We start from the raw sequence: 130,604 nt of genomic DNA on the forward strand, positions 1-130,604 counted from the left end.
CCCGCAGCCGCCAGAGGGCGCGGCGAGCCCGAGTCGCCGTCCCCGCTCCGCCCGCAGCCGCGCGGCCCCCACGTCCCTCCCTCGGGAGCCCGCGCCCCCCGTCCGCCGCCTCCTGCGCCCTGGCTTTGCGCTGGCTGTTCCCTCTGCAGGGACGCTCTTCCCACTGCGGTCACCACCCGGGTCTCTATTCAAGCGCCCTTCCCAGCCGCGTCTCCCCCGACCCCCACCCCCTGCGGCCCCCTCGGCGCGAACCTCTAGCCCGCCTATGGTCCCCGTTGACTCCGGTCCCTCACCCCCATGTCAGTTCCCCACAGGCAGGGGTTTTGACTGTTTTGTTCGTTGCACAGGGTAGGTGCTTATTATAAACGTTTGTCAAATGACTGGCTGAATGTTTGTTTACGTGCGGCGGCACCCCATCAGGACCCCTGCATGCCCCGCGTCAGCTCAGAGCCCCGCAATCAGCAGGCGCGCAGCAAATGTTTGCTGAATGACTAATGAACTGAGCCCGCAGCCGGGCCCGGGCGGACTCGGAGGAGGTGCCCGGCTTCCGCAGGGACCCTGGTCAAGCGGGCAGCTGACTACGGCCGCAGGGCTGCGCCTCCCTCGGTCCCTCCCGGAGATCCGTTCTCCGTGGGACCCCTCCTCGCCGGGTTCTCACTTCCCCCAAGCCGACCCCTCTTGCTCCCCCTCCAGGGGTCCCCCAGCCCCTAGAGCGTGAGCCCCGCCCCCAGGGACCCCCCCGTCTCTCTAGGGACCCCCCCCAACCCCGTCGGACCCCAGCCCCTCGCCCCCTCCTTCTCTGCTCACGCGGGTCCCCCTCCCCCACCGCCCTCTCTAAGGATCTCCTCGCACCGGCCCCCCAGAGTCCTCAGTCCTACGAGACTCCCTCCCTCTGCCCCTGCGAGGTCCCTCAGACCCCTCTCACTCGCCTCCCTCCTGGAGGAGTCCCCACCCCAGCCCCGCAGTGTGACCCCTCCCCGCCGCTCGCTCCGCGCAGGCGCAGGGCGGCCCGGGCCCCCCCACCCCCCCCACGCGGCGGCCGAGGGGCGGGGCGCGGGCTGGTCCGAGGCGGCCGCGGCTCCATGGGGCTCCTGGGGCTGCTGAGCCTGCTGCACTCGGCCTTCTTCGGGGACCAGGTAGGGCGCGGGGGTCCCGGCCGCGGGCGAGGGGTCCGACCCTGGGCGCGGCTGGGGCGGGAGAGCCGCCGCCCGGGATAGGGTGCGGCCGCGGGAACGGGGGCCCCGGCGGCGGGGGGCGCACGGGCACGCGCACCGAGGCTCCACGGGTCTGGGGTCTCGCGCAGTCGCCGTGGAGACCGTTGCCGGGGAAACTGCCTCACGATGCTCGCGGGGCTGGGGGCCCCTCCCCCGCGCCGCGGTGACCCGCTCCCCCCGGTCTGCGCAAGCGCGGCCTCGCCAGGCTCGGCCCTCGGCCTCTGAGGGGGACCCCCGAACTCCTCCCCATGTCGCGGACGCGGAGACCGGCTGGGGCGGTGGGGGCTGCGGCGGGGGCGCGCCGTGCTAGGCTCTGGCCCCCACAGGCGGGTAGGAGGGCCGGGCCACGCCCTGCACCTCTCTGGGCCTCAGTTTCCCCTTCTGGGCGCCGATCGTATGGCCGACTCCGACGTTCGCTGAGGCTGACGTTCATAACAATACCCCACCGGGCCCGAGCGCTGTGCTGGCCTCCATAATCGTCTGAATCCTGGGGCTGTAACATCCCCTACGTAAGGGGAAACTGAGGCTGGGGTGCCGCGGGGCGCCCAAGGTCACGCCCCGAGCGGGGCCGGAGCCGGAGCGCGGGGCCGAGGCGCCCGCAGGGTACGCGGCTCGGAGGCCGCAGGGAGCTGTCCGCGGTGCTGACGGGGCTGCTCGCCCGCCCCCCAGCCCGGGGAAACTGAGGCCCAGAACGGTGGTCGGGGGACCCACTCGGGTCGGGATTCGGGGGCGCGGCCTACACCGGCCGCCCCACCCCTCCCCCACCTCCAGTGGCAGTCCTTCCTCACCGGTCAGGGCCCTGCCCGGTCACCCAGCCCTCACCCCATCTCTGTGTTCGCGAGATGACCTGGTGCCTTCCTGCTCCCCTCTGACCCCCACCCAGCTCCGAGTGAGGGGGCCGCCCTGACTCCGCCCCCAGCCCCTGGCACAGCGGAGGCCCCGTGGGGAAGGGCGGGGCACCAAGGGCGCACAGACACCCGAGGTGAGGCTCAGAAGGCCGGAAGACAGTCCTGAGTGACCCTACAGTGTGACGCCCACGTGCTGGGAGGGCGGGGGAGGGGAGGGGAGGGTCTCGGGGTGGGGATGAGGGGAAGCGAGCCCGTGATTCCACTTTCCCATGCAGAACCCGGCAGCGGTGGAGGATGCAGAAGATACCAGGGAGGGAGACCAGGAAGGGGCCCCCCACTGGGCCTGGGCACTGTGCCATGGGGCGGGGGAGCTGTCTCAGCCCCCTGGAGATTGGGCTTGGGGTCTTGGGGGGCTGTAGGATTTCCCGAGGCTCTTGTGGTTCTAGAATTTCCAGTGATGTCTGAGTCTGGCTGTGGCTCAAAGATTTACAGGGTCAAGGATTTTGGGGGGGTGTCAGGGATGTGATGTTCCAGAGGCTCGAGGACAAGGCCATCTGGCCTTGGGGTCTCAGCCCCCATGTTCCCCCAGGCTTCCAGGCTCCGGCCACACCCAGATGGGTGAGGAAGGGAGGCCCAGGGACTGGCGAGGCTCATGCGTGAACTGGGGCAACGTGCTCCCTGGTCTGAGTCTCAGTTTCCCCATGTGTATAAGGACAGGACTGGCCATTGCCCCCCCCCCTCCCCGAAGTCACTGCCAGCTCTCAGGTTTGGCTGAGAGGGGTGTGGGGTGGAGTGACATCTGAGACTGGGAGGGGGAGGTGACACTTAGTTCCATGGGGTATGGGTCCACCTCCCAGCGAACAAAACTGGAACCTGAGGCCAGAGAGAGCCATGCCCAAGGTCACACAGGGACATCAAGGTGGGGCTGAAGCCGGGGCCCTGGGCTCTGGTCTCACCCCGCCCCCATACCAGCCTTGCCCAGTCTGCCCTGCTCTCCCGTGGTCAGCTCAGCCTCATGTCTCCTCCTAACCCCCCGGTCCAGCCCCACTGCCCGCTGTACTCCTCGGCCCCACCAGAAGCCCACACCCCTGAGTGGGCGCTGCTCTCTCACGGCTCCAGGCCTTGTACAAGCTGCTCCCTCCACCTTGATCCCGTGGCCAACTCTTATTCATCCTGAAGAGGCCCAGCACGGGTGTCCCCTTCTCAGTGCAGCCATCCTAGCTCCTGAAAGAGCCCCCCTGCCCGTTGCACCTCCTCTCTGAGCCCCACAGGCTGGGGACGGCTGTGTCCCGCTCTGGAGGCTCCCGGACAGTCAGGCCTGAGTCCTCTTGGGGCCCCCAGCTTTGCTGACCAGGACACGAGGCCTCCTGCAGCAGACCCAGCATGAAATAGTGTGGTCCCCGGGCCCTGGGCTGCCCCTCCTGTCCTTCGTCGCACCAGCCCTCACAAAGGCTGCCGCCACCTCCCCATTTTCTAGAGGAGCAAACTGAGGGTCTCACAGGGAACAATTTGCCCTGGCCTCCGCCCCAAGATAGGACAGAGGCAGGCCCCAAACCCGCGTCCCCTGGCCCCAGCACCTCTTTCTCCATCCTGCACGCACGAGTGCACCTGTCGGCAACAGGAAAGTCTGAGCCACAGCTGCAGGTGTGGGCTCTGGGTGTTAAACCCTCAAGTGGCCTCGGGGGACCCATCGAGAATCTGAGACAGCTGGGGACCCGTACTCTTGGGACCCCAGGCCCTTCCCTCCTCTGACTTCCCCCTGTGAGGGTGAATTAGGGGTGCGAGGAGGGACAGAGACACAGGGTGACAGAGATTGAGAGGCCGAGGGACAGAGGAACGTGGAGAGGATGCAGAATCAAGGCAGATGCCCAAGAAGGAGCTGACGCTCTGCCAGGGAGACAGGGAGAAATAGGGAGAAATGCAGAGTCCCGGGAGCTCCCACTGTGCTGCCCATCCCCCACACTCATCCCCACCCCACCCCCCCGCCCCCTATGCCAGCCAGGACCCTGGAAGGTCCAGCCTGCATCCCGAGTGCTATCCCGCCCTGACCCATCCGCACAAGGCCGGACAGATCCGTGGGGAGGGGCTTCCTGCCGCTCCCCGGGAGCTTCCCTCCCCCCTCCCCTAAGATTCTGATGTAACACCCAGAACTGGATATTTTACTCTCAAATTCTGCGGATCCAGCCGCGGGAGATTCTAAGAGGCCATTCCACCTCAGAATGGGGTGGGGGACACGGGGTCGTGGTCCTCGGGGCGCCCCCTTCCCGTGGTGGGGGTCACCCCCCTGCACACGCAGCCCCTGGACCCGCGCGGAGGCCCCGACGCCCCGCAGCCGCCGCCGGTCCCCGCCCCGGGCCGCCATTGGCTGTTGCCATGGCACCAGCCCGTCTTCCCGCGCCGCCATTGGCCGCTGCGTCTGCATCCCGCATCCCCGCATCCTCCCCCGCTCGCGGTGGTCTCGCCCAGCGCCTGGAGCCGCGGCGCCGCCTGGCCAGGCCCGGACTGGGCTTTGTCCGCCCCAGAGCCCCCCGCCCGTGCCCCTGACACACCGGAGCCCCGGAGCCCACGCCCCGCAGCCGCCCCCGCCCAGGAGGGCCGGGATCTGGGCGGGGCCCGCGGAGCTGCGCCGAGGGAGGAGGACCCAGGCCCACGGCGCCCCCGCCAGCCCAGCCCGAGGGAGATAAAGTAAGCGGGCGCGCTTCCCTGGGGGGAGGGCAGGGGGCGCGGCCGCTGCCTCTGCCGGGGTTCTCCATCCCAACACACTCTGGAGCCTCTGTTTCTCCCGGGTGGAGCCCCAGGGGGAAACTGAGTCCCAGGGAGGTGGACGTCTGCGGCGCTGCAGCCATCCCCCGCACACACCCACTTACAGGCTTCAACACCCGGAGCCCCCAGGGTCTGCGGGCAGGCCTGCTGTGTGTCTTGGAGGCTGGTGCTGTGCCTCTCTGGGTGTCCATTGGATTAGAGGAAAGGGAAAGGCCCCCATGGGCCACGCCTGTGCCTGCCTCCCCTGAAATGCGTCCACTCACTACTCAATCAGTCGAACCCCCAGCTATTGGTGCTTTCCTGTCGGTGATGGCGAGCTCTCAGGGAGGCCCCTGATGCAGCCTGGGGTGAGGGGCAGGCAGGAGGGCTTCCCGGAGGAAGCTGCGCCACCGGAGGGATGGCAGGTGTCAGGAAAGGTGCTCCTGGCAGAACTGCGTGTCAAAGGGCTGGAGGAGGAGTTGCCGGGAGGCGGGGAGGCAGGGGGTGTGTGGAGGATTGCGTCTTACGCTGAGGGCGCTGGGGAGCCACAGGCAGTATTGGAGCAGGCGAGAGATGGACTCCGACCAGTGACTTTCAAAGTGGCAGGAGTGTGGGGAGCTGGGGGAGGGAGGGTTCAGCTGGGCAGAGCTTGAGGGGCTGGTGGGAGTGTGGAGTTGCGGACCCAGGCGGGGATGAGGGGACACCTGGTGGGGCGCCTGCTGCCAAGCTCAGTCTGATGGGGATGCAGGAGTGACCACTGGATGTGGGGGGGTGAAGGTGTCCCCGGCTTGGCCTGGGCCATTGCATAAGAGCCCGTGAGGGTGGCCTGCGGGGAGGGGCTTGTGCAGCCCGGGGCAGGGCTCTGGGGTCTGGGTTCAGGGAGTAGGAGGGATACCCAGGTAGTTGGCGCTTCTCGTGCCTCCCCTGGTTGGGCACAGTATGGTGGCCTCAGCCAGGACACAGGGCTCCAGCCAGACCCCAGGGATCTGGTCACAACCCCGGGCCTGATCCCCAGCTGTGACCCCCAACTAAGCCTTGGGCGGGATCCGTATGGGGTGGGAGGTTCAGGCTGTGGTCCCCAGGCGGCCAGCCTGCCCCCCTCAACACGCTGTCTCCCATTCTGCCATCGTGTCTGCCTTGGAACCTGTGGTTTGCACCGTGACCACAGTCTCACGTCAGCCCATGACACTGGGCTGGCAGACCGAGTTCTCCCCATTCCTCAGACGCACCAGCCGACGCCTGCAGAGGGGGTGGGTCCACGCGCCTCCAGTGCACCCTGGATTTCAGAGCACTTCCTGAGGGCAGTGTCTGGGTTCCAAGCACGCCTCATCTGCCCCCTGGCCTCAATTTCTCCCTCTGGGAACAGCCTAATGGTGGCCCCTGCGACTCAGAAATGTGACAAGGAGGTCAGATGACAGGGCCAGGCATGCAGTATGTCCTCCAAGTGGGTTAGGGTGGCCTGACCCCATCCCCCACCTGGGGCCAAGCCCCTCACCCCTACTCCAGACCCAACTGTGCCCGAGGGTTGTTGGGGGGGGGGGGCTTCTGCGGGTAGGAGAGACAGGAGAATAAATAAGCAGATGAATGAATGAGTGTGGCCAGGTGGGGAAGGGAGGGGGCAGGAGCAGGTGCCCCCCACCTGCCTCCCATGGGCAGGGGGGTGCTGGCTGATTTGGGGAGGGGGCTCCTGGGGAGGAGGTGGCGGAGGGGATGGGCTGCCATTGGTGCGCCTCAGACAAAGGCGGAGGGAGGGGGTGAGCGCTGATGGGAAGGGAACAAAGAGGGAAGGGGGGCCGGGGGGGAGGCTAGACGGCTCTGGCGGGAGAGCCAAGCCGAAGGAGGAGGCGCTGGCCAGCTGGACAGAGGGAGGAGGCTGGCCTGATCGAGAAAGGACAGGCAGACACACAAAGAAGCAGACGGCGGTGGCCGAGCCCGGGGGATGGGGCATGGGGTGCCGGGGGCCGCAGGGGTTTGCAGAGGGCTGACGGCAGGGGCGCCAGGCCACACAGGTAGCTACTCCAGTCCAGCTGCTGACGGAGGGGATGTGGGGGCTGCAGGGCGTCGGGGTTCCCAACCCCTAGGGTGACAGTGGTGAGCTTGGGTCCATCTGTCCCGCTGTCCAGCTGCGGGCGGCTCCGCCATCAGCCTGTCCATTGCTTCCTTGGAGCCTTCATGGCATTCTTATTGTCCGTCGGCCGGGCCAGCTGGCGGCCTGTCCACCCTGCCTCCGGGCAGCTGCGCTTCTGCAGGGGAGGGCCTTGGCTGTCCATCCGTCCGTCTGTCTGCCTGTCTCTCTCTCTCTGGCTGTGAGTGTGTCTGTGAGCCTGGTGGCATTGGGCTGGCCAGTTCATGTGCTGATTTAGACCGTCAGGGGTTTGTCTGTCTGTCTGTTTGACTGTATGGCAGCCTGTCAGCACGCGTGTCTGGAAGCCTGGCGGTGAGGGCAGACGTCTGTCTGTGTCTGTCTGTCGGTCACTTGGGCATTTGGGCCATCTGTGTGTCTGAACACCCATCGGATGGCTCTGCCCCTCTGTCTCCCGTCCTCTGTCTCCCGTCGTCCCTACCTATGCCTGTCACTCCATCTGCCACGCCGTCTGTCCCCCGGATTCCCTGAGCCAGCACTGTTCTGTCCGCAGCGGTCCACACCAGCCACTCCTGCCTGTGATCACCCCCAGGGTTGGGTGTGAGGGCTGGGGCTTAGGTCAGGGGCTACCCCCTCCCCAGACCCTCAGGTGAACCCTCTGACCCTGTGGCCTCAGACGCTGCAGGAGCTGAAGATGACGAGCTCCGTGGCGCCCTACGAGCAGCTGGTGCGGCAGGTGGAGGCCTTGAAGGCCGAGAACAGTCACCTGAGGCAGGAGCTGCGGGACAACTCGAGCCACCTGTCCAAGCTGGAGACGGAGACGTCCGGCATGAAGGTGGGGGTGGGGGCTGGGGCGGAGGACATGGGCTGAGGTCACAGGGATAAACACCAAGGCACTGGACCCAGAGATGGGCAGGCAGGGCCTGGGGCATCCGGTGGGTGGAGTGGCCCCCCAGGCAGCCCAGGGTGGCGGCCGATGCGCCGGCTCTCTCTCCCGCCTTCACCTGCAGGAGGTCCTGAAGCGTTTGCAGGGCAAGCTGGAGCAGGAGGCCCGAGTGCTGGTGTCCTCGGGCCAGACAGAGGTGCTGGAGCAGCTGAAAGGTGAGGGGCCGGCCTGGGGGCCCCCTCTGCACACTGGGGCAACCGCTGGCCCCCCTCCAACCCCCAAAGGGAGCTGGGAGGAGGAGGGCCAGGGTGGGGTGCTGACCTCGCCCTCTCCCTCCCCGCCCACCCAGCCCTCCAGATGGACATCACTAGCCTGTACAACCTCAAGTTCCAGCCCCCAGCCCTGGGCCCCGAGCCCGCTGCCCAGACCCCCGAGGGAAGCCCAGTACACGGCTCCGGGCCCTCTAAGGACAGCTTTGGGGAGCTGAGCCGGGCCACCATCCGGCTGCTGGAGGAACTGGACCGAGAACGGTGAGACCGCGGGAACCTGACCACCCCGGGGCGGCTGTCACGTAGCTCCGCCCCCGCCAGGCTCCGCCTCTGATTGGCCCACTGGCATATGCTCCGCCCACTGAGCCAGCCCCACCCACACCTCGTGAGCCGCCCCCTACCCGCGCGGCTCCCAATGGCTCCTTGGCCTGGTTTCCTGGCCCTGCTGACCTCAGCTGGAGGACAAAGGGGAGCGGGGCATTCCCAGGACAGTGGAAGGCTCCTGGGAGACGTCCCCAGGGGTCCCCGACACTCAGGCGTCACCAGGGACAGGGCTGTGTCCAGTGCCAGGGCTCACAGCCAGGCCTGGAGCCGGAGGGGCTCAAGGCGGCCTTTGTGGAGAGAGGGCTGCAGCCCAAGAAATCTGGGCCCAGGGCCAGCAGAAGGAGGCAGGGTCCGGGCCCCCAGCTCAGCTCGGCCTGGTTGTGTGGGGGTCAGATGGGGCAGTTCCAGAGTGGCCTGGAGTTAAGTTCATGCTCTGCTGTGTGACCTCGAGCAAGTCCCCTGACCCCTCCCAGCCTCAACCTTCTGTTCTGTAAGATGGGAATAGCAGTGCCTCCCCACAGAGTTGTTCAGAAGGGACAGTCTGTTGCACCTGGAGCAATCTGAGCCTGAAGCTTGCATTTGCGTAGGGTAGAAAGAGAGTATTAGCAAGTGTGGGAGAGGTGTTAGTCCGAACATTTCCGCCCCCGCCCAGAATCTTTCTCCAAGGACCAGAATTTACAAAGGCATTATCTTTTCTCCTTTTAATTAATTTTCTGCACCCCACCCGATTTATCCTGGCCCCACCCCCACCCCAGTGCCGCCGGGAGCGCCGTGGGTGAGACTTTGCCACACTGTCTATTAAACTTGCCACACCGTAAGCGCCCAACAAGTGATTACAAAAATAAAAGCACCGCATATTGATGGCGCCCCTCTGGGAGCCCGCCCCCACCGACCTGTGCCCCCCACCCCCAGGTGCTTCCTGTTGAATGAGATTGAGAAGGAGGAGAAGGAGAAGCTCTGGTATTACTCGCAGCTGCAGGGCCTGTCCAAGCGCCTGGACGAGCTCCCGCACGTGGAGACGGTGAGCGCACGGGGGTGCCGGGGAGGGGGGTCGGCCGTGCCCGGGAGCGGCGGGGAGGCCTCAAGCCGGGCGCCCCCTCACCGTGGCCCGCCCGCCTCTCCCAGCAGTTCTCGATGCAGATGGACCTGATCCGGCAGCAGCTGGAGTTCGAGGCCCAGCACATCCGCTCGCTGATGGAGGAGCGCTTCGGCACCTCGGACGAGATGGTGCAGCGGGCGCAGGTGCGGCGGGGCGGGGCCGGGCGGGGGCGGGGCCGTGGGGCTGGGGGGCGAATCAGAGCGCAGAGACTGCTGTGGGCGGGGTCTCAGGTAATGGGTGGAGTTATTTGCCTGTGGGCGAATCAGAGTGCAGAGACTGCTGTGGGCGGGGTCTCGGGTAATGGGTGGGGTTGTTTGCCTGTGGGCGAATCAGAGCACAGAGACTGCTGTGGGCGTGGTCTGGGGCAATGGGTGGAGTTATTTATCTGAGGACGAATCAGAGCACAGAGACTGCTGTGGGCGTGGTTGGGGCAATGGGTGGGGTTATATGCCTGTGGGCGAATCAGAGCACAGAGACTGCTGTGGGCGGGGTCTGGGGCAATGGGTGGAGTTATTTATCTGAGGGCGAATCAGAGCACAGAGACTGCTGTGGGCCGGGTCTCGGGTAATGGGTGGAGTTATCTTCCTGTGGGCGAATCAGAGCACAGATTGCTGTGGGCGGAGTCTGGGGCAATGGGTGGAGTTATTTATCTGAGGGCGAATCAGAGCACAGAGACTGCTGTGGGCGGGGTCTGGGGTAATGGGTGGGGTTGTTTGCCTGTGGGCGAATCAGAGCACAGAGACTGCTGTGGGCGGGGTCTCGGGTAATGGGTTATCTTCCTGTGGGCGAATCAGAGCACAGACTGCTGTGGGCGGAGTCTGGGGCAATGGGTGGAGTTATTTATCTGAGGGCGAATCAGCACAGAGACTGCTGTGGGCGGGGTCTGGCTCAGGAGGCGGAGCCAGAGCGAGAGCTGTTTGTGGGTGGAGCCAGAGGAGGCGAAGGGCAGAGCTAGGGGGACAGTGGGCGGGGCCGAGTCTGAACCAGCCCTGGGCGTTGACTCAGGGCGGTGGGCGGAGCAAGACAAGGAGTGGGCGGGTCTGGAAGGATGGGGCGGGGCCAAGTAAAAAGTAGGTGGGGCCTAGTGGGGGCGGGGCAAAGTCAGGGAGTAGATGGACCTAGAAGGGTGGGGCGGGGTCCTGAAAGTGGGTGGGGCCATATAAAGGATGGGCGGAGTCAGAGCCAGGGGCGGGGTCAGCCCTCGCATGCGCGTTGCTCCCTTGCAGATCCGCGCTTCGCGCCTGGAACAGATCGACAAGGAATTGCTGTCTGCGCAGGACCGGGTGCAGCAGACGGAGCCCCAGGTACCAGAAGGGGCGGGGCCAGGGCCCTAGGGGGTGTGGCGTCCCCAGGCAGGGGGGACCCCCAGAGCCCTACCCAGGGTGCAGGCATCCGTCTGCAGCCCCCACCACATGGTCAGGGGAGTGTGGCTGGTATCAGCAGCCTGGGCACTTGGTGGGGTGTTCTCAGGCAGAACCCCCAAGTATGGCATTCTCCCCACAGGCCCTGCTGGCGGTGAAGTCGATGCCACTGGACGAGGACACCGAGACTGAGGTCCCCACGCACCCTGAGGATGGTGCCCCTCAGCCGGGCAACAGCAAGGTGAGAGGGAGTCCAGGTGGGGGGCGCTGAGCGGCAGGGGTGGGAGCGGCCAGCTGGGTTGGGATGTGCAGTGAGGTGGGCCCTGCACCCCTGCCGCTTGTGGAACCCCCTCCCTCCCCATGCCTCCATCCAGCGTCCCCAGGTGTGGGAGGGCCACCTGGGGAGGGGCTCCTGGGGAGGCTTATGGGGCCAGCACGCGGTCTGGGGCCTGGCGAGGTGGTTGGGGACACGGGTCTGTATGTCTGGGAGGCAGTCTAGACTGAGACGAGGGCCCGCCCCTAGGATGAAGCCAGTGGGGTGGGCATTTGGCCTTGATGGGCTGGGGGCATCTCCGCAGTGACCGACCCACCCAACCGTCTCCTCCGATGTGTGTGGTGGCCCCTGAGGGGATGCATGGTGAGGGCAGTGGGGGTGAGAAGGCAATTCTCCTGGGCTGGGGGCACAGGACTCCCACCGCGTTTAGGGGGATCACCAGGGGTGTGGGGGGGATGCCCCTGGCTGGGGAGGGTAGGAGGGCTGGTTGGGGCCCCGTGAGCCCGGTGGGGTTCCGCACCCTGACTCCATCCCCGCCCCTCGCAGGTGGAGGTGGTCTTCTGGCTGCTATCCATGCTGGCGACGCGCGACCAGGAGGACACGGCACGCACGCTGCTCGCCATGTCCAGTTCTCCCGAGAGCTGTGTGGCCATGCGCCGCTCGGGCTGCCTGCCGCTGCTGCTGCAGATCCTGCACGGCACCGAGGCCGGGGCTGGGGGTCGTAACGGGAACCCCGGGGCACCGGGAGCCAAGGACGCGCGCATGCGCGCCAACGCGGCGCTGCACAACATCGTCTTCTCGCAGCCGGACCAGGGCCTGGCGCGCAAGGAGATGCGCGTCCTGCACGTGCTGGAGCAGATCCGCGCCTACTGCGAGACCTGCTGGGACTGGCTGCAGGCTCGGGACGGCGGGCCCGAGGGGGGCGGCGCCGGCGGCGGTGAGTGCGCGGCCTCGCCGGCCACCTCCTTGCAATGGGCGCACAGCCTGGGCTTCCCGGGAAACAGGGCGCCATTGGCATCAGTAACAGCGGCCACCGGCCTTTGCTGTGCACCTTGTCTGTGCCACGTGCCGGCTGAGGCCTTATGGGGACCTTGTCCTGACAGATGGGCAGAGAGATAGCCATGGGCGACCCTGGTTGTGCCTGATGCAGGGCAGGTGCTCAAGAAACAGTGACTAAGCGCGTGGATGGATGTGGGTAACACGAGAAACTGGGCGCAAACTTTGAGATTCCTAGTTTTTGCAGCTGATTGCAAAGTTAACCGATGACAAAGGTACCCCCTAAAGATGCTGAGCCCCAGGCACAGCCTCGCCTCCCTTCGCACCCGGAGTGAGGCAGGCCCCGCCCTAGTCATTTCAGAGAGATTGGTGCAGGAGGCCAGCTGGTCTGGAGGGCCCCCCGCGTGCCCAGCATGCGCCGTTTGCAAAGCTCTGAGGTCTTTGCAGGCCTGCAAGGTGAAGGAGGCAGGGAGGGGCAGGGACCCCCCAGGGACATTCCTGGAGTGGGAGGGCTCTGACCCCATCCCCTCGCCCACAGCCCCTGTCCCCATCGAGCCGCAGATCTGCCAGGCCACGTGTGCCGTGATGAAGCTGTCCTTCGATGAGGAGTATCGCCGGGCCATGAACGAGCTGGGTGAGTGTCCCCCTCGTCTCCTCCGTGAGTTGCCCCCTGATTTGGCCCCGAGGCCCAGAGCAGGCTTTCAGCCCAGATGGTCCTGGGGCTCCAGGGACAGGCAGGCAAACAAGCCAGCTTAATCCACGGAATGGGACCTATTGGGTGGTTTGGGGGAGGGGTGACCTTGCACAGTTCCAGCTTTGGGAGCCTGACGACATCTCTTTTTCCATATAAAGTCATTGGAACGTGGACCAAGGAAATACCAATGGCCAAAATTCATATCCATCTGCTCAGTTTTCCTCGAATTATTACAAACTGAGAGAGTACTTCTCGTCCAACAGATGGTCAAACCCTCCAAGGTTCTGTGAGGTCCCCTGTGGTCTGGCTGCCGAGGGAGAGCGCCGTTGGGGCAGCCTTTCCGGAGGGGCGTTTGGCCACACGGGCACTTACAAGAGCGCCCTTTTGAGTCTTTCCTCCCCCAGCTGGGAATTCATCCTCTGCCCGGATTTACCCACAGAAAAACGGGGGAGGCAGCAACCAACCCAAATAAAATGCCCAATTCTGGAAACAACCTAAGTGTCCAACAGGAGGGGACTGGTTAAATGAGGGGCACATGATGCAACCGCTTAAGCTCCCAAGGCGTCGCTGGGCTGCACGACGCGTGCTGAGGCTGCAGTGTAGACACGGGAGAAAAAGCACGGCTCCTGGGCCGCGCTTCCCGCCGGACGACGTGGGGCAGGAAAGGAACATTTCGGCTGTCATTGCATCCCCTCCAACCTTAAACATTCACATTATGAATTTATATCACTTTCATGTTATAAAACAGCGGTTCCCAAAGTGCGGCCCAGGGAACCCCGGGGGTTCCAGAGGCCCTTCTAAGAGGTCCACAAGGTCACGGGTGCGTTGAGCGTAACTGGAGGGCAGGCTCTGCCTTTTTCAGTCTCCTGTTTCTCCAGTGCACGTGCATTCACTGGGGCCTTCGGGACCCTGGGGTTTAAAACCACTTTCATTTCTAGGGTGGTAAATATGGAGGGCTCCGGCCCACATGAATGAGAACTCTTTGGGGTCCTCGAAAAATGCTCAGTGTACAGGGGTCCCGAGACCCAAACGCCTGCACAGCACTCGTGTCTGTGAGGACCCCCCGGCTGGGCTGTCCCTGGTTCCGTGTCAGGCCCGCGCATGGCGCAGGTCCCAGACCTCCCGCCCTCTTGTATGTTCTTCCTTCCCGGGGGCCCCAGGAGCCGAGTTTCCACCTTAGGAAGCATGAAGGCCTTCGAATCTTCCCCCTAAAACTGCTAATAATGTGTTAAAAAGTTTTTAATCATGGTAAAATATATATAACATAAAATTTACCATCTTAACCATTTTAAGTGCACAGCTCACTGGCATGAAGCACGTTCACGCTGTCGTGCAACCATCCCCTCCATCCGTCCCCAGAACTTTCTCATCTTCCCAAACTGAAGCCCCGTCCCCATCAGCGTCACTCCCACCCACTCCCCAACCCCTGGCCCCCATGAGCCCGCTGTCTGTCTGTGGATCTGCCTGTTCCGGACGTTTCACACCAATGGGATCACATACCACGTGGCCTTCTGTGTCTGCTTCTCTCCCTGAGCGTCGTGTGTTCAGGTCTGTCCACGTGCAGCTGTGTCAGGGCTTCGCTCCTTTTCATGGCTGCGTAATATTCCACTGTGTGGGTGGACATGTGTGTGGATCCGTCACCCATCCGTGGACACTCAGGTTGCTTCCACCCTTCAGCTGCTGTGACTCAGGCTGCTGGGAACATGCTGTGCAGGTTTACTTGGGAAGTTTTTGGACACGGGTTGCTAAGTCCCTTCCCCACACTGGCGTGCCCGTCAGCACACGTGCTGGACTGGCCCAGCCCCGAGAAGGCCCGCATGGCCTCTGTGGTCTTTGCTAAGTGAAGAGAGAGAAGGGCTCCCCGTGTTCGGGGGGCAAGTTCTCTCCCTCCTCACGCTGGCCATTCCCCGCGTTCCTTCACTGTCTTGTAAAGTCTCCTAGCTTCCTGGGGGAGGAGAACTGTGTGTGTCACAGTCATCGGCCAGGAGCCCGAGGGCACAGCCCGCCCGGCCCTGCCCGCAGCAGCTCGTGGTCTGCTGGTCTTGGGGGGGCGCGGTTCTCGTTGGGCTGTCAGGGGGTCTCCTTGAGGAAGTGACTCTTGAGCTGGGAGCAGAAGGGGAGCCAGAAACCTGGGCAAAGAACAGGGAAGAACATCCCAGACAGAGGGAACGGCTCGTGCAAAGGCCCGGTAGCTGGAGGAAGCATGAAGCGAGGCTGAGGGCTGCAAGGAGGCGGGTGGGGAGGTCAGAGGATGTCCAGGAGACCATGCGGGCAGGCTGCCTGGAGGAGGTGTCCTCGGAGTTGGGCCTCAAAGGCGGACTTGAGGGGGCAGATGGGGGGCGGGATGCGGGGGAGGAGGCATGAGGGGAGAGGCCGGGAGGAAGGTGGGAGGGGTCTCGGGGGCGCCCGCCCGCCCCCAGCCTGGCGCTCTCCCGTGTCCCCGCAGGCGGGCTGCAGGCCGTGGCGGAGTTGCTGCAGGTCGACTACGAGATGCACGGGATGACCCGGGACCCACTCAACCTCGCCCTGCGCCGATACGCCGGCATGACCCTCACCAACCTCACCTTTGGGGACGTCGCCAACAAGGTGCCCGGGGCGGGCGGGCAGGCTTGGCGCTCCCCCGGGCAGAGCCTCGCTCCACCTCATCCCAGCTCGGAATGGCCTGAGGGCTGGGAGGCTGGGTGTCTGCTGTCCGAGCCTCAGTTTCCTCATCTGAGCAGCAGGGTGACTGTGCTCCCTCCCCTGCGGGGCAAAGATGAGGCTCCGGCTCCAGCACACAGTGGGTGCTCAGTTACTGCGGGACAGAGCCCGAAGGTGGGGGGGCCGCCCTCGTGCCCTGGCCCTGCCCACCATGGTGTGGCTCCCGTGTCACCTGCAGGCCGCACTGTGCGCGCGCCGGGGCTGCATGGAGGCCATCGTGGCCCAGCTGGCGTCCGAGAGTGAGGAGCTCCACCAGGTACGGGGCTGGGGGACCTGTGATGGCGTCTCCCCCCGAGTCTCTGCAGCCCTGCCACATGCGGGGGGTCGAGGGCGGGGGTGTGGGGCCACCTCGGGAGCCCAGGCCCCGGTCCACGTCATCTGCCCTCCGCCCGCCCAGGTGGTGTCCAGCATCCTGCGCAACCTCTCCTGGCGGGCCGACATCAACAGCAAGAAGGTGCTGAGGGAGGTCGGCAGCATGACGGCCCTGATGCAGTGTGTACTGAGAGCCACCAAGGTGAGCCGGGGGTGGAGCGGGGGGAGGGGGGAGGGGAGGGGGGAGGGGGAAGCAGCCCCAGGCCCAGGGAAGAGAGAGCCGCCCCGGCTGTTTAGTGCAAGCCACAGGGCGGGGAGACACTCATGACAGGTGGTGAGTTCTCTGTCTTGGGAGGAAATCAAGCCAAGCACGTACAGCTAAGCAGGTGGTGTGGGCTCACGCAGGCCTGGGGCTTCCACCCTGGCAACCCCAAGACCCCGTGAGGGGCAATTTTATCACGTTTTACTTTGGTCAGACGATGTATCTGGTGCCTTGCCTTCTGGCCTCTGTTGGCACCTCGCCGGAGAGGGCCAGGGGGTGGGCCGCTGCCTGGGCCTCACCGCTGACCCTCTCCCCTCACCCCGTGCCCAGGAGTCCACCCTGAAGAGCGTGCTCAGCGCCCTATGGAACCTCTCGGCGCACAGCACGGAGAACAAGGCGGCCATCTGCCAGGTGGACGGCGCCCTGGGCTTCCTGGTGAGCACGCTGACCTACAAGTGCCAGAGCAGCTCGCTGGCCATCATGGAGAGCGGCGGCGGCATCCTGCGCAACGTGTCCAGCCTCATCGCCACCCGCGAGGACTACAGGTCGGCCCCTGGTCACGGGGGCAGAGGGCATGGGGTATGGACACCCAGATGCGGGCTGGGGCCAGGGCCGGCCGGTCCACTCGGCTGGTCCTCCTGCACGTGGATGTCCCCGATTTGTCCCCTGGGAGTAATTGTCTTAGTATAAGTGTATCCCAAATGTTGCGTGGGATATACTTACACTAAACTTTAACTTATTAAAATGAAAATACGTGGGGGCTGGGCTAGTGGCGTAGCGGTTGAGTTTGTGCAGTCCACTTTGGCAGCCTGGGGTTTGCAGGTCTGGATCCTGAGCAAGGACCTACACAGCACTCATCAAGCCATGCTGAGGCCGGGTCCCACATAAAATGGAGGTGGATGGGAACAGATCTTAGCTCAGAGCCAATCTTCCTCACCAAAAACAATAAAAATAATAAAATAAAATAAAAGAGAGGAAGATTGGCACAGATGTTAGCTCAGGGCCAATCTTCCTCACCAAAAAAATAAAATAGAGAAAGACTGACACAGATGTTAGCTCAGGGCCAATCTTCCTTACATACACACAAAATATAAATAAATAAATAAATGAAAACATTGTTTTCTAAATAATAATAAGTACTTGTTCTTTATTAAAATATTTGCTAAGTAATATTAATAAAGTATACTTATTCTTTATTAAAGTAAGTACTAGATAACATTATGTATTAGTTAATAAATAATATTATTTACTAAATAACGAGTAATGCTTCTGACATATGAAAATACATAACATTTATTTTTATAAGTATATCGCATATATTGCATCAGATATATTTGTGCTAAGGACTTTATTTATTGAAATAAATATAACATTTATTTATTAAACAGCGCTAACAATTAACAAATAATACTTAGCATTTTTAAAAACAAAATAAAACCTGCCTTTAGCATAAGTATATCCCAAATATCAGACGAGCTACACCTGTGCTAAAACGAGATCTACTCAAAGCAAGCCTTATTTCAAAAGTTAGATATGCTCAATTTATTAGTATGACTATTTAATAAATATTTTGCTTGATTCAGTGCATAAAAATTTAGGGCAAGTCTCCCCCATTCAGCATGTGGGATATACTTATGCTGCACGTGGACTCCTCTCTTCTGAAACTGGCTTTCCCTGGGAGCCTTGGGTTGCCCTCGCTGCCCCCGGTCTTGGGGGTGGGGGCGGGGATGGGGACGGGGCTCGGGGCCCGGGTCGGGGGTGCCCACGCGGGCGGCCTCGCTGACGGCGTGCCCTCAGGCAGGTGCTGCGGGACCACCACTGCCTGCAGACGCTGCTGCAGCACCTCACGTCGCACAGCCTGACCATCGTGAGCAACGCGTGCGGCACGCTCTGGAACCTGTCGGCCCGCAGCGCGCGCGACCAGGAGCTGCTGTGGGACCTGGGCGCGGTGGGCATGCTGCGCAACCTGGTGCACTCCAAGCACAAGATGATCGCCATGGGCAGCGCCGCGGCCCTGCGCAACCTGCTGGCCCACCGGCCCGCCAAGTACCAGGCGGCCGCCGCCGCCGTGTCCCCGGGCGCCTGCGCACCCAGCCTGTACGTGCGCAAGCAGCGCGCGCTCGAGGCCGAGCTGGACGCGCGCCACCTGGCCCAGGCGCTCGACCGCCTGGAGGCGCAGGGCCCGCCCGAGGCCGAGGCCGAGGCCGCCGCCAAGAAGCCGCTGCCGCCGCTGCGCCACCTGGACGGGCTGGCCCGCGACTACGCCTCGGACTCCGGCTGCTTCGACGACGACGACGCGCCCTCCCTGGCCGCCGCGGCCGCCACCGCCGAGCCGGCCAGCCCCGCCGTGCTGTCTCTCTTCCTGGGCAGCCCCTTCCTGCAGGGCCAGGCGCTGGCCCGCGCCCCGCCCGCCCGCCGCGGCGCCCCGGAGGCCGAGAAGGAGGCCGGCGGTGAGGCGGCCGTGGCGGCCAGGGCCAAGGCCAAGCTGGCGCTGGCGGTGGCGCGGATCGACCGGCTGGTGGAGGACATCTCGGCCCTGCACACCTCATCCGACGACAGCTTCAGCCTCAGCTCCGGGGACCCTGGGCAGGAGGCGCCTCGGGAGGGCCGCGCCCAGTCCTGCTCGCCCTGCCGGGGGCCCGACGGCGGGCGGCGGGAGGCGGGCAGCCGGGCTCACCCGCTGCTGCGGCTCAAGGCGGCCCACGCCAGCCTCTCCAACGACAGCCTCAACAGCGGCAGCACCGGCGACGGGCCGGGTACTCGTGAGCACACGCGGCCCTGTCAGCTGGCCGCGCTGGCCGAGTACCGCGAGGGGCCCCCGTGCACTCAGGCGCGGCCCAGCCGCCTTGACCTTGACCCGCCGGGGGCCCAGCCCGAGCCAGCAGCCCAGGACGCCGCGGCCGCCGACGCCCGCGTGCGCACCATCAAGCTGTCGCCCACCTACCAGCACGTGCCGCTGCTCGAGGGCGCAGGCAGGGCGGGCTCCGGGCCGCCGGGTGCGGGGTCCCGGAAGCAGGCCTGGCTGCCCGCAGAGGCCCTGAGCAAGGTGCCGGAGAAGCTGGGGGCGGAGGCGGCTGCGCTCTGCCTGTCCCGCTGTAGCTCCCTGTCCTCGCTGTCCTCGGCCGGCCGCCCGGGGCCCAGCGAGGCCAGGGACCTGGACGACAGTGACTCGTCCCTGGAGGGGCTGGAGGAGGCGGGCCCCAGCGAGGCGGCGCTGGACGGGGCCTGGCGGGGGCCGGGGGCCGCCTCCCTGCCCATGGCCATCCCGGCGCCGCGGCGGGGCCGGGGCCTGGGGGTGGAGGACGCCACGCCGTCCAGCTCCTCGGAGAACTGCGTGCAGGAGACGCCGCTGGTGCTGAGCCGCTGCAGCTCGGTGAGCTCGCTGGGCAGCTTCGAGAGCCCGTCCATTGCCAGCTCCATCCCCAGCGACCCGTGCAGCGGGCTGGGCAGCGGCACGGTCAGCCCCAGCGAGCTGCCCGACAGCCCCGGGCAGACCATGCCGCCGAGCCGCAGCAAGACGCCGCCGCCGGCGCCCGCGCCCCCGGGCGAGCGCGAGAGCACGCAGTTCAGCCTGCAGTGGGAGAGCTACGTGAAGCGGTTCCTGGACATCGCCGACTGCCGCGAGCGCTGCCGCCTGCCCTCCGAGCTGGACGCAGGCAGCGTGCGCTTCACCGTGGAGAAGCCGGACGAGAACTTCTCGTGCGCCTCCAGCCTCAGCGCGCTCGCCCTGCACGAGCACTATGTGCAGAAGGACGTGGAGCTGCGGCTGCTGCCGCCGGCCTGTCCCGAGCGGGGCGGCGGGGGTGGCGGAGGCCCCGGCCTGCACTTCGCCGGGCACCGTCGGCGGGACGAGGCCGCTGGCCGCCTCGAGGGGCCGACGGCCGCTGAGCAGGAGCTGGAGCTGCTGCGAGAGTGCCTGGGCGCGGCCGTGCCCGCCCGGCTCCGCAAGGTGGCCTCGGCGCTGGTGCCCGGCCGCCGCGCGCTGCCGGTGCCCGTCTACATGCTGGTGCCCGCCCCAGCCCGCGAGGACGACTCGTGCACTGACTCGGCCGAGGGCACGCAGGCCAACTTCTCCAGCACCGCCTCGCTCAGCGACGAGACGCTGCAGGGGCCCCCCAGGGACGCGCCCGGCGGGCGTGCGGACAGGCAGAAGCCCGCGGGCCGTGCAGTCCCTGCCAGGCAGGTGGTCGGGCACCGGCACAGGGCGGGGGGCGCAGGCCGGAGCTTGGAGCAGGCCCGGGGCGCGAGCAGGAGCCGGGCCGGGCTGGAGCTGCCCCTCCGCCGGCCCCCGAGCACCCACACAGACGGGGATGGCTCCCACGCCGGCCGGGCGCGTGGGGACGGCACCCTGCAGTCGCTGTGTCTCACGACGCCCACCGAGGAGGCCGTCTACTGCTTCTACGGCGACGACTCGGACGAGGAGCCGTCCAGGGCGGCGGCAACCCTGCGGCGGCCGTCCGCCATCCCCCGGGCTGTGAAGAGGGAGCGGCCGGCGGGCAGGAAGGAGGCCCAGGCCGTGCCCAAGCCCGTGCCCAAGCCTGCGCCGCCCGCCCGGGCCCAGCCCAGCCTCATCGCCGACGAGACGCCGCCGCGCTGCTCCCTGAGCTCGTCCGCGAGCTCCCTGGGCGAGCCCGAGCCCCCAGCGCCAGCAGCGAGCCGGCCCCGAGCCCGCGAAGCGGCCGTCACCAAGGACCCCGGCCCGGGCGGCGGGCTCGCCGGCTCCCCCAGCCCAAGGGGCCAGGCGGAGCTGCTGCGGCGCGGCATCGGCTCAGCCCTGCCCAGGCGCCGGCCCCAGGCACCAGCCCCGCGGCGACGCAAGCCCCAAGCCGCCCAGCCGGACGAGCGGCCGGCAGATGGACCCCAGGAGCGCGGCGAGGAGGCAGCGGGCTCAGATCACGCCTCGGACCTGGACAGCGTCGAGTGGCGCGCCATCCAGGAGGGCGCCAACTCCATTGTCACGTGGCTGCACCAGGCAGCAGCGGCAGCGGCCACCGGCGAGGCCTCGTCTGAGTCTGACTCCATCCTGTCCTTCATGTCAGGGCTCTCAGTGGGCTCCACCCTGCAGCCCTCCCCGCACAGGAAGGGGCCCCGGCCGCGGGCGGAGGGCCAGGCCAGCAGTGGGGTGCGGCCAGAGAAACAGGACGCGGCCCTGGCCCAGCGCAGCAGCGGGCCCCGCTCATCCTGTGGCCCGGAGAAGCCACGAGGCGCTCAGAAGACTGTGTCTGGGGTGCCAGCCGTGCTCCGGGGCCGGACGGTGATCTACGTGCCCAGCCCAGCCCCCCGGGCCCCCCCAAAGGCCGCCCCCAGCCCCCGTGCTGCACCCAGGAAGATGGGACCCCCAAGCCCCGCGCAGCCAGCAGCCCCCGCCAAAGCCCCCGGGCTGGGGCAGCCGCGGTCTCGGAGCCTGCACCGGCCGGGCAAGATCTCGGAATTGGTGGCGCTGAGCCCGCCGCAGAGGAGCGCCACACCACCCGCCCGCCTCGCCAAGACCCCCTCGTCCAGCTCTTCCCAGACCTCCCCTGCCTCCCAGCCCCTGCCCAGGAGGTCACCCCCCGCCACCCAGTCTACGGGGCCCCTGCCCGGCCCCGGGTCCTCAGCACTGCCCAAGACGCCGGCGCGGGCCCTGCTGGCCAAGCAGCACAAGACGCAGAAGTCGCCCGTGCGCATCCCCTTCATGCAGAGGCCCGCCCGGCGGGGGCCGCCGCCCCTGGCCAGGGCAGCGCTGGAGCCGGGCCCCAGGGGCCGGGCAGGGGCCGAAGGGGGGCCGGGCGCCCGAGGGGGCCGCCTGGGCCTGGTGCGCATGGCCTCGGCCCGCTCCAGCGGCAGCGAGTCCTCCGACCGCTCGGGCTTCCGGCGGCAGCTGACCTTCATCAAGGAGTCGCCGGGCCTGCCGCGCCGCCGCCGCGCAGAACCAGCCACCTCCGCCTCCACCTCCGCCACCGTCCCCGCCTCCCAGGGCGGCTCGCCCCGCCGCGGCCGGCCCCCGCTGCCCGCCGTCTTCCTCTGCTCCTCGCGCTGCGACGAGCTGCGGGCAGCCCCGAGGCAGGCCCCGGGCCCCCATCGGCTCCCCGCAGCCCCGCCCAGCCCCGGAGAGCGACCGCCGCGGCGCACCAGCTCCGAGAGCCCGTCGCGCCTGCCCGTGCGCACGCCGGCTGCCCGGCCCGAGACGGTCAAGCGCTACGCCTCACTGCCACACATCAGCGTGGCCCGCAAGCCCGACGGCGCGGCCCCCGCACCCACGGCCGACGCCACCCGCCGCAGCAGCGACGGCGAGGCCCGGCCACTGCCCAGGGTGGCCGCACCAGGCACCACATGGCGTCGCATCCGGGACGAGGACGTCCCGCACATCCTGCGGAGCACGCTGCCCGCCACTGCCCTGCCGCTGAGGGGCGCCTCACCCGAGGAGGGCCCGGGCGGCCCCCCGCAGCGCAAGACCAGTGACGCCGTGGTCCAGACGGAGGACTTCGTGGCCACCAAGACCAACTCCAGCACGTCCCCGAGCCTAGAGAGCAGGGAGCCCCCCCAGGTTCCGGCCGGCGGCCCCATCTCCCTGCTCGGCAGCGACGTGGACGGGCCCACCCCTGCCAAGGCGCCCACCGCCGCCACCTTCATCCACGAGGGCCTGGCGGTGGCCGCAGGGGGCTTCCCCGCCAGCCGGCACGGCTCCCCCAGCCGCTCAGCCCGCGTGCCGCCCTTCAACTACGTGCCCAGCCCCATGGTGGCGGCCCCCACTGACTCGGCTGTGGAGAAGGCACCGGCCGCCACCCCCGCCAGTCTCCTGGAATAGTGGCCTGGTCGGCCTTCCAGAACATCCTCTTTGGCCCTGCGGCCATCGGGCGGCCCCGAGGGTGGTCCCAGCGCCCACCCAAGCACCCTCCCCAGCTCGCATGGGCCTCCCATCTCACCCGCAGATGCTTGCTTCTGTGCCACGGGGGCTCCGGAGGGACAGGGGGCCGTGGGCTGGACCTCGAGTCCCAGCCAGGGAGGCCCAGGTGGGCGCCTGCCCCAGCCGGCCCCACGCAGAGACCACCCTCAGCCCCATGGGCCCAGGCCTCAGCCCGGCCTTCCCTCTGGGGAGGCAGAGGGAGGTGACAGCGCCCGCCCGAGGTGGGTGGGGGCCGGGGCTGGGGAGGGTGGCACCATGGAGCGCCTGCCAGAGCCTGGAGGAAGCCGGCAATTACGGCGGCGGCCGGGTAATTTGTTAATGATGGCTTTGCGGGTCTGTCTGCCTCCTCAGCCCCAGCGGGGGAGCCGGGGGAGGGGGGCGGCTGCGCCCGGCAGAAGGACAGCCCCGCCTCCAAGGGCGCGTTCAGGGAGCCGGGGACAGAGAGCCGGGAGGGCAGAGCAGCCTGGCCCCTCCCGCGCCCCCAGGAAGGAACAGGGAGAGCCCGGTGTGTGGACAATGAGAGGTGGCCACCCCATGTCCCTGCTGGTGGCCCAGGAGGGACCACTGCTGAGTGGAGTCAGAACTGGCCTGGTGGGCAGGAGGCTGAGGAGAGTCAGGGAGCCCCCGGGCGCAGAGACTGGGCCCTGGCCTCTCCCTCCGCCCGTGCAGAGGGACGGGGACTTCCCCACGGATGGTCCTTCCCGTCTGTTTCTTTCCTTGGCGACCACGGAGCACTGGGCTCTGCGGCTCCCTGACAGGCCCGTGCCGCTCGCTCCTCCCCTCTGGGACAGCACAGCTGGGGGACGGGTGGAACCCGCGCCTGGGAGGAGGTTTGGGGCCTGGAGCCCCGAGAGCCAGGTCCAGAAGCAGCGGCGAGATGGACGGGGACCACGAGGCCGGGGCAGCCGCTGGGAAGACCCCCTCTCCTGCCCTCTCCCCTGCTGGTGTGTGTGTGGCCCGGGCTCCGCTGGGGGACCCAGGTGCTCGTGCTGGGTCTCGGCCGAGGGCGCCCTCCTGCAGGAAGAGCCAGAGACCTCTTTCCTGCGGGTCCGGCTCCGGGAGCAGCTGCTCCGGGCGGTGGAGCTGCCATCACAGCCCTGCTGCAGACCTGCCGAGGCCGAGACCATGGGAGGAGACCCCCGGCCAGCTCACCCCCCTCTCTGGGAGGAGGGGAGGCGGGGCTGAGTCGGGGGAAGGAGCTGAAGGAGCCCATGTCCCGCCACGTCCCCCACTGTCCCTCCCTTTGCCCCACCCGCATGGAAGGAGCTGCCCCGAGAGCAGAAGTGTGTCCCTGGTGGGACTGTCCTCACTCAGTGGACCCCGAGCGCCCACGGACAGCGTGCTGCTGCCGACACGAGTGTCCCGCTGCCCGGCACCCCCGAGCCGCCCGTCCCGCAGCATGGACGCCAGGGCGGCCAGAGCGCCACAGTGGACCCAGCGGCCGGGCAGGCACCGCAGACGGCCGCATCTCAGCCGGTCCCTGTCACTGTCGCCTTCTGTTCAGGCCGGGACCGGGTGGTCTCCTGAGCTCCTTTTCAGATTTGGGGGCTGCCAGACACTGTCCACCGTCCCACTCGCCACGGACGAGCCGCCCCCGGAACAGCCCGGTGCGGGGAGTGGTGGCAGACCCACCACCAGCTCACCCGGTGCAGCCACGCACTGTGAGACCCTGGGTGGTGCTCCTGCCGCTCTGTGCCTCAGTTTCCCCACGTGGGCCGTGGGGAGAACTTCCAGAGCTACCTCTCGGGCGGTGGTGTGACTGTGAGAGGCCCCTCCCCGCCCCGGGCCCTGGGCAGAGCGCCTTCCTGGAGGGCGTCTCTATGAAGCCTCGATCCCCTGGACGCTGCTCGGCCACCAGGCCATCCGCCAAGGGCACACAGGCATGGGGGCTACATGGGGACCCGTCGGCCTCCGGAGCACTCCTGGGTCAGCCCAAGGGGGACACCTGGCACCCCCAGCCCGTGACCTCGGCCCAAGGGCGATGGACACCCCCCAGCTGGGTCCTGAACTCGGGGCGCAGCATTGCCTCCCCCACTGCCCGTCTGTCACCCAGCCGGCGCCCACGGCCTGAGCCTGGCTGTCCTGGTCTGTTCCCTCCGCCCCCCGCGTCCGTGCCCGCAGTGTTACAGGACAGTGTAAATAGCGACAGCCCCGTCGGCCGCCCCACTATGTGTAAAGCCATTGTCCGCGGGCGGCGGCTGGCGCCGGCTCACCTGCACCTTCAATAAACTGAGCTGTCCCATCGCGCTCCCGCTCTGGCTGCAAACGGGGGGACCGGGTGGGGCCCTGAGGTGGGCTCTGCGGGGACCTCCCACCCCAGGCAGCTCGGCCCCAGGTCCCTGTGCTGACCCCAGAGCCCCGCTCCCACCAGTAGCACAGAAACCAGTGATGTAGCTTTGAGGGGACGCCTGAGGGCAGGTCCAGGGGTGGGACCCTGAGCCTCAGGACGGCACTGGGGGACGGGGCCCCGCAGGGGAAGGTCAGGGCGGGAGGCCGACAGCTCGTCCTCTCTCGGGAGCCCAGGCTGGGCCCCGTCTGACGGATCCCACAGCCAACAGTTCGGTCCTGCCCCCTGACGTGAACCAGACAGACCCGCGCCCGTCCTGGGGGGCACGATGTCTTAGATCAGGCACTCGGGGCCCTGAGGGGTGGCACCACCGGAGACCCCATCTCAGATGTGGGCCCTCCGGGCAGTCACTCCTGACACGGCCACAAGGGGAGAAGGAGGGGACAGAGCCCCATCCTCTTCTGGAACCTCGGGGGGGCCCCAGTTCACACAGAGACGGGCAGAGCCAGCGGGGTGGTCCTGCCAGCTCAGTTTAATGGGATGACGGGGAAGCAGGGTCACAGAGGACGGGAGGAGCATGGACAGACCGGCCCTTGGTGCTGGGACCCCCAAGAAGTGCAGTCTGGGCTCGACGGTGATCAGGGTCCCAGGAGGGAAGCCCTGGGGGGAGCGCATCTGCAGGGTCCCGGACCCGACCCTGGGGAAGTTCTGTGCCCCCAAGGCAGGTGCACCCGCCACACCCTGAGCCGTCCCTGCTGCACCCACAGCCCCCGCGGGCTCTGTCCCCGGGGTTCTCTGGGGACCAGGGTGTGCCCAGGCCACAGAACAGAAAGCCTGGCATCCGCTTCTGGGGCTCAGGGCCCATGTCCGAGGGGCAGCCACTCAGGTGTCCTGGGGAGGGCGGCAGGTTCCAGCGAGCCGTGGGGGCTGTCCCCAGTGAGCCGGAGGCCAGGTCAGCCCAAGGAGGCGGCCGCAGCCCCCCGCAGCGCCACCTGTTTCACATGGCCGACGTCCACCTGCAGCTCCGCGCCCGCCCGCTGCAGGCCCTCGCACTGCGCCTTCAGCCCGTCGCCGGCCCGCTGCAGCCGCTGGTTCGTGGCCACGTAGGCCCGGCTCTGCTGGTAGAGCTGCTCCCGCCCGGCCTCGCCGTCCTCAGCCCTCTCGGAGGGGCCTGGGGGGTCTGGGGACAGGACACGGCCGGCTGGTCAGGGAGGGGACTCAGGTGACCCCCCCAGCCGAGCACGGGACTGGAGGGGGCGCGTCCCAGAAAGCCCCGCCCGGGGGTGGGCTCCCGACCTTTCGCCCCGCGATGGGAGCCCCGAGCAGGCCAGCTCTCACCCTGCTCTCGAAGCCAGAGATGCACTGTCCCGCCTCCCGAAAACCTGCCTGTGCCCGTGCCACCTCGTGAAACCCACACCCGGGGAGTCGGGGCGGCAGAGGCGAGGAAGGTGTGGACACGACCTCACGTCTAAAAACCGCACGCCCAGGGAGGGTAGCACAGCTTCGGGGCCTCCCAGAGACACGTCCAGGTCCCCTCCGCTCTGCCTGGTCCCCTGCCCCGGGCGGGGGCAGCCTGTGGTCACAAAGACCCCGAAACTCGGGCGTTCGGTTCAAAACCACTTTCTTTATTACCTGCTTTAGTTAGAAGACAGGAAATGCCATACAGCCCTCGTGGAGGCCGAGGGCGGCCCCAGAGAAGAACCCGGGCCGGCAGGGGAAGCCCCCTTCTCCCGGAGAGCCCGTGCCTCAGTTTCCCCACCCTCTGAATGCAGGTGCACCTGGGCCCCTGATTCTCAAGCTGGGACTCAAGCAGCCTGGCGCGACTCAGCCGCGAGTGGAGGACAAATACAGCTGCGTTCCCAGGGCAGCCCGTCCGACAGAACTTTCCGGGGGATGGAAAAGGCCTCCGGCTGAGCCGTCCAACACGGCTCCTGAGCACCGGGACGCGGCCAGACGGAGCAAAGGACTCAATGTTTTACTATTAAGTAAAAAAAAAGTTCCCACCGAGTCTGTCCTCTCCTGTCACCCCATGTGACATGTTAACGGCCCTTCCCGCGGGACCAGCCGGAGGGCCAGCATCCCCTCCTCTTTTGCCTCCCTTTTCCCCTTCAGCGCTTAGAACAGGATCTGGGCATCACAGGTGCCCGGTGAAGGTTTGCAGAGTGACTAAATGAACCGCACTGCTTGCCAAACCCCTTAGTCACGGACCTGCTCCCATCTTCCGAACCAGGAATCCATAAACCTTTTTTTTTTTGCAAAATGATGCATTTTTGACTCTGCGGGGCCAGCCTATCCGACGACTCGGCTCTGCTTTTGTACCAGGAGAACAGCCCGAGCGCGATGCACCTTCAGGGACCCCCGAAACCCAGATTTCACATAATTTTCATTTGTCCCGAAATCGTCTCCCCCCGGAACGAAAAAACGTAAAATCCGTTCCAAGCTCCCCGGCCTTCCGAGAACAGGAGGGGGGCGGGGGGCGGGACTCGGCGGCGACCCCCGTTCCCTTGCCGCTCTGAAGATGCCCCCGCCTGACCGCGGAGAGGGGCGCAGAGGACCCGGATGGCGCCGGGGTCTCTGCTCCGATCCCGGCTGGACCTGGGGTGCGTTTCCCCCGCCCTGGCTGCCGGGGTCCCGGGGCTGCCCCTCCCCTGCCCGTCCGGGGCTCCCCTACCTTCCAGGGCCAGGGCGGTGAAGACGGGGTCCGCGGCGGGCGCCCCCCGCACGTCCTCCAGGATCTGCTCCACTGTGGGGGGCGCCGGACGGGTGGGCAGCACCACGCGCTTCTTAGCCTTGGAGCCCATGCCTGGAGGCGGGAGAAGGGGGCGCTGACCCGGGCGCCCACCGCTCCGCCCTTTCCCTGGGCCGTTCCTCCCGCCCAGCGAACTCCTACACACCCGGCGGAGCCCCGCCCCCGCAGAGGCCCGCCCCGCCCCGCCGCTCCGGGCTCGCCCCGCCTCTAACCCTCCCGGCGCCTCACAAGCCGGGACCAAGGGCCTTCAGAGCCCCGCTCGACCTGGGCCTCAGTCTCCGCGCAGGGCATCCGCCGCCGCTGCCGCCGATCGCGGGCCCCCAGCCGCCGGGACAGCCACTTCCGCTTCCGGTAGGAGCGCGGCCCCGCCCCCAGGCGCGTGACGCACACTTCCGGCTGCCTCCTGCTCCCGCCCACCTCTTAAAGGGGCCGCGCCCGCGAGGCTCCCGGAGCCATCCGACAGGAGGAGCGGCTGGACCCGAAGGCGCTCTGGGCCTGGACGCGCACGGGGTGGCGTCGGGTCCACTCCCGGCCCCCTTCGCTGCGTAACGAAGTATCTGAGGGCCTGATTTTCTGCAAAAGGGGGACACAGCCCGCAACCCACGTGGCTGTCGTGGGAAGAAAGTTACCGTCCACGCGGGGTGGCCCGGTGCACAGTGGGCGCTCAGGGAGGGCCAGCTGCGCCAACGACCAGCGAGGTGGCAGGACGCACGTCAGCGTCTCGCCTGCCAGATCGCGGTCAAGGTCGCCTCTCCGTCTCTACACCCCTTCCCCACCCAAGGTGGGAGACCGGGCGGGCGGCCGCTGGACCCGTCATCTTGCCTCTCCGCTCAAGGATGGGGAGACAGGCTCAGCGCAGAGGGCGGGTTTTGTGTTTTTAACATCTTTACCGAATGTGATTTATAAACCATAAAGTTCACCTGTTCGAAGTGTACGACTTAATAGTTTGGGGTTATACATATGTATTTTCAGAGTTGGGCAACTATCAGCACAGTCTAATTCTAGAACATTCTCATCATCCCAAAAGTAACCCCGTCCCCCGTTAGCAATGACTCCCCGCCCCATCCCCTGACACCCACGCTCTCTCTCTGTGGATCTGCCTGTTCTGGACATTTCATGTTAATGGGATCACACACCGTGCGTGATTCTCGTGATTCTCGAAAGCATTTTGTGGAGCAGGTTTGGTGCTGGTGCACAGGTGAGGCCCCCGCGGCTCCGAGAGCGAGCCTGGCCCTGGACACGCAGCCTGACCCTGCCAGGGCCGGGCTTGACCTCAGGCCTAAGCCCAGAGCCAGGGGCCGAGCTGGGTCCCCACCCCACTGGTGTGTGTGAGGACAGAGAATGGACTCAGTAGTTGTCTCTGTGGCCCGGCGCCCCCTTTCCCACCTCCCCCACCCCCACCCCTGAGGATCCCCTTTCCCTCCGGAGAGGTGGAGAACCCATTGTACAGATGGGGAAGTCCAGGCTGGGGGGTGAGGGCAACGTGCCTCCAGCCCACGATTCCCTCCGTCCCCCCAGGACCCTCGGAGGACAGAGAAGTACAATTATCGGAAACTTGCAGGCCTGCTGATGGGTGGAACAGCCCTGCAATTTGTCGTTTGCAACTCACACTTCTGTTCGTCCCCATATTGGAGAGAAACTCGGCCGATGGGCTGGAGGAGGGAGCCCAGGGCGACCTCGGGATGAGGTGGGGCAGCGGGCCGTGTTCTGGTATCACTTGGGGACCCCGCTCCCCAGTGCCGCCCCCCTTTGTGGGCTCTGGGTCCTCGGGGGGGGGCTTGATGCCCGGGAAAGGCAGTTTCCGAGCGGGATACAGGGGAACCTCCCCACCCAGTGGTGGGGACGGCGGCCCACGCGTGCCTCAAAGCAGACGGCAGCCTTGGCACCTCCTATTCAACCTTTATTTGCAAACTCTGAGGTGAGACACAGTGCCGAGGCCCTGGACGGTCTCCTTTGTTCTCCCCTCACCTTCCCCGGGGTTCTGGGGCCGGGAAAGGGTGGTGGTCATGGGTGGCCTCTGCCCCATCCCACCCCCTCCCCACCCCAAACTATGTATCTAGACTTTTCTCTGTCTCTTTCACCTGGACCTGCCAAGGCCGGGTTGCAGGGCTCCACACGGCCCAGCCAGGGGCTGCTGGGGGTAGGTCCTGGCCCCTGGGGGGCCGGTCTGGACGCGGGAGCGCAGCAGTGGTGCCCACAGGGCCCTAGACCGAGGGGCACATGGGCTCTGCCAGTGCCACGTCTCAGCGTTGCAGCCAGCAGCTGGGCCTGGGGTGGTGAGGGGGGCTTCCCCGGCGCGGGGGGCTCACACAGGGCCGGGGGCAGTCTGCGGGGAGGACGCCGCGGAGGAGGGGCCTCCAGCAGGCCACGGCCAGCAGGGCCAGCACCAGGGCCTGAGCCAGGCGGCGGCAGCGGTGGGGGCGATGGGGGCGTTGGGGGCGGGGGGCGGCAGGGCTTGGGGCGCGGGGGACGCGGGGGGCGCGGGGGGCGCGGGGGACGGGGCCGTCGGGGGCGCGGGCCGCGAGCAGGAGCCCCGAAGCTTGTCCAGCACGGAGCGCGGGGGGCAGGCGGTGCAGTCGAGCGGGGAACCGCCGCGGCACGTGTCGCAGCTCGGGTGGCAGGCGGAGCAGACGCGCAAGGCGGGCGTGGCGGGGCGCCCGGGCCCGGCGGTCACTGCCTGCCGCGTGTGGTGGAAGTAGCGTGGAGGGCAGTCGGCGACGCAGAGGTGGCCCAGGAGGTAGGCGGGGCTGTGGCATTCTGCACGGGGACACGCACACACGCGACGATGAGCCCGTGGCCCCGGCCCCGCGCCCCATCCCCGGCCACACACGCACACTGCCCGCCACCTCCCAGCACTCACCCTGGCACAGCCCCTCCAGGTCCCGCTGCACGCACGCGCTGCTGGTCACCTGGGGGCTGGGGGCCCGCGCCATCATGTCCTCGGTGGTCCCGTACAGCAGCAGCGTGTAGTGGTACAGCATCCCTGGGCAGGGGTCGCGGTGGGCATGGGAGGAGGGGAGAGGCTGTTGGCGGCCGGTCCTGCCACGCTGCGCCCCTCCCCCAAGACAACCCCCGCACCCCCAGGCCCAGACTCGGATGTGCCCTGAATGCTGCACACCCACTGCGCGCTGGGAACTGGACACCTGCATCGCCTGGCAGCTAGATACCTACTACGTGCTGGTAGTCAGACACCTACTGCGTGCTGGTAGCCACACACCTACTGTGTGCTGGTAACTGGACACCTACTTCTCCAGGGTAAAAACACACCTACTGCGTGCTACCAGCTGAACACCTACTGTGTGCTGGTGCCTGGACACCTGTTTCTCCCTGGGGATTGGACATCTACTGTGCACAGACAGGCCTGCTCAGTGTCCCAAGGAGACCCCTCTGCAGTGGGATAACTGAGGCCGGCTGCAGAGCCCGCGGCAGAGGTTGGAGGTCGCGTCCCCCCAACCTGTGCCTGCTTCTCACCCGTGTTGAAATAGTAGCCCTTGTTTTGCAGGCCCAGGATCCACAAGCCTTGTGGGTCCTCGTCCCAGAAGTGGGTGGACATGAAGATCCAGTTGTTGTAGCCTTGGCTGCTGACATCCAAGGGTCTGGGACAGACAGACGGGTGGGGGTACCAGGCGGGGGTCTTTGCAACCACAGTCGTAACAGGTCGCTGAGCTACAGTAGGTGTCTGACTGAGGTGCCAAGTGCTAGCCGAGGGACCGGCCCCCATGGGGCTCCAGCCTGTGCAGGCCACACCCGACCCCACGGTGAGCTTGGCCCCTTCCTGTGCAGGCCCACAGGGCCAGGGCCCTCCCGCACCTGATGGCCACGAGTGTGGAGCGGGTGCCCATGGGGCTGGTGAGCGAGATCTCCAGGTCCCCACGGCGGCTGTAGGACAGCGACAGCTGCACCTGCACGTGCTCCAGCGAGCGAATGTGGTTGGCGAGGCCGGCGCAGGCCGACACGTTCTTCCCCACGTGCAGCAGCGGCAGGATGGGGCTGGGGGCAGTGTGGTGGGTGAGGGCCCCTCCTGCTGGCCTGCTGGGGGATGGGCGGCCAGCAGGCGGGGTCTGGGCTCAGATCACGAGACCTGCCCTCTCACTTTACAGATGGGCAAACTGAGGCCTCAGGGCCCGCCTCCCAGGTGTCTGCCCCCCTGGGTGGTAATGACAGGTGTGGGAGGAGGCCTGGGGGGGGTGGCTGGGTGGGGGGAGGGCCAGGAGAGGGTGGCAGGGGTGTGGGGAGGGCCAGGAGACAGTGGCAGGGGTGGGGGTAGGGCTGAGGAGGTGGCAGGGTTGGGGGGAGGGCAGGGGGCATGGCAGGTGTGGGGGGAAGGCTGGGGAGTTGGCGGGTGGGCACGGTGGCTGGGGCTGCTGGTGGGCATACAGATGGTGGCGAGGAGGGCGCTCACGTGGATGTGTGCACGATCTGGATGGCGCACTTCTGCTGGGGCCTTGTGGGCAGCCACGTGCGGGCCATGTCCACCAGCTGCCCGGCGTCCAGCAGCCCGTAGCCATAGTGGTGGCTCACTGTAGGGGGTGCAGCCGTCACCTGCCTGTGCGCGTGGCGTCCCCGCTCCACCCGGCCCAGCCGCACCTTGGCGCCCCACGCCATTGGTCGTCCAGTCCTCGGCCTGGAGTTGTGCTGGCCTGGATGCACGGACCACGAGGTGCTGCATGTCTCTCCAGGTCAGGAACGGGCTGGGGGCGGGCGAGGGCGTGAGCTGGGGCCACGCCGGGGGGGGGGGGGGGGGGGCGGCAGGCAGAGCCCCCACCGTCACCTACTTGGCCTCCAGAGCCAGGGCGATTATGCCCGCGGCCAGCGGCGCTGAGGCCGAGGTGCCCGTGTGCTTGTCCGTGCACTGGTGGTGCAGGTCCGTGGTGACCTGGGGGCAGAGGGGGCTCAGGGGCTCGATGCCCACGAACACCCGGCCCTCGTTCAAAAACACCCCGGACTAAGCTCAGGAAGCACCAAGGTCCCCAAGAAGACCCGCAGAGCGGACGCCGGAGCAGGGGCTGGGGACGCAGGGCCCTGGGGACACGGGCCCGGGATGGTGACAACTCGGTCCTGGCCTCGACCCGTGTCTGTGTTCCAGGCACTGCAGGGGCAGCCGGGGCAGGAGAGAGGGTGGGGGACAGGAGGGAGGGTGGGGGGGACAGGACGAAAGGTGAGGGGACAGGAGGAAAGGTGGGAGTACAGGAGAGAAGATTGGGGGACAGGAGGGACGGGGAACAGGACGAGTGGGGGACAGAAAGGATGGGGACAGGAGGGAAGGAAGGGGGGACCTGAGGGGCGGGGCCGGGCGGCGCGGGGACAGGGGGCCGGGGCTGGGCGGGGCTGGGCAGGATCAGGGGGCGGGGCCAGGTGGGGCGGGGCCAGGTGGGGCAGGGCGGGGTCGTGGTGGGTGGGGCGGGGCCCGGCGGCGCGGGGCGGGATCAGAGGGCGGGGCCAGGCGGGGCAGGGGCGGGGTCGTGGTGGGTGGGGCGGGGCCCGGCGGCGCGGGGCGGGATCAGAGGGTGGGGCCAGGTGATGCAGGGGCGGGGCCGTGGTCGGTGGGGCGGGGGCCAGGCGGCGCGGGGCGGGATCAGGGGGCGGGGCGGGGCGGCGCGCTCACGATCTGCGGGTCCGGAGCCGCGCCGCTGCTGTAGGTGGTGGTGAGCGTGGAGGCGCAGGCCTCGCTGTACCAGGGCACGCGGCCGCGCCGGGTGGCGCTGCCCACCGAGAGCGTGTGGATGCTGTTGGTGTAGCCGTCGCAGTTGCAGTTGTCGTAGTGCAGCCCGCCGTTGCCCGACGCCCAGACGAAGAGCGTGCCCCGCCCGCCGCGGCCCTGCGGACGTGGACACGGGGGACACGGGGACCGGGCGTCGGCCTCATGTGCGCGCGCCCGCCCGGCCCCCGCGGCCCCGCGCCCCTCACCTGGGTCACGCCGCGCCGGAAGGCCTCGCGGGTGAGCACGCCGGGGCCGTCCACCGTGCGCCCGTCGTCCTCGGGGCCCCAGCTGGCGCTGTAGATGTGGATGTGCTGCGGCTGCAGGCTCAGCGACTGGGCCTCGATGACGTCGGTGATGGTGCCGTCCAGCATGCGCACGCCTGCGGTGGGGGCCTTTGCCGCCAGCCCGCCCGCGCCCCCCCACCTGGAGCGAGGTGTCCTCCCGGGCCGGCTCAGCTCCCCCACCCTCAGCTTTCCCCCCTGCTCCATCGGCTGACGCACCCCCCACTGCGTTCCCGGCCACCCAGGGTCACCTGGGCCGGCCTCTGTCCCCGGGCGGGAGGAGGGGGATCCGGTACCTCCGATTCGGGCGTTGTAGGCCACTCCGGTGCCGCAGAACCTGTTGTTGGCCATCGCGGCCACCTCCCCAGCACAGCGGGTCCCGTGCCTGGCGGCAGGACAGAGAGGGGGGCCCCCGTCAAGCCCCGCAGCCCCCCGAGGGCCACCCTCATGTGGGACGCACGGCTCACCGGTTCTCATTACTGGGTGTGTATCGCGGCTGGGGGTCTGGGTCGTAGTCGTTGAAGTCGTAGCTGGCCAGGGGGTCCTGGGGGCAGGGTGGGGACGTGAGGGGGTGGGGGCTGGCCACCAGACCTGGGGCAGCCCCTGCCCGGCCCCCCACGAGCTCACGTAGTTGGCCCATAGGTCTGGGTGGTCCTTCTCGATGCCGTCGTCCAAGACAGACACTACGATGCCCTGGCCCGACAGTCCCTGGCCCCAGACCTGCTGGATGTTCAGGTCCGGCTGCACCTCGTTGTTCTGGGGGGACAGGGGGTGGGGATCAGTGGAACTCCAGCCTGGGCCACCCCACCTGCCCGGCCGGCCGCTTACCATGTACCACTGCTGTGGGAACCAGGGGTCTGTGGGCATCACCAAGGAGCGTTTTACCCGCCGCCGCAGGGTCTGCTGCTGGAACCACTGCACCTAGAGGGGGACGAGCCACTGCAGGGGCTGGACCCACCGTCCAAGGGGACCTGCCCCTTCCCAGCCCTTCCCGCCAATTCCCGGTCACCGGGCCCTAGTCTGCCTCCAGGGCCTGTGCAGCTTCCTCCCGGGCTCCGTCCGTGGGGCAGGAGTTGGAGTGGGACATGTGTCTGGGCTGTCCGCTGTTTGTCCCAGGGTCTTCATGATGTGGGCAGGGGCCGGGACCCCATATTTGCTGGGGCTGCTCTTCGGGTCCCCACATGCCTGGGGCTCCGCCTTCAGAGAGGCCGAGGCCCTCGGTGCACCCAACCCCAGGGTCCACGGATGTGTGGCTGCTGCCCGGGGTGGCTGGGGCACCTGGGGTCCCGACCCTGCCCCTACCCCTGGCCCTGTTTTAGAATCCCTCTGTCCAAGACCTTCCCACTGCCCCCTGCATCTCTGCTTCCCCAAGGCAGTACACCCCTGCGTGGCCATACCCACCTCCTCCCTGGTCCCCCATCTGCCCCCCTTTCCTCTGCAACCTACTCTCAGCACACTCTCTGTTGACACCCTTCTGTGGCTCCCCACCACCCTCTCCAGGGCCACAAGGCCTCCTGCTGTCTGACCCCCACCAGCTCCCTCTGCTGTAACCACAGCAGCTGCCTCACCCCAGGGCCTTTGCATATGCTGTTCTGCCTGCCCAGGGTTTCTCTTCCTCAGACCTTTGCCCTTCCTCCTTCTCCGTGGTTGATCTCCCTCCCACCCCACAAGCCAGCTCATGTCCCCTCAGCTCCCATCTCAGCAATTGGGGCCATCATCTCCCCATTTGCTTGGCTCCAGACTTGGGAGCGGGCCCTGATTTTTCTCTCTGTATCGCACACATCCAATCCATCGGCCAGCCCTGACCTCTCCCTGCAAACTGGAACACACTACTTCTCTCTGTCTCTACTGCTCCCGGCCAGTGTTTCCAGTTGTCACGCCTCCAGCCCCCCCACACCCCTTCACGGCTCCCGAGGCCTTGCAGATTCAGCCCCAACTACTGGCATCTAAGGCCTTTTCCCAACCTGGCACCTCTCGGAGACGGGTTCTGGCCCCAGTTCAGCCACAGCCTCATCAGGTGATTTCAGACAGGATTCCAACTCTCTGGAGCCGTCTCCTCTGTTGTAAAACCAGCCAATTCCCTCCCCTCCATCCCGTGGGCTAGAATGTCATCTGCCCCTCTTTATGGGGTACTGGGGACCTTGGTCTTTCAGAGTGAGCTCGAACAGTGAAGGGGGAGTGATCAGAAACACCGACTGTGTGCCAGGCTCTGGGGCGAGCGCCTTGCGCATGCATGATCTGTGGCTCTCCCCATCTGGGTCCCCACTGTATACAGTGGGGGGACAAGCGGACACCAGGACTCAGAAAGAGCAGATGACTTGCTGAAGATCACACAGCCATTCCTGACAATCACAAGAATAACAGGAGGTGACCGAGACCTCGAGGGGGCAGCCCTGAGGCCGGGCTCACCTTGGGGTCTTTCTTCAGCCGCAGGCGGTGGCCCCAGTGGGGGCTCAGGGACTGCTGGACCACGCCCCGGTGCCGCAGGTGGAAGTATTCCCCGTCCGAGAAGATCTAGCAATGTGGGGGAGCAGTCGCAACGCTGGGACCCAGCTCCCTCAACGGAGCCCCCCAAGGACAGGGGCCGGGCCCCTTGCTTGCATCCTCCCCTAACCAGGTGCCCAGGTCGGGGCTTCAGGGGTCCCAGCATCGGAAGTTGGTCGAGACAGGGGTGGACTGTAGGCTCTTGACATCAGGGGACCAGGGGGGCCTCTTCTCGTCTGTAGGGTCTGGGGTCGTCCAGCCTCTGCCCCCTCCGATTCATCCGGGGCCCACCCACCTGCCCCAGGTTAACGAAGCCGAATTTGCGCGCCAGGCGCTCGGCCTCCTGGTAACCCTGGGACACCCGCACGGCCCAGCTGCTGACATAGATGGGGGCCCGGGCCGAAGCCCACCCCACAGCCAGGGGGCCAACGAGGGCCAGGCCCAGGGCCAAGGCCAGGCGCAGCCAGAGAGCTGTCCCGGTGGGCCGCATGGCGGCGGGGGCGGGGCGGGGGCGGGGCCTCCGGAAGCCCCTCCCCATGGCCAAACCGCCGAGTCGGCCCAAGCGCCCGCCCCACCCCTGGCGCCATGGCAACCCAGATGGACTTCAACTCCCAGGGGGCTTTGCGGCTTCCCCCCCGCCCCCCGCCCGCGGAGGAGCGCAAAGATCCGACAGCAATGAGGGTCGACATCAGCCCACACTGGCTTTCCGCAGACCCAAACCCTATGGAGCCTCAGTCTCCCCATCTGTACAAGGACCCAAACCTTCCGTCCCAGAAGACCGCTTCACTGACGCTATAATTGGCCCCGCCCCTTTACCTGCCCCCGCCCACTTTCCTACACACCCTTCCCTGTAGAAGCAGCCCTGCCTCCTCTCTGGTCCAATCAGAATTGTCCTTTCCCAAGACATTTAGCCCCGCCCCTCATCTCAGCCACGCCTTCTTTATTTTAGCCCCGCCCCTCCTCTGTTCTCGCCAATGAATCCCTTCAGGTTCCTCCAATCATCTCTGGTCTTCCTCGGGCCCCGCCCACCAGCTCCGCCCCCTAGCACGCGTCTCTCGTCCCCTCCAGCTCCACCCCCAACAACGGCTCAGCCAATAATCCCCCGGCCATGACCCCACCCCTCCAATCAGCTACGTCTCGCTCCCGCTCGGCCAATCGGCGGCCTCGGCCGCCACGCCCCGCCCCCTCCGTGCGGAGTCGCGGCTGCGGGGGCCGCGGCCCGCCAGAGGGCGATGCGGCGGAGGAGACGGGGCAGGCCCCACCTCCTTTGTCCGCCCTGCCCTCCCATTGGCCGGGGCGGGGGGTCGGGGGCGGAGACCGGCCCGGGGGCGGAGCCGAGCTCTTCGGGCGCGGGGCAGGTGGCGCGCGCGCGGCGGGGCCGGTGCGCGGGGCGGCGGTCGAGCTGGGGCTGCCGGCCCCGGGCCCGCCGGTGCCATGGACGGCCTGCGCCAGCGCCTCGAGCGGCTGCTGGAGCAGAGGAACGTGGTCACCGAGGCGCTCGGGGCGCTCGAAGCCAGGACTGGTGTCGACAAGCGGTACTTGGCCACGGGTGAGCCGTCGCGGGGCGCTCGGGGCCGCCGCCCCATTTCGCCGACGGGCACATCCGGACCTCCTCGCAACTGCCTCCCTCCGGCCGGCCCGGACGCGCCACGTGTCCAGCGCGGAGCCCCGGAGCCCCGGGAGGGCTGGTGGGCGGGTACCCAGGGTCTGCCCGCAGCCCCACCCCTGCCCCCGCCGTGCGACCCCGGGCGAAGGCCACCCCCTCTCTCGGCCCCTGCGGCACCCCCACTCCGGCCTCGGGATCTGGCGGCCGTCCTCTGCCCCCTGCCTCGGGGCCCTGGGTGCCCGCCAGGCCGAAGTCCGGTTCTTCCAGTTGCCCTGCCGGCCCCAGGGGAAGGGGGGACGAGTAGGCAGCCGGTGCCGGTCTCTCAAACTATCTAGTGAGTGCCCCTTAAATGCCTTCCTTTCCTCTTTTGCGGTGCTCCAGGCCCATCGGCTCTGTGGCCTCTTCCAGGAAGCCCCCCTGGAATGAATGACAAGGACATTTTGTCCAGACGCTGGAGTGGGGGGAGGGGGGCTCTGAGTGAGGACAGTGCATACGTTTTGAGCACTTTCTGTGTGCAGATCCTGGAAGTCTACTTTCTTCCCATTTTCCCACCAGCTGGGGGGTTCCTGTGCCAGGCAGCCCAAGGAGGGCCGGAAATCTGTCCCCCCCAGGTCCCCGCTGCTCAGCCCATGTCCACTCAGCCTGGGACCTGCCCCTGGGAACAGGCCCTGACCTCTTCCCTGCTTTTCCACATCCCTGGTACCAGTGGGCGGGGAATTTAGGTCATAGAGCATTGGGGAGGGGCCCGCTCTGGAGGCTGGGGCCACAGGGGGAAACTGAGGCCAGAGAGAAGGGAGCTGTGTGGGAGGCTGGCCCTCCTCCTGCCCTATCTGGAGCCTCCGCCCCCCCCCCCAGCCCCCGGGGCCCATCTGTTGCCCATCTCTGGGGCTGTGCCCCGCCCCCCCACCATATCCAAGGTCATCCTCTAGTTGCTGAGGCTGCAGGAAAAGGGATAAAGGGGAAGGTGCCCTCCTGGGACAGCCACTGCTCCGGGACCATCGGACCATCAATTTCCAGGGAAGGGTGGTATTCCCCCACCCCCTCACCCGGAACTCTTGGGCCCCACCCGCCCCACGTGAGCAAATCCCCTGCTCCAGGGAACAGGTGTGGAAACCCAGAGGAGGCGGTGACGGCGCCTCCGGGGCCAGCTGGGGTGGCCCCGCCCCCTCCTGACCCCAGGCCTGGCGGATAAAGAGGAACGCAGGTGGGGGGGGGGGTACTCTGCCCTTTGGTCCCCCGGTGGCCTCTATCATTCTGCAGATAACAGCCTCGGGGAGGAGGTGGGAGGCTGTAAATGCTCCCGGGAGCCCAGAGGCTCCCCGAGTGACCGTGGGGGAGTCCCCCCTCCCCGCAGCTTCCGTGTTGCTCGGGACCTTGTGGGAGATAGGGTCCCGCACACAAGAAGCGGTTCATAAATGCAGCAGCTGCCAGGATTGTTCCCAGAGTGGCTCATGCTCCCAGCCCCCTGGCCCTCACTGTCACTCTCTGAGCCCCCCGGGGCCGGGAGTGTGTGCGCGACCGGAGGCGCTCGGTACCTGTGTGGGAAGGCGGGCTCCTGTGTGTCAAAGAGTTGTGTTTAGCTGACCCCACAGCAACCCTCGAGGCAGCTGGGGGCCAGGGATGCAATGCTGCTCAGCCCCCACAGTGTCCAGGACAGCGCCCCCCACAGAGTGACCCGGCCCTGAGTGTCCACAGCGCCAGGACTGAGAAACCCTTGTTGTTAGCGCCATCAAGTGGTCCCAACTCCTTGCGACCCTGTGTCCCGCGGAGGGAGCCCGGCCGATCTTTCTGTGCCCCCCTCTCCCGTTCCAGCTGTGTCAACAACGCTCTGCGGCCATTCATGGGGTTTTCGTGGCCAGTTTTTCCGGAAGTGGGCGGCAGGTCCTTCTTCCTGGTCCGTCTGAGTCTGGGAGCTGCGCTGACACCTGCCCACTGCAGGTGACTCTGCTGGTGTTTGAAATCCCGGTGGCACAGCTTTCAGCGTCACAGCCACATGTGGCTGCCACAGCGTGACAACCGACAGACGGGCAGTGTGGTTCCCTGACCGGGAAAGGAACCCGGGTCTTGGCGATGAGAGCCCCGGGTCTCACCCCCTCGAGCATCTGAGCTGGCTTGAAAAGCACCACACTAAGATTAAGAAAAGCTAAAAATGCTGTGCCTTTCTCTGCTCGCCAGGAATCACAGTTTAGTGACAGGATGGCCTCACTTTCAGGTTTTTCTCCCATTACTTATATTCAGACGCTGGCCTCTTGTGCCCAGCCCCTCCCATAGGACCGAGACTGAGGTGGGTATAATCAAAGATGATCACTTATTCATTCAACAAATGTTTATTGGGCATCTACTCCGTACCTACCAGGGCGAGGTCCCTGCTGGCCTGTGGGGGAGACCGACATGTTGACTGGTTGCTGGCACATGACTTGGGGTTCAGGGCCATGGTGGCGGTCGCCCACGTGCTACGGGGGCAACTAGCATATCGGAGAGGGGTTGCTGAGGCTTCTGGGAGGACTGACGCCGGCAGACCACGGGGGCCAGGCCAGGAGGCAGCCCCGGGCGCTGCGGTGTGGGCAGAGTCCCCGGGGCCCAGCTCACAGCCGTCTTTTCCGCAGGAGCCGCCACTCTGCTAGGCCTGTATCTTTTGTTCGGTTACGGGGCGTCTCTGTTGTGCAACCTCATCGGCTTTGTATACCCCGCATATGCCTCGTGAGTGCCGCTGGCGGTCCCCGCTGGGGGGCGGGGGGTCGTCCGGGCGCTCCGGCAGCCCCTGACCTTGTGCGCCTCTCCCCAGAGTCAAAGCCATCGAGAGCCCAAACAAAGACGACGATACTGTGTGGCTCACCTACTGGGTGGTGTACGGCCTGTTCGGGCTGGCCGAGTTCTTCAGCGACCTGCTCCTGTCCTGGTTCCCTTTCTACTACGTGGGCAAGGTGGGTGCCGCTGCAACGCTCGGGGACTGCGGGCTCCTGGGGGGGGTGCGGAGGCTCAGCCCCTTCCCTGGGGATACCAGCCTGGCCAGCGGGGGGGTGTCTGATGGGGGAGGCCCATGTCCATCACAAGGGGTGTCTGACCGGGGAGGCCGGGCCCACCCCAGCACAGTGTCTGACAGTGGAGGCCGGGCCCACCCCAGCACAGTGTCTGATGGGGGAGGCTGGAACCACCGCAAGGGGCTCAGAGTGGCCTAGCGTGACCACCTTGTGCCCGCAGTGCGGCTTCCTGTTGTTCTGCATGGCCCCCGGGCCCTGGAACGGGGCGCACCTGCTGTACCATCGCGTCATCCGCCCGCTGTTTCTAAAGCATCACGAGGCAGTGGACAGCATCGTGAGCGACCTCAGCCGGCGAGCCTTGGACGCGGCGGCCGGAGTAACCCGGGACGGTGGGTGCTCGCAGGGTGCGGGGGTGTCCGTGCATCTCAGTCTCTGTCTGTCCCTCCATCTGGGCGTCCGCCAGGCCACCCGCCCTGCTCACCTTCACTCCTGGCCCCGCCTCTCTCCGCCTGGTGACGTGGCCGCCGGCGCCGCGCCCCCGCCCTCAATGTCCACCTCTCTCCCGCACGCTCTCGGGGACCAGTCCTGCAGACCCTGGCCCGCAGCCGGGCTCTCGTCACCCCAGCGGCTGCGGCGGGAAGCCCCCCGCTGCCCGCGGAGCCGACCGTACGTAACCCCACCCCCCCCCCCGGGAGGTAGGGCCTGTGTGTGTGCGCCCGCGTGCGCATGTGCGGGCGTGCATTTATGCATGGGGTGCATGCATGTGTGTGTGTGCCTCTGTCCCTGCCAAGGGTAGCCACTGGCCCCTTGAGCTGGCCCCACGCCGGCCCCCCGTAGCTGAGGACAGCTCCAGGCCCGAGGGCTCTGCCAGACCTGCCTCCCTCTCTCTGCAGCCAAGGCCACCGTGAGCCAACTCCAGAAGGACAAGTGAAGCCCCCGCCCAGCCCGGACACAGACCTGCCTGCCAGCGAGCTGGAGGAGACGTCCCCACCCAAGTCTTCCACGGATCCCTCGCCTGACTCCCCAGCGGAGCCCCCCACCAGCCCGGCACCCCCGAGCCAGCCGGCCCCCAGGAGCTCCTCCCGCCCCCACGCCGGCCAGCCCCAGCCTCGCTCCCAGGCCACCCACTTTGCCAGCAGCTCCCAGGTGCCCGGCAAGGCCCAGGGCCGGCCCAGGATACAAGTTAACACCCCCCGCCAGCAGCACCCCCAGCAGCGTCCCCCGACCTCCATCACTTCCTTGGGCCCCTCCTGGCAAGCTGACGCCCCCCGCCAGCAGCGCCCCCAGCAGCGCCCCGGGCCCTCCATCACTTCCTTGGGCCCCTCCCGGCAAGCTGACACCCCCCGCCAGCAGCGCCCCCGGCCTTCCATCACTTCCTTGGGCCCCTCCCAGCAAGCTGACGCCCCCCGCCAGCAGCAACCCCGGCCCTCCATCACTTCCTTGGGCCCCTCCCAGCAAGCCAATGCCCCCCGCCAGCAGCGACCCCGGCCCTCCATTACTTCCTTGGGCCCCTCCCAGCCAGCCCACCGGCCCTCAGGCACCGTGCAGCATCACAAGGCCTTCTCCAGCCAGGGAGCCCCCCTTGTACAGTCCCCCAGCGGCACCGCCATCCCCAACAAGACCCCCAACGGGCCAGGGGACTCGGCCCCCAGGGCCTCCAAGGCCAGCAGGCCGCATGAGAAGCAGTCGCCACCAGAGGCCACGGGCAGCACTTCGGTGCCCGAGCTGTCCGCCTCCTGCCCATCCGAGTCCTCTCTGGACTCCAGCTCCGAAGCCACCATGGAGGTCACCTGCCGTTGGCCCCACCACAGGCACGGCCTCCGCTACCTGCGGCGCTGCTGGCGGCTGAGGCACATGGCCTGCTAGGGAGACCTCAATAAAGCCCATCTGGACCATTCTCGGCTCCTTCTGTCCAGGGGACGGGGGCTTCACAGATTCGCCTCCTCTGACCAGGAGCTGATGCCGTGCAGCCCGCTTGACAGAAGAGGAAACTGAGGCCGGGGGAGACACAGCCACCCGCTCCAGATTGAGCCAGATCCAAGATAGGAATTTGGGCCCACCTCCCGTGTCTGGGAGGGGTCCCAGGAACTGGAGTGGGGCCCCGGCTGGAGATGGGAGGGAAGGGAGCTGAAGAAGGGGGTGTGGTCCCGCCAGTGAGGCCCGCGGCCACCCGGAGCATCGTGGGCATGGGGAGCTCCAGGAGCCACTGTGGACGCGCCCCCCCCTGGTGCTGCGGGAGCCGGACTCACCCACCAGCCTGTCGGGCACGGGGAGTGGGTCGTGCGGTCCATCCAGCGCCCCCTGCAGGCAGCGCAGGGTCAGGCCAGGGAAGCCATCACCGCGGATGCCTGGGGGCTGGCGGTCCAGGGAGGCCGGGAGGGGGTGGGCCCTGTCCCGATCCGATGGGATCCAGCAGCCCGTCAACCAGCAGAACAGCCCCTGCTTAAGTTGGGGTCCCAGGAAGCAGGGCCCGAGCGGGAAGCTGGGGGCGGTGGGGCGCTGAGCAGGGAGGTCGTGTCGGCGGGGGGACCCTGGGTGTGAAGTGCGCCTGGACTCAGCTCTACCTGGAGCCCAGGGGCCAGGGTTCACGCCCCCCTCTGCCCCCCGTTGGCTCCTCACTCGCTGGCTTCAGCCCACCCCCAGCTGCACCCCCGTGGGTGTCTCCAGGGACGGCCACCACTGGGGAGGCCTGGGGTCGCAGTGTCCCTCGCGGTCCCCGTCCACCCGGGCTCTGCGTCCCCCCACAACTCGAGGTGGAAACACAAGAGCTGTCCCTGGGCTGTAACTCAGTGGTTCTAAGCTGGGGGCGATTTCGTCCTGGGGGGTCAGGCGATGTCTGGAGACACTTGATTTCTGTCCGAACACGTCAGCCGAGTCCCACAATCCTCTGACACGTCACCCCTCTCCCCCGCCGCCAGCTTTTAGCCGGCCAGCTTGTCCCCAGCCGGTGGTGGCCCCGTCCATCAGAAGTGGCTTTTCCGCAAAGGAGGCAGCCCTGTGTGGCCGCCAACTGCACGGCCCGTGTCCTCGTCCTTGAGATTCCCCCAAGGGAGGAGGAAGCACCAGGCGCTACTGAGGAGCAGTGGGTCTAATTCACTTCTTTGATCCCTCAGCAATTATCGGGTGCCGACTGTATGCCAGGCACTGCTCCAGGAGCCAAGGGCAGGGTGATGACCCAGAGAGATAGGAATCCCTGCTCCCAAGCATTTGGAGAGGCAACAGTAGACATATAGCACATCAGAAGGAGGGCCCCATGAAGGTCACGGGGTGGGGGGGGGGGATGGAAATGCGGCCAGGAGGTGGGGGGTGGGGACTGCAATGTCGGGAAGGGCTGGAGAGGCCTCTCTAAGGAAGTGACGTTTCAGCAGAGAAATGACAGAGATGCAGGGGTGAGTCTTGCAAATCCCAGGTAGAGAGAGGCACTCGTGCAAAGGCCCTGAGGCAGGACCACACCTGGGAGGGAGGGCCAGGGCTCAGAGGCCGGCATGGTGGAGCCGAGCGAGCAAGGGGGCGAGGGGAGGCAAGTCTGGGGGCTGGACGGCCTGACGAGGACTTTGCCCTTTTCTCGGGAGCGGAGGCTTGGCTGGGAAGGAGGGACGGAGGGTAATCATTAATGAACCCCCACCCTGCTGAGAAGTCCAGGGAGCACGAGGACGAGGGCACACACCTGTGTCACCAGGTGGAAATCATGACCTGTGGCCCGCAGATCCGTGTGACCAGCATTCAGCGCTGGGAACCCACCAGGCCAACCCCTCCCAGTCCCTTGCCCCCCTCCCCAGGGCAGCCCCATCCTGACTCTGTTTACTTTGTCCTTGGCCGTCACTCGTGTCACCCACGCGTCTCCGTCCTTTCCTGTCTGACTCACCAGCCGCCGTGGGGGTCTGGACGTCGCTCTTCTTCCTTGCTGGGTAGCGCTCCGTCCTGCGGGTCGGCCACAGCCCATGCGCCCCATTCCCCTCCGGGTGGGCATTTCAGTTGTGTCCAGTGTGGGGCTATTATGACTAAAGCTGCGGAACATTCTAGAACCGGCCTCCGGTGAGCAGAGGGCTCCTTTTTCTGCCGTAGCAAATGACTGCAAGACGGGCCACTGAAAGCAACGAGGATTTATTCTCTCACGTTCTGGAGGCCGGACGTCCCAGATCCAGGCGGGCAGGGCTGCTCCCTCCCGAGGCTCCAGGGGAGGGTCCGTCCTGCCTCTCCAGCTTCTAGGGGCTCCAGGCGTCTCTGGGCGTGTGGCCACGTCCCCCAGTCTCTGCCTCCAGTGTCCCGTGGCCTCTCCTCTGTGTGTCTCTTATGAGGACATTTGTCATTGGGTTTAGGGCCCACCCAGATAAACCAGGATGACCTCATCTTGAGACCTTTAACTACATCTGCAAAGACCACTTTTCCAAATAAAGTACCTTCCCGGGGTCTGGGGGCTGGGCCGTGGAGCGCGCCGTCCTCCCAAGCGGACACACCAGACCGTCTTCCGACGCGGTTATGCCCACGTCCCCGCACGTGCCTGTCGCCGTGGGACCAGCTGGGGCCTTTGGCAGCTCCTTGACCACCCCCGTGCGCTCCTGCAGGTCAGGCATCCCGGACGGGGTCCCCGAGAGAGAAGGGCGGCAGCTGCAGATGACAGGGGCTCGCTGTCCGCCAAGAATTAGAGACGGGAGCAAAAGCAAGTGCGGGCGGGTACAAACCGTCTTTTTCTGGGCTAAGGAAGAAACTGTGCCGTTACCGCCGTTCCACTGACACGGACGCGGCCTTGACCTTGCCCCGTTTTATGTCTCTATAAACGTCGCCTCCTGCGGGAAGTCGGTTGGGAGAATCCCCATTTCTGGAGCGAGGACTCCGCTCCTCTGAGAGGACGTGCCCTCTGGGGTCCCCGTGGTCCCTGGGGCGCTGTGTCACGCTCTCACCCACACGGGCCCGTGCACCCTCCGGGGACACGGTAAACAGCACAAAGAGCTGGGGCTGGAAAGACGACAAAGCAGAATTCAGTCACTTTGTTGCCATCACTCTGTGTCACCGCCCACAGTTTTTATTCGTGTTTACATGTAAAGCAGCAAACAGTGCACGGTCTCGCTCGGCCAGCACGAACTCTGGTTCCGGGTGACATTTGTTGCAGAATTTGAGAATCTTTAGAATTGCAATTTCTTCTCTCTTTAAATTGTTTTTAAAGCTAAAGAGCAGAGCAGGAAACCTTGTGACATCCACGGCCCACTGTTTCCCCCCCCATCACTAACTGAATACAATGTTGCCTTCCTGGGGCTGGAAACAGCCAGGGCCACAAGGCCCCCACTCAGGGGGCGCCAGGCCGGCCTGCCAGAGCGGACCCCGCGGCCGGCGGGTGAGGGGCGCCCGGCTGAGAGCTGGTGGCGGGGCTGCCCAGGATCCCAGAGCTGAGAGGGTGGAGCCCCCGGTCCTGGACACGTCCCCACACCTAGCATGGCTGAGGGCCCCCTCGGTCTAACAGTGGGGGGCAGGGTAATGGGGGCAGGGGTGGGAGGGGGGGCCGGGTGGGCACTGGTGAAGGAGGCCAGCGGGTGGTGAGGGGCGGTCCCGGGACAGGAAACGAGAGAAGTGGGTGTCATGGGGCCGGTGGACTTGCGTCCCTTGTGGGCTGCAGGCCCCATGGTGGGGATGAGGCTGGAATCCCTTCTCCCTGTGTCCTGCCACCAGGGGGGCCCTGGCCCGGCGCCTCCCTCCAGACCTGTGCCCCGCTTGGCCCCCAGGAGTGGGGCATCCAGGGGTCCTCCACCTTCAGCACTGGTGGCAGATGACAAGGCCAGGCCTGGGACGGCCCAGGCACTGCTGGGTTCCTGGCATACAGTAGGCGCTCAATAAATACTAGCTGGAGGGATGCGTGAATGAAGGCGCGGCTAGGGAAGGAGCTAGGAAGAGACCGGGAGGGGCTGAAAGGGTACTTGCAGATGGGTAAACTGAGGCCCAGAGCGGGCGGGGCCTGGTCCAAGTCACCTGCAAGGTCAGAGGCTGAGCCCATCGAGGCCCACACATCTGCACCCTGTCCTCACTCCCTCCATCCCGCAGCCCAGAGAAAAAGGACCGCGGATGGCACAGAAAAGCAGATCGTCCCAGTGACAGCGCGAGCCGCCCCATCCAGGGTGGGGAGGCAGAAGGGCGGCCTCTCGGGGGCACCCCACAGGGAAGGTTTGCTGAGTGACTGTGTGACACCCCACAGACCGCCCAATTCACACGCCGCCGAGGTCTGCCCTCCCAGCTCCAGAAGAATACATGAGGAGAAGAAAGGCACGAGGACAGGGGACAGGCTGAGAGCAGGGGTCCCTTGGGAGGCCTGAGATGAATGGTCCCCAAGGGGGCACAGGGAGGGGACTCGGGGCCTATGAAGCCCCGCTGACTGCTCTCCTCCCCCCATCCTCATATATTCCCTGTCCCCCCTCCACACACAGGGTCAGACACGCTGAGGGAGGTGGGCTGGATCAGGAGGCGGAGGGGATGGGGTGCATGTCACCACACCTGGATGCGCTGTGAGAGCGCGATTATGGATCCGACTACCAGCGCACCCCCAAGGCTCTGTGGCCGAGTACGTGTCCTTGTTAAAGTGCTTGTAAAAATTAAATAGGAATAAAAACGGGGGAACGGGGGCCATGTCTGTTTGTGACGGTGTCTCTGAAGATGTGAGGGTACGTGTGTAAGTGGCAGCAAGAAGGGAGAGCACAGAGCAACAGAGAGTTAAACAGTGATGAGCTTCCTGGCTGCCAGAGCAAGAAGGGGAACTGACACATCACAGTGTCCTGTTAGTCAAGCCTTCCTCTGGGCCATGCTTGGTTTGTGACAGTGTCTCTAAGTAAATGAGTATGAGGCAAGGGGAATAAAAGCAGACGCAAAATTTCTGAGTGTGAAATAGCAATGAGTTTCCTGGCAGCCAGGGTGAGAAAGGAAATAAGAGAGTCTGTTCAGTGTGTCCTCACCAGGGCCTGCCTGCTTATGACAGTGGATCTGACTGTGTGCAGGGGTGTCTAAATGTGTGTGACAGGGAGTCACCCAGCTTCAAGCAGGAGATATTTCTGAGCTCCCTGGAAGCCAGGGCGAGAGGGGAAATATGTTGAGTTTGAGCCCGGTCGGGTGTGTCTTTCTTGCTGTGCAAGGCAAGGGCCTGGTCCAGGCTCTCAGACAGGGCAGCGTCGGGCGGCCAGGCGCACGCGGCTGTCCTCGGCGGGGCTCCAGGGCCGGGCATAGCCAGCATGGGGCAGCAGCAACCGGTCCTGAGTGCCGTCGGGGCTGACGAGGCGCTGCACGGCCAGCAGGTACTCGCGGTGCAGGGCCAGCGGCGGGCAGGGGCAGCGGCCCGGCGCCCACACGTACTCGAGGGCCCGCAGCGGCGAGCGGTTCTTGTAGACGAGCTGCACACGCACCTCGTAGCGGGTCTCCTGGGCCTGGCGCAGGCGGCCCAGGACTTGGGCCCGGAACACTGTGGGCAGGGCGGTGCTGAGGCTGGCCAGCCGCTCCGTCCTGGGCACCCACCCACGCGCCCACCGCCAGACGAGGGTGACCAGGGTTCAGGGGGCCCTGGGGGCCCCCGAGGACTGTGGAGACAGGACTGGGGTCAGCCGAGGCCTGGGGTCAGGGTCAGGTCCAGGGTCAATGAAGGGTTAGGGGTCAGATTAGGGCAAAGGGTCAGATCAAGGAGTCCAATGAGGCTCGGAAGAAGGGGTCAAGTTGGAGTCGGGTCAAGGAACCGAGGGTACGTTCGGATAGGGTCAGAGGTCAGCAGGACAGGGGCCAGGTGAGGGTGGGGTCGGGGTCTCTCACCGAAGTCGCTGCCGCAGTAGTGGAGCAGCCGGTGGGCACGACCGCGAGAGTCGGGGCAGGGTGGGCAGGGGTCTGTGGGGGGGCGCAGTCAGGGGCACAGGCCCTGCTCCCTGCTCCCCGCCCCCCGGCCGGCCCCACCTCACCTGGGGCAGGGGTCAGGGGCCGTGGGGGGCCGGCCGCGGGGGCCGCGGGGGCCACGGGGGACTCTGGGGTCTGAGGTTCCACCTCCCGAGGCTGTGGCTGCCGCGGGGACCAGCCCAGGGCCTGCGCCCGTGCCTGGAAGGGGCCATAGAGCTCCCGGGGGAGCCAGAACTCGAACTCGATGCCGGGGTTGGGCTCCTGCAGGAGGACCTGAGGGGGTGTCACACGCCAGGGAGCCACACTCAACCATGGCCCTGCCTCCCCCCTCTGACTCTCCATCCCCAGCCTCCTCCCTCTGACCCTCTGTCCCCAGCCTCCCCACTCTGACTCTCTGTCCCCAGCCTCCCCACTCTGACTCTCTGTCCCCAGCCTCCTCCCTCTGACCCTCTGTCCCCAGCCTCCCCACTCTGACCCTCTGTCCCCAGCCTCCCCACTCTGACCCTCTGCCCCCAGCCTCCTCCCTCTGACTCTCTGTCCCCAGCCTCCCCACTCTGACCCTCTGCCCCCAGCCTCCTCCCTCTGACCCTCTGTCCCCAGCCTCCCACCTCTGACCCTCTGTCCCCAGCCTCCCCACTCTGACTCTCTGTCCCCAGCCTCCCCACTCTGACCCTCTGTCCCCAGCCTCCTCCCTCTGACCCTCTGTCCCCAGCCTCCCCACTCTGACCCTCTGTCCCCAGCCTCCTCCCTCTGACCTTCTGTCCCTAGCTTCCCACCTCTGACCCTCTGTCCCCAGCCTCCTCCCTCTGACCCTCTGTCCCCAGCCTCCCACCTCTGACCCTCTGCCCCCAGCCTCCTCCCTCTGACCCTCTGTCCCCAGCCTCCCACCTCTGACCCTCTGCCCCCAGCCTCCCCACTCTGACTCTCTGTCCCCAGCCTCCTCCCTCTGACCCTCTGCCCCCAGCCTCCCCACTCTGACTCTCTGTCCCCAGCCTCCCTCCTCTAACTCTGTCCCCAGCCTCCTCCATCAGACCATCTGTCCCCAGCCCCCCCAACTCTCTTTCCCCAGCCTCCCCCCTCTGACCTGCTGTCCCCAGCCTCCCTCCTCTGACCCCTGCCTCCCCCCAGATCCTTTAAACCGCCCCCTTCTGCGCCCAGGCGCCCCTCAGAGGCCGCCCGCACCTGCAGGAGGAGGTCTTGGGAGGTGGGCCCTGCCGCGTGAAGCGTCTCCTCCGGCCCTGCAGCCCGTGTGTAGACCACGCGGGTGCCCGCCGCCTCGTAGGTCCCGGGCGGGCTGACCGCCCAGTTCCCGTTGAGCACGTAGCGCCCGTCGCCCCCCATCAGCGCTGCAAGGGAAAGGTCAGCCGGGCTCCCAGGGACGGCCGCCAGCCCCCCAACGCCCCAACCCTGGAGTCCCCGGGCCTCAGTCTCCCTGTGGTGCCTCCCCCCTCGGACCCTGTGATACCCAGGTGGTTGCGGCTCCGGTGGGCAGCGCGGATGTGCCTGGCGCCCTCGGGGATCACCGTCACGTTCCAGTACCCGGCGAAGGTACCTGGGCGGGAGGACAGGACGGTATTGGGGTGCGGGTGGGGTGTCTTTGAGGGACGACTTGAGGATTAAAAGAGCTACTGTGGGTCCTGGCACACCGAAAACGCTCCACCAGCGTTTGGGGTTATTATTATCGCTTAAGTGCAGCAGCGAAAGGGTTAAAACCCCATCTGCTCTGGGGAGGGCGGGACAATCTTGCAATGGCCAATCAGAATGAGGAGCGAGAGGGGGCCGGGCCGCACACTGCCCAATCAGAACGGGCCTTGGCTTCCGGGTCCGCGGCTGGTTAAAGGGCTCGCGCTGGGCGAGAGGGGAGGACGGGGCGGGCGGTCACCGGCGTCGCGGAACACGCGCTGCACGAAGAGGCACGAGTCGTTGGCGCCGCCGCAGCGGCCGCAGTGGTCCTCGCGGGCGTCCGAGCCCAGCAAACCGTCACAGCCGGCGCTCTAGAGGGTGGGGGGACACGCGCACGTCAAAGGCAGTCCCCATCTGGCACCGCCCTGGGGGCGGGGCCTCCGGTAAGGGGCGGGGCTCCGGGCACTGGGGGCGCGGCCTGGAGTACAGGAAATTAGGCCTGAGGGCGGGGCCCAGGGTGAGGGGCGGGGCTTGGAGTGAAAGAACTTGGGCCGGGGGCGGGGCCTGGAAGTGAAGGACAGGCTCTGGACGGAGGGTTTGGAGGTGGAGCCTAAGGAGGGGCGTGGCCTTGGGTTGGGATGGGGCGTGGCCTAGGGGAGTGGGCGAGGCCTAGAACTAAATAAATATGGTCTGGGGCGGGGCCTGGAGGGATGGGCGGGGCCTGGAGATCCTTACAAGGCAGCGGCCAGCCACGCAGAGGCCCCGGGTACCCAGGCTGCAGGGGGTGCCGTCCAGCACGCGGCCGAAGGTGTGGTAGAAGGCGTGCCCCTCCGCCAGGCAGTTGAGGTCGCACTGGTTGGGCGCTGGGAGGAGGGAGGAGTTGCTGGGCTGGTCCAGGGACCTCTATCTGAGTTCCAGCCCCCTCCCCGCCAGTCTCCCCCAGGCAGCCATCCCCTTGGGCAGGTGAGGTCAGAAGTCCAACCAAAGCCACACATGGTGGTTGAGGCAGAGTCAGGACTTCCACCTCTAGCCCCCTGGGAGTGTCCTGGGGCTGCGTTCATTCATCCGTGTTAAGTTCTAATCTTACGAGTCCTTACATATCCGTTCCTAACATTGCTACCCATTCTTCATTCATTCGTTCATTCCACAAGCACTCACTGAGCATCTACTGTTTGCCAGACACATCTGGGTGCTGCTGACTCACTCAGCACTCGGGCCCAGCACCCACCAGGTACCCAATCAGGAGCGTTTGTGCAGTGCTGACTGAGTCCCATGGAGCCTGGGTGTGTCGCTGGCCCTCCCCGGGCCATAACGGGCAGACACCCGCAGGCCCACAGCCCTCGTCCCTGCTCCTCTGGCTCAAACTCCCTCTGGGTCCCAGCTCCCTGCGCCTGGCTGGCAGACCCTGCCTGGCCCGGAGGCCAAGCTGGCCCTGGCGGGCCTCTGTTGGGGTGGGATGGAGGCAGGTTTCCTGCAATTCTTAGAGCAAAGGAAAGAAACACCCATGAGGTGGACGGATGGAACTTTCTCCGCTCTGGGCTTTTCTTATCTGTGTCTGCCCCCACCACGGCGTCTGAAGCCGCACGTCTCCCGTAAATCTGGAGGCGCGCTGCCCTGGGCACACAGTTATATAACTTGCTATTTTCAGCTCAGTGCGGCAACATTTCCTGCTATGGGGGTAAGTTTGAGAACTGTCGGCCTCCGGCTACAGCTCCAAGTAAATCCTCAGCCTGGCATTCAACTCTGTGCAGAACACACCCTGCCTCCCTCTGCCCCCGCTTCACACCTTACACACGCTTTGTCCCCTTCGCTTCACCAACTCCTACATATCCTTCAAAGCCCCAGTGGTAACGCCCCCTTCTCCTTGCAACCCTCCAAGTCCCCTTTCGGTCTGGGCAGCCACTTCTCCCTGCCAGCTCTGGGTTGTTCCCTCCGGCCCAACAGGAAGGCAGACTGCTCACCGCCGTAGAAGGGTACCCATCGGTAGGCCTCCTGGGTGCCCAGGACAGGGCGGCCATTGTAGAGGGCACACTGGAGGTCTCGGAAGGGCACGGCCCCCGGGGGACAGTCCTGGGGATGGAGAGGGGTGGGTCAGTGGCTGGGAGACCCTGACAGAGCAGCAAGTGTATTGGGGGCCTGGGGCAGGGGCGGGTGAGCTTCAGGGCAGATGGGGGCTGGGAGGGGGCAGCATTTACTGGCAACTGGCAGAGGCGGTACTCGTGGCTGTCCCCCCAGCACGGCTCTTCCTCAGGAAACCTGGGGGGAGCAGGGCGGCCCGAGTGTGGTCAGGAACCCCCTCCCCAGCGCCGGCCTGCCCCCCCCACCCCGTCCACCCCCGCCAACCGCACCCACATTCCAGCTGGCTCAGTGGGGCTCAAAGGCACAGCATGTGTGGGCAGGCGGAGGGTGCGGCCAGGGTGGGGCCCGGTGGCAGTGGGGGGGGGCGGGGGGGGGCAGGGACCCCACTCACCGGATGCACCGGCGGCTGCGCACCGAGAGCCCCCGCCCGCAGGAGCTGGAGCAGCGACTCCAGGATCGCCACGGGGTCCACTCGCCCGGACCCTACTTGGGGAGAGAGCAGCCGGGTTAGCCTGGAGGGAGGCTGGCACCCCCATGCCACCGGCTGGGTCCCCGTGCCCACTGCCCCCTGACTTCATGTCCCCCCCTTACCTGAGCACTGCCCCCCAAACCACAGCTCAGGAGGGTCCACAGCAGGAGGTTCCAGAGGGGGCGGAGTCTAGGGGAGCAGAGGGGGTCGCTGCAGTGGGGGCTGCCAGCAGACCAGGGGGCGAACTCCACTCTGCCCTGACTGGCTGTGTGATTTGGGACAGTAACTTAACCTCTCTGAGCCTCCCTTCTTGTCTCTGAAAAATGGAGTGATAATAGAGCTCCCCCTTACAGGAAAGTTTTGAGGGGTCTGTCCCATCAGGTAAGGAAAATGGGGGGCACAGAACCTCATATGAAGAGGGAAAGCTCAACAATGATGATTACTATTACTGGTTGTTTACTGTTTTACAATGCACACAGCAGGTGCTTATTCAGTGTCCGATGATGGAAGGAACCCCTCCAGGATAGTGCACAGTTGTCTCCAGGTGGGGGCCCCCTCCCCGCTCCCCGCCATCATCGCCTCTACTTTCCAGTGTGGCCGGGGGCCAGCCGCTCCACCTCCCCAGGCCTCAGTTTCCCCATCTGCGCAGCGGGGACCAGCTGGGCTCAGTCCAGGACTCAAAGAGACCTTGTGGAGGGTCGGCCAGTGGGGGCAGACTCAGGGACAGGGGCCCGGGCGAGGCCCCCCCAGCGGCACCCCGGCCTCCAGGGCCCCCTCAGCCCCCGTACCCTTGGCAGCAGGGAGCCCCTGGGTGGGGGGTTGGGCAGGGAGGGGTGACCTGGCCTGGATCCACTCGGTGCCTCATGGCCTCATGTGCAGAGGGTGTGGGAGGGAGCCCAGGGTGGCCTGTGGAGGGAAAGGGGCCACGGATGGAATGACTCGGGACAGAGGTGGGGGCTGGGGGGTGGGAAGCCTGGCAGGGGAGACTCTGCCTCCCCGGGCCTCAGTTTCCCCATCTCTCAGGAGAAGGATGAAGTCACTTGCCATCCACACCCTCCACGCGACCATGGCACCGTGACAAAGGGGGATGGAGTGCTCCTCGGACCAGGGCCAGGCTGCCCAGCGGTCAGCAGTGCGGAAGGACATGCAGGACAAGCTGGAGTCCCGCAGCCCGGAGGTCCGGGGCGCCGGATGAGGGAAGGCCGGCCCCACAAGTCCCGGGAGCCTCAGTTTCCCCGGTTCGCAGGCCCTCCCGGCTCTGACATTCGGACCTGGGCACCAGGGGTGGGCCCTAGGTGGCTCCAGGTCCTGAGACTCTGGGGGGCGGCAGGGCGGGTCCGCTCTCTTCCCAGAGCTGTGTGCCAGCTCCATCCCCGCCCCTCTCTGCGCCAGCCCAGGAGGCAGGAAGTCTGGACCGGGGAGCGGGGCCCTCTGACACCCCCTCTGGGCTCAGCACTGTTGTGGGGTGGGGGGTCTATGTGATGGAAAATAAGGGGCTAGAAGGTCCACCCTCCCCGCTCCCCAGAGCCCCCACCCCGGAGCCAGACACTTACACTTGTCCGTCTGGAGCGCACGACAAGCCATGCCTCTAGGCCTCAGTTTACCCAGGAGGTAGTGGGAGCCAGCTTTCTCCCGCCCTGGGGATTGCCGTCTCGCCAGCCCCGAGCCCGCCCCGGGCCGGGGAGGGGGAGGAGACGCCCGCCGGCCTGCCGGGCTAGCGGGGGGATGGGAAGAGGGACTTACCGGCGACCCAGAGCCCGGGCGCTGCGTCTGGCTCCCTGGGCGGCCCCAGGGCGAGCGGAAGCGGCGGGGCCCGCGGGGAGGGCGGGGGAGCCCGGGGCGGCCCCTCCCACGCGGCCTCCCGGGGCGCGCCCGGGCCGGGGTCCGGAGGGGCGGCGGCCCCGTGCGCCCCCGCGCGGCCATGGCGCCAGGGGACTGGTGGCCGGCGCGGCTCCCGGCCCCCCAGGGCCGCGGCCTCCGTCCAAGCGTCCGCGTCCCCGAGACCTTGGGAATCCCAGGGCGAGGGAATGACCGCCCCTACCCCCACCCCGGGGCTGCTATTCCGGGCGCGGCGCTCAGGGCCCGGGAATGCGCGCGAACCGAGGTCGCCCTGCCCGGTGCCAGGAGGCCGCGCGCTGCGCCCTCTCCACCGACGCCCCGATGGCGTCCCGGCGAGGGTCCCCTTTCCCAGCCGCTGCCCCCCTCCCCTAGTTCTTTCCCCCTACCCCTCCCTCGAGGCCACCCTCCTCACGACCCCGCGCGCCTGGGCTCCCATCCTGGGGTTCCCCCCCAAGCGCCGGGCCCCAGCGCGCTGCGGAGAAGCGCAGCCCCGGGGGCCGGGCGTGGGGGGCGGGCGCAGGGCCCCCTCCCGGCGGCCCGCGCATTCCCGGGCGCTGCTGTCAGCGGAGGACGCGCCCCACCCCGCCTCCCGCCCTCCCCGCCCGGCCCGGCTTCGGAGCCAGGCCCGGGTCCAGAAGGTCCTTTCCCCGGGCGCGCAAAGGTCCCACCCTCTCCGACCTCAGTTTCCCCATCCAGGCAATGGGGCAGGCAGGTTTCCGCCCGGACACTTCCAGCTGGACCCTGGCTCTGCGCGGACTGGCGGGGACAGGGTCATGGAGGGCTCCCACCACCCCAGCCTTACCTGGCTTCACGTCTGCACGCTGCCCTCCACCCACGTGGGGACACAGATGGTGCCCTCTGCCCGTCCCCTCTCGGGACTCCTCCCTGTCACCCCATGGTGCTCCCTAGTGGGCGGGTTGAAGATGTGGGGGCACCAATGGGCCGATGGGTGGACTGCCCTCTGCCCCCTGGGCTCAGCACAGGCTCAGCTTTGAGGGCCCCTCCTTGCAAGCCAGTAATGGGGTCTCCCAGCCCTGACCACAGGGAAAAGGTTTGTCTGTCCAGCTCTGTCTGTCCTCCAGCAGGGAGCAGCTCAGAGCAGGGTCACCCAGTGCCAGCGGTCCATTCGACATTTACTGAGCTCCTACTGCGTGCCGGGACGCTGTGGACAACCAACCCGTCAGGCTAACAGGGAAAGTGGCCCCCTGGGAGCATGAAATCCCACCTTCTGATGGAGACACGCAGAGGAGACAGCCCAGGCCCGCTGCCAACGGGGTGGGGTCAGGAAGGCCCCCACTGAGGAGGCGACTGTCACAGGAGGGCAGCCAGGCAGAGGGAACAGCAGGTGCAAAGGCCCTGAGGCTGGAATCGGAGAATAAGGGACAGTCGGGAGGTGGCCTGGTGAGGGCAGAGATGAGGTCAGAGAGGGGCTGTGGGGCTGGGAGCCACTGGAGGTGGGAGAGGATGCTCTTGTTTTGGAAAAGCCGCCCTTGGCTGCTGTGATGGTGGGAGTGGGGGCCAGTGGGGAGCAGTGGTGGGTGTCCTGGGGGCAGGGGCTGTGCCAGGGGGCGGGGAGAGGGAGCTGCCCCCTCTGCTGAGGGGGGCGGCTGGGGGCGGTGGGAGAGAGAGAGTGAGACCAGAGGTCCCTCCTGGATGCCAGGGAGAGGCTGGGAGTCTGGGGACCACGTCCGGCTGGAGATGGCCGCGTGGGCGTCCTCGGCGCCCGCGATGTTGACAGTCATGGATGAGGTCACAGGATGTGAGTTGAGTGCGGAGGGAACAGAGATGGGGCCGGAGTGCCAGCCGGGGTGGAGTGGGGGCGGCCCCAGAGTCCGTGGGAGGACGGGCTCCTGGAGGGTGGCGTGCGGGCAGCGTGTGTGGGGAGATGACGGGAGAGTGACCCGGGGGTCAGCATCCGCGGAGGTGGTCATGACCTTGAGGAGGTCAAGGTTGGACACGGCAGGAGAGGGAGTGGGGACGGCGCATGCAGGCCCCCTCTGCTGAGCGCCTGCTGTGTACTGTGTCATGGACTGGGGTCTTGGGGGGCATCAGAAATCACCCCGGCTTGGCCCGGGGGCCCCACGCCATGGACAGTCGCATCCCCCATGGTTGTGCCTCCTTTCTGAGCCCCGGCCCACAGTGCCGAGCAGGGCGCGCAGACAGCGGGCGCCGAGTCCTGCAGAAAGCGCACACTGTAGTCACCATGCTCTGTGGGAAGAGTACACAGCGGGGACTGCGCCGCGTGGTGGCCGTGATGCTCATGGGATGGCCAAATGGGGACAGCGGGTTGGGGGGGAAGGTGTGGGGTCCCGGGCCCACCCCGCCCACCCCCCAGCCTCTGTTTCCCTGGGTCTCAGCCTCCTGCCTCTGTCCTCCATGGGCCTCGGTGGGTCCCGGAGCAGCAGGAGACACCTGGCACAGGCAGGGCGGGGGGTTGTGGGGTTCAGAGGCTCCAGGTGCAGGGATGTCCCAGGCCCCACCCTGTGCCCCGGCTTAGACCCCGGCCAAGGGCTCAGCGGGGTCTCCTTCCCTGAGCTCCAGCCTGGACCCCTCCCTGAGGCAGGGCCAGGACCTGGGTCCTAGGGGATGCGGGTCAGTCGATGTCCTGCTCCCTCTGTGGTCACACAGCCTTGGCCTCCTTGTGTCCCCCTCCCCAGCTCCCTGTGGCCTCCCATGATCCCCTAGGCCTGGCATGTTGTCCGCAGGACACGTCAACCTCCGGAGTAGACTGGATGGGAGTGGTCCTGCCACCCTTGCCCCAGAGCCCTCAGAGTCTCTGGAGCTGCCCAGCTGTCCCTGGGCACGAGCATAAATGGAGCAGGAAAGAGGACCCATCACAGCCAGGGTCACCCATGTGACCTGGGATTGCTGGTGTCTTCCCTGCCATCCCAGGAAGAGATGCCAACAGAGAGGGAGGAAGCGGAAAGGGCCAGATTTCTGAGATGGTTGTTTGAGTCCCTGGATCGAGCCATACCTGAAGCCATCCACCCATTATTTTTCACTTGAGCAACATTGGGTTTCTGTGGCTTCTAATCAAGAGGCTCCTACTAATGGGGAACAGCAGCCTTTCCACCACCCTCCCCCCCAACAGTTCCCACTCCTCACACAGCTGATCCAGTGACTGAGTGTGTCACCTACTTCGAGTCACCACTGCCTTGGGGGCTGCGCTATCTGATGTGACACTCCCAACTGCCTCCTGGGAGAGGAATCCTCCCCCTCACCTTACGGGTCGGGACACTGAGACACAGAGGGGCGAAGTCACGCACACCGAGACCTGGAGGTCCTGGGACGGCTTCAGACCCACGTCCGAACTGGTGTCCTGAGCTCCTTTTGGGGCAGGGGTCCAGGGGGACTGAGGCGGGGACACTCGAGGCAGAGCCTGGAGGACGAGGGGGCACTGGTTGGAAGAGGGTGTGAGGGAGCGGGTGTTCCCAGCAGAGGGAACAGCACGTGCAAAGGCCAGGTGGCTGGAGGAGCAGGAAGAGGACCAGGCCCGGCGGGGAGGCCCGTGTGGCCTGAGCGCAGTGAGCACGGGGTTGACTTCGAGGCCGACCGGGGCAGGGGCCTCCCATGGCTTGGGGGCCGGGAGCAGCTGGAGGTCACCGGAAACGGCAGGTCATCCGAGGCACGTTGTAAGGTGAAAACTCAGAAAAACGACACACGATGTGGCCTGACGTCATTGACGGGAGAGAAATTACACACGTTCCCGCCAACCCGGGACGCGACGGGAACGAACCCACGACGACCTCGGGGTGGGGTCACGGGCGCCCCGAGTCCTGGCCTTACGGGTGGCGTCTGAATTTGTTGTAACGATCTCCTAGTGCCGGTTTTGTTTTCTTAAGAAAAGTTTTATTTGGGATAATTTCAGGTTTACAGAAAGTGGCAAAGACACTAGAGAGAGTGTCAGTCGACACTTTGCTGTCAGTAGTATAGGGAGGACCCTGCGGACGTGTCACCTCACGAGGCAGAGGGGACCCTGCAGACGGGTTAAGTCGAGGCCCCTGGGATGGGGGTGACCCTGGATTCCCAGGGCCCAGGGTCACCCCAGGGTCCTGAGCAGAGGGAGGCGGGAGGGTCAGAGGCCGAGATGGAGACGCTGCGCTGCTGGCCGTGTGGACGGAGGAAGGGGCCCCGAGCCCAGGACGCGGCGCCTCTGGAAGCTGGAGGAGGCAGGACACGCTCCTCCCCTGGGGCCTCCGGGGGGACCCGCCCTGCCCGCCCCTGGGTTTAGCCCCGGGGGACCCCGTCGGACTCCTGACCCCAGGACTGTGAGATCCTCAACGTGCTTTTTTAAATCACCGAGTTTGTGGCAATTTGTTACAAGAGCCCCGAGGAACTGCCATCGTCACGTTACTGTTGCGAATAAATAATACCAGAAAGCATTGTTTCTGTTGACCAAACTCCAAGTTTTATTTCGGTCCCACCAGTTTTTTTATTTTTTCCAACTAGTTTCCTTTCTCGGTTCCAGGATCCCCACAGACGCCGAGCTGTCTCCCTCGGAGTCGGCAAAACGGCCCCAGCAGGTGAAACACGCACGGGTCCTGGGGGGACCGGGCCGGCTCGATGTCCGCACAGCGCCTCGCACGCAGCCCGAGTCAATCAATGTCCCTGACAGAGGTCGACGCAGCGTCCGGTGGGCGGGAGGTCACCAGGGGAGGGGTCCACCTGGAGCAGCAGCGCCCACTGGGATTTCAGGTTGTGAGGGTCCCACAGAGGGAATCACGGCGGGGAGGGCAGCCTCCTGGATGAGGGTGGCCCTAGCCTGCATCCTAGAAGATGAGGAGGAGCCACTGGTGAAGACTTGGGGGTGGGGAGGGCTTTGGGCAGACAGAATGGCATGTGCAAAGTCCCTGAGGTCAGGATGAAGTTGATATGGGATCTGGGACTGACAGAGAGAGCAGGGTGGCTGGACCCAGGTGAGCGAGTGTGTGGGTGGCAGGGCCACAGAGGCGAACCAGCAGGCTTTCATTTGGACGTGATCTGATCTGCTTCTGGAAGGCTTCTTGCTGACTGAGGAGGTGGAACTTCCTGGCCCCTGGGCCCAGAGCACCCGCTGAGCCCAGCTCTCAGCCGCCCCCTGGTTCTGTGAGCCTCCGAGGCCCCAAACCCTCCGTGTCCCCTGACATCCCTGATGCTCCCAACCCCGGGCCCTGGCGGGTCCTGAGCGACGTGCTGGCCCCAATCGTGTCTGCAGCCCCATCTCCTCCAGATCCCCCTCGGGTCCCCCACCAGGCGTCTCGAGAGCAGCGTCCCCTAGACTGTCCTCTGGGTGCCCCTCCCCACCCCGCCCACCCCCAACCCTGGCCGTGGACACGTGTTCTAGTGTCACCGGTCAAAGGGCGGAGTCGAGCTGCTGAGCCCAGGAGGCTCTGCTCTGGGGGGGTGTCAGCTCTCTGGGTGCCCCCCCACACACCTTCTCATCTCACCTCTCACCCCATCGCTTCCGATCGGCCGTGTGGACCGCCTGCATGAGCTGTTCCCCACTGGGTGATACAGAGGCACAGCCAGTGGGGGGGTGGGCGTCTGAGGGTCACTGCCATCCTCGTCCTCATCTTGGGCAGGCAGATGTGAGGCTGTTCTGCCCAGTTCCGCAGGGGCCCATGGTGGTCACCAGCTCCTGCCCTGCCATGTGCTCCCCACCCCTCACTCCTGCTCTGCACTAAACCCTTGCCTCAGGCTCTGCTTTGGGTGGAGCCCAGACCGAGACAGGGGAGGAGGAACGCGTGGCCCACTTTGGTCTCCCGCTGGCCCGGAGAACATCACTGAAGAAAGGGGACAGGGGCCTCAGCATCGAGCCCCGGGTACCTGGAGAAGAAGGAGGGGCCTCGAAGGAGAACGGAGAGGATCTGGCGAGGAAGGTGGGGTGACCTGGAGGGCAACAGAGGGCAGCCGTGGGTGCTGACGGGCTGGGGCAGGCGAGGACAAGGTTTGGTCCTGAGGCGGGGTCGGGGGTGGAAGCTGAGTCCGGGTGTCCCCCGTCCGCCCACACTGAGCCAGTCTCGAGGCAGCTGCCACCGCAGTCACAGGGTTTCTCGAGCACAGCGGTAGGGTCCCCTCCCGTCCACTCTGCTCACGGGGCCCTGTCCCCGGGGAGCTGTGAGGTGGGGCCAGGGCTCACGGACGCGGCCCAAGGTCACCCTGGGCATTTCCGAGTCAGGGAGGCCAGAGAGGGACCTGGCCACTGGCGCGCCCCTACCCCGGCCCCTTTCCGGCAGAAGGGGCTGCGCCCCGCTGACCCTGCTGGCCCAGGAGCCGGGGGCCCGCGTCCCGCGCCCGCTGTCTCAGCAGCCACCCTCCACCTGCCGCAGGTATTTTGGGCGAAGCTCCCGGCTCTTCTCCTGGGATTTCTGCTGAGTCTGGGGAGTCATCTCAGGTCGGGGAGACAGCAGCCCGGAAGGACGGGAGCCCGCGGCCTGGATGTGGGCGCACGGGGCTGGGCGGCCAGGCCTGGCTCCCCGGGCAGGGGTCAGCAGGGAGATCGGGCCGCCCACGGAGCCCCGCCCCTCTGCAAAGCCATGCTCCCTGTTCGCCATGCAAACCGTGCCTCAGTTTACTCAACTGTGAAATGGGGGTTTTAGTAAGCCCCCTGAGGCTGAGTTCTTTGGGGGAGGTGGGGAAACTAATATGGTTTTCATTTTTTTAATGTGATAAAACACACAACACAAATTCACCATCCTCACCATTTTCAGGGCACAGCTCAGCGGCATGAAGCACATTCACATTGCTGTGCAGCCATCCCCTCCATCCGTCTCCAGAACTTTCCATCTCCCCAAACTGAAGCTCTGTCCCCATGAAACGCTGACTCCCACCCCTCCCCCAGCCCCTGGCCCCCCATCCACTTTCTGTCTCTGTGGATGTGGCTCCTCTGGGGACCTCCTGTGAGTGGACCACACAGTGTGTGTCCTTCTGTGTCCGGCTCACGTCCCTGAGCATCACGTCCTCCAGGTCCGTCCAAGTGGGAGCAGGTGTCAGGACCTCCTTCCTTTTCACGGCTGCGTAGTATTCCAGGCTGTGGGTGGACACATTTCATCCATCACTCACTGATGGACATTCGAGTCATTTCCACCTTTCGGCTGCTGTGAATGATGCTACTGGGAACAGCCACGTTCGTCCTTTTACTGTAAAATGTTTCGTCTCCAGAGTGGTGGCCGAGGGGTCCCTGCCTAGGGGGCGGCAGACCGGGAACAGGTGGTCTCCCAGCCCCACGGCGGAGGCTGCGCCAGGAATCAGCGGGCGGCCGGGAGAGGGCAGAGCTGGCGTCTGTGCTGAGGGCGACCGCTGACAGGTGAGTTCCAGGCGCTGGGCCAGGAACCTCGACGTCTGTCCCCCGGGGAGCTTCCGGGGGTCGGCGGGCCCAGCCGCCAGCCCCAGTGTGAGGGCTCCGCCAGCCCAGGAAGCCTGTGGGGACGGTCCTGGGGGAGGCAAGGGCCCCACGCCCACACCGACCGGCGCTCCAGGCGGGCTCGGCCACTGTCTGGCGAGCCCGGGCTTGCATGTGCCTTCCTGAGCCTCAGTTTCCAAATCTGCAACATGGGGCTAATAATAGCTTCTATGGCAGGGACAAGCCACTGCCCAGAAGGGGCCTGGCCGACTCACATTGGCCGCCCCGACCCCACAACGTGGTTCACTCTGGACCGTCTCCCAGCAGTTGTCTGACGAGGCCGGGTGAGCCTGTGCCGGGCGGGCGGGGGCCAGGGCGGGTTCCGCACACTGTCGAGCGCTCAACAAACGCCACTCGGGTGGAGCGTCCTGTCGAGAAGGAAGCCAATTTCTGGCCATCAGGTTCCAGTGAGACTGTGGCCTGACAGCTGAGATGCACGGACCCCCGCTGCACTCCTGCCGTCACGCTGCACCTGCCTTGCATCAGCAGGGGACCCCCACTCCCCGGCCACTGCCACCTGGCCCCCCACGCCGGCCCCGAATGCTCAGCCCCAGAGCTGAGGCCGGCCCCCGAAAAAAGCGCCCGAGCCTTGTTCCATCATAGGCACGGGGCCCCCTCAGGGTCCCCCACGCCCTGGGCGCCCCATCGGACATGCCAGGCGGACATGTGACAACTCAGGAGGTATTTCCTGTCCCTGGTGGCATGGCTGGGCCAGATTCCGAAATCTGGTCTCTGGAAAATTCCGAGGCCTGATTCCAGCCACACGGAGCCCTGCCCGCCCCTCCCCATTCATCGCGTTATGTAACATTCGGGGATTAATCCCGAGGCCTCCAGAGGCAGCCACCTGGGTTCAAACCCACTGCTGTCCGCTCCCAGCTGGGAAAGCCACTTACCGTCCCCAGGCCTCAGTGCACTCACCTGGAAAATGGGGACAAGGCCAGGTCCCGTGTCCCAGGATGGGCGTCAGGGTGAAATGAGAGACCACAAGGAGAGGGCTTGGCGCTGAGTCTGGGGCCCGGCTCAGAGATGCCCTGGTGGCTCCCAGGGGACCCCAGGCCCACCCACTGCCCCCTCATCCCACTGCCTCTCCTAGGCTGCCAGGGCTGGGAGTGACAAACCCCAGTGTCTGCCCATTGGTCCCCAAATGCTGTCCCTTCTCACTGCCAAGTGTCTCCATATGTGACCCCTCCCTAACCTCCAGCTGTACCCCATCCAGGGTCCCTCCCCCAGGCCACACTCCCCTCCCCACCAGCCCCAGAGATATTGGGTTTCTTTCTCTCTCCTCCTCTGAATCCTGCTGTGGCTCCCCAGTGCCAAAGCAATCAAACCCCACCTTATCATGTGGGCCTCGGGGACTTGGCTTCAGCGGGGAAACGGACCATCACACGTATTCCTGACTTTGGGGGGAGCCGTGCCAAGCCCCCCCCCCAACCTCCCACCCGCCTTTCCCTGGGCGGCCTCGGAGAGGAGGAGATAAGCCCTCTGGCCTCAGTTTCCCGCTCCGTGAAATGGGCGCGTTGCGGTTCGCGGCAGGACTGGAAGAGCGAGCGGGCCGAGCGCGCCCCGGGGGGAGCTGCGGGTTGGGGCGCGGGGCGCGAGCGCCACTCTAGTCCCTGGAGCCCGCGCCAGCGCGGCGCCCCCCGCGCGCCCGCCCCCTCCCGGCCCCGCGCTTCGGGACTCCGCCCCCCGCCCCGCGGCCAATGAGACGCGGCCCCGGAGCGGCGGCGCGGTGGTCCGGCCCGAGGCTGCGCCGGTGCCCGCGCCCTGCGCCCGCCAGGCCCCCGGCGGGATGGAGCCCGGGCCGCGGCGGCGCGCTTGCCGCCCGCTGGTCTCCGTGTTCCTGCGCGACCCGGGCTCGGGGCGCGTCTACAGGCGCGGGAAGCTGATCGGCAAGGTGGGGAGGGACCCCGGCGCCCCGAATCCGCGGCCAGGGGGGCCGGCGCCGGGCGGGGGGTCCCGGCGGGGCCGGGATGGGGAGGCGTGCGCGCGCGATGGCGAGCTTGGCGCCAAGCAGCCGCTGTGCATCCCGGCGCCTGTCTCTGCGGGGGGCGCGTGTCCGCGCGAGTTCGGGGTCCGGCGTTGGGTTCCCGCGGGGTCCGAGATGCGTTCTGTGGCGGGCCCGGCGTTGGGCGCGTTGTGCCTAGCCTGTGGGTTGTGCGTGCCGGGGTGCAGGGGGTGCGCCCGTGTGTGTTACGGGTCTCGGTGCCGCGGTGTAGACTCGGCTGTGTTGTCTCCAGGTGTGTGTGCCCGTGAATGCGTTATAATCTCCCGGTTCGCGTGTTGGGATCCTGTATTGTGGTCGTGGGCGACACGTGTCCATGTCGGGATGTGTCTGAGTCTGTGCCCCTGGGCCTTCGTGTGTGTCCAAGTGTTGCCTTGTGTGTCCAGGTGTGAGGGTGTGAGCTGCGTCTGTGCGTCTCAGGTGTGTGTGTGTGTGAAGCGGCTTGGCCACCTGTCCCCGCGTGTATGCACCTGTCCCCGCGTGTGTGCACCTGTCCCCACGAGTGTGCATCTGTCCCCGCGTGTGTGCACCTGTCCTGCCAGCTGGTGAATCCCGCTCCCCCACAGGGCGCCTTCAGCCGCTGCTACAAGCTGACCGACATGTCCACCAGCACCGTGTTTGCCCTCAAGGTGGTGCCACGTGGCAGTGGCGGTGGCGGGGCCGATCATCTGTGTCCCCGTGGGAAGGTACACCCGCCCGTCCGTGCCCAGGGGCCCCCACACCTGCAGCGCCCCCAGAGCATTCCTGCCCTTGGAGGGGGAGGTGCGTGCCCCGGGCCGGGATACTACTGCGGGGTGTGTCCACGGTGGGCCGTGCCCGCAGGTGGAGCGGGAGATCGCCCTGCACAGCCGCCTGCGACACCGCAACATTGTGGCCTTCCACGGACACTTTGCTGACCGTGACCACGTGTACATGGTGTTGGAGTACTGCAGCCGCAAGGTGCCTGGGGGGGCAGGGGGCAGAGAGGGGGCCTGTATCCTCCGTGTCTGCTGTGCTTGTCTGCATCCACCCCGTGTGTCCGTCTGTGCTCACCCGTCTCTGCCTGTGCCCACACCGGGCCCATCTGTGCTCATCCTGTGGGCAGCTGGGCCCCCCTGAACTCACCTGAGCCCACCCCTGCTCACCTGGGCCCTTCCTGCATTCAGCCAGGCCCCCCCACCCCCGGGCCCAGGTGAAGTTGGTTGTGCCTTCCTAGCCCCCTGAGCTCACTTGGCCCCCTCCGGTGCCCCTGAGCCCACCTGAGCCCAGCATCCACCCGCTCCGTGTTCCTCTCTGACCATCAGCCCTTTGCAAGCTCACCTGCGGCCGCCCGGGTGTGTCTGCCCTCCTGTGTCCCCCTCGGGCTCCGCTGAGCTCACCCGCGTTTGCCTGTGTGACTCCCACAGTCCTTGGCCCACGTGCTGGCGGCGCGGCGGACGCTGACGGAGCCCGAGGTGCGCTATTATCTGCGGGGCCTGGTCAGCGGCCTGCGCTACCTGCACCAGCGGCGGATAGTGCATCGCGACCTGAAGCTCAGTGAGTCCAGGGTGGGTGGGGGGGAGGCCGGGGGGCCACGGAGCCGGGGCCAGCCCCACCCCACGCCCCTGCACCCCCCTACCCGCCCCCCGACAGGCAACTTCTTCCTGAACAAGAATATGGAGGTGAAGATTGGAGACCTGGGGCTGGCCGCCAGGGTGGGGCCCGGGGGCCGCTGCCACAGGTGAGGTTGGGGGGGGGCACAGGTGGGCCCCGACTGGCATGGGGGCCTCGGCCTTCCTGAGCTCCCCCTGTGTCGCCTCCCAGAGTGCTCTGCGGGACCCCAAACTTCCTGGCCCCAGAGGTCGTCTCCAGGGATGGGCACTCCTGCCAGTCAGACATCTGGGCTCTGGGCTGCATCATGTGAGTGGGACCCCGGGAGCCCCGGGCCTGGGGGGGGAGCAGGAGGGCCCCGGGGGGCCAGGTATGGGCAGGCGGGAGCCCCCACAGGCAGGTAAGGACAGGTGTAAGTATGTGGGGGAGGGGGCAGGCAGGTGTAGCATATATACAGCAGATGTGTGCAGCTGTGTGTGCAGCTGTGTGTGCAGGTGTGGATGGGGCGTTTGGGGGGACCACGTGTGAGGGAGGACAGGTTTCAGAGCGCACAGAGGTGTGGACGGTGCGTGAGGCTGCTGGGGGCACAGGCAGACCGGGTCATGGATGTACAGGTGGGAGGTCCAGGCATGAGTGGAGCAGGTGTGGACAGGTCCGTGCAGGTGCACACAGCTGGGAGCCAGGTGCAGGCAGGTGTCCAGCCAGGTGCTGGCGTCTGCCGAGCGGACGGGAGTGGATGTGCGGCGGGTGCTGGGAAGCAGGTGTGGAGTGTGGAGGGAGCCAGCCCTGGACGCCAGGCCGGAGACAAGCAGGCACCCGGCTCCTTCCCCCACCCCACCCAGGTACCTGGTGCTGACCGGCGCCCCCCCCTTCGTGGCAGCACCCCTGTCAGAGATGTACCAAAACATCCGCGCCAGCCGCTACCCCGAGCCTGCCCACCTGTCGCCCGCCGCGCGCTGCCTCATCGCCCGCCTGCTGGCGCCCGACCCGGCCGAGCGGCCCAGCCTGGAGCAGCTGCTGCAGGACGACTTCTTCACGCAGGTGGGCGTGAGGCCAGCGGGGTGAGGCGGCCCGGGCATCTCGGCTGACCCCCGTGAGGGTCAGGACCCCCAGGGGGCCCAGGCGCGCAGGGGCCGGAACATGAGCCGGCCGCTGACCCCCCGCAGGGCTTCACTCCGGACCGGCTGCCGCCCCACTCCTGCCACAGCCCGCCCATCTTCGCCCTCCCCCGGCCTCTGGGCAGGCTCTTCCGGAAGGTGGGCCGGCTGCTGCTGACCCAGGGCAGGCCACCCTGTGAGTACCGCACCTGTCGCCGTCCTCCAGCTACCTGCCCCTCACCTGCCTCACACCTGTCCCACATCTGCCTCACACCTGCCCCATACCTGTCTTGCACCTGCCCTGCACCTGCCTCACACCTGCCCCGCACCTGCCTCACACCTGTCTCGCACCTGTCTCACACCTGCCCCGCACCTGCTCACACCTACCCCGCACCTGCCTCACACCTGTCTCGCACCTGTCTCACACCTGCCCCGCACCTGCTCACACCTGCCCCGCACCTGCCTCACACCTGCCCCGCACCTGCCTCACACCTGCCCCGCACCTGCTCACACCTGCCCCGCACCTGCTCACACCTGCCCCGCACCTGCCTCACACCTGTCCTGCATCTGTCTCACACCTGTCCTGCACCTGCCCCTCACCTGCCCTGCACCTGCCTCACACCTGTCTTGCACCTGCTCCTCACCTGCCTCACACCTGCCCCATACCTGCCTCACACCTGTCCTGCACCTGCCTCACACCTGTCTCGCGTCTGCCTCACACCTGCCCCGCACCTGCCTCACACCTGCCCCGCACCTGCCTCACACCTGCCCCGCACCTGCTCCTCACCTGCCTCGCACCTGCCCCATATCTGCCTCACACCTGTCCTGCACCTGCCCCACTCCTACCCCATACCTGCCCCCACCTGTCCTGCATCTCACACACCTGCTGTGCAACATCACATCCACAACAGAGGGGGCTGTGGGTGCCTGGTGCTTGGCTCCCTGCGTGGGGCTGGCCTCTGCACCCTCACCTCCTCGTGCCTCCCTCAGGCCCCGTCACTCCTACCGAGGCCTCGGGTCCCGGAGAAGATAGTCCCCACCCTGACTCCATGGACTGGGGCGGAGAGGTGAGTGCTCAGTCGGGGCGTCCCCACAGCAGGCTGGCAGAGGGAGGGGGCGTGGTCTTCAAAGCGGGGAGCGCAGAGCCCCTCCCCAACCTCAGGGCCTCCCCCCTGGGGTCTGGGGCGCCCCCACCTGCTCTCCCTCCCCAGGCCTCCCCGTCGGAGAGAGGGTCTCCCCGCCTCGAGGTCCCCGTCCACCTGCTCTCCCAGGGGACGCTCAGGAGTGACGTGGCGGGTGAGCAGACCTCCGTCCTAGGCCGGGGCTGCGGGTGGGGCGTGAGGGTCTGCAAGTGGGGGGCAGAGACTGTGCCTTGCCTGGACCGTGGTCCCTCTCCCGGCCTCAACTTCCCCACCTGCAAAAAGGGAGTGATGCACGGTATCCTCCTGCATTTACAAGAAGATGCGGGAGTTGGGGGCGGGCTGGTTGGAGGGGCCCAGGCCTGTCTGCACCCCCCCCCGCAGCCCCCCACTTAGATCTGTCTCCCCAGGGCCCGAGGGGAGCCCGAGGCAGGAGGTGGACGCGGCCATCAGAAAGCTGACGCTCTGCCTGGACCCCGGCCCCCCAGGTAGGAGTCCAGGGCAGCCCGTGGGGCCCCTTTCTCTTCGCATCCCAGGAAAAGAGCCCTGTCCCTATCCGGGGCCCCCCGGGTATTTCTGGGGCTCTCCGGGGGCCGGGCTGAGAGAGGCTTCAGACCTCAGACAAGTCACTCACCCCGTTCTGTGCCTCGGTGTCCTTTCCTGTCAGAGGGGGCTGATGACAGCACGATGAAGGTAGCCCTTTTGTGAGAAGTCTAGAATTTTCTGGAGCTTCTTTACCGTGACTGTTTATTTGAAACCACGAGTTGGGGAGGGTTCTGTGGGGGGGGGGGCACCCTCGTCTTCTCGGGGTCTGGGGTCTCTGCGGTTCGTAACCCAGTCCCGTTTGAGAGCCAGAGAGGAGAGCGCTCTTTCTCTCCTCCCCTCGACCTCCATCAACGCCCCACCGGCCCGAGGGGACGTCTCGTGGACCCGTTTCCCTTCTCTTTGATTCCTGCCTTATCCTGGGCTCCCCCCAGTGGCAGCCCAAGGGGGACCCCGGACTGTGAGCTTGTCTTTCGTCAATGGAGCCGATTTATTTAAACATTTTCAATAAACAGTGAAGGACAGGGCCGGCCCAGTGGTGCAGTGGTTAAGTACACATGTTCCGCTTCGGTGGCCCGGGGTTCGCCGGTTCGGATCCCGGGTGCGGACATGGCACCGCTTGGCAAGCCATGCTGTGGTAGGCGTCCCACGTATAAAGTAGAGGAAGATGGGCACGGATGTTAGCTCAGGGCCAGTCTTCCTCAGCAAAAAAAAAGACAAAGATTGGCAGATATTAGATCAGGGCCAATCTTACTCGAAAAAAAAAAAAGTGAAAGAGCATCCAAGACAGTTTTACAGAGAAGCCGCAGAGTTCGGCTGCCCCCCCAACCCCGTGCAGCTCCCGGCCCCGGCCACCCCAGGTTTACTGCTGACGACCTTCTCCTCTCCCAGGATCCGACCCAGGACCCCCCAGGGCACGGAGCGATTTCCGTTTTTTAATACAGACATTTTTAAATGGAATAAAGCAAAGCCTTACACAGTTGGGGTGTCCCGAGTGTTTGAGAGTCACTCATTTCCAGAGGGGGCGTGTGCCCCTGCATCCCCCCGTCCGTCCCCCACAGGGCGAGGGTGGGTTGTGACTTTTCTCCACGTCCCCTGTCCCTCCACCCAGGCCCCACCGGGACCCCCGCCCCGTTCACCTCGTCTTTGTGCCCAGCCACACAGGCCCCCCGGGGAGAGCAGCGGCCCCCACTCTGGGCCCCCAAGTGGGTGGATCATTCCAGCAAGTACGGCTTTGGCTACCAGCTGTCGGACGGGGGCAGCGGTGTCCTGTTTTGGGATGGCACCCACATGGCCCTGCGCCCCCCAGGGGGGTAAGTCGTGGGGCTCCTGTTCTCCCCCCCCACTTTCTTTGTCCATTTCTCAAGTGTTTCTTAAACACTTACTGGGCACACCTACAGGCACTTTCTGCCTGGTGAGGGAGAGCAATGCTAAAGAAGTGAATGACTAAGTTGATTTCAGGTGGCGCTTTTCTGAAGGAAGTGAACCGGGTGAGGTGATAGATTGGGGGGTGGAGGTGACTCTGGACAGCGTGGCTGTGGAGGGGCTTCCTGGAAAAGCAACATCCAAGGGAGATGAGAATGATGAGAAGGGGCCCATGAGGAACAGCATTTGAGAGACAGGGAACAGCATGTGCAAAGCCCCTGAGATGGGACCAAGTATGACAAGTTTGGCAGGAATGGCAGGGGCTGGAGTGAGCACAGGGGAGACAGGGAGGATGCAAAGTCATGGCCTCGAAGGCCGCTGGTGGGGTTGGGGCAGGCCGGAGGGGTCTGACTCACTTTTAGCACCATCTTCCAGGCCGGAGTGACACAGGGGACCAGGGGGGAGGTGGTCTGGGGTGGTGGCTGTGGAGGGACGGGCGGGGGCTGGATCTGGGCTCAGTCTGCAGGCGAGAAGGATGGAGCAGCCCGCGGGCGAGGTGGGGAGATGGCAGGAGGGCGGGTGCAGGGGCCCATCAGGGTGTCAGCGTGGACGTGCCTGAGTCCTCGGCTCCGTGGGCTGGAGTTCTGGGGAGGGGACAGGCTGGGCGGCCGGAGAGGGGTGGTCGGCCTGGAGCTGGTCTTCAAGCCACCATCGAAGGGCACGTGGCTGGGTGGGACGGTGTCCTCAACGGGGAAGTGGCCGTGACCGCCAGCCCGCCCTCTGCCCTGTCCCCAGCCGCATCTGCTACGTGCCGGCCCGTGGGAAGCTGGAGACCTACGCCCCGAGGGACGTGCCTGGCCCGCTGGGCGCCAAGCTGGCCGTCCTGCGGCTCCTGGCTTGCTCCGGGCGGCGGCAGCGGCGGCGAGAGGTGAGGGCCTGGCGAGGTGGCGGGCCGGGTCGGGGTTGGGGGGGGTCACCCGGCCCTGAGCCCGTGTGGCCGGGTGTCCACAGGAGGGGCACCTGCCCCCGCCCGCCGGCCCGGGCCCCTGCCTGTTGCGCTTCCTGGCCTCCGAGCGCGCGCTGCTTCTGCTTTTCAGCGACGGGACGGTGCAGGTGAGCAGCCTCGTCCTCGGGGGCTGGCGTCCTCGGGGGCTGGGGGTCCCCCGTCCCCAGGGTTGCCCCAGGAAAGAGTTGGCTCCTGGCGGGGGGGGGGGTGGGGGCAGCTAGAGAAAAAGTATTGACACCTGAGGACGAACACGGCAAAATTGAGAGAGAAACATCCTTCCGTGGTGGCAGAAGGGGGTTTGGGTCCATGCTCCGCGCGTGTCGCTGCGTTTAGCAGCCGACAGACGCTATTTCGTTGGAAAACCACGTTTTTAGGTTGAGGGTTTCCTGAGTGGCACGATGGTTTCTGGAAAATCACAGTCAGCCCTAAAGCGGGTTCCGGAAGCAGTGGTCTACAGTCCTTTCGTTATTTTTAAAGATTATTATTTTATGTCACAGAGAACGCTCCCTCTCCGATCAGACGGGAGTGCGTGTCATGCACCTGCCCTGGCAGCCGGCTCTCCGATGGGGGGCTGTCCTCACGGCTCTGGGAGGCGGTGCCCAGCCGGGGGCACGGGATTAAGAGCGGGGGTCTCATTGGGTGACCGTGGGCAGGGGAGTCCCGTCTGAGCCTCAGTTTCCCCATCTACACAGTAGAGCGACCCCATGAGTCCCTGGGGATGGGGCAGGTGCTGAGACCCGGGTCAGGGGGCTCTCGGTCTCCTGTCCCCTTGTCCTTCTCCCCAGAGGGCCAGGGCTGGGGCCGGCCCGGGGCACCCTTCTCACCTTGACCTCGACCCCTCACCCCGTGGCAGGTCAGCTGCCGTGGAGACCAGACTCAACTGGTGCTGAGCGGTGCGGACGAGGAGTTGCTGCTCACCGTGTGGGATCGGGGCCAGCCCGGCGCCTCCTACCCGCTGGGTGTCCTGCGGACCCAGGGCTGTGCCCCAGATGCCCGCCAGCGCCTGCATCACGCTCTCCGCATGCTGCAGAGCATCTAGGGCCCCCGAGGGTCAGAGTGGACCTCTGCATGATGACGCCGGGGACCCAGGCTCCATTTCTGTCCCTCTTGCTTCCCCAGAGGGGACATCCTGGGGGACAGCTGAGGGAGCACGCAGGGGGCATGGGGCGTGGGGTCCTTGCCTTGTGGCATGACTGTTCCACCCAGACTTTTGTTTGGCTGTGGTTTTTGTTTTTTGTTTTTTTGTTTTCTCATTAAAGAAAGCTTGGCTCTGCAGCCTGCCGTCTGCCTCGTTTGGGGGGACTTTGAGGAGCTTTGGGGAGCGGGCACTCAGACCTGGTGTGATCTGAGCCCACTGTCCTTTGTGGCAGGGCCAGGTGGGCCAGGTTGTCCCCCATACAAAAATTCATACCAGGGGTCGGCCTGGTGGTGCATCGGTTAAGTTTGCACGTTCCGCTTCAGCAGCCCAGGGTTTGCCAGTTCGGATCCCGGGTGTGGACGTGGCACTGCTTGGCAAGCCATGCTGTGGCAGGTATCCCACATATAAAGTAGGGGAAGATGGGCATGGATGTTAGCTCAGGGCCAGTCTTCCTCAGCAAAAAAAAAAAAAAAAGAGGATTGGCAGCAGATGTTAGCTCAGAGCTAATCTCCCTCAAAAAAAAAAGTACTAGAGTAAGGTTTGCTGTGACCAGAAATCCAAGAAAAGGGAACATTTGCTTACTGGACCGGCAGTGAGAAAACGGATGTGGGAGGCTGGGAGGATGGTGGCCCGTGTTATGTGGGGGCAAAGCGTTTGGCACAGCTGTCACCTGGGGTAACTTAGGGGGGATGATCAGAACCTCTGGGGCTGATTGAAAACTGCTTGTCACGTGCAAGGTGTTTAAAAAAGAGACAAATTCGGGAAAGAACTGGCCGATGGCAGACGGAGAGGTCAGAGATCGGAGTCTGCACAATTGCTTCCCGACGCAAAGGGTAGGAGACAGGACTTCAACACCCGTCAGGCGCCCTGCGTCCGGGCAGCTTCCCGGTGGCAGGAGGCGACCCGGCAGATTACCAGCAGTCAGAGTCCTTTGCCGAGGTTCTCATTCCTTGAGAGTCGCTGCCTCCTGAGACCCGAGGTTCGGGCCATCTCGTCTCTGGACATCCATGTCTTTCTCCTTCTGGGACTGGGGACTCAGGTCCCCCCAGCACCCTGGAAGGAGCCAGGAGCGCCCCCTGAGCCCCCAGACTCACGATCAGGAGTGTGAAGATTGGGGGGCACCGCACTGGTGGGCTGTCGTGAGCAGGCGACGATCGAGGAAACTGAGGCACAGAGAGGGGCCGCACTGTGACGGGGGTGAACCCGAACGAGGACGAAACGAAGGTGTTCCGGGCAGCACCATTCGTGATACTGAAAAAGATGGGACACAACCTAAGTGTGCAGCGGTGGGGGGGTCGGTGGGGGCCCTGTCTAGCGAGGCCTCCGGGGCGAGGGCGGAGAAGAGGAGACACGCAGGGGGACAGGAAGGGGACCTGAGGGTCTTGGGGCTGATGGCAGCAAAGTCAGCACCATTCGGAAGCCACAGTCCTCGGTGGGGGCTCCCGGCCACGCCCAGAGGCAGCGTGTGCTCCATGATGGGCGAGGAGACCCCGCCTCACGTCCCTGCTTTGCCCCTTACGGGCGCATCCGTGCCTCAGTTTCCCCATCTGTATCGGGGGCTACCTGGACCAGCAGCGGTTCTGTGGGACGCTCAGCCTCAAAGTTCCCCTCGTCGGCCCCCCGGGAACTCGTCGTGAAAATAGCGGGGAGCAACTGATGCTGCAGGGGCGTCTCTAGAAGAAGGGGCTCCATCCGCTCCCCGAAATGCGTGCGTCTGTGTGACAGGCGTCAGAGAGACTCGCGGAGACCGGATCGCGATGGACACGGATCGCGATGAAGAAATGATTGTTCATTGCTGCAATTTTGTTTTTAAAATGCCCTCATCCTTCAGAGTGGTCGTTCTCAAGGGAGGGTGGTCCTGCCCCCCGGGGACACTGGGCATCGTCTGGGGACATCGGTGGCTGTCACACTGAGGGTGGACCTGGCATCGAGTGGGTGGGGGCCAGGGATGCTGCTCAGCCACCCGCAGCGCCCAGGACGGCCCCACGGAGAGCGACCCGGCCCCAGTGTCCACAGTGCCGAGGGGGACCCTGCTTTAGAGGAAGGAACCGAAATATTTACAGACGTGGTGCTTAATTTCTAAAAGCTTATTTCCTTTGTAATCAGGAAAAGTCAATAGAGGTGAAAAATGACGTTCCGGTGCCCACGTACCGCGCGCCCCTAAATGTCCCCTCCCTGGGGCCTGGGCTGTGTCCATGGGGAGAGAGGTCACGGGGGAGGGGGACGTCCCCCAGGCAGAGTTTCGGCCCCCCCCCTCAGCTGACCCTCTGCAGCCCTGCGGAGGACCCCGTGTCCCGCGGACACCCACCTGCAGGCAGGGCACTGGGGCAGCTCTGAGCGGGATGTGACGTGCGAAGCCACCGACCAAGGCAGGGGGGGGACCCGGAAGCCGCCCCCCCGGGGCCCCTCCACACAGCTTTTCCCCTTTTAACTACTTACTACAAATTCCGTAAAGAAAACATGGATGCCAACTCTTTGTGACAAATTGCAACCTGACAAATTAAAGTCCCCAGGGCCACCACCTCCTGTCCGCAGTCCTCTCCCTTCCTGGGGAGGTCACAGGGCCACCTGTTTTCTGCCTATCTATTTACACAGACTTCTGTTCCTGCAGAAAAAAATTTAAGCCATCCACGGCATCCTTGCTTTCTGCCCTCAGCCACGTGCCAGGGTGCATTTCTGCATCTGTATGTAAAGATCCACCCCGTTGCTGTTAATGGAAGGATGAGCCGAAGAAGGGTTGGCGTTTAGCGATGGGGGGAGGAGATGGAGGGAGCCGAGGGGTCGGTCAGGGGAGGTCGCATGCCTTGGTGTGGCCGGACGTGGGAGAGGAAATTATTCCGAGTAAAAGAGGGCGAGAACTGGAAAGTTCCCTGGAGAGTCCCGGAGGAACGGGCTGTGGGCGGGAGTGGAACCACAGACCGGAGAAGGCCCATGCGGGGGGCATGCAGTGTGGCCTTTTAATTATTATTATTAATGTGAAATTCACAGAACGTGCAATTAACCATTTTAAAGTGTACAGCTTAGTGGCACTGAGTGCATTCACATCATCTTGCAACCACCACCTCCATCTAGTTCCAGAACATTCCATCACCCCAGAAGAAGCCCCATTCCCATCAGCATCATCCCCCACCCCCTCCCCAGCCCCTGGCACCCAGGAGCCCGCTCTCTGTCTGTGGATCTGCCTGTTCTGGACGTTTCACATCATTGGGGTCACACGCCGTGTGTCCTTCTGTGTCTGCTTCTCTCCCTGAGCGTCGTGTGTTCAGGTCTGTCCACGTGCAGCCGTGTCAGGGCCTCGCTCCTCTTCACAGCTGTGTCGTGTTCCAGTGTGTGGGTGGACCACATTTTATTTATCCATTCATCTGTTGATGGTATGGTGTTACAAATGACAGAAACCCCTCCTGATTATTATGAACAACGTGAATAATAGGCTTCTGGGGGCTGGCCTTGTGGCCAAGTGATTCAGTTCACGCGCTCTGATTCAGCAGCCCAGGATTTCGTCAGTTCAGATCCTGGGCGCGGACATGGCACCACTCATCAGGCCATGCTGAGGCAGCATCCCACATGCCACAAGCAGAAGGACCTACAACTAGAATATACAACTATGTACTGGGGGGCTTTGGGGAGAAGAAGAAGAAGAAGAAAAAGAAGAAAAAGGAATTGGCTTCTGAAGCTGAAATGTTCAGAAGAAGAGACGGCTGCAGGGAAGGCTGGATCAGGGGCTCAGGTGAAGGCTAAGGACTGCCCCGTCTCCCTCGTCCTTTCTCTTGCTCTCTCTCCATCTCTTGCTTTATCCTCCTTTGTTTTGGCTTCACTCGTTAGCAGGCTCAGCATGGCCTGACATGCTACCAGCTTAGCAAACTTGAGAAAAGCAGCAGCCACACTTCCCCGTTAGTGCCAGCAAAAGGCCTGGGACTGGAGCTCACCGGCCGGGCCCAGGTCACATGACCTCCCCCCAAAATCTCCTAGAGTGACAGTGGGGTGTGGTGGGTCCAGAAGAAGGGGGAATGGATGCTGACACCCCGTCACAATCTTCCTTTGCTGTGGTGTGTTTCTGATCCACAGACGGTCTTTTGTGTAAAAATGCCATGGTGGGCATTCAAGCCCTTGTGTACACCCCACACTGAGTAGGGCCATGAAGCCACCCCACAAGCAGCTCCTCCAGCCCCAGTCAAGCCTTCAGGTGAGGCAGCCCCGGCTGGCGTCTTGACTGAGACCTTAGGTGAGACTCTGAGCCAGACCCGCCCAGCCAGAGCACTTCTGAATCCCTGACCCACAGAAACTATGAAAAAAAATGTGTTTATTGTCATTTTAAGTCACTGAGTTTTGGGGTGATTCCTTACCCAGCAATAGCTAACTAATACACACACCCAAACACGCAAAGGACCCATCTCCGCTTCTGCCCAGAACATTCGTTTCTGGGGAGGAAAAAGCCACAACATCCTCAGCCTGTTTAACTGTGTATCTTGCAAAATGACCTACCTAGCGTGTTTATCTCCATCTGTTCGTGGGCGTCAGAACAGAAACAATCTATGCGGGTGGCCCACGCGCCGAGCCCACGATGGAGGATTATTAAAAATAAACGAACCGCAGAATATATTAATTTTGTAACCTCCCAGGCCGATTCTTATTTCTAGGTTTGAGAACAGACATGGCAAAGCGCCCACTCCACCCCCACACTGAAACTTTCTGGAATCTTCTTCAGAGAGGTTAACTGTGCGTCTCAAGAAATAAGATTCTTGGCCTCGCTGTTTTGGGTACTGACAAAGCTTGGAGCTTCAAGAAACGGCAATGAATGCACTCCAGGCCTGGCCAGGATTTTTTTTTTTTTTTTTTTTTTTTTTGAGGAAACCACTGAGAGCATTTTTAACTCTGAAGAATGAGGGAAAACCTGGCTTTGCTCGGTTCTGCCTTTTTCCCCACCCCCCGCAATCTGAAGCTTCGGCTGAACCCAGCCTCTGGACCACATTCTCATTGGTCCGTGGGAGCATGTGACAGGGTGCCTCCTCCAATCACTGGCGAGGAAGGCGGGGCCAGGGCGGCAGCATCCCGGACAGGCCTGATTGGCTGCTGCCATGGTAACCGTGTGTGACGTCACAAAGCATCGCAAGGTCCAGGCCTCGGCTGCGGGCGTCGGGTTCCTCATCCGCTGGAATCCGCACGACTGTCCGGCGAGCTGGGGGCTTCCCTCTCCCCATTTAACAGACGAGGAAGATGAGGCACGTGGGATGCCTCAATAGAGATACTGCCAGGAGAAAAGGGGGTGGCCGCAGGCAGGTCAACCTTGGCCCCCCCACCCGCACCCCCCAGAGGGAGTCCTTAAAATCCTGGAAACTGCAGGGAATTATGCTGAGAGAAAAATGCCAGTGCCAACAGGTCACATACCGGAGGATTCCGTTTACATAACATTTTTGAAAAGACAACATTTTAGAAATGGACAACAGATTGCCAGGGGTCAGGGGTCCAGGTCGGGGGGCTCTGGTTATAAAAGTGCAGCTCAAGGGATCCGTGTGGTGATGGTGCACGAGCCCACCCAGCTGGTAAAATGGTAGACGACTAAATACACACGTGCACGAATGCAAGTGAAACTGGGAAATCTGGATGAGGTCCGTGATTGTATCCATGTCAATATCCTGGCTGAGATATCGACTATTGTTTTGCAAAATGGCCCCACGAGGGAGACCGGGCAAAGTGTACAAGGGACACTCTCAGTGTTATTTCCTACAACTGCAGGCACATCTACAATGATCTTAATAAAAATTTCATTTAAAAAAATTCTGAGAGGCCAGCCTTGTGGCCTAGTGGTTAAGTTCAGGGCACGTCGCCTCGGCAGCCTGGGTTTGACTCCTGGGCACAGATTTACACCACCATCGATGGCCATGCTGTGGCGGTGACCCACATATAAAATAGAGGAAGATTGGCACTGATATTAGCTCAGGGACAATCTTCCTCAGCAAAAAAAATAAATAAAAATTTCTATGTGTTGGTTCCTCAATCAGTTAACATAGTGTTACCATATGACCCAGCAATTCCACTCCTAGGTGTATACCCAAGAGAATTTAAAACGGATGTTCAAAAACAAAAATTGTAGGTCTGATGGTGACGCTGTGCTTATGCATCTTGTTAAGCGTCCTTGCGTCGTAGAATGCGGTTTGCTGCGGGGCACTCCGGGACGGGAGCAGGTGGAGACGAATGGCTAAGACTCCTCGGAGAGTTCGAGGACGGGTTCTTGTTTGTGCATCCTGGCGGGTCGACTCTCCTCTCCGCTTTGACACTGAAAACTTCTACGAATCAAGCACATGCCAGTTTAGACGGAACATAAATCCGTCTTTAGGGCTCTTAGAATAAACCAACATCAAACGTTCCAACTTTGCGAGCAGAACCCTCCGTGCGAGTGGGGACGTGGGGACACGCGTGGATTTGCCTGTTCAGGGCCATTTGGGCCAAATCCCGGGGTCTGACCCGGCCGTCCCTTGGCGATCGATGTGCCCCACATGGGGCCCACGTGTCCTGCATGTGACTTCACCACCATGGCGTTTGCAAAAGGCTTCAGCAACCTAAATATATATATATGCATCCGAGAGGGGCTGGCGAGACGAGCCCAGACAGACGGGGAGCTGGGAGCGGAAACGGGGGTTGAGGCGGGAGGAAGCGTCCTTGCTCCCGCAGGCCCAGCGGATGTCTCCGTGACAGACATTCTCATTGTCAGGACCAGAAAAGGGGGCGCTCCCGGCATCGAGCGGGCGGGGGTCAGGGATGCTGCTCAACGCCCCCCCACCCAGTGCCCAGGGCGGCCCCACAGAGAATGACCCGGCCCAAGTCAGCAGTGCCAAGAGGGGACCCTGGTCTAACCGGTTAGGAGAAAAAAGACAAACGAATGAGGCAGAACGTTTCAGTCCACGGGGCTGCCGGGCGGCGGAGCCCAGAGAGCCATCTGTGTGCAGAAGTCGCCTGGCCAGGGGGCACCGAACACACGGGAAGTGCCAACGTGCTGGAAGCCATTTTTATTACTGCTACTGTTGTTATTAATAGAGTTTGGGCTAATGGAGCACCCTGGGGTCCTTGGAGGTGTCATGGGAGGGGTCCCCCCTGGGAGGGCAGAGGTTGGTCTTCCCACTGGTCCAACAAGCTGAGCGAGGTCCCACGTCCCCGCCTATGCCTTCTTGGCCTCCCCTCATCTCAACACCCCATCTCTAGCCACACACTGGGGCTTCGGGCCGACCCTTAAAATAGTCAAAGATGCTGGTTCCCCCGGAGCCTTGGCCCGCCGGCAGCCGCTTCAAACTCATAAGAACAAACTGGTCGCCCCGGGCTGACGCAGCCCCGCCTCTCCAGGTTGCAGAAAACTGTGCTCAGCAAGAAAAATATACTCTCCCAGATGCAGCTAATCCCAATGACATTGTAAATCCACTGCTCCATCCCTTTTCAAATGCTTTCACAACCTGAGTGTCCATCGATGGAGAAATGGATAAACACAGTATGTCCGTCCGCGCCCTGGAATATTACGCAGCCATGAAAAGGCAGGAAATCCTGACACCTGCTCCCACGTGGAGGGACCTGGAGGACGTGATGCTCAGTGACGTGAGCCAGACACAGAGGGATACACACTGTGTGGTCCACTCACAGGAGGTCCCCAGAGGAGCCACATCCACAGAGACAGAAAGTGGATGGGGGGCCAGGGGCTGGGGGAGGGGTGGGAGTCAGTGTTTCATGGGGACAGAGCTGCAGTTTGGGGAGATGGAAATTTCTGGAGACGGATGGAGGGGATGGTGGCACAACCGTGTGAATGTGCTTCATGCCGCTGAGCTGTGCGCTAGAAATGGTCCAGGACCCCCTCAGGGCGCCACAGGACGTTTAGTCGTCTCGTCTCCTCAGGCCCCTCTGGGACAAGGCGGTTTTCCAGACCTGCCCATTGGGGCACCCCGGGCCGCCGCGAGGGCTGGTTGGGTGTTTTGTAGACTGGCTCTCGGCTGGGGTTTGCCTGTGTTTTTCTCGTGGTTACACTAGGCCTGGGGTTGGGGGGAGGACCCTTATCACGCCCTCCTGTCGAGGGTCCCTGCTCTCACTGAGACCCATCACTACTGATGTCGACCTTCGTCACCCGCCTGAGGTCATCAAAAAGGGTTTTCACACCCGTCAGCTCTAATTTAACCCGTGCAAACCGGTGAGCTTTTCTCCACGGACAAATCAGCACTTCTGTTTGCAGATGGAAAAAATCAAATGTGTTTTTACAGTCGAACATCCATTGTCTGGCATCCAGAACTTCTCCTGGGACCTGGCTTCTCCTGTCCCTCACTGTGGGACCTCCTCCCATCCCCTCATCGAATGGCCTGCCTCCCCCAATCCAAGACGCTCACCACCACTCAGGAGAAAAATGCTATTTAGTCGGGAAAAAAAAGCCAATAAGCTGGAGTCCTTTCTGCTACTGGGGATCGCGGCAAAATTCTCATGGGGAGGGGATTTTTAGGTGGCTCTGTGTCACTGCCACAGCGTTGGATGAGGCCAGATCTGGTGCAGGTAGAGGAAATGCTCAGTTTTGGGGTGCACTATCATTTATTCAATCAACAAACAGGGAGGGCCCACTGTGTGCCGGCACTGAGCTGCTGGGCAAGGGACAGTCAGCGGCGAAAGGTGCAAAAGGTGGGCCTGTCTGTGCCCTGGGCGAGCCCACAGCCCGGGCGGAAGGGCCATTAGTCCCCACTGGACGCCAATAATCCAGAAATGCCCTGATGTTCTGGCCCCACGGTTGCAGCCGGGAGGGTGTCATGTGCAGCCCTGACCACACGGTGGCGACAGAGGACCAGCTGTCCTGGTCCATCCCGGCGGCTGGAGGGGCCGAACTGGGGATGGTGCAGGGGTCCCTGGGGACAAGCGTCCCGGCTCCTGCCCCAGAGCAAACCCACTCCCGGCTTTGGCAAGGATAGAGGCGCTCAATCCATGTCCATAAATACTTGTGGAATTAATCCTGGTCCGTGTTCACCAGCCCCCCGACCCCTGACCCCCGACCCCACGTCCTGTTAGCTTTGCCTCCCGTTTAAGGCCAGGGCAGAATTTAGGAACCACGGGGTGGAGCGTTCTGCAAACGCGTGGATGCCCCTCTCCTCCCCGTCCCGTCCTCATGGTCACCAGAGTCAGCAAATAAAAATACACGACGCCCCGTGAAATTGGAATTTCGGATAAATAATGCATCGTCGTCAGGTAAAAGCACGTCCCATGCAATATTTGAGAGATGCTTATACTAAAAAGAGTTGGTCTGTAGCTGAAATGCAAATTAACTGGGCATCCTGTGCCTTCCAGGATGAACTGTTTGAGCTCTGGCCACTGGGAGCTCCTGCAGTCAGAGGGTCCAGGTCCCTTGGACGCGCAGATCCAGGGCATTCCCGTCATTGCAGAAAGTTCTGTTGGACAATGCTGGGCTGGAACATTCTAGAGAGATGCTGTCCAACACAGGAGCCAACAGCCACATGTGACTATGTACATTTAAATTTAAATTTGCTTGGCCGCTGAGGTCCAGCGTGAGCCAGCGTGGCTTTCTCTCTGTGAAGGGGAGGGGCCGGGGGTGAGCAAGGCTGTGGCAAAAACGGGGACCCCCATCAAAGGCCTGACTGGGGCGGGTGAGACGAAAGGAGCCCCAGGCTGTGCCCAAGTCACCTTTCAACATTGTTCCCCACTATTTTCTCCTGTCCCTCTGCCTGCTCTTTGTTCCCTGAACGGGCCCTGTGACCCCAGCTCCTCCAAGCCTTTGCCATGCCATCTCCCTCCAACCCTGCCTTCCACACGCCCTCTATCCGGCCTGCCCGGCGTCTCCGCAGAGCCGTCTCTCCCTCCTCTGAGGTCCTGCTCACCATCTGTCATCCTTACATCCATCCATCATCCTCCCACCCATCCAACCATCCACCCACCATCCATCCATCCACCATCATTCCATCCACCCATCCATCATCCATCCATCCATCCACCATCCATCCATCATCCTCCCATCCATCCATCCACCATCCAGCATCCATCCATCATCCTTCCAATCACCATCCTCCCACCCATCCATCCACCATCATTCCTTCCACCCATCCATCATCCATCCATCCATCCACCATCCATCCATCATCCTCCCATCCATCCATCCACCATCCATCATCCATCCATCATCCTTCCAATCACCATCCTCCCACCCATCCATCCATCATCCACCATCATTCCTTCCACCCATACATCATCCATCCATCCATCCATGCATCTACCATCATTCTATCCACCCATCCCTCTATCCATCCATCCACAATCCTTCCATCCATCCATTCACCACCCATCCATTCATCCACCATCATTCTATCCCTCCCTCCATCATCCATCCATCCCTCCATCTCTCCATCCATTATCCATCCCTCCATCCATCATCCATCCATCCCTCCATCCATTATCCATCCCTCCATCCATCATCCATCCATCATCTACCCATCCAACAAATATTGAGCACCTACCAGGTGCCAGACACTGTTCGCTCTTCTGTGGTGGGTTTGTTGGTCTTCCTGGTCTCAGAGGGGCATCTGCATTGGTCCCTCCAGAACGTCAGCACCTGAGGGCAGCAATGGGGGGTGGGGCCACTAGGGGCTGGCACTCGCTGGGCACTTACCACGTGCAGGCTTCACGCTCAGCTGTAGGAGATTAAACCTCAATGAAGCCCCCATTTTACAGATGAGGAAACCGACGCCAGGGAGGTGAGGTGACACGCCCAGGGTCTCGAAGCAGGAAGGTGGTGGGCAGAGACGGGACTCGGCATCTGTCTCCAGGACTTGTGTTTTTTCCCTGCATGTGGTGGGCATGAGGAGCAGTTCCTGCCCCAGGGACTCACGTGGCCATGTGGGCGGCGTATCCTCCCCAGCTGAGCCCATTTGCAGATGGCTCAGTCTCACAGATGGAGATCCATGGGCTTGCCCCTCAGCATCCCCCTGGGGTCTCATGAGACCCAGCACGGGGGGCCACGCTGACATGCCGAGCCCATGAACCAACAGAGACAAGTGACGAGGGGGGTGAAAGCTTCCTTCGGGACACTGGCCGGGCCTCAGCCTTCGGTTCTCCCTGGGCGCACCCATGAAGAAGCTGGATGCACAGGACACGTGCTTTGCTTTTCTGCCCCTCCCCCCAGGAAACACTTCCCAGCTCCCTGGCCAGGAATGTGGTCCCTGTGGGCGGTTGAGTTTGAGTTACTCCAGCTCACAGTGGCTGAAACAAAGGAGAGTTTATTATTAGTGCTCATAATCGAGAGGTTGGGATGGGCTGCCTTCAGGCACGGCTGGATCCAGGGCCTCAAGCAGCAAGCTCAGGAATCCACCTCTGGCCATCCCTCGGCTCTCCCTGATGGCTGCAGAAACTCTGAGCTCCCACTCCTCATCTTTGCAACCCCCCGAGTGGGGAGCAAGCACACCCTTCAGACATTTCTGGAAAGTCCTGGGACAGCATGTCCTCAGAGCTGCATGGTTGACAGCCCTGTCTCCCGGTTGGGAGGCGTCACCCTCATTTACCACTGCATCTTTTAGAAACCCCTGGAGAGGGCTCTGGCCAGTCTGGATTTGGTCCCTAGCCCGGGGCTTGACCTTCCCCTGGCTGGTCATTCAGCTGCCTCACCCCTCTGCAGCCCCCACCAAGCTCCTGGGCGTCCCCGACAGTTTTGAGGTGCCTCTCTTCTCCCCAATTTACAGCAGCAAACTGACAAGCCGACTCAGCCCACGGCTCCCCAGAGGCAAAGCCACCCCACGACACCCCTCAACTCCTTGCAGGTCCCAGACCAAACCCCCACTGTGCCCACTCCCCTTGGGACCGTCACTCGGGCTCCAGCCCCTCTTCCTTCCCCAAGACTCACTCCCAGCCCCCTTGACCCCTCGTCGGGACTGCTCCTTCTCTCTCTCTTTGCCCCCAAACTGCAGGGGCGTGGTCTCCACACCCTCACCTCCCTGCCACCTCCACTACCTTCTGCAGCCTGACCTCACCCGGGTCACCTGGGGCCACCGCAGCCACGTCCAGCGTTGTCCACCCGCCGTACTGGTCTCCTGGGGCGGCCAAAATGGATCCCCACAAAGCGGGTGACTGAAAACAATAGGAACTTGTTCTCTCACCATCTGGAGTCCAAAACTGGGGCGTGGTGGGGCCGCTCCCTCCCGAGGCTCCAGGGAAGGGTCCTTCCTGCCTCTCCCAGCTTCTGGGAGCTCCAGGGGTCCCCAGGCTTGTAGTCACGTCCTTCCAGTCTCTGCCAGTGTCCCACGCCTCTCCTCTGTCTCCGAGTCTCAAATCTCCCTTTGTGCGTCTCTTAGAAGGACTCTCATCATTAGATTTAGGACCCACCCTAACTCAGGATGACCTCATCTCAAGGTCCTTCACTATATTTGCAAAGATTTTTTCCAAGTAAAGCACCATTCACAGGTTCCAGGGCACGGATCTTTTGGGGGCCACTGTTCAACCCACTACACTCCCCAGATCGTCCCCAGAGCCGGGAGTGTGGCTCTAGGGGCATCCCCATGTTGCAGATGGGAACGTCCAGGCAGGGAGACCAGCCCTGAGCCCCGCAGTCCAGACATTGCCCCTCTCAGCTGGAGGGTCTGATGCAGATGCCACTCCCCCTGGGGGGGGGGGGCTGTCCGTGGGGTGCCCTGTCCATCTGTGGCTGCTGCCTCTCCGTCGCCTCCTATTGCCCTACCTGACCTGTCATCCTGAGCCCCTCTCTTCCTCCAGGAAGCCCACCAGGATGCTCCACCAAGACTTCCTAGCTTTCCCAGTGGGCTCCATCACACAGACCCCTCCTCATAGCCCACTCCTCAAGCCGACCGCCTGTGGGCACCTGACCCCCAGGTTTGTCCTTGGCACACTCCAGGGCCCCTCCCTGTCACCAGGTTCCATGCCCCACACACCACCCTTCATGCACTCCTCAGCTGCCTCCCCCTCCTCCGGAACTTTGGTGGCATCTGCTGACGGCTGAAGGTCCAAATCACCGTCCCTCAGTCCTCGCCTCCCGGGCAGCCCCAGCCCTGAAGACCCAGCTGGTGGCCCCAGGGGCCAAGGTCCTCAGCTCCCATCCCAGCTAGACCTGGCGTGAGTGGGAGAGGAAGCCTGACTCCTCACGCTGCCATCCCTCAGGGGCTGAGGGGCACCGAGGCCCGTCCCTGAAGGGGGGACTCCCTGGCCTCAGTTTCCCCAGCTGCACCATGGCAGGTGGACCCCATCCTGCAGGGGTTGCGGGGCCAACACAACCACAGAGCTGGGCAGACACCCTGGGATGGGCTGGCACCACCCCCTCGCTCGGCCATGGCCGGACCCCCAGGGATGTTGGGGACCCGAGCCCCAGGAGAGGGGGGCCTGGCTGGACCACCCCCCACCCCCCACCCAGACCCGGTGCCCTCGTCCGGAACAGGACACACTGCCTGACTTTCCAAACAGCCTGGGCCAGGGCCCCAGGGCATCCTGAGCCCTAAGTCCTTTGTCTGGAAGATTTGGGGTGAGGAGCTGGGTCTGAGGCCCCCTCCCCCACCCCAGCCCCTCCCCCATGCCCGCCAGCCCCACACCACGCCATGGGCTCACATGTAGTAAAAAGACTTTATTAAGAAGGCTTTGAATTCAAAAAATAAAACTCTTGATACAATTTCTGAACCCTTCAGTCAGCTCAGCAAATATATAATCAGTAATTTAGCTGTGTAAGTTTAAAGGTCCCTTACTTTATTTAAAATAAAATATATTTTAGTTCTTAAAATTTATTCCATAAAGTACATATTTCCCTAAAAATTCCCTACATATACACAAGAGGTAAAAAGTAAAAGTTTAAAAAAAAAAAACAATTTAAAAAAATTTAAAAACTGACAACAGAAACCACAGCAGAAGGGATTAATAATTAAAAAAAAAAAAAAGTTAGAAATTTCTGGTTGGGATGCCCCTCGACCCCCCCACCCCCGTCCGGCCCGCGCGGCTGACGTTACAAAAGGGGGAACCTGTCAGCCCCGAAAAGGGAGTAAAAATGTCACCCCCTCCCCCCAGGGGGTTCCTACAGGGGCCGTGACCGCGCGGAAACCCAGTCACATCAGAATCGGGCTACATACGTACAAAAGGACAACCGAGAGTTGTAAAAATCGTGGTTTTCTTTTTTTCTTAAAAAGATCACCCCGGAGGGGGGTGTCTTAAATAAAAAGTGCAAACAGACCATTTGTCTCCGGTTTATTTTAAGCTGTCGACTCAATACTGCTATTTTTTAAGAACTGAGGTGTCGCTGGGCCGCCGTCTCCACGCCTGGGACCGGAGTTAAAGCTCGTCTGTAAACACTGGCCACGCGCCCCGCGCCCCCTGCCCTCCCGCACCCCCTGGCCGTGCCGGGAGAGCGCACGCGCGCGCATGCACCACCCGCGGACGGCCCCGGGGGTGGCCCCAGGGACCCGCTAGGAAAAGATATGAATGGCCTGGGTGGCAGGCGTGCGACAGGCGGGACACTCCGGCTCGCTCTTGCCGCAGATGCGGACGGCGCAGTCCATGCAGAAGAGGTTGTGGCCGCAGGGCACCAGCGCGGCCATCACCTCGCCCTCGGCGCACACCACGCACTCGCGCGCCAGGGCCGGGGTCCCCGGGGCAGCCGGGGCGGGGGCGGCGGACAGGGCCGCCGAGGGCTTGCGGCTGCTTTCGGAGGCGCTTGAGTCCAGGGGGGCGCAGGCGGCGGCCGCGGAGCCGCTGGGCAGCGAGGTGGCCGCGGAGAAGCTGGAGCCGCTGGAGAAGGATGACAGCGCGCCCTGCGGGGGTCGCCAAGGCAGGGCGCCCACCGGGTCCGGGGCGGCGCGGCGGGTCAGCGGGAGCTCCAGGCCCAGGCCGCCGGGCTCGGGCAGCGTGGGCGAGTGTCGCGGGGTGCCGGTCCCGCTGCTGCGCCGGGCGCCCGGTGCGGGCGGCGCGGGGGCCCCGTTGACGGCCGAGCAGCCGCTGAAGGCCGGCAGGGGCGCGGCCCGCTCAAAGGGGGCCCAGATGGTGGCGGCGGTGGGCACGGTCAGGTCCAGCGCCAGGAAGTCGAAGCCGAAGTCGCAGTCCTCGGGGGCAGGTGGCCCCGTGGGGGCCCCTGGGCCATCCCCGCCAAAGGAGAGGCCCCCGTTGCCGGAGCCGCCGTAGGGGCTGGTGGGGCCCGCATCCGGCACCGGAGGCCCCCCGCGGCCGCCCGCGTAGAAAGCCTCGGGGCCCCCCGGGGCGCCCAGGGTACTGTCCCCGCGGAGGCTGCCCGTGGGCGCGGGGGGCCGCCGGCCCGGGTTGGGGGCTTTGGCCCAGAGGCCGGCGGCCGCCCCGAGCAAGTCCAGGCAGACGTCGGTGCCGTTGGCGTGGAAGTCGCTGTCGGGGCTGGCGTCGGTGAAGGCGCCCGTGCGCAGCGTGATGTGCGCCTCGATCTCCTCGCGCGCGCGGTCCACGTTCTCGGGCATGCCCGTCACGGCGAACACCGGCTCCTTGTCGCGCCCGGGCGTCACGATGTACGTGTGCGTCCGCTGCTGGATGCGCTTGATGGTGGCGCCCTTGGGCCCCACCACCAGCCCCACCACGCGGTAGGGCACACGCACCTGGATGGTGGTCTGTCCCGGCAGGTTGGGCGGGCCCTGCGCCGTGCCGGGCAGCCCGCCGGCCTTGCTGCGCGTGGCGCGGATCACGGAGAAGTGCTCGGCGGCCGAGAGGATCTCGCGCTTGGCCATCTCCACGTCCTCCTTGCGGCCCGTCACGATGAAGACCGGCTCCTCCCCGCGCACTGGCGTCTTGATGTACGTGTTCGTCTTGGCACGCAGAGCCTTGATCTTGCACCCTGGGGTGGGGGTGGGGGCAGACACGGTGAGGGCGGGGACCCCTCCCCAGGACGTCCCTCCTGGGCAGCCAGCGCCCAGGGCCGGGAGCCCCCACCTCCCCGGGCGGTGACCCTGTGGGCTTTATCCTCAGCCACACCACGGCCCTCCCTCCCTCCTGGGGCTTCAGTTTCCCCTCTGATCCAGGAGCTGGGGGCAAAAAGGCAAGGAGGACCGTGTTGTGGGTCAAATATCGTCCCTCCAAATTCACATCCACCTGGAACGTCAGAATGGGACCTTCTTTAGAAATAGGGTCTTTGCAGATATGATGGTTAAGATAAAGTCACATTGCAGCAGGGTGGCCCTGAATCCAGTGACTCGTGTCCTTATAAGAGGGGCACACAGACACAGAGGAGAGACCACACGAAAGCGGAGGCACCAAGTGGAGTGCTACGGCTCCAAGCCAAGGGACGCGAGGACAGTTGGCAGCCGCCAGGAGCCGGGACGGGCACGGCACAGCCTGTCCCCTCGAGCGTCGGAGGAGAGCAGCCCTGAGGACACCTTGATGTGGGCTGTCCATCCTCCAGAACCGAGAACAACGCCGCCCTACTGTCCCAATCCGTCCAGGTCACTGCGTCAGCCCTGGGACACCACCCCCCCCAGTGACAGGTGGGGAAACTGAGGCTCAGGTTACAAAACTGCCCCTGATCTCCTTCTGACCGAGTGGACCCCGCCCTCCTCGACAGCAGACTCCCAGGCCCCAAGTTAGGACACCTCCAAAGGCCCCCCCTGTGGTCCTGGCCTGAGAGGGGACACTTGGGGACACAGCACTGTGGCTTCGTTATTGCCGGCTGGGGCCACCCCTTGGAGGGGACGGGAGTGAGCATGGGGGTGGGGGGGAATCAATGCTGCAGGCACGGGGCGCTTCACCCAGTGCCTAGGGGGCTCAGGAGCCGCTGCGGGGTCTCTAAAAACAGCAGCCACCCCTGTGACATCTAGGCCTGCCGGGGTCCCTGATACCACCCTGCTCCGGGCCTTTTGAGGCTGCCTGAGTCTGGGCACGGGAGTCTGGGAGAACCCCCTCTGGGCTCTGGGGAGGCTGGAGGCCCAGGATATTGTTTCAACACAAACAGAACGCGGCCTTGAGAGCAGCAACATTGTTGCTAACCCGCGGGCAGCGCAGGATACAAAGTTGGGACCGTCCAAGAGCTAGAGGTTGGGCCGGGGGCTGCTCCACACCGGGGAACTGGGCGGGGGACACGGGAGGTGGCAGAGAGTGTCCCGGGGGCAGCCCCACCCCAGCCCAGCCCAAGGTGGGCAGCAGCCGCGGAACCAGAGGGAGGGAGGGCGGGGAGGGACGGCTGTCCTCCCATCTCCGGCCTCACCTGCTGGGTGCCGCCTCTCCTCCCACGCCCAGCCCCCTCTCACTGGCAGCCCCCAAACCCAGCCTGGTCCTGGTCCCCCCCCCCCCGCCGACCTGTGGCCGCCACATCGCTAGCCTGGCCTCCACTCTTGCAGGGAGGGTCGCCTCCCCACTGAGCAGCTGGAGGGCGTGGCTCTCAAATCACACACATCTCCCTGCCCCCTCCTGCAGCTACCCCCCCCCCCACTGTCCACACACGTGACCTTTCCCACCTGTAACGTTCTCTTCACCACTCCCCACCCCTATCTTCTCCCTTTCTCTGTATTAAATTGCAGCCTGGTGCCCCCTCCTCCAGGAAGCACACACTGACTACACCGGGCTGGGCCCCAGCACACACATTCAGAGTTTCTCCTCACACCACACCGAGACCGAGACACCAGGGACTGTGCTGCAAGGGCCAGTGCTCTGGGGATCGCCTGGGGTACTGGAGGAAACTTCCTATGCCTCAGTCTGCTCAAGGAAGGCAGAAACAGACCTGGCTCACAGGTTTGGGGGCAGACCCCAATGGACTGTGGACCGGCCAGTGGCCCGAGGCAGGCGCTCTGCCCTCGTGGGTCTTCAGGGCAGCCGATGAGGCGGCGACAACCTTTCCTCCGGCAGAGCCTCGATGAGGAGAGGGAAGCCAGGACGGGAGAAAGGGCAGGGAGTTGGCCAAGGTGGGGTGGGGGACGCAACCCCCAGATGGGGGCCCACTGGCCCTCTGCACTTCAGCTGTGACACTGGTTGAGCCCCAAACCCCACCGACACCAAGCCCCGAAGAGATGGCCGAGCTGGCGGAGGTGGGACTATACAGTCCAGGACACTGGGGCTCCAGGAGTGACCCTGGCCACACCCCTGCCCCAGTGGGGATGACACAGCGAGGCTAGAGTGGGTGGTGACAAGTGGGGGGACCCTGGGGTCTACTACCAATGGGTGGGCACAAGCTGAAATGCAGATTCCTGGGCCCTGCCCCAGGATTCTGACTCAGGGAGCCTGGCGGGCCTGGGCATGGGGGTACGCCCCCTGCGGCTGCACCCCACCCCCATCAAACGGGCCAGGCCGAGGGCCTCCACGCGAAGCTGAGACAAGGGCAGCCTTTCACCTCCCATCACTCATGAGTCCCGTCCTGGAGTCCTGGCCATCCGTGCACTGGGCACTCAGGAAACCAGGCCCCATGGGCCCAGCCCCCAGGGAGCGCAAGCAGATGACCACGGGCGACACTTAGGAACGAAACCTTGAGGCCGGGAGGGAAGCCGAGGGGCTGCCCCGGGAAGGAGGACGTGGGCGGGGGAGCGCTCCCACCCAGGGAACAGCGGGGCAGAGTTCCAGAAACAGGCCGGGCCGGGACAAGGTGCCACACTGGGCCCCCACCCAACGGGGTGCTTTCCCCACTGGGCCAAAGTGGGGTGCAGCCCTGGCTGGGCCAGATCTCAGGCTCCTCCGGGAAACAGGGACACGGAAACGCCCACCCACAGGCAAGGCACGTTCTCACTGCCAACACAAAGAGCCCCCAATCCGGGCCCGGGAATCCTTTTCTTTCTACACCCCACACTGGACAGAGGGAAACACAAGGCATGGAGCCGGGCACAGGGGAGGGGAGTGAGCTGCAAGCAAGGAGGCCGCCCCCGCCGAGGGAGGAGAGCACGAGGCCAGCGTCCTAACCTCGGCCTGACGACGGCAGAGATGGAGGGGACCGCATGTGGCCGCCAGTCTGAGCCCCACCTGAAGCACCATCCATTCACTGGTCCCTGAGTGAAGACCTACTGTGCACGGTGCCCAGGACCTGCCTGAGGAGCCCACCCCAGCCACAGACACGACATGGCCCCGGCCAGCAAGGGAGGCACGGGAGGATCACCCCCACGGCAAGTACGCAGCGGCCCCCAGATGACCTTGGCCGGCCGGCTGGAGAGAGCTGCCCACCCCTCATCCTTTCCGAGGCCCCACTTTTCCTGCCTGTAAAACAGGGTTTTGGACGAGGGGACGGGCTTCCCAGCCCTCCTATGTCCCCATGGCGCCAGCAGAGCCAACGAGACTTGGGTTCAAATCCCAGCCCGGACGCTTGGCTTCAGCAGAGCTCTGCCTCCCGTGGCCTCGTCTTCCCGGCTGTGACCGGGAGTCCAGGACCTTCTCAGGGCTGGGAGGGGGGTGGGGGTCTCGGGCTGGGCAGGTTGAGGCTCCAGGGCAGGGCACCTGGGAGCTCTCGGGGGCTGCACACGCTCACCCTGTGCCCACAAGGGGCACGGACCCATTCTAGGACTGAGAAAACTGAGACACAGAGACAGCCAGGGGGTGTCAGGGGAAGGGCCGACCCCAGGTCTGTGTGACTCTGGTCTGGCCGGGGAAGGGAGGGGGCCGGGCGAGTGAGCCCCTCCTGCCCTCTGGGGGCGGCCCTGGAACTGGGTTGACAGAAAGGATGAGGGGCTTGGGCGGGCCACACCCCCTGCAGAGGAAGAGCTGAGCAGTCAGCAGGGACCCACGGTGTGGAGAGTGGGGTGGGTGACAGGAAGAAGGGGGGCAGGGCTGGGGCACAAGAGTCGTCCAAGGTGTGCTCGAACCGGGTGGGAGAAGACGGGAGCCACAGATGGTTCTAGAACTGGGGAGATGCTAACCTGTCCTGATACTCATGTCCCCTCCCTGGTACACCCTGCACCCACTTATGGGGTGGCTTTGGCGGGCAGGCCTGAGGCTGAGATCAGAACCCACATCTTGCTGGAGCGTCCCCCCAACAGCCCCAGGGAGGTGCTGCCCCCATCACAGAGAGGGGCTCTCATTTGTCCCGGGTCATGGGGCCACCAGTCTGCAGGGTGAGCCCCAGAGCCTGCCTTGCTGCGTGCGCGCCACCAGCAAGAACCCAGACTAGCCCCCGGAAATGGTGCCAAATGCCCACCGGCAGGTCGGGGTGGAGCCTGACGCCCCAGGTCCCCTCTTGACCCCCAAACTGCCCAGCCCAAGGCCGCAGGTTCCGATGTCCCCTGCCCGACTCCCACCACCATCTGTGTGGCCCTGGTCTCTCAGGAAGGACCCTCAGGTGCCAAGACACATGCTCACGCTAAACCATCCAACAGATGACCCCAGTGGCTTTGGGCCACTGTCCCCAGGCCTCGGTTTCCACGCCTGACCCCTGCAAGCTTCTAGACTCTTGGCACAGAGCAGCCTTCTTGTTAGGTGTCCCACTGCAGTTATGGGGGACAGAGTGGGAAGGGGGCGTCCTAGATAGTTAAGTGGCAACAAGGTGGCGAAGGGGGATCTGTCCGGCCGGGGCCCCACTGTTCCTTCCCCTGGAGATGGTCAGCATGGCTCAGAAAACCACCTGCCCCCATCCCGGCTCCCACTCCTGCCGGCCAGTCCCACGGCCCACACTCTGCCTGGCCCTCCTGTGTCCCCACGTGGGGAGGACAGGTGAAGGACTGAAGGCCCCTGCACCCACAGCCCGGGGGCTTGCTAGCCAAACGGCCCCACCCAACTGAACCAGCAGAGGGCGGGTCCAGGGCATCCTGACTCTCCTCCCCGTGGAGGTCCTCGCCTGCCGCGGTGACGGTGACAGGTCACCTTCCAATTCAAATCCCTCGCACCCTCCGCTGGCTCCTGTTACCTGGGATCCAGAGCTGGGACCCCCAGCCTGAGCATCCAGCCGCCCCACCTCAAGCCCCGCCCCGGCCCCGCCCCAAGTTCTAGAACCTGGCTGACCAGCAGGGAGCTGGGAGGCGGGAGGGGGAGGCCGGGTCAGGAAAGCAGTAGAAAGTTGAGGCCGGTGGGCAGGCGGCGAAAAGGGTGGGTGGGTGTGTGCTGGGCCGGGCACTGCCCACCACCGCCCGCCCACCCGCCCCGCAGCTCCAGGGCCAATGAGCGGCGGCCGGCCTGATGTCACCCTGCAAATCTCAGCCTGACTCTCTAACAAAGAGAACAATGGGGCGGCCACAGGGACGCTCCAGCAAGGCCGCTGCCGGGACCCCACACCCTGGGCCAGATGCCCGCCAGCCTGCCAGGGGAGGGCTGTGGGGTGGGACCCCAGCAGCGGCTTTTACAGCTGGTCCTTACCCACGCCCCCGAAACCCTGACTTGGGGCTGAGAGCCGGGTGGGGATTCTCTCTTCTGCACTCCTGGCCCCACCTCCAGTAAGGCCCCCCGCGGCTGACAAGTCGAGATGTACCCTCTTTGTGCTGCCAAACTTCTCTCCTGACCCTGCCCTGACCCCGCGCCCCAGGTCACCCCCAAACCCCAGCGAGCCCCACCCCATGCCTGTTTTGGGTGCAGAGCGGCCACCACCCAGCCCGGCCCTGCCCCCTGGTCCCCGGGATGCCGGGGCTGGCGACCCACGGCCTGGGCAGCGGCGCCGCACACAGGGGCCTTTCCGCGATGGAGGTGCCCAGACAAAGGCAGCGGCGGAGCCGGAGCGCAAAGGGGTGGAGCGCAGGCTGCGCCCAACTTTCTCCCGCGGCCGGCGGCAGGACAAAGGCGCCCAGGCGGCCACCGAGGCCGGAGCCCACGCGGGGCGTGGCCGGGGTCTGGCGTCCGGCCGCGGGCTGCGCTGGGCCAGCGGCCCCCTCCCCGGGGCGAGCGGCGCGGGGACCCCCGGGGGCGGCGCCCCCCGACGGCGACCACTCACCCTGGCGACCCACGATCTCGGCGACGTGCTCGGAGCTGGGCACCGGCACGCACTCGGTCATGTTCACGCTCTTTTTGCGGCTGCCGATCACGCTCATCTGCTCGGCCAGCAGCGTCTGGGGGCCCAGGGCCGCGGGGTGGGGCGCGAAGCCCGCGAACACGTCGGGCGGCGAAGGCCGGGGCGGCGGCGGCGGCGGCGGCGGCGGGGGGCTCACGTCGGGCTCCAGCAGCGGCAGCGGGCCGGGGGCCACGGCCACCACGGGCGCGCCCGCCTCGGGCCCGTCGGGGGACGCGGGCTCCGCCGCCGCCCCGCCGTCCGCGCCCCCCGCCGCCGCCGCCGCGCCGTCCCCGCCGCCCGCGGACGCCCCCTCCTCGTCCGGGCCGCCCGCGCCCCCCAGCCCCAGCGCCGAGAGCTGGTCCAGCGCCAGGCGCAGCGCGGCGGCCGCGTCGTCGGGCTCGGGCGGCGGCGGGGGCGCGGGCGCGGCCTCCTCTGCGCCCTCGGGGGGCGGGGGCGGCGGCGGCGGCGGCGGGGGGCCCGGGCTGGGGTCCCCGCCGGACGCCGCCCCCGGCCCGCCGCCGCCCGCGCCCCCGCCGCCGTCGGGCTGGCCCAGGGAGCTGGGCATGGCGGCGCTAGCGCGCGGGCCCGCGCTCCTGCCTCTCGGCCGCCGGCCGCCCGCGCCGCCGCCGCCGCCCGCGCCGCCGCCCTCCGCCTCTGAGAGCTGGGCCGCCGGCCGCCGGCATCCAGCGGCGGGGCGGGGGGCGCGGCGGGGCGGGCGGGCGGCGCGGGGCTGCTGGGGGCGCGGGCGGGCGGCGCGGCTCTGCTTGCTCCTCGGCGGCGGCGGCGGCGGGCTCGGCGGCGGCGGCGGCGCGGACGCTCCTTCCCTCCCGCCCTCCCGCCGCCTCCCTCCGGCCGCCCCGCCCCGGCCCCGCCCCCGTGACGCGCGCCCGGCCAACAATGGGGCGCCGGGCAGGGCGCACGCGCGGGGCGGGGCGCGGTCACGTGGGCGCGGGCCACCCCCGCCGCAGGCGCCCGGGCGGGGACCCGGCGCGCTCGCACGTGCGGCGCGGCCGCAGGTAGGTGGCTGCGGGGCGCCGGGGCCCGAGAGTGCCCGGGGTCCCCGCGCAGGAGCCCCTCGGTGCTCCCGGGCGCGCGCCCCCCTCTCCGCCCCCGGGTCCCTTCCCCCAAGGCTCCTCGCGACCCGCCCGGCCTTCGGACTCCCGCCCCCTTTCCCCGCAGGCGCTTGGTCTCGTGGGCTCGCTGGGGAGGTCACGGGCGCCCACAGCCCCCAGCACCCTCGTGTGCCTGGAGCCCGAGACGGCGCCACGTGGGTGGTGCTTCCCGGCTTGGGCTGCTTTCCACCGACCCTCCGTCTCATGGGGCGCCTGGCACCCTGCCCTGCAGGCCCCCGGAGCAGCCCCGTGTGCCCACCTCCAGGCCACCCTGTCCGGACGGCCCTTCCAGCTGCCCTTTGGGGCCTTCTTTTCTTTTGAGGGGGAAGCAGACCCCCGCCTCCGCTTTACCTCTTTGGGATTTCCCATGATAAATGGGCTGGGAGCAGGATGGACCCTGCTCGGAAGGCACCCGGGTCCAGGTCCCTGCTTGGCCATGGGACCTCAGGCCACCCGCATGGGCTCTCTAGGTGGGAGAGGGGCGCCCTGCTCCTTCTGTCCAGAACTGCCCCCCACACCCATCCATGTCCACGGCCAGCCTCACTCGACCTGGTCCTCCCATGTGGTTCCTCAGCCACAGCCGTCCACGGCTGGACTGTCCTTCCCGTTCAGTACTTCTCCCAACAGGTGCCCCCCCCCCCCCCAATTAAACCCCTCGTTGCCAGCCTTGGTCCCTGTGCCTGGAACCCTTCCCCACCCTATAGTGTCTCTCTTGACCCGCAGGTCACATCCAGCCCAAATTCCTCTCTTGGGATCCAGGACGTCTCTTCTGCGCATTCGAATGCTCAGAAGTATTAATTACTTTGGGTCTGCTCAGCACTCGGTGTGTGATTGGCATCCCCCCCCCACTGTGTTTCAGTCACAGGCCTTGTCCCCATCTCCCCCCACAGAAACGTCCACTGGCTGTAGTTGGTGCCCTGGGTCCAGCGTGACCTGCCCTGGCCCACCTGGGTGGCCTCAAGTCCCCCTCACACCCCCTGGGAGCGCTCACTGTGGCTGCCCTTCCTCAGGGCCAGGCCTTGGCACATGCTTGTCCCCCTTCCTGGGGCCCCACCCCGGGTAGAATCAGGTGGGGCTGCCCTGTGGCACTCGAAACAAAAGGATGCAGGGGGTCAGTGCCAAGAAAGCGGCTCAGGTGGGGTGGGAGGACATCAGGAACGGAGGACGGGGTGTTTGAGCCAGGGGAAGGGAGACTAATATTGGGCCTTTGGTGGTGACAGTAGGGAACAGGCCCGGAGAGCCGCCTGCCCTGGGATGTACCTCTGTGAGGGTCGTGCACGCACACGTATGTTCCTTAAAGCACTGACCCCCGGTCCCGTGGAGAGGTCTTCAGACCAGCCGGGCACTGGGCAGCTGTGTCCTGGGCTCAGACACCTGTTCTCCGGGGTGCCCTTCCCTGCCCTGTCGGCCTTTCTGCTTTCCAGTGTCCCCTCCCGGGCCCCACTCACACCTCACTCCCTCTGGGGGACTTGGGGGATGGGGGTGGGGAGGCAGCATCTGATGATGAGGGAGACGCTGAAATGCAGGGACCCGGAGGGAACTGCTCCCACCCCAGCTCACGGCTGCCACCCGGAGACACCGGGGCACAGGCTGGGGGACACATGGGTCCTGCTCGTGCGTGGCACAGCCTCCAGCCGACGGGAAGCCGGAAAAGGATGAGAGAGAACGAGAGAGGGCTTGGTAGTGGATAACACAGGAGCTGGAACGGAAACTTCAGCAGGAGGTTGGAAGATTCAAGTCGGAGAAATCTCCTGGAAAGACGGGTGCAAACAGGAAGAGGACAGAAAACAGGAGCGATCGAGAGTTCCAGAGAGGATGGGGGAAATGGAGGGATGTTGTCCAAGAAATAATGGAAGGGGACTGTGGGACCAGCGTCTCCAATAGCTAGAGCCCCACAGTCTGTCCTGGGAACACACACGTCAGGGGTCCTGGGTCCCATAAATGCTTCCAGGTCATGTTCCACGGGATCAGGGAGGAGAAAGTGATGGCTGACCCCGAGGTCTCCATGAAGCGGAAGGAGGAATCGGGACATTTGAGGCCAGCGGGGTCATCACAGATTAGCTTAGCATACTGCAGGATGGACTCCAGCAAAACGAGGGAGTAAGTAAAGGGAGAAACGGGGTGCCATAGGAAGGTGATGGAAGGAAAGGGGGGCTGGGGGATCATCCGAGGGGTTTGCAGTGAAGGACCATGGTGGGGGGAGGGAATCGTTCGGCCATCAGGAGCAAAGATGACAGCTGATTCATAAAGGATGCTGTTTGGCAACAAATGGATGAGGAGTGAAGAGAGAAAAGAGGGAAGAGGGACCCTGAGTCTTGATGTCGGCACACAGTCGGGATGTGTGAACACAGGCCTGTCTGGTGTTGGCATGAATTTGTGGATAATGGCCCTGTGGTGACGTGGTTTGAAAATCCTTTCAGAACTGTGAACCGCTGACCTTTGAGTGCTTTGCACGCTGAGGTGCTTAGGAGGCAGACAACGATGTCGGCGGTGTGCTTTGAAATGCACCGGAAGTAAGATGTGGTGAGGGATGGACAGAAAGGTGGACAGATGGACAGACGTGGATGAAACCCAAGAGAAATGTTAGTGGTCAGCCCCAGACCAGGTCTTTCCCCCTCGGCACTGCTGACATCAGGGCCGGGTCATTCTCTGGTGGGGGGTCTGTCCTGGGTGCTGTGGGGGGTTGAGCAGCATCCCTGGCCCCACCTGCTCGGTGCCAGGAGCCACCTACCCCACCCACCCGGTACTGATTTTCTGTGTCTTAACAATGACCACAAACTGGGCAGCTTAAAGCAACACTGATTTATTCTCTCCCAGTTCTAGAGCCTACAAGTCTGAAGTCAAGGGGTCGCAGGGCTGCGCTGAGGGTCCTTCCTGCCTCTGCAAGCTTCTGGGGGTGGCCTGCAATCCTTGGCTTGTGGCCGCCTCCCTCTGTTCTCTGTCGTATCTTCACATGGCCGCCTCCCTGTGTGTCTTTGCCCAGATTCCCCCCTTCTTGTAAGGACACAGGCCATCGGAAGTAGGGCCACCCTACTCCAGGATGACCTCAGCTTAACTAGTTTCATCTGCAGAGGCCCCAATTCCAAATAAGGTCGCGGTCACAGGTTTAAGGATTGGGATGGGGACCTATCTTTTTGGGGACACAGAGCAACCCGCAACACCTCCCCAGGCATGACGACCAGAAACATATTCGCACCTGTCCCCTGGGGCCGAGAACCGCTGACCCCTGCCCGCCCATCTGGAGTGGGTCACTGCAGAATTCTTCCCACTCAGCTCTGTGTCTGAAAAGTTCTCGTAGGACGTTGGAATGAAATAACACGGAGGGGGGGAGGAGGGGGGTCTGGGGGCGACGGGGCCACAAGCGTTGTTCGTGAGGCAGGTGTTGGCACACAGGCTTCACTTCTCTGGTGCATTTGGAGACCTTCTGTAATAAAAGTATATGTTCAAGTCTGTAAAAAATGTCCTTTGTGACATCCGTTTGGAAATGTCTGTGGATGAAAGTGGGTGGGTGGGTGGGGAGCTGGCGGGGGTGGGGGAGAGTCAGGTGGCGGGTTGGTGGGGGGGCTGGTGGGCGGGCGCCTGGGGTCTGCCTTACCGTCTCCTTGCTTCTTGCAAATATTTGAAATCTAAATGAGGCGATCCTTGATGTGAGGGAAAGACAGCGCTGGGGACCGGACCCCCAGCTAGAGCTGCCTGGGTCTAGGGATGACCTGTCAGGCTCCCCAGGGACCCTCTGTCTCCCTCAGGGCAGGATCTGTGCACAGAGTCCAGGGTCCCTGAGTCCCTGAAACCTTTTTTTTTTTTGAGGAAGATTAGCTCTGAGCTAACATCTGCTGCCAATCCTCCTCTTTTTGCTGAGGAAGACTGGCCCTGAGCTCACATCCGTGCCCATCTTCCTCTACTCTATATGTGGGATGCCTGCCACAGCATGGCTTGCCAAGCGGTGTGTAGGTCCATGCCTGGGATCCAAACTGGCAAAACCCCGGGCTGCCGAAGCAGAGCGAGTGAACTTAACGGCTCCGCCACCGGGCCGGCCCCTTTTTATTTCTAAATGGAGCCACAATCCACATGCATCAAATTTCACCCTTTGAAAGTACACAGTTCAGTGGTTTTTAGCAAATTCGAGAGTTGTGCCATCATCTCTCGCAATTTGAGAACATTATCATCAGCCAAAAAAGCCCTGTTCTCTTGAGCCCTCACCACCGCCCCCACGCCCCAGCACCGCTGCTCCGCGCTCTGTCTGTGGAGTTGTCTGTCCCTGACGTTTCACGGAGACGGGACGGGACGCCGTGTGGCCATCTCCATGGGCTTCTCCGGAGACACAGAACCAACAGGACATGTGGAGACACGGACGAGGGGAGACCTTATGGGCGTCGGCTCGTGTGGTTGTGGGGCCGGGAAGTCCCCCGATCTGCGCCCGCTGGAGGCCCAGGACAGCCCGCGGTGTGATCCAGTGCGAGTCCCGGGCCCGAGCTCCAGGAGCCCCGGGTCCGAGGGCAGGAGAGGCTGGACACCCCAGCTCTGGAGGAGAGACTGCCCGTCCTCACCGCCCCCCTTTGTTCCTCCCGGGCCCTGGTGGATTGGTGGTGGGTTGGGTGACGCCCGTGTCGGGGAGGACGGGTCTGGTTCCTCAGTGACCGGATGGAATGCCGATGTCGTCCAGAAACTCCTGCACAGACGCACCGGAGAATCACGTTCTGCCGGCTCTCCGGGCATCCCTCAGGCCAGTCAAGTTGACACATAAAATTAACATCACGGTGGCCTCCTGTGTCTGCGTCTCTCCGTGAGCGTGGTGTGTTCAGGTCTGTCCCCTGTGCGGCTGTGTCAGGGCCTCGCTCCTCTTCAGGGCTGCGTCGTGCTCCAGCATGTGGGGGCACGCTTTTCTGTACTTTTCCGTCGTTGATGGACACTTAGGTCGTTTCCACTTTTTGAGCCGCTTGAGTGTTGAACAAGCCTTACCTGATTCCAGGGGGTGTCTGCCCCCGCCCCCCAGGACTGAGAATCCCTGTTCTAGAATGGTGCTGTCCAGCAGAGCTTTCCAGACGATGGACATTTCTCCATCTGCTCTGTCCAGCTCAGCAGCCACCGGCCCCGTGTGCCCGGGGCAACTGAGGGACGTGGCTGGTGGCCATCCTGCCGGACTGTTCTCGAAATTCAAGCCAGCCAGGCCCTCTGCCTCTTCTGACCCGTGGCTCCCAACCTGTCCCGTCAGGTGTCACGGCCTCGGGTGCCCCCGGCTCCCTCCCTCGTCACACCTGGCGGATTCTACCTTCAACCAGCTGCAGGGCTTCTGTAACGACCGCTCGCTCCCCTGGAGGGGACAGTGGGGACAAGGGCCAGGGAGCTGGAACGGGCTTGGAGGCGAGTGGAGGAGAGATGGTGGAGGCAGAGGCTGCAGGGCCGTGCGGGGCCACGGGCTGCCTCGTCAGACGGCAGCGACGTGACCTCTGGGGTAACGTGGTTGGACGATTAATGTCTCCCAAAGATGTCCCCATCCTGGTCCCAGGCCCTGTGGCTGTGTCACCTTACAGGGCAGAGGGGACTCTGCAGACGGGTTAAGTCGAGGCCCCTGGGATGGGGGTGACCCTGGATTCCCGGGGCCCAGGGTCATCCCAGGGTCCTGAGCAGAGGGAGGCAGGAGGGTCAGAGGCCGAGATGGAGACGCTGCGCTGCTGGCCGTGCGGACGGAGGAAGGGGCCCCGAGCCCAGGACGCGGAGCCTCTGGAAGCTGGAGGAGGCGGGACACGCTCCTCCCCTGGGGCCTCCGGGGGGACCCGCCCTGGCCACCCCTGGGTTTAGCCCCGTGGGACCCTGTCAGACTCCTGACCCCAGGACTGTAAGGTGATAACATGCGTTGCTTTAAGCCGCCAAATTTATGGTGACTTTTTATAGCATCCGTGGGAGACTCGCACGAGAGAAGGTGTCCCAGGAGGGTCACGTGGCGGGAGGTGTGGAGGGGGCAGCTGGGGAGACACGGTGGTGGCTTAGGTCCGAGGTGCGGACGTCCCCGACCTGTTGGCTCAGAAATCCCGCCGCGCGGCAGGTGTGACCAGGGCCCGGGCCTCCGCTTTAGTCCCTGCCGCTGAGGCTCTTGCTGGGGCTCGGAAGGCATTCAGCAGGGACCCTCAGGCCTGGAAAGGTGGCACCGGCTCAGTGTTAGGATGGGCTTGGTGCGGAGGGCCCCGTGGCGGGGCTGGTGGCCTTTCAGCCTCACGCCAAACACCGAGCGGGCCAGGCCCCAGCCCGTCCTCCCTTCCAAGGATTCAAGGTCAGCAGCCGCTCAGGGCTCCGGAGGCCAGAGGCGGGGCGTGGCCAGCTGCCCCCGGTCTCAGACAGGCCCGACCCCTTTCCAGCTGGTGCCCCTGGGCAAGTCGCTCACCCGAGCCTCAGTTTCCCCTCTGGGAGCTGCAGCCAATTGTAGGTGGCAGGGCTGACTGCAGAGTAAAGAGAATGCATGTGGAGGGGCCACTTGGTGGGGGCGCAGAGGACAGAGACCCCCACGTGGCCTCTGTGGGGCGAGGAATGGGGCCCAGGTCACCAAGGCCCTGATCAGCTGAGAGACTGGGACAGACCTGGGGGAGCCAGGCAGCTGGGGAGGGGTCCTGGGCACCGCCCTGCACCCTCACCCTGGGTGGACAGACTGTCACCTGTAGACGGGGGCAGGGGCTGGCCAGGCAGGTGGGGCCGGGGTTCTCCCGCGCCCGGCCTTAGATCCGGGGAGAAGCTGGTGATGGCCGCTGGACCAGGGGGCGGGGCATGGGCACTGGAGGAGGGGCTGGTGTGGCCAATGTCAGTGCTGGCCCGGGGGCTGCAGGGTCTGAGGGCACAGGGCCAGCAGGTCCCCGAGGACGGCTCAGTGGCGTCCCCGTGTGCTGGGCCTGTGGGCCCCCAGACGCCCCTCCCCCAGCTCCTGATGCAGACTTGGGACCAGCCACCTCGTCTTACGGGTGAACGTGGCAGGTCTGGCGTCAAGCCACCTGCCCCATTCTGGGCAGCGGGGGGCCTGGGGCTCAGAAGGGGCCTCAGGGACCCCACTCTAAAGGCGCCCACACGTGCTGCATCTTTGGAAGCTTCCACACCTGGCTCTTACACGAACACTGCTGGGACCTGAAGGTCAGGTGACCAGGCGCTGCCCCTCTGCCCCGGGGCCTTCTTGGGGCCACAGGGGAACCTGCCACCCGCCCCCCACCCCCGGGAAAGGACGCCACAGGGGCCCGTCACTCAGGACACAGACATCGCGGCCCTTGACACTAACTGCGCGCACAGAGATGGCTTTATTCAGTTGCCCACAGGACACCTCGCAACCCCCGGCCAGGCCCCCACCTGGCGTCCCCTCCCGTCCGGCCTCCGGGAGGGGTGGGACATCTGGCCCTCAGGGGAGGGGCCTTCCTGGGGGCCCGTGGTGCCTGGCCGGTGGCCCCCGGCTGCAGAGTCTACCATTTTTGAGGATTTGTGCTTCAACTTGACGCGGGGGGCTGCGGTCAGCCGGCATCCTGGGCCACCGATGGGCAGCAACCTCCCACGCTCAGGGGGGCTCCCACCACCCCCAGACCCCGGATCAGCCAGGGCGCCCGGCCAGGTGAGGCGGCCACCGGGGCCTTCCCGCTGGTCACGGGCTGCTGGCAGGGCAGGGCCGGTGCCTCCAGCTGACCCAAGGACCCTCTGGGGGCTTAAGGCCGATGCGGGCAGGGCCGGCGGGGCCCCCGAGGGTGTTCCTGGGACCGAGGTGGGGATGGTGGGCGCCCCCCTCACCAAGGCACTCAGGCCGGATCCTGACACCCCTGCTCCCTGGGAAATGCTTGGCCAGAGACACGCCCGGGACAGGAAGGCAGAGCAGCCGTGGCCCCAGCCAGGTCCAGCCGGGCAGCATGAGAGCCTGCAGCCCCGAGAGCCAGGCGTCACTGTCCCTGGGAACAGGGGGAAACTGAGGCACGGAGGTTGGCCACTGCGGAGCTGTCTCAGAGCCCTGGCCTTGAAAGTCCGGCCACGCACACGCTGGCCACAAGTGTCCTCCGGTGCTGGCAGCTGAGCCCCAGGCCGGGCGGCCAACTGCGGGGAGCAAGGCTTCCAGAGGCGCGGCCTGTGCTCCCGTCTGCGCGGCCAGCGGAGGCCAGGCAGGGCCCACATCCACCGGTCTGCACCTCGGTCAGGGAAGGACACACCTGTGCCATCTGCCTTCGGCTGCGCTCCGAGCGCCCCGGCTTTGCCCAGCGGGGCAGGTGCCCAGGGAGCCATCCTGACCCCCGCCACGAGGCCTGGCCCAGCCACATCATCCCACCTGGCGGCAGCTGTCCTGAATGAGGCGCTTGGGGTGGTGGCCACAGGGACAAGGCTGGCCGCAATGTCAGGGGCACGGCAGCCCGAGTCTGTGGAGGGGTGACCCCGAGGAGCCTCTGGCATGTCGGCTCCAGGCCCCTTAGAGAAGAGCAAACGTGGGGTGCACAGGGTGAGGGGCCGTTTTCCAGCTGTGCCCCCACTGCCCTGCAGCCCGGGGAAGGGACACGCCTGGGAAGGGCAAAGAGAGGCCACCGAGCCTGGTCCCAACAGGTGAGGGTGAGTCTGCGGGCGGGGCCTCCGGGCAGAGGGGACGGGCCTGTCAGTGCCCACGGGCGTCCTGCAGGGTTCATGGGGCTCTGGCCCGGCACCACCGCCACCCGCAGCAGGTCCCAGGACCCCAGACGTCCTCCAGCCCCACAGCCACTGCGCCGGCTGGTCTGGGACCGCCTGCCGGAGGCAGCTGCTCTAGACATGCTCCATCTCCTGGTCCTGGTCGGGCTCCTCCTCCTCCTCGTCCTCCTCCTCGTCGTCCTCCTCGTCGGCGCCCCCCTTGTCCAGTGGCGCCTCCCCATCCCGGGCCAGCTCCTCCACGTGGGCCAGCATGTCGGCCATCAGCGCCTCCTCCAGCCGCTTGCGGACCTGCTGCACCAGCTCCTCCTGCTTCCTGGGGACGCAGGTCACCACTCAGGCCACAGCCTTGTCTCCAGGGAGACCGGGGCGCGAGGCCAGAGGGAGGGACACACAGATGCACGCGGGCCGGTCACCTTGGGGCCACTCTCAGGAGCCCGAGTGAGTGGCCCTCTGCCGCGGCCTCCGGTCTGACGCCCCTGCCAGGCCAAGACCAGGGACTCCACATACTGGGACACCCCACGGATCCCCTGAGCCGGCCGGCTCGCCTCTGCCACTGCCCTCTCCTGGCCAGCACCCCTAATCCCGCCCCCTGGGGGCCTAGCATCCACGCTGGGATGTCTAGCTTCACCCCCCACGTCCTGTCCCTACCACGTGCCACCTCCCCGACTCTGGAACCCCCCTAACAACGTGGGCCTCGCGCTGGCCACTGTGGCTTCACAGCCCAGGCAGCCACGCTGGCCCCTCGCCAGGGAGAGGGCGGAGACAGCTACCTGATGTCCTCGTCGGTCACCATGAAGGCCTTGCAGAGCGGCTGGGCTGTGTTGAGCCACACGCCAGGGTTCTTCTCCACGGCGGCCGAGAGCTGCCCCGTGATGGGCATGGTGCTGGTGTGCAGTGCACTGGCGATGGCCGAGAGCAGGGTCTCATCTGTGCAGCCGGGCCCCACGCCTGCAGGCGCAGGGGGGGCGGTCACCCCGGGCCCCGCATCCCTCCACTGGCCTTGGTTTTCCTCCCCACCCCCGGGTGGGCATGCGGTCCCTCGAGACAGAGCAGCACAGGCTCCGTCCTCAGGGAGGGCGTGGCGCTGTCTTCACGGTGCAAAGGCACGCGGCCCGCGTCTTCCCGGGACCCCACGCCCCACCCCCCACAAAACGCGCCCTGCAGGTCCACACCCACGAGGTGGTGTGCAGGCCCAGGTGCCCGGGGCTGGCAGCTGATGCCAATGGTGAGTCAGGTGGCCACCCTGCTGGTCCACAGAGGGAGCGAGGGATGGGGGGGAGGGTGGCTCGCCCACACCGACCCTGTGGCCGCCACTGGGCCGCGGTTCAGTCACTGTCGTCACTCATCCGGTGGCAGAGCCCAGCAGCCCGCACCCTCGGCCCATGGGCCCTGCTCCTGCCCCCAGGGCGCCGGTCACCTTGCAATCCCTTGGGGAGGTCCATGGTCTTCACGAGCTCCTCGGCGATGTCAAAGGCGTTGAGACCGCTCAGCTTCTTCTCCCAGAAGAGCTGCCGCCAGACACACACGTGAGGCTGACAGCCGGCCAGGCCCCCCACAACAGGCAACCTGGGCAGTCGGGCCGACGGTGGCCTCAGGGGAGCTCTGACCCCAGCCCGCCAGGCTGCTCGCGAGCCCTCAGGAAACGAGGCTTCGTGGGACCCAGGGCCCTCCTTCCAGGGTGGAGAAACGCCAACCCTGATTTTTGGCAGGACGAGGACCCAGGAGGTCGGCCTCATGGTCAGTATGACGGCGACGGTCCCCAAAGCCTGACTGCCCCTGCCACCTGTGCCCCCTGGCCCCAAGGATGGACAGCCCCTCACCCTCAAGTCAGGGTGTGGGGGTGCAACGTCCAGCCAGGGCCGAGCTTGAGGCTCACCAGGGGGCCTGGGGACACCGCCTGGGTCAAGCCCTGCCCGGGCCCGTCCAGAGGCACCGTCCTGCGCCGACAGGGACCCGGGAGCGCTGGGAGGCGCAAAGAGCTCCCGCCTCGGATCCCCGGGACTCGGGGAAAGAACCCCACGAGGCTGACGGCAAACGCAGAGCCACTCGGACACGACCTTCCGAACTGCCACTTAGTGGCAACAACCCAAACGTCACCACGGGGCTGGTGAGGGAAGGGGGTCTTGCCCTGGGGCACCCCGTGAGTGTGTCCCCCGCCGGCCGCACAGCAGCTACCCAGTGGGCATTCACGACACACGTAAGCCTCGGTTTTCGAGAAGCAAGTCGTGAAGCCGCACACGTCCACTTATTTCAGACAAGCCCACAGACTGGATGACCCCTCGGGGACGCGGCGGCCAGAGGGAGCCCAGGGCGCGCGCGCCGCGTCCCGCCTCACCTGCCGCGGCTGCTCCACGGCCTTCTGCGGGTCGCTCTTCACCTTGTTGCTGGGGTGGTTGGTGATCTTGGTCACCGGCTGCTTGAAGATGGACGCCGTCTGCCTGACGGGGAGCGCCGTGTTCAGGTCGGGCTTGCCCTGAGGGGAGACGCACGCTGGCACGGGCCGGGTCCTCGGCTGCTTCCCAGTCAGCGGGGGAGACTTGTCCCCTTGGGCTCCAGGGAACAGACCGCGTGTCCCCAGATCACCAGCCCACCTCGTGGCACCCATCTGGAGGCGACACCAAGCCCGGGCCTGGCCTACGCATTGCCCACGGGAGCCGCAGTCAGGGCTCCGGACACGCCTGCCCCATCCTGGCCTCCTGCACCTTGGGCTCTGCAGAGCACGGGCCCGGGGACAGGGTCCCCTGAACACACGCCCACCAGAGGCGGCTGGTCACAGGGTCACTGGGCGCCGCGTGCAGACCGTCGGCTGTCAGAGCCACGCCCTTCCTGGTCCCCATGCAGGGCCCTCTGCCAGGGACAGAGCAGTGGCAGCCTCTCATCTGCCCTCCGCGTCCCTTCACCGAGCAGCCGCGACCTTCCCAGCAGGACAAGCACCCCCGTGGCTGCCCGGGGGCGGCGCCCACCTTGGCCTGGCTGGACGAGTCATAGCGCACGCGCGGCCGGCTCTTGCTCAGCTTGCCCATCAGCATCTTGCCCGTGCGGAAGTCGAAGGTGCTCAGGTCCATGGAGCCGCCCAGGTAGCGCGCCAGCTGCGGCTTGCTCCGGAACTTCTTCCCGCTGGGGCTGCGGACAGAGCGGGGTCGGCGGCGGGCAGGCCGTGCGGGCCCACCCCACCCTCCGCCGAGGCGCCCTCCCGAGTGGGCCCACAGCAGACACCCATGCTGAGAGCAGGGATGAAGGCCCCGATCAGGAAGGAGGGTGACTGACATTTCCAGAACATTCCAGAAACAGAAGGAAACAATGTTCTTGAGCAAAGACCCAAGGAGACAGGTGTTTGAAGGATAACCCCTCTCGTGGTCACAGTGTCGGGGACCGGGGTGTCCTGGCGGGCTGGGCTGTGAAGCCTTGTTAAGACTTGGAGCCAAGACCCCAAACAGCTGCCCACGCGGGACCTGCCGGCAAAGTCGAAACCACGTGTCGAAAGACATGGCTGTGGAGCTCCACGCTCCTGCTCGTCTCTAGGACATGACACCCACCCACAGGGCTGCTGTGCATCCAACGGGCTCACAAGAGAGTGAGCAGCACGGGGCCCAGGACACGACAGCAACAGTCAGAACGTAACCCGGGGCGGCCACTGTGCAAAGTCTGGCCGAGGTTCAAACAACGGAACAGCAGCTCCCCCCTTGGGCGTCTACCCGAGACACGGAAACACACGTCCACGCAAAAACCGACCCGTGTCCACAGCAACATGGTTCCTCACAGGCACACAGGGGAAACAGCCAACTGCCCATGACGGCTGGTGGAGCCACCTGTCCACCCACACGCTGGAGCACGACGCAGCCGTGAAGAGGAGCGAGGCCCTGACACGGCTGCACGTGGACGGACCTGCACACACGACGCTCAGGGAGAGGAGCAGAGACAGAAAGACACACGGTGTATGATCCCAGGGACGTGAAACGTCCAGAACAGGCAGATCCACAGAGAGCGGGCTGGTGGGGGCCAGGGCTGGAGAGAGGACGTGGGGTGATGCTGATGGGCAGAGAGAGTCCTTCTAGGGTGGTGGAATGTTCTGGAGTTAGGGAGATGGGTACACAACCGTGAAGGTCCTGAGAACTCGACCTGCACACTGTGGGGGCGGGACGGTGTGGTATGTGAATTACAGCTCCAGCCAGTTGTTAGAGAAAAGCCCTCGGGTGGCGCTCGGTGGGCCTGGCGCCTTTCTCAGGACAACTGTGCTACAAACGCGACAGTCACCCTCAGTGACAGCACAGCCTGAGACTGGCAAGTAGCTGGATTTTGTTGCTCTCCCCTGAAAACCTCAAGGACAAGCCCCTAATCTGAGCAAGCGCACGCCTGCCTCCCCCAGCCCGGCTCCAGATGTCCCAGCACACAGCACGCGAGGGACAGGGGAGGGCAGCGTGGAACCAGAGGAAACGCACTCCTGCAATGACACATTGCCAGTGGCACTCAGCTCGAGGGTCCCCACTGGGACCTCTGACCCAGCAAGGTCATCGCAGGGACTTGCACTATCCCCCTGGGTCCAGCTGCATCCATTAGGACATGGCACCCGGCACGGAGAGCCCCTGACCAGCTTGGGTTGAGAGGCCACTGCAGACTCTTCCGAAAGATTCCTTCTCCTCTTTTTTTTTTTGGTGAGGAAGATTCACTCTGCGCTAACATCTATCACCAGCCGATCTTGCTCTTTTTTTGCTTGAAAAAGATTTGCCCTGAGCTACCATCTGTGCCAGACCTCCTCCATCTGGTATGTGGGATGCTGCCACAGCGTGGCTGACAAGTGGTGTAGGTCTGAGCCTGGGATCTGAACTGTGAACCCCGGGCTGGCAAAGTGGAGCGTGTGGATTTAACCACTGGGCCGGCCCCCCTTTCCCCGTTACGCTGAGCCAGCTGCTGTCAACATCGGGCCACGTGCCCAGGGCACTGCCCGACTCAGGCTTCAGATGTGACCACGAAGAGGGAAGAGGGGACCCCAGGGAAGCCTCGCCAACATTTCCGTGCCTCCAGACGCCCCCACCTGCTGCTCTTCTGCCTTTAAAAACTCGTGAAACAGGGAAGCAGACACAGACGCAGAGCAGTGGTTGCTTCAGGCTGGGGGACTGGGGACACGGGGTGGGGGGGCACTGATAGGTAAAGGGTCTGTTTCTTTGTGGGGGGATGCAAATGTTCTAGAGCTGACCGGTGACGGCTGCACGCATCTGTGAATGAGCTGAGGCTGTCCACGTGAGGTACGGGACACGAGCCCTCTCCCAATCAAGCCGTTAGAAAGAGAGATGACATAACAGAGAAGGTAGATTAGTGGGTGTCAGGCTGGGGGAGGGGATGGGGTGACTGCTGATGGGCCTGGGGCTTCGATTTGGGGTGATGGAACGTTCTGGAATGAGTGGTAATGGTGACACGACATGGTGAATGGGCTAAAACTGCTGGATGGGACACTTTTAAAGGGGGAGTTGTACCGAACGTGAATTATATCTCAACTTTTACAGAAGGTTTGACAGATCTCTATTGATGCAGGAAGATGTCCTTGATACTTGACCGAATGAGAAAACACTTGGACTTAACAAACCTGCCCGTAGAGAACCCACGAGCACCGAGGGCCTTGGCCCGGCAGGGGGCCGATGGGCGGGGGGCAGGATGGGCCTCGTCAGTGGCGCAGGAGCCGGCCGCCAGCCCACCCTCCTTCTCGGCACCGGGGCTCCCTGCCTGAGGAAGGGGTGGCCATGACCGTGGTCCCAGGTGAGGCCACACAGCAGCCACTGCCCAGGGAGGGGCCCCGCTTCTCCTAAGCACAGGTCTGCCTCTAACGAGGCCCACCCAAGTCCCCCCGCTCCCCAAAGACTCAGCCCTGGTGAGGGGTAACCTGCCATCAGCCCTGTTCCCGCCTGGAGCAGGGACTCTATTTTCACAAAGGAAACCACGGCTGCCGCCTCCTGTCTCACCCTCCTCCCGGCCACACAGACCCTGTGGCCTGGGCGTGAAGCTGGGGGCCCAGGCACCAAGTTGCGGGGGTGCTCCCAGGGGATGGTTCGTGGGGTCACTCCACCTCTCCTGTCCGACAATTTTCACAGAACACATGCTCCCTGCCACTCTCTGGATGAGGCACCCGAGCTATGAGCGTCCGTCCGGGCAGGCCCAGGACACAGGGCCAGCCCTGCCTGCCCTGGATGGAGAGAATCGGGAAACCTCCCATGCCTGCTCCTGCCAGCCGTCTGGTCGGGCAGGGGGCTCCGGCGGGTGGCGAGGGACCCGCATTCCAGCAAACACCATGGGGTCCCCTATCACAGCTCCCCAGACCTCCCACCACTGGAAGGGAAGGTGGCACCCACCTCCCGGGGTCACTGGGACCAGAGACCTGGGAGTGCTGCTGGACCCCTCCTTCTCCAGGCCAGCCCTGGCCCCCACATCCCCTGCTCTCTCACCTCAGGCCCTCACCTCCCAGGGGAGCCGGAGGGAACCTGAAATCACATGCCCCCCAGCCCCAGCTTGGAGCTGTCCCCTGCTTTTCCCCTCCGCCAGCCCCCTGCTTGGGGCAGGGAGGCAATGACCATCTTGGAGCACTCCAGCCTCCCAGGCCTCTGCACTGGCCTGGACCCACTTCCCACTGCCTGGCCTGCCCCTCCCTGTGCCACTCTCAGGGCTTGTCTGGTGTCAACTTTTCCCAGAGGCCCTCCCTGATGGCCCCAACATCAACCAGGCACCCCATTGTCAGTCCCCACCCCTCTCAGTGTATGTAACCACTGGTAATGGGGTGACAGGTGCTGGTGTGACAGAGGACAGCCTAGGTCACACTCTTGGCTGAAGGTCCAGGACTGGGAAGTGCCGGACACCCAGCAGACGCTGCAGAGGCTGGACGTGGGGACCTTCCGAAGCCCTTGGAGCCAAACAGAAAAAGCACACAAGCCTGCCTGGAGTTAACCCACGGGGCGGCTCCTGGCTGGAGCCTCCCCATCCACCCAGGAGGAGGAAACCCCAAGGATTTAGGCCTTCTAAAGCGCCAGTGAGGGAGTGACCTCAGACAGAGGCAATGAAGGAGAATGGACACACGTGTCCCAAAGGGACACTGCTTGCAGTGTCACTTTCAATGGCAGAAGTGACAAGGTCCCGGCCAACTGCAGCACCCTCTTGGGGGCCCCCAGTCTCGCTCCCCACCGCCGCCCTGCACTTGTCGGAAAGCAGAAGCCGAGCCCTTCCTGTGGCCATGCCTTCCCTGCTTGCTTCTCCTCCCAACACAGGGCTAGCAAAGCCTCCGGGAGCCCCAGGGGCTGGCTAGGTGGGGTGGCGGGCCTGCCTCTCCTCCGCCTCACCCAGCCAGGTTCTGGGCCCACGACCGGCCGCTCAACCCCCAGCACCTGCGGGCATTCAACACGTGGCAGATGCCCCACATGCTTCCTTTTCACTACGGACCAGAAGGCGCCCCAGGGTCCCGAAGGCAAGGGGAGGGAGCTATCAAAGCTGGCTCAGAAACAAACGAATCTTCCACCCGTCAGGAAAAAACAAAAAAAAGGAAGGGAGAAGACAAACAGCAGGTGGCCGGCCGCCTAGAGCTGGGCTGCGGACCGCCCACGCGCTCTTTGTTCCACGGAGGGGATCCCGGGCCCAGGGCAGTCCCTCCCTCCGATTCGGGGGTGTGTGGGGGGGACTCTGAAAGCCTCAGACCCCCAGTCATGTCCACGCAGAGGCCAGTGTGTGCTGGGCTCGGTGTTTCGGTCCCCGATCTCTGCGACCGCAGGAGACACACGCCCACGGAGGGCGGAGGGGCCGCCAGGGAAGCCGCATCCCGAGGCGCGCCCCTCCCCGAACCCCCAGCGCCAACCCTGCTCCCCGAAACCCCAGCTCGCCCGCCACCCGCCTCGGGCCGCGCGCGACCTCGGGAGCGCCCCACGCGGAGCCGAGGGACAGCCCAGCCCCCACCCCCGCCTCCCAGCGGCGTCTGGCCCGCGCCCGGCGCCCCTCGTCCCGCCTGCAGCCCGGCCGCGGCCGCCGAACAAAGGCCGCCGCCAGCCCGGGGGCCGGCCCGAGCGCCATGTGGCCGCGCGGGGCGCGCACGCGCACTGGGCCAGGCCCCCGCCGGGCACGCAGGCGCGCTGGGCCGGGGGCCCCCAGCCGCGCGGCAGCACGCACGCGCCCCGGGCCTCGCGCCAGCACGCAGGCACGCACGCACACACGCACGACGCACGCGCGGGGCCCAGGCCGCGGCCCGGGTCGGGGAGCCCAGGCCGCCGCAGAGGCCGCTGGGAGGCGCTCGTTGGGGCCCTGCCCGGCCGGCACGTTCATTCACCTATAGTAAAAGACATCCCTGTGGCCCGCCGACAGCCCCGACCTTCTGGGCACTTCTTCCCTCTCCCAGCCCTGCGGGAGCGCCGGGCACTCCCACCTCTTCCGCTCCATAGCGCCCGGCTCCTCGGCCCGCCGCCGCTGCCGCCGCCGCCGCCCGGACCCCCGCTCGCCGCCGCCGCCTCAGCTGCCGCCGCCGCCGCCACTTGCCGCGGCTGTTCCGGCCCGCGGGCCCCCACCCTCCGCCCCCAGCCGGGCGCGCGCCGGCTTTGCCGCCCTCTCGGCCCCCTCCCCGCGCTCGCCAGCCCCCGCTCGGGGGGCCCGCTCCGCCCACCCGCCCGCGCGCGGGGCCCAGTGCTGCGCAGGCGCCACGTAGGCCACGCCCCGCGGCCGCAGGCCACGCCCCGCGGAGGCGGCGCCAATCACCGCGCGGGCAGGGGGCGGGGCCTGCGGCGGCGCGAGGCTCGTCCGCCCCGCGCCTGCGCCCTGGGCCACGCGAGCGGTCCAAGCGGCGAACACACTGCCTCCCTGGTCTTCGCCGCGCTGTACGACCCGGGGGGGCTCGCCCCCATCCCGTGCCCCCACTTCCTTGCCTGAATCCTGGGGTGCCCGTCAAGGCCAGTGCTCCATCCCGCCGCCCCCCTCGTCTCCCAGCGTCCAGGTTCTCCCCTGGGGTCCACTTCGGGGGGCGTTGTCGGTGACACCACCCACCCGACACCCCAAATCCCAACCAGCGTTTTCTTGACATCTCGGGGTCCAGGAGTCTGCCCCCTTCTCCCCGAGTAGCAAACGAACTTGGCGACCACGAAGGGGCCCGTGGGTGGTCCCCACTGACACATCCCTCGGCTCGATCGGACGCTCCCGGCTCGCTCTCCGCGCCTGCCCCCATCGGGGGAGTGGAGGGTTGGAGAAAAGCTCAGGGAGGCCAGATCGCCGAGGGCCGGTGCTTGGGCGGCTGGACTCCACCCCGGGTCGAGTCCACGTCTGCTTGCCTCGACTCCGCGGGGCGCCCGGGACGGTCGGAGAGAGCGCTCCAGCCGCTGCAGAAGCCAGCTTCGCTTCGGGGCCCTTAGGACCTCCGGCTACCAGGGAAACCACCCTCGGGGGGAAGGAAAGCAACGGGAAGAGAAGTCGCGACGCCCCGGCCAGATTGGGTAGGTCCCCGTGGTGTGCACACCGAGGTCCCTTTGTCCTTGCTCATTTGAGAAGCTCCGCGGGGGCGGTTCTTCGTGTGTCGGGCGCCGCCGAGTGTAGGACGCGGACTCAGTGGGAGTGGAAGCGCGAGTTTTGGTTTTTGGTTTCGGTTTCTTTGTTCTAGCTCCCATTCGCTGGCCGAGGGTTTTTTTTTTGGGAAAGCACGCTTGTTTGGTGTTTGGATGTTGGTTGTCTGTCTCTGTGTCAAAGGTGTTAATGTGGGAGGTGCAGCGTCTATTCCACCTAAGAGCCCCCCCGGGGAAGATTTTGGCTGATCCATCGACCTTTAGCTACAAGCCAATGACTAAGAAACAAGCGGTGTTTTATTGTAACACCGCCTGGACGATGGATGTCTTGAAAACCGAGGAAAGACGGTCGTTGAGTGGAACTCTGAGTTCCTATACTGTCTTGTGCAGTTGGAGTTGTTCTCTGAGAGGTCTGGGCGATCGGATGAGATTTCCGTGTGTGCAGGCTTTTATGCAGTTGCACAAATCGGGATTGGAACCGGCCGGGAACCAAGCTGATGTTCCCAAGGAAAGTTAAGCTTCCGGTAGAAGATGCTCAGACACCAGAAGAGAAACTTGCTGAGGACTAGGCGGCCCTAAGTGTGCTGAATCCTTTTCAGGCTGATTTCAGTGTGGCACAAATGCCCCCGGAGACCCCACAGCAATCTCAAACAATGGCAAGTGGGAGGAGCCCCTGCGGCAACCGCCCCCTTTGTATCTGCCCTTAGCGTATGAGGGGGCGGTAGGGGAAGCTGGACCCCCAGCCGATCCCCCTGGGTAGGAGTCAGGAGCAGGAATGGTCTCCCCATCGAGAACGGGCCGGGGTCCGCCTTTTGGCCAGGGGTCTTCTGGGCCGGAGGCAGGGCAGTTTCCTCTGCACCAGTTGCCTGGGGCAACCGGTTACTTATTATTGAATTTATACCCATTTTTCAACTTCTGATTTGCTAAATTGGAGAAGCCAAAAGCCGTCCTACCGGGAAGATCCACGAACGAGGACAGATTTGTTTGCAACTATTTTTTCTACCCACCGCCCTACTTGGGCGGACGTTCAGTCTTTGTTAAGGATAATGCTCGCGGGCGCAGAGTGGCTCCTCGTGATAAAAATCAAGGAAGAGGCTGAGCGTTTACACGGTGAGGATCCCCATCAGCCTCCCGCTTCTTATGTGGCCGTGCCCCAGGTAGAGCCCGCTGGGGACCCAAGCACAGATGACGGGAAATGCGTTATTGAGCCGTTATTGGAGGGGCATCTTGGCTGGATTTTCAGAGTCCCCAGACAAAGGAGCTTAAACAAAATTCAGGAGCTCCAGCAAGGACCGGGAGAAAATCCTGTGGCGTGTTTAGAACGCACGGATCAGGCATACAGAAAAGAATACTGACCCAGACCCGGGAGCCCCCCGGGCAGTCAACATGACCTTTATTGAACGGAGCGCCCCGGACAGTAGGAGGCAACTCAGGCCAGTGGAAGTGGCCGTAGCTGGGAGTGCTGGTCAGTTGGTGGAAATTGCTTTCAAAGTCTCTAATGCTCGAGAGGAGCATAGAGCAAGGGTGGTCAAGGTGTTTGACACAGCCCGCCCCACCCCCCAGACGGGAGGGACAGAAAAGGGGGCCCCAGGCCGAGGAAGAAGGGACGCCAAAAATTGGAGGAAAAGCAGGTGTGCCTGTTGCAAAGATGAGGGGCGCTGGAGAAACCAGTGCCCTAAGTTAGAGAAAGGCACCAGGGGCGGGGGGGAAGGCGGAGCCCCCAGAGCAGCTCAGGAGAGTCTGAGACTCAGAGGACGAAGACAATGGTTGATGGGGCCCTGGTTCCTTGCCGTGCTGGCGGCTCCTGTTTCAACAGTCCCCCGTGAGCCCCGGGTACAAGTGAGCCCCGGTACAAGCCAATCGGTTGGCTTTCTGGTGGACACTGGTGCCACTTTTCAGTGTTAAACTTGCAGTTGATGTCCTGGAGTGACTCCTCCGTTGTCATTGTTGGAATCACGGGTGACTCTCCACTGAGGCCCGTGCTGCAGCCGCTGGGGTGCATCTTGGGAGAACAAAAGCTGAAACGTGGCTTTTTATGTGTCCCAGATGGTCCCGTCCCCCTCGTTGGACGGGATTTGCTTTGTAAGCTGAATGCTCAGATAACTCTCTCATCCGGGAAGAAACAGGTCTGCCTGCAGGCGCCACCGGAAAATGTGCGCAAACCGTGGCGGCGCCCCCTCTCCCCCCGAGAGACCCCCCCCCAGCCCCACCCAGGCCTGCGAACGAGTGAGTACAGCCGGCTGGGCTGCTGGGGTGCCCGGACAGGCTCGGTCTGCCACCCTAGTAAGAATGGAACTTGAGGAAGGAGCCCCTTGTCCGAGAAAGCGACAGTGTCCCCTGAAGAAAGAGGCCTGGGGAGGCGTCCAGCGGTTCAGCAGGTTCTTGCTGCCTCGGCTGATGAGGCCCTGCCGCCACCATGCAACACGACGGCCCTCTCACCAGGCGGAAGCCACACTCAGATGAGGACCGGTTTGTGCAGGATTTGAGGGCCATTAAGGACATCGTGCGGGACGTATGGCCAACAGCGGCAAAGCCCGTACGCTGGTCACTGCGCTGCCGGGGGAGCGCGGCTGGTCCTCGGTGCTGGACCTGAAGGACACTGGCCTTGGCATTCCGTTGGAAAGAAGGTCTTAACCGTTGTTTGCCTTCCAGGGGCAAGACCCGGATACACGGGTCACAGAACAATATCGTTGGACCGTGTTGCCTCGGGGTTAAGAACGCCCGTACTCTGTTCAGTGAGACCCTGTTTAGAAAGACTTGAGGGGACTCCAGCTCAATCAGGGGACGTTATTACAACATGCTGATGATTTCCTGATGGCAAGTCCCGGTTGCCGGCAGCGGCTGGACGACGCCATCGTAGCGCTAAGCCATATCTTGCTTGGCGTGGCTGCAAGGTGTCCCCCAGGAAGGCCCAGATCTGTAAACCACAAAGGGTCTAGCTGGGTTTCCAGAAAAGCCAGGGCGCCTGCAACTTGACGTCTGACCCACGACAGGCAATTTCACGGGTGAGACGCCCTCGGAACCGAAGACAGTTATGAGGGTTTTTAGGCGAGACAGAGTTCTGTCAGATCTGGATTCCCGATTTCGGACTAATAGTCAAGCACTTGTGTGATGCTTTAAAGGGAAGGGAAACAGACCCCCTTGTGTGGTCGGGAGGATGCCAAAGGGCATTCGGGACGTTGAAGCAGGAGTTATTGGCTGCACCGGCCTTGGGCCTCCCAGATTGATTGATTGATTGACTTTGTAAAATTGGCCCTGAGCTCACGTCTGCTGCCAATCTTCTTCCTTTTTTTTTTCTTCTTCTCCCCAAAGCCCCCCAGTATATAGTTGTGTATTCTAGCTGGAGGTCTCTCTGGTTGTGGCATGTGGGACGCTGCCTCAGCATGGCCTGATGAGAGGTGCCATGTTCGCACCCAGGATGCGAACCGGCGAAACCCTGGGCTGCCGAAGTGGAGCGCGTGAACCCAACCACTCGGCCCCGGGCCCCCCAGATTTAAAGAAAGAATTTAAACTATGTATGCGAGAGGTAGGGGACAGCTCTGGGAGTATTGGTGCAACTTCTGGGGGAGGTCCCCAGACCACTAGCCAACTTATCCAGACAATTGGGCCACACCGCCCAAGGATGGCCCCCGTGCCTGCGGGCTGTAGTGGCCGCCTGTGACCTGCCACAGGAAGCAGAATGGTTTACCCTGGGACAGCCCACAGTGGTCTTTGTGCCCCGTCCAGTGCTTGTCCTCCTTGAACAAAAAGAGGGATATCGGCAAACTGCCGGGGGAATGGGCAGATACCAGGCTATTTGCCAGCCAACCCTAATGTCACCTGAAAGGCCGAGACAGCCTTGACTTCTGACACGTCACTTCCGACCTCAGAATGGCGTCAGCCCTCACAGGTGCCCAGGAGTCCAAGAAACTGTGTGTTCGAGCTGCTTCGACCTGTCGGCTCAGCCCCTGACACGTCCCGATCGGGACCGGTTCATGGATGGCAGCGGCTCTGGGGGCGACGGGCAGAGACGAGCCAGCTGGGCTGTGGAGGCTGAGGATGGGGTCATCGAGGCACAGCCCTCTCCCCTGGGGACATCAGCCCCAAAAGCAGAATGGATTGCCCTCATGAGGGCCTGGCAACTGTCGAAAGGGAGAAAGGGGGATGTGTACCCCATTTCGAAGTATGCGTTCGTGGTGGCCCATGCTCACGGGGCCATGCGGAAGGACGGGGGGGCTGCTGACTGCGGAAATAAAGGGAAGACATGCTCCAGAAATCTCAGCTCGGGTCCACGCGGTGACGGACCCGATTATGCGCTGCTCAGGCCGTCCAAGGACTGGCTCGTGTGTGGCTCCTGGAAATTGGATGGCGGACAAGGCTGCTAAGGGACGTGAATTCTTCGGGGCCCTCATCCCACGATGAGATGTAAGTCCGTGTGACCCCTCTCGTACGAAGAGGACCTAAAAGGGCACAGGAATGGGGTTTCGATGACAGGCCCCTTCTCGTAAATGCAAGATAAACCCTCCTGGGCTCGCTCTCCTCCTTGAGGCCCTGGGGTGGCCCTTGATCAGGTCCCTGCACGAGTGCACCCATTGTGGGAGAGGTGCCTTCGTGACCTGTCACGGCCTCGCCTTACAGGGCCCACGCAGCGCCAGCTGGCTCAGAAGGCCCCCCCCCCGGCTCCTGCCCGATCTGGGCTGGAACAACCCAAAGATGGAAGGACCACCCCCACCGGAGGGCCTCAGTACCCCGGGAACGACCTTGTGAGGACGGGCAAGTGGACTTTACAGAAGTGCCTGAGAGAATGGGACGGGGAGCATGAAACGCTCGGTGGCGTTTGTAGACACTTTTTCAGCGTGGATAGAGGCGTCGCCCACCCGAACTGAGAAAGCCGCCGAGGTGGCCAAGTGCTTGCCAAGAGAAATTGTCCCTGGGTTCGGACTGCCACCTAGTGTCCAGAGCGATAATGGACCTGCCTTTGTGGCTGAAGCTACACGACCGTAAGTAAGGCTCAAACGGAAGCCGAGTGCCTCTCGGAGACCCCAGTGCCCGGGAAAAACGGAAAAGATGAGTCACACTGCGAAGAGGACGGTGGCCAGACGTGGCCAAGAGACCCATGTGAACCGGGACAGACCACGCCCAGTTGCCCTCCTCCGTGGCAGGGTGACCCCTGGAAGTGGGCTTGCATTAAGCCCTTATGAAATGTATGGGAGACCCTTCCTAGCTCCACGGGACGGGGGGGACCCCACGCGATCACGGAAATTAAATTGAAACCGTGCACAGCACCTAGGGGAGATATTAACTACTGTGCGTGAGTTTGTCTCCTCCAGGTCGCCACCCGGACGTGAGACTTCGCTGCATCCGTTCCAGCCGGAGGACAAGGTGCTTCTGACGGTGTGGCAGGAACCGGGGCCGGAACAGCAACTTGCAGGAAAGTGGAAGGGGCCCTGTGACGTGTTGTTCACCAGCCGTCCATCCGTTTAGTTGGCGGGTGTGAGACCGAGTGGGGAGACCAGCCGCCAGTGGGGAAAGCAGACCGCCGGAGGGAGGGTCTTAAGTTGCTCTTCCGAAAACAGTCATGAGGTTCGTCGCATTGCTGATTCATTTCTGTTCCTTGTATTTCCCAGTTGCCGCCTGGCTGGACAACTCTCTGGTGCGCATCGCACAAACCATCGCCAACTCGACGCAGGCCGTGGACTGCTGGATTTGCCTTCCGCGAGCTCAGTCCACTGCGGACCACGGGGACCCCCTGGTGCATCCTGTCTCGGACTTCACCCAAGTCCCCGACGGAGACTGGGTCCCCACGAGAGACCTCCGGGCTCGCACCCTTATGTACCGGGTGCGCATCAGTCACTTCCCCCACGAGAACCCCGCCGACATCGCCTGTCTGACGCTTCCTCTCTCCTCCAGTCCCGCCTTGTACTGGACCCAGGGCCCCCAGCAGATCCCCGAGTACTTTGAGATGGCGCCACCTCCGCCCTCGGGGCAGCTCCCCATGTGCGCCCAGCGGTCCGCCAGGTACCCAGCGGAGGACATCAAGTCGGTGGTCGACTATTCGTTTCTGGAGCGGCCGTGGATGGAACGAACCGGATTCAAAGTGGGTTACTATTTCTACACTAACAGCTCCGTGGGCTACTACACTCACATCGAAGGGGAAAGTAAGGTCTTCTGTGCCCCTCCCGGCCACGTTTTCGTTTGCAAGATTAATAATTACCCCTGGGCCACAGAATGCCTCCACAATTTCACTGTTTCCACTCAGTGTCTCCTCGGAAACCTGGTCACCCCTTTCTCGCTCCACAGTCTGAACGAATCGAAACACTGGGCAAGCTCCTTAAAATTATACACCCGGGTCGCCCGGGACTTGCCGGGCAACGTTCCTGCCAGGGACGAGTATTTCTTTGGGTCCACGCTGCTGCCTTGGCGGGGCGGCGCGGGCCACCCGCACGTCCTCCGCAGCCTGTCTCGCACGCTGACCGTCATCGCGAACGAAACGGCCAAGTCCCTCATTAACGCGCACGCCTCCCTCGACTCGCTGGCCAAGGTCGTCTTGGATAATCGGATGGCCTTGGACTACATGCTTGCCGAACGCGGTGGGGTTTGCGCTGTAGCCAACGCCTCCTGTTGCACGTATATCAACACCTCGTCACAAGTAGAAACCAGCGTCGAAAAGATCAGGCGCCAGGCTACCTGGCTGCAACAGCCCTTGGGTCCTGGCGCCTCCTCCGCGCTGGAGGGTGTGGACGCGGGCGTCGGCGGCTGGTTTTCGGGTTTATCCTCTCGGGTCCCGGCAGGGATCCGGTCCACGTTGTCTGGCGTGCTACCTCTCGGTTTCTCTCTGCTCCTCTTGGTGGCTGGCGTGTACCTTACTTTTAAACTCGTTCTCTGGTGCGTTCCTGGTATTTGCAGAATTTCGACTGAGACCCCAACCGCCCGCAAAGAAAACTGGCAGAAGCACCTTGGAGCTTTCCGCCTCGAAAACCCGCCGGCGTCGCCCCGGTTCAGCAGGAAGCAGCCAGACGACCGCGACGCCCCTTTCCCGTAGAAACGAAAGCAAAGTCGACAGCGGGGCCTGCGTTATGGGCTGTTTCTGTCTCAAATTAGGAATTTACAGGTTCGATAACAGCCTGGCTGGCAGTGTCTTCCTCGTCTGAAGCGACACTTTCCCAGCCGCTGAGGTTGGCCGTTCCAAGTGTGTGTAGTTTTTCCTTTCTCTGGTTTCTCTGCCTTTGCTCCCTGCCCCCCCCTTCCTTAGGACTTAAGAATCACCCTGGTTCCGGGGAGTCCGGATGACATGGTGCAGTGAAGGGGCCTGGTTCTCGTGTCCTGCGTCTCGCTGGCCAAAAAGAAGGAAAACATCAGGGTCAGCGGACAAGGTCTGGCGCCCGCCCGGCTGTCTTGAGACCACCAGCAGCAAAGAGAAGTGCCTTCTGGCAGGTAGCCCCCAGCTGGACCCTGGGACCTCCCCTCTAACCCCCCGCCCACTTCTTGACGGGCAACGAGCAGTTCCTAAGATGCTGGCCGGCCGCTGCGCCCTTGGCCTTGCAGAGAGAATAAAGCTGTCTTTCCTTTTCACCCAAGACTCTGATCTCGTTACTTGGATTGGCGCCCAGGTCAGAGACCGAACTTCCCGTGACACCACCTTAGGCTGGTCCCCGTCTGTGGCCTGGGAGTCCAGGACCTTCCTATGGAGTCTCCCGCCCCCACGTTTGTCCCCCTCCCCCATGACTCCTTCCCCTGCCCAGCCAGAGGGTCCAGGTGGTCCCCCTGCTCAGTCCCTCCCCAGGGCAGAGCCCAGCCCGCCCAGGGCAGCTGTTTAAGAAAAGATCCTGGGGCCGGCCAGGTGGCGCAGCAGTTAAAGTGTGCACGTTCCGCTTTGTTGGCCCGGGGTTCGCCGGTTCAGATCCTGGGTGTGGACATGGCACCGCTTGGCAAGCCATGCTGTGGTAGGCGTCCCACATAGAAAGTAGAGGAAGATGGGCACGGATGTGAGTTCAGGGCCAGTCTTCTTCAGCAAAAAGAGGAGGATTGGCAGCAGTTAGCTCAGGGCTAATCTTCCTCAAAAAAGAAAAACAGAAAAGATCCTGAGTGAGGCTCAGGGCTGTGGCCAGTGCCAACAGGCGGCTGGCCCCCCGCAACCGGCCTGTCCTAGCATCTGCTCCGGGGGTGGTCTGCACACCTGGCTCATCCCCACAGGTGTCTTCCCGGCCCTGTGGCCCCGGGATCCACGCTCAGGTTGGAGGCACATCCTGGGCCAGAAACCGAAGTCCCGGGCAGGCAAGTGTCACTGGTTTATTTTAAAGCCTTCAGGTTAGTGACTTCTCGGTTCCTTCTGTCCCCCTCCCTCCTGGGTTCCCCAGGGGGCTGGCTGTGCAGACAGCAGCAGCCTCGGGTGACAAGGCTGCTCTGTCACGGTAAGCGGCCAGGTGGGCACCCAGAACGGGCGTCCCCACGTCACAAAGCTGGTCGTTCACGCCCGAACCCAGGACCTCGGCCTCCCGTGGTGGGCAACACTCTCACCCACTGGGCCTGTCATCTTCCAGCATCTACAACCTTCCGTCTTAGTTTAACAATTAGAGTTACAAAGATAAATGCATTCATCATAATCAGTGAGACCACGTGAAGATGTGGAAAGGAAAAAGTATTAACCTGCTTGTGTTGGGGGTCCTGGGGACCCCCTCAGATCCTGCTTACATTTCTGAGTTTTGTTTTTTTTTTTTTTTGGTGAGGAAGATTATCCTTAAGATAACATCCATTGCCAATCTCCCTTTTTGCTGAGGAAGACTGGCCCTGAGCTAACATCTGTGCCCATCTTCCTCTATTTTGTATATGGGACACTGCCACAGCATGGCTTGATGAGTCGTGTGTACGTCCGTGCCGGGGATCCAAACCTGTGAACCCCGGGCCACCAAAGCTGAGTGTACGAACTTAACTACTGTGCCACCAGGCCAGCTCCCTTCTGTGCGTATATGCAGAAGTGGGATTGCTTGCTCACGAGGTGATCCTGCCCCTGATCTTTTGAGGAGCCGCCATCCTGTTTCCTGTGGCGCCCGCCCCCGTCCAGTCCCCCCAGCAGTGCACAAGGGCTGTAATTTCTCCATATCCTCACCAGCACCGCTGGTTTCCACAGTGACCATCCTGACAGGCGTGTGGCGTTGGGTGGCAGGATTTTGACCTCCAGGACCGCCCTCCAAGACAAGCTGCAGGTGCCCGACCAGGAATCCAGCCCCGCCGGCCCTCACTCGCTTCTCTGGTAGCCTGACCCCCTTGGGCCAAGGCTGACCCGAGCGTGGACAGTGGACCCGTGGGGGTCACATGGCCCAAACCAGGCCCCTGGGATTGTCCCCCGAGGGGCTGGTCAGAGGCCCTCTGAGCTGGCCTGGGGCCTGACAGGGAGGAAGGACATGACCCCAAGGTGCCAGCAGGCAGGGAGACCCCAGGATGGAAGGACGGGCAGCCCGGCTCCTGTCTCATTCAGCTGGGCCTTCCTTGCTCTTTGCTCCTTTGAAATAAACTTCCTTTCCCCGGGCCGGCTGGCTCTGTCCCCAAGCAGATACCCGCTCCTGCCCATGTCCCCAAGGGAAGAAAACAAAATAAATGACCAGACGTCAAGTGAGGAGTCTTTAAAAGATTTTTGATGGCAGGGTCTGTCTTCTCCCTGCACACTGTGGACATCAGGGCCGGGTCACTATCTGGGGGTCTGTCCTGGGCACTGTGAGGGGTTAAGCAGCATCCCTGGCCCCACCCGCTCGATGCCAGGAGCTCCCCCAGTGTGACACCCACAGATATCCCCAGATACTGCCAAGGGTCCCTGCAAACTAATAAGGAGGCAAGCCAGTCACTCTCCTGTGCCCAAGATTTAGGGGGTGCCCAAAACGCCAGTCATCAAAGTGAATGGTGTCAGTGCGACATTTTAACAATTCAAAACGAGTGCAAAAAGTCTATGATGAACAAAATGTCGAAATTTTAAATGCACATGGGATGGAACTGCTGTGTGCAGCCATTTCGGAGCTCGAGACAAAACGAGAAAGGCGCGCCCCTTCAAACGTGGTTTTACGTCAGTTTTCAATGGTTAACTCCCGCCCCCCACCCCGCAAACGTTAAAGTGGTTGAAAAAGGATTAAAGCACTGAAAAGGAATTGTATTAAAGTTCAAAATAGTTTAAGCTTGAATTAGGTTCCACTAATACCAAAACCTGAATTTATTAGAATTTTTCCTTTCCTGGCTTTCATGGAAGCAAACTCGGCTCTATTTTCATGAAAACCACTAAGCTTTACAAAAATATATAAAAATTTGTGCCCAGGGGTACGCGTTTCCTTTTGCTTCAGGCGGGCCGTGGGGCTGTCTACCCGGCAGGAGTTAAACGTTGTTAACCAGATTTCAGAGCGACTCGCTCATCTCCCAGGTCACCACTCACGGGTGTTCACCTGACGGGTTTATTCATTTATGTCTGAAATAAGATCACGCCTTATTTGACAGGCAGTGAATGAATCCCTTGCTGGTGGACTAGTTAGAAATGGTCTGGGCAGCCGGTCAGAAACGGGGGACACTATTTTCAGAGGGGGTATGGCCTCTGGGAGATGAGCTTTAGGTGGAATAATACGGACAGAGAGGTGGGTGGTGAAGGCCACCACTTGTGTTAAAGGACATACAGCTGTCATGGGCTGAAGAAGGTGTGTCCCCCCTGAAATGCATCTGTTGAAGGCCTAACGGCCAGCGTGGCCATCTGGAGACCAGGCCTCTAAGGATGTAGCGAAGGTTAAATGACGTCAGAGGACGGGGCCCTAATCCCATAGGATTCGTGTCATTCTAAGAGGCAGCAGACAGCTCCCTCGCTCTCTCTCTCCCTCCCTCTGTGCGTGTCAAGGAAAGGCCACGTGAGGACACGGCGAGAAGGCGGCCATCTGCCCTCACCAGAAACCGCCCTGCCAGCACCTTGATCTCGGCCTTCCAGCCTCCCTGCTGTGTGAGTGACCCAGTCCGCGGGACTCTCTTACAGCGGCGGAGCAGACAGTAGAACAGCTGTTCCCACAAATATGCTTAAAATATGCTTATTGATGCAGAGAATGTTTCTAGAGTTTTCAAGACCTGGGCGAGAGTTGGAGAGAAGTGGGCCCAGGGTACCAGGGAGGGAAATGACCGTGCCCTGCATGTCCTCGTGTGCCTGCTCGTTCTTTATCTCTCACGGGACGGGTTAACACATCTACAAGTTCTGATACCCTTCCTTGATGCAGAGCCCGACCGCCTTCCCTCGAGTGTGGGCGGGACTTAGGGAGTTGCTCCTAACCAACAGGATGTGGAGGAAGTGACGGCGTGACACTCTGGAGGGTAGGTCATAAAAGGACTGTGGCCTCCAGCTGGCTCTCTCTGGGGAAGCCAGCCGCCATACTGTGAGGAGGCTCAGGCGGTGCTGTGGAGAGGCCCACCTGGAGGGGGAGCCGAGGCCTCCCGTCGGCAGCCACAAGAGGGAGCCATCCTGCAAGCGGCTCCTCCGGCCCCAGTCGAGCCTTCAGATGAGGCAGCCCCGGATGATAGCTTAACTGCCACCTCATGAGAGACCCTAAGCTAGGACCCCACAGCTAAGTTACTCCCAAATTCTTGACTAACAGAAACCATGAGATAATGCCTGTTTGTTGTTTTAAACCACTCAATCGTGGGGTAATTTGCTAAGGCGGCAATAGATTAAAAAAATACACCATGCAGGTATTACCCATTGAACATCTTAAGTAATCAGTTTCTGCCAGCCACCGGGAAGCTCCTAGATTTGCAAAAGTTTGGAGCTGAAAGGACCCCCAGGTCACCAGAGCCACTGGGCCTGCAATCAGGGTAACCAAGTCCCCAGCATGACCAGGTGCAGGCAGGCAGGTTTCAGAGCGAGGTTTAATGCTGTGTGCACTCGATCAGAGATGTTTCTAGAAACACAGAAAGTCCTGAATTGCACTGTGGATTTCCTCGCGGTCCATCCTGAGGGCTTGGACTGTTCCAGATGCAGATGGAAGGAGCAAGCACCACTGACACCTGGAGGGGGAGCAAGGCAGGGTGAGCAGAGGGCTCCGGGCCGTCGTGCTTATGACAAAGAGCAAGCCGCGACGAGGAACACAGACGCCACAGCCAGGCTCCAAGGGCAAATCTAGCTGTGCCCCTTAGGGGCTGCGTGTCCTGGGCCTCAGGTCCCCATCTAGAAATGGTGTGTAAGTGGCGTGCGCACACCAGACCGCCATGTGGGCAATGAGCTAGTAACACGGGCAGTGTGGTCAGCACAGCGACAGCGACGGGCACGTCAGAGACACAGAGGGTGAGCCCAAGGTGTCATTAATGCTCACAGCAGCCCATCCAGAGAGGCCAGCGGCTGCGGGCCAGCCTCAACTTCCCAGCCCGTAAAGTGGGGCAGCCCTCCGTCCCGCCAGGGGCTGGGGAGACTGAGATGGCAGGCACAGCGCAGGCTGTCGGGTGAAGTTCTGGGATCGAGCACTGGGGCCAGTGCCCACTCCCCAGTCCACAGACTGAGGCTGCCAGCCGGCTGTGCCGATGGGCGGGAGGTGTCCGGAATCAGGCAGGACTCTCCAGGGCGCACGGTCCCAGGGAGCCCCCGGGACCTGCCACCCCAGCCCTGGAAGCGACCACGAGTGGAAGCCCCCACCCCTGCAGGCAGAAACCCCAGGGCTCCCCTGCCGACAGCGGCCGATGCTTACCTACCAGGGGGCTCCACCGGAGGCGTAATTAATCGTCCTTCTTAAACTTGCCGTTGATATAGGGCACCCAGTCCAGAATCAGCCGCCAGTCGGTGGCCCACACCAGCCCCACGGTGCCCACGGCGCCCCACATGCTCACCGTGGGAATCCTGCAAGAGGACAGCGGGGCGGGGGGGGGGGGGGGGTCAGGCCTCGTCCTGCCAGGAGCATATCCGGGTCCCCCCCATCCCAAGTCACCATTTATCAAACCCCCATCATCATGTGTCCGGCCCCTGCCCAGAGCGTGGACACATCCTGCTGATGGCCCTACAGGGGGAACATGAGCCAGGAGACCCCCGAGGGGACTGCACTCCCATCTGCTTTCATATTGGGATCCGCTTCAGGTTTTCTTTGGGGAATTCTGCTGCTAAGAAAAAACAAAACCCAAGCTTGGAACCACCAGAATGATAGCTAACATCTACATGCAGGGACGGTCTACGCAATTTAGTGACTCGTAGATCCCTGTGACAGTGCTAGGACTGATGGCATGAAAACCAGGGTCCGTCTTACAGATGAGGAGACCAAGGCACAGAGAGGGTGAGTCACTCCCCTGAGCATACACAGCAGAGGCAGGGGGCTCCAAGTCCACCACACGCCACATGTATGTCCTGCGATGGGCAGGGTCCAGGATGGCCCAGCATTCCCGCCTCCTGGAGCTCACGCCCTCGTACAACCCTCCCCTTGAGCATCAGCAGGACCCAGTCACTGGCCTCTAATGAATAAAACACGAAGGTGAGAGGAGTCACCCCCCAGATGAGCCTCCATCATGGGCGCTCCCGCTCACCCTGACTCCCTCTGGGGGAAGCCAGCTGCTGCATTGGGAGCCACCTCCAGAGGGGCCCACGTGGCAGAGAAGTGAGGTGAGACCCCGGCCAACAGCCTCGTGCTCGAGCCTGGAAACAGACCCCCGAGGGGGAGCTTTCAGCTGAGACTGCAGCCTCACGGGACCCTGAGCCAAGGGTCCAGCTGAGCTGCGCCCTGAGTCCTGATGCACAGAAACCGTGACTTAACATGTTTGCTAAGCTGCTAAATCGGGGGGCCACTGGGCACGCGGCCATCAGAAGCTATCACAGGCCCCACTACTGGCCTGTGGAGGGATGGCATTTGAACCCACGGGCCCACCTCGCTGGCCCGTCGTAAACCACGTGCCTGGGGTGTCGGAGGGGGGTTGCTCCTTGAGATGAGGAGGCAGAAGGCTTGTTTCCATAGGTTGTATGAGCTCCGCGCCCTCCCCAAACTTGCCTCGCCAGTGACAACCCCCCAAGTGTGGGCCAGGCCCGGCTCCCTGCATCCCGGCCCACACAGCTCGACTTCGGGCCCCGGTGGGGTCATGGATTACTTCCACTTTTGGAACAAGCTCTGGGGCAGGTGTCATGAACAGAGAGGGCATCTTGCCTGCCACAGCTCCACAGCTTGAGGCTTGTTAATGTCAGAGGAGCCTTCCCTCGGGGAGGCCCCTGCCTCCCGCATCGTCATGGTCACTCCCCTTGGGGTCCTGAGGACCCGACCTCCACAGGGCATCTAGGAAGGATGTGACGATGATGATGACCCCTCATGGGACTTCCTCGTCACGCCCTCCAACCTCTTCCCCCCTTTCTCAGACGAGGACACCAGGGCTCAGGGAGGGGGTGACGGGCAGGGTCCCCCGGCTGGTGAGCGTGGACACTCAACAGTCCTGAGTCTGAGCCACAACCCCACAGTGCCTGCTGGGGATGAGTCCTGCTTCCTGGCCTCCGGAAGCTGGTAGGACAGTGCCGCACACCTGTCACTCAGTTCTTTGTGGTCCCCTCTTATCTTACGTCCACCTCATCCCACAGATCTCATTTGTTCACTTGTTCTGGTCCACCGACTAGCACGTTAGCCATGGGGTTTCGGTTTCTTACTGAGTCTCTGGCACCCAACCTGGTGCTGGGTGCTGGCACATTGTCGGTGCTCGGTGAAGCCGAGTGAAGGCCTGGGGGGGACGTCCCTGCCCTAACCCAGCACAGATGGGACCCGATCCACTGCCCCCGGGAATTCCCAGCTGACGGCCACAGGGGCTGCATGGGCCGCCGGTGGTTCTCCCCTGATGCGAGGGACGGCCTGCGTCGTCCTGGGCCTGGGTCACCCCAGCAGTGAGGCACCACCGTCAGTGTCCACCTCAAGGTCCCTGCCAGAGCCACTGCTCTGCGGCAGACCCCACCCCTCACCCACTCCCTGCCCAGGTCACCCCAATCCCGGCTGCCACATGGGGTCACCCCGGTCCCGCCCGCCTCCCACTGGGGGCAGGGACAGGTGCAGCCGTCGGTGTCACGCTCCTTGTTCAACATCTCAAAAAAAGCAAAAGCAAAGCCGGGGACGTGCAGGCTCCGTGGTCAGGCCCCAGGGGTCCTGAGCCGAGGCTGCTGGCCGTGTCCGTCCAGGTGGGCGCCACCGCGGCCCCCAGGTAGAAGTGGGGAAACTGAGGCTCAGAGCTGCTGACCACGGGGCCGGCGGACCCGCCATGCACGTGTACTCGGGACGGACCGCTCCGCCTCTCCGTGCCTCAGTTTCCGCATCTGTGCCCCGGCACGACCCGGGGTCCCGGCAGGGGGGCGGGGGCCGCGTCCTCACCAGTTCGAGGCCAGCTGGCGGTAGCGCGGGCCCAGGAACCTGCTCAGCATCGCGGCGCCGTCCGCAGCTCAGGGTGACCCCGGCCCCGCCCGATCCGGACGCACCGCGCAGGCGCGGCCGCCGCAGCGCGCAGGCGCGCAGGGAGGCCCCGCCCCACCCCGGGCAGCCTGCCCGCGCGACGCCCGGAGCCGGCCACCGCTGCGTGCGCAGACCCGGAAGACACTTGCAGTCACTTCCGGGGAGAACCGGAAGAAGTGGCTTGGACGAGAGTGGGCGGGCCCGGGAGGCGGGGCTTTCTGGCCACGTGACTCGGGATGCGGGCTGCGTCTCCACTCAGGCGCTCAGAGTGGTACCCAGCTGGGCACGGCCCGCGACATCCGGCTGGTGACTGTATTCTTGCCACGTGCCAGCGTGTTATTCACGATTAAAGAAACAAGGCAAAGAGTGCAGGGACCCGCCAGAGTCGCTCAGAGGAGGGGAGGGGTGCGATCTGAACCCCCTTTTGGAGGAGTTACGGGTCGTCGCTGACTCGCCACCAGGGGGACCCCCGAGCCGTCCCCTTGCTCATCTTTTGTCGTCTGTTGCCTGGAGGCCCTGTCGCATTTGTTGGCCGGTTTTCGGTTCTGGCAGCAGAGGGAGGCAGGCGCCCCGCGCTGCGAGCATCCGGGCCTCCCCCGTCTGCTGCTGGGCCTCCGCGCCCCTGGGTCCCCCTCGGTGTCCGCTGTCCGCCGCCCCAGGCTTGCTCGGGCCCCCTTCTGCAGTCCCCGTCTCTGGGGCCCCCCGCGTTGAGTGCAGGCCTGGAGGGAAGGACCAGACACCGTGGGGCCGTCTTCCCGGGATGCGCTCCCCAGCGCCCTCCACGCTCGGTTCGCGGGGGGCTGCAGGTTGCAACCTGCCCACGGACTGGCGGTGGGTGCCACAAATAGTATTTAGAGACCACAGTCTGGGCACCAGGGGTGCTCGCGGCTGCTGGGTTGGCCGTTATTTCTCCGTCTTTCCAGTTGTCCTAGGGTTTCTGATCTTGGGATCAGAAGACCTGAATAAGCCTCTGTCCTTGATGGCAACTTAGAGGAGGTCGTGGCCGTCATGAAGATTGTTGAGAGAGACCAGAGAGAAAGAGAATAAAGCAGCTTGAAAAGATGAGCAGAGATGGGCATAGAGGTCATGGGGCTGCAGGTCCTGGATCCAGCGGTTCCTGAAGCCCTGCCTCCTTGCTCCTTCTGCTTAGTGTACTTCAGCTCAGGAGGTAGAATGCTTTTGTTTCAAGTGATAAACAACAGAAGCTGGCTGAAGAGAAAAGAAGGACGTTTTATGGTATGTCGGATGGGTTCAGGCACAGCTGGATCCAGGAGTCTATCACTGTCGTTACTAATCTCTCTCTCTCTTCATCTCTCATTCTCTGTGTCACCCTCACTCTCTGAGCAGCAGCACCTGGAGACTCTGGGTTGACATTCCAGCAGCCCTTGCAGGACGACAGCACCTTTCTCAATCGTCGCAGAAAATGCCCCAAGGCTGGTTCTCATTAGCCTGCTGTGGAAACGGGGCAGAGTCAGCCCCTCTCATACGAGGATGTGGGCTGAAATTGGAGGAGGGGCGGGTCCCCAGAAAAGAAAGACCAGGATTCTGTGAGCAGAAGTGATGGTGGATAAGCAAGAACTGCAGAGCCCCCTCACAGCCCGCTGGCCCTCGGCCAGGCCTCCTGGACTCCCTGTGGGGTTCCCCTCTGGCCCTCGGGGGGAAACCAGCTCCTTTTCTTGTTTTTTTTTTGATGAGAACTTCACGTAACATGCAATTAGCCATTTTAAAGTGTACAGTTCAGCGGCATTTAGTGCATTCACAAGGTGGTGCAACCATTTACCTCTATCTCATTCCAGAACATTCTCATCACCCCAATTGGAAACCCCATCCCATCAGCAGTCACCCCCACCCCCTCCCCAGCCCCTGGCCCCCACGAGCCCGCTCCCTGTCTGTGGATCTGCCTGTTCTGGATGTTTCACGTCAATGGGGCCACACGCCATGTGTCCTTCTGTGTCTGCTTCTCTCCCTGAGCGTCGTGTGTTCAGGTCCGTCCACGT

General features: G+C 64.2%; 10 protein-coding genes and 1 long non-coding RNA gene across 34 annotated transcripts; 5 read left to right on the forward strand and 6 right to left on the reverse strand.

The window, feature by feature from the left end:
• The first annotated feature begins 1,032 nt into the window (after positions 1–1,032).
• APC2 (APC regulator of WNT signaling pathway 2) lies at positions 1,033–25,190 on the forward strand. Of its 6 annotated transcripts, none has more exons than XM_044753585.2 (15): positions 1,033–1,136; positions 7,564–7,722; positions 7,898–7,988; positions 8,123–8,303; positions 9,279–9,387; positions 9,492–9,608; positions 10,692–10,769; positions 10,969–11,067; positions 11,647–12,037; positions 12,635–12,730; positions 15,237–15,376; positions 15,669–15,746; positions 15,888–16,004; positions 16,395–16,609; positions 17,862–25,190. In XM_044753585.2, the coding sequence occupies exons 1-15, from the start codon at positions 1,083–1,085 to the stop codon at positions 22,849–22,851; spliced, it is 6,915 nt and encodes a 2,304-aa protein (XP_044609520.2). In that variant the 5' UTR covers positions 1,033–1,082; the 3' UTR covers positions 22,852–25,190. The 6 variants fall into 6 exon arrangements, with proteins under 6 accessions (XP_044609520.2, XP_070347718.1, XP_070347719.1 ...); XM_070491617.1 differs by having other exon boundaries at positions 9,495–9,608; XM_070491618.1 differs by lacking the exon at positions 1,033–1,136 and adding an exon at positions 4,613–4,747.
• A 559-nt stretch (positions 25,191–25,749) lies between these two features.
• Positions 25,750–28,397, reverse strand: C20H19orf25 (chromosome 20 C19orf25 homolog). Its single transcript, XM_014845666.3, has 3 exons — positions 28,251–28,397; positions 27,909–28,040; positions 25,750–26,417 (listed from the first exon to the last, which is right to left on the reverse strand). The coding sequence occupies exons 2-3, from the start codon at positions 28,036–28,038 to the stop codon at positions 26,191–26,193; spliced, it is 357 nt and encodes a 118-aa protein (XP_014701152.1). The 5' UTR covers positions 28,039–28,040; positions 28,251–28,397; the 3' UTR covers positions 25,750–26,190.
• Positions 28,398–29,880: 1,483 nt separating this feature from the next.
• Positions 29,881–36,974, reverse strand: PCSK4 (proprotein convertase subtilisin/kexin type 4). Of its 2 annotated transcripts, XM_044753598.2 has the most exons (15): positions 36,748–36,974; positions 36,378–36,482; positions 34,797–34,889; positions 34,596–34,724; positions 34,436–34,512; positions 34,265–34,353; positions 33,894–34,066; positions 33,592–33,804; positions 32,762–32,862; positions 32,574–32,677; positions 32,389–32,506; positions 31,797–31,976; positions 31,458–31,582; positions 30,847–30,969; positions 29,881–30,743 (listed from the first exon to the last, which is right to left on the reverse strand). In XM_044753598.2, the coding sequence occupies exons 1-15, from the start codon at positions 36,940–36,942 to the stop codon at positions 30,292–30,294; spliced, it is 2,277 nt and encodes a 758-aa protein (XP_044609533.2). In that variant the 5' UTR covers positions 36,943–36,974; the 3' UTR covers positions 29,881–30,291. The 2 variants fall into 2 exon arrangements, with proteins under 2 accessions (XP_044609533.2, XP_044609536.2); XM_044753601.2 differs by lacking the exons at positions 29,881–30,743; positions 31,458–31,582 and having other exon boundaries at positions 30,843–30,969.
• An 807-nt stretch (positions 36,975–37,781) lies between these two features.
• On the forward strand, positions 37,782–42,936 carry REEP6 (receptor accessory protein 6). Of its 2 annotated transcripts, XM_044753686.2 has the most exons (6): positions 37,785–38,001; positions 40,665–40,758; positions 40,844–40,982; positions 41,260–41,428; positions 41,623–41,705; positions 41,933–42,936. In XM_044753686.2, exons 1-6 carry the CDS (start codon positions 37,887–37,889, stop codon positions 41,945–41,947), a joined length of 615 nt encoding a protein of 204 aa, XP_044609621.1. In that variant the 5' UTR covers positions 37,785–37,886; the 3' UTR covers positions 41,948–42,936. The 2 variants fall into 2 exon arrangements, with proteins under 2 accessions (XP_044609622.1, XP_044609621.1); XM_044753687.2 differs by lacking the exon at positions 41,623–41,705 and having other exon boundaries at positions 37,782–38,001.
• A 2,192-nt stretch (positions 42,937–45,128) lies between these two features.
• Positions 45,129–55,120, reverse strand: ADAMTSL5 (ADAMTS like 5). 11 transcript variants are annotated; one of them, XM_070491630.1, is made up of 13 exons: positions 54,808–54,939; positions 53,853–53,970; positions 53,187–53,253; positions 52,987–53,078; positions 52,712–52,772; positions 52,478–52,586; positions 51,252–51,379; positions 50,776–50,887; positions 50,359–50,445; positions 50,076–50,239; positions 48,959–49,166; positions 48,816–48,887; positions 45,129–48,474 (listed from the first exon to the last, which is right to left on the reverse strand). In XM_070491630.1, the coding sequence occupies exons 2-13, from the start codon at positions 53,927–53,929 to the stop codon at positions 48,173–48,175; spliced, it is 1,479 nt and encodes a 492-aa protein (XP_070347731.1). In that variant the 5' UTR covers positions 53,930–53,970; positions 54,808–54,939; the 3' UTR covers positions 45,129–48,172. The 11 variants fall into 11 exon arrangements, with proteins under 11 accessions (XP_070347731.1, XP_044609565.2, XP_070347730.1 ...); XM_044753630.2 differs by lacking the exon at positions 54,808–54,939 and adding an exon at positions 54,618–54,793; XM_070491627.1 differs by having other exon boundaries at positions 45,130–48,589.
• An 8,724-nt stretch (positions 55,121–63,844) lies between these two features.
• PLK5 (polo like kinase 5 (inactive)) lies at positions 63,845–72,281 on the forward strand. Of its 4 annotated transcripts, none has more exons than XM_044753712.2 (15): positions 63,845–64,178; positions 64,853–64,972; positions 65,109–65,225; positions 65,672–65,801; positions 65,898–65,985; positions 66,069–66,164; positions 66,698–66,896; positions 67,022–67,148; positions 67,943–68,019; positions 68,164–68,248; positions 68,502–68,579; positions 69,746–69,947; positions 70,795–70,927; positions 71,011–71,112; positions 71,859–72,281. In XM_044753712.2, exons 1-15 carry the CDS (start codon positions 64,074–64,076, stop codon positions 72,042–72,044), a joined length of 1,845 nt encoding a protein of 614 aa, XP_044609647.2. In that variant the 5' UTR covers positions 63,845–64,073; the 3' UTR covers positions 72,045–72,281. The 4 variants fall into 4 exon arrangements, with proteins under 4 accessions (XP_044609647.2, XP_070347735.1, XP_070347734.1 ...); XM_070491632.1 differs by having other exon boundaries at positions 63,970–64,178; positions 69,791–69,947; XM_070491634.1 differs by lacking the exon at positions 71,011–71,112 and having other exon boundaries at positions 63,968–64,178; positions 69,791–69,947; positions 71,859–72,279.
• Positions 72,282–85,710: 13,429 nt separating this feature from the next.
• Positions 85,711–94,739, reverse strand: MEX3D (mex-3 RNA binding family member D). Its single transcript, XM_070491636.1, has 2 exons — positions 93,925–94,739; positions 85,711–87,939 (listed from the first exon to the last, which is right to left on the reverse strand). Exons 1-2 carry the CDS (start codon positions 94,544–94,546, stop codon positions 86,555–86,557), a joined length of 2,007 nt encoding a protein of 668 aa, XP_070347737.1. The 5' UTR covers positions 94,547–94,739; the 3' UTR covers positions 85,711–86,554.
• Positions 94,740–94,905: 166 nt separating this feature from the next.
• On the forward strand, positions 94,906–98,545 carry LOC123279140 (uncharacterized). Its single transcript, XR_011495998.1, has 4 exons — positions 94,906–94,997; positions 95,817–95,916; positions 97,514–97,675; positions 97,911–98,545. It is a non-coding gene; the product is annotated as an uncharacterized lncRNA (long non-coding RNA).
• Positions 98,546–102,348: 3,803 nt separating this feature from the next.
• MBD3 (methyl-CpG binding domain protein 3) lies at positions 102,349–112,268 on the reverse strand. 2 transcript variants are annotated; one of them, XM_044753691.2, is made up of 6 exons: positions 112,111–112,268; positions 106,685–106,844; positions 106,057–106,194; positions 105,139–105,229; positions 104,492–104,669; positions 102,349–104,034 (listed from the first exon to the last, which is right to left on the reverse strand). In XM_044753691.2, the coding sequence occupies exons 1-6, from the start codon at positions 112,122–112,124 to the stop codon at positions 103,836–103,838; spliced, it is 780 nt and encodes a 259-aa protein (XP_044609626.1). In that variant the 5' UTR covers positions 112,125–112,268; the 3' UTR covers positions 102,349–103,835. The 2 variants fall into 2 exon arrangements, with proteins under 2 accessions (XP_044609626.1, XP_044609625.1); XM_044753690.2 differs by having other exon boundaries at positions 112,015–112,250.
• A 225-nt stretch (positions 112,269–112,493) lies between these two features.
• LOC106834177 (endogenous retrovirus group V member 1 Env polyprotein-like) lies at positions 112,494–120,781 on the forward strand. Of its 2 annotated transcripts, none has more exons than XM_070491637.1 (2): positions 112,494–113,164; positions 118,540–120,781. In XM_070491637.1, exon 2 carries the CDS (start codon positions 118,788–118,790, stop codon positions 120,249–120,251), a length of 1,464 nt encoding a protein of 487 aa, XP_070347738.1. In that variant the 5' UTR covers positions 112,494–113,164; positions 118,540–118,787; the 3' UTR covers positions 120,252–120,781. The 2 variants fall into 2 exon arrangements, with proteins under 2 accessions (XP_070347738.1, XP_070347739.1); XM_070491638.1 differs by having other exon boundaries at positions 112,533–113,164; positions 118,837–120,781.
• A 4,287-nt stretch (positions 120,782–125,068) lies between these two features.
• Positions 125,069–128,731, reverse strand: UQCR11 (ubiquinol-cytochrome c reductase, complex III subunit XI). 2 transcript variants are annotated; one of them, XM_014845655.3, is made up of 3 exons: positions 128,530–128,731; positions 125,899–126,047; positions 125,069–125,224 (listed from the first exon to the last, which is right to left on the reverse strand). In XM_014845655.3, exons 1-2 carry the CDS (start codon positions 128,577–128,579, stop codon positions 125,927–125,929), a joined length of 171 nt encoding a protein of 56 aa, XP_014701141.1. In that variant the 5' UTR covers positions 128,580–128,731; the 3' UTR covers positions 125,069–125,224; positions 125,899–125,926. The 2 variants fall into 2 exon arrangements, with proteins under 2 accessions (XP_014701141.1, XP_014701142.1); XM_014845656.3 differs by having other exon boundaries at positions 125,903–126,047; positions 128,530–128,708.
• Positions 128,732–130,604: the final 1,873 nt, after the last annotated feature.

Source organism: Equus asinus, chromosome 20, assembly GCF_041296235.1.
Source record: "Equus asinus isolate D_3611 breed Donkey chromosome 20, EquAss-T2T_v2, whole genome shotgun sequence".
Lineage (NCBI taxonomy): Eukaryota > Metazoa > Chordata > Mammalia > Perissodactyla > Equidae > Equus > Equus asinus.

Excerpts from the sequence above, each read along its gene's own strand:
- REEP6 (XM_044753686.2), top strand. The coding sequence starts at position 37,887 with ATGGACGGCCTGCGCCAGCGCCTCGAGCGGCTGCTGGAGCAGAGGAAC. Across the intron at positions 40,759-40,843 it reads GTATACCCCGCATATGCCTC|AGTCAAAGCCATCGAGAGCC; the intron begins GTGAGTGCCGCT and ends GCCTCTCCCCAG. Across the intron at positions 41,429-41,622 it reads GGCCGGAGTAACCCGGGACG|TCCTGCAGACCCTGGCCCGC; the intron begins GTGGGTGCTCGC and ends CTCGGGGACCAG.
- ADAMTSL5 (XM_070491631.1), bottom strand. The coding sequence starts at position 54,648 with ATGGCTTGTCGTGCGCTCCAGACGGACAAGT. Across the intron at positions 53,254-53,852 it reads GGGGCTCCCTGCTGCCAAGG|ACTCCGCCCCCTCTGGAACC; the intron begins GTACGGGGGCTG and ends CTGCTCCCCTAG. Across the intron at positions 50,240-50,358 it reads CCGGAGCCGCAACCACCTGG|CGCTGATGGGGGGCGACGGG; the intron begins GTATCACAGGGT and ends TTTCCCTTGCAG.
- C20H19orf25 (XM_014845666.3), bottom strand. The coding sequence starts at position 28,038 with ATGGGCTCCAAGGCTAAGAAGCGCGTGGTGCTGCCCACCCGTCCGGCG. Across the intron at positions 26,418-27,908 it reads CACCGCCCTGGCCCTGGAAG|ACCCCCCAGGCCCCTCCGAG; the intron begins GTAGGGGAGCCC and ends TCCTGTCCCCAG.
- MEX3D (XM_070491636.1), bottom strand. The coding sequence starts at position 94,546 with ATGCCCAGCTCCCTGGGCCAGCCCGACGGCGGCGGGGGCGCGGGCGGC. Across the intron at positions 87,940-93,924 it reads CGAGATCGTGGGTCGCCAGG|GGTGCAAGATCAAGGCTCTG; the intron begins GTGAGTGGTCGC and ends CCCCCACCCCAG.
- PLK5 (XM_044753712.2), top strand. The coding sequence starts at position 64,074 with ATGGAGCCCGGGCCGCGGCGGCGCGCTTGCCGCCCGCTGGTCTCCGTG. Across the intron at positions 65,802-65,897 it reads GCATCGCGACCTGAAGCTCA|GCAACTTCTTCCTGAACAAG; the intron begins GTGAGTCCAGGG and ends GCCCCCCGACAG. Across the intron at positions 70,928-71,010 it reads GGCGGCAGCGGCGGCGAGAG|GAGGGGCACCTGCCCCCGCC; the intron begins GTGAGGGCCTGG and ends GGGTGTCCACAG.
- LOC106834177 (XM_070491637.1), top strand. The coding sequence starts at position 118,788 with ATGAGGTTCGTCGCATTGCTGATTCATTTCTGTTCCTTGTATTTCCCA.
- UQCR11 (XM_014845655.3), bottom strand. The coding sequence starts at position 128,579 with ATGCTGAGCAGGTTCCTGGGCCCGCGCTACCGCCAGCTGGCCTCGAAC. Across the intron at positions 126,048-128,529 it reads CGCCAGCTGGCCTCGAACTG|GATTCCCACGGTGAGCATGT; the intron begins GTGAGGACGCGG and ends GTCCTCTTGCAG.
- PCSK4 (XM_044753598.2), bottom strand. The coding sequence starts at position 36,942 with ATGCGGCCCACCGGGACAGCTCTCTGGCTGCGCCTGGCCTTGGCCCTG. Across the intron at positions 34,890-36,377 it reads GGCTGAAGAAAGACCCCAAG|GTGCAGTGGTTCCAGCAGCA; the intron begins GTGAGCCCGGCC and ends GTCCCCCTCTAG. Across the intron at positions 30,744-30,846 it reads CCTGGAGGGGCTGTGCCAGG|AATGCCACAGCCCCGCCTAC; the intron begins GTGAGTGCTGGG and ends GTCCCCGTGCAG.
- APC2 (XM_044753585.2), top strand. The coding sequence starts at position 1,083 with ATGGGGCTCCTGGGGCTGCTGAGCCTGCTGCACTCGGCCTTCTTCGGG. Across the intron at positions 1,137-7,563 it reads CGGCCTTCTTCGGGGACCAG|ACGCTGCAGGAGCTGAAGAT; the intron begins GTAGGGCGCGGG and ends CTGTGGCCTCAG. Across the intron at positions 12,038-12,634 it reads GGGGGGCGGCGCCGGCGGCG|CCCCTGTCCCCATCGAGCCG; the intron begins GTGAGTGCGCGG and ends CCTCGCCCACAG.
- MBD3 (XM_044753690.2), bottom strand. The coding sequence starts at position 112,124 with ATGGAGCGGAAGAGGTGGGAGTGCCCGGCGCTCCCGCAGGGCTGGGAG. Across the intron at positions 106,845-112,014 it reads AGGGATGTCTTTTACTATAG|CCCCAGCGGGAAGAAGTTCC; the intron begins GTGAATGAACGT and ends CTCTGTCCGCAG. Across the intron at positions 105,230-106,056 it reads CCGTGGAGCAGCCGCGGCAG|CTCTTCTGGGAGAAGAAGCT; the intron begins GTGAGGCGGGAC and ends GTCTGGCGGCAG.